This window comes from Miscanthus floridulus, chromosome 16 (assembly GCF_019320115.1).
Source record: "Miscanthus floridulus cultivar M001 chromosome 16, ASM1932011v1, whole genome shotgun sequence".
Classification (NCBI taxonomy): domain Eukaryota; kingdom Viridiplantae; phylum Streptophyta; class Magnoliopsida; order Poales; family Poaceae; genus Miscanthus; species Miscanthus floridulus.
Window position 1 is genome coordinate 105,158,205 of NC_089595.1, and position 143,335 is coordinate 105,301,539.

The following is a 143,335-nucleotide window of genomic DNA, read 5'->3' on the forward strand; positions in this document are numbered from 1 at the left end:
CCTGATTTTGGTTGGCTAACGCCTTGAGACAGATGACACAGTCATCATCCTTGGTCAGCAACACCTCTGTGAAACCCGTGATGGACTTGCTGGAGGTGGCGATGGGAGCAAGATTTGCGTTGCGGGGGGCGGGTGGGGATCGGGGCCGGGGGTGGAGATGGTGAGCGGAATTGACGCAGCCAGATGCGGCTGTCCACGTATGGGCCTCTCCTGTGTCGTGTATAACGCAATTCTTCCTCACTGGATCAGATACAACGGTCACGGTTGTAGGGACTGGTGGAAACAAAACAAATCAACTCAATATAATGAAAATTCATGAGCTAAAAAAACTCATGAAAAAAAGAAATAGAAGTACTAATAGTATGCTTTGCTTAGATTTATATGAGTATCTAATTCAAAAGGATTTGGCTAAACAAAACATAACTTATAGTCAAATTTTGATGAACAATCTGAAACACATCCAGGACCGAAACTGAAAGACTATCTATCAACACTTGCAGACTACAGAGCCCATTCCAAGATAAACTAAATAAAAAATAATAGTTGGTAGCTATCAAAAACAACAGACAGAAACAAAGACACAGAGACATACTCGCCTCATGCATGCATCTACTATAACTAGATGACTGCTTACTTATACTTCTACTGAACTGCATCTAGTTGCAATACTAACCAATAAAAACTGCAGCTACTTGCAAAATGGCAAAAATAAATAAAAAAAAGACACTGACAATCAAAACGAGAAAATAGTCATGAAGTAGCCATTTCCAAAAGCAATATTACTGAAGAAAATGGATCAAACATGCCGGAGTTCATACCAGCACATAGTATACAAAAAAGTTAAAATTAAGTTCACAGAAAAGGCGCTCACAGGAACACAGAAACATGTTCAAAAAATCCAGTTTCAGTTAGTACTGTTCCAAAAACAAATTCATATATACAATTTGGCATTTTAAGTTGCTGAACACAAAGCAGCCATTTAAAAAAAAGGAAAAAGATGCACAGAGCACATAGAACCAGCACAATTTCCCATTCAGTTCTCAGAAAAAAGTAAATAGTAAAGCTAGATATATAACACCTAATCTCATGGCGGCAACATTTAGATGCCTTTATCTATTTAGGCTTTTGGATCAGCAAAGATCATCTATTTGAGATAACTTAGGATTATGAGCAGCAGGACATTCAATTTTCACAGAAAAAAAATCAGCATGCCAAAGAAATTGAACTCAATGAACTTCAAGCAAAAGAAGTTATAATAATCCTAAAGCTGCTATATCACTAATGAGGGAGAAAGTGAAACTGAACTGAAAAGAACTAACCTTAGACAACACTAACAAAAAACTTAACTAGGAATGAGAACTCAACTAAGAGGTAACTAAAACTGAAACTAAACTGAAATGGAAAGGAAACTAAAATGAACTAAGAGGATCATTCTAAAACTGAAATAGCTACAAAATAAAACTAAAACTAAAGTACTAACTGAACTAACTAAACATGAACCTGAACAAAAAAATTAAACTGAGGAAAAAATTTACTTTACCACTAATTGAACTAGATCATTGGCTTACCTTACTCTTCACGATGGAGAAGCTCCCCTGATGATGATACAGAAAAACTGGAAAAAATAGTTTAGAACATTAGTGTTCAAGAAACTCCGTTGATCCAAAAATATAGTAGAAATACTAATCATAAGACTACCCGACTAAAACTGAAAACATATAATTAAATTTGAAAAACTAACTGAAAAGATAAAAAAGAACTAACTGATGGATATAATAATTTTTCATAGATTCAAGGTAGGCAGCATCCAATCCAGAAACATGAGGAAGTACTAGTAATACATCAAAAATAGAAAACAAAAATGTTGTCAACCTCCTTGTTGGTCCATCGGACCAACTAAAAGCTCTAGTTTGGTTTTGGTAAATTGATGAAACCCTAAGTGCTAACCTAGTTCATCAAGTGATCATGAGATAGGTAGCACACTCTAAGTGGTGAAGCAAATGAAGATCATAGCATGATGATGTCATGATGATGATCAAATGCTTGGACTTGGAAAGAAGAAAGAGAAAAACAAAAAACTTAAGGCAAAGGTATAAACCATAGGAGCTATTTTGTTTTGGTGATCAAGACACTTAGAGAGTGTGATCACATTTAGGTTTGATAGCTGTACTATTAAGAGGGGTGAAACTCGTATCGAAATGCGGTTATCAAAGTGCCACTAGATGCCCTAACTCATTGCATATGCATTTAGGATCTAGTGAAATGCTAACATCCTTGAAAATGTTTGTGAAAATATGCTAACACATGTGCACAAGATGATACACTTGGTGGTTGGCACATTTGAGCAAGGGTGAAGAAGTTAGAGGTAAAAAGGAGTTAGTCTCGCTGGTCACAAGGTGATCGGACGCTGGTCCCAGAGGAACCGGCGCGTCTGGTCAATTGTAACAGCGGAGACGCTGGCGTCGGTCAAACGATCGGACGTTGGATCGTTCAGCGATCAGACGCTGGAGGCAGGGTCCGGTCCTATTGTCGGGCAGCGCACAGAGGCTAGGGTCTCTGACCGGACACTGGCAGGGTCTGGTCATGCATGATTGAACGTGTCCTGTGGGCAAAATGCGTTTTTGGAACCTTACTGGAAACGACCGGACGCTGGTGGCTCAGCGTCCGGTCAGTTATAGCACAGTGTCCGGTCAACTCAAGTGACCATTGAGATCGGGACACGTAGCTGTCGTTGGGCGACCGGACACTGAGGTCCAGCGTCTGGTCAACATGACCGGAGCGTCCGGTCAGCCCGCGTTGTGCCCAGTGAAGGGGTACAACAGCTCTATTTCGTGGGGGCTTCTATTTAAGCCCCATGGCCGGTTGAAGCTCACACCTTTTGGCCATTTGCATTGACATAGCAACCTTGTGAGCTTAGCCAAAACCCTCCCACTCATCGCCATCATTGATTCATCATCTTTGTGAGATTGGGAGAGAATCCAAGTGCATTGCTTGAGAGTTTGCATCTAGAGACACTTGGTGTTCGTGTTTCGTTATGGGATTCGCTTGTTACTCTTGGTGGTTGCCGCCACCTAGATGGCTTGGAGCAATGAGGATCGTCGAGCGGAGGTTAGTGATTGTCTCTGGCTCCGATCGTGGTGATTGTGAGGGGTTCTTGACCTTTCCCCAGCGGAGAGCCAAAAGGTACTCTAGTGGATTGCTCGTGGCTTATGTGATCCTCATCTTATGTTGGTTGTGTGGCACCCTATTGAGGGTTTGGCATGTGAAGCCAATTAGCACGTGAACCTCCAAGTGAGTGAATCGCCATAACGAGGACTAGCTTGCCGGCAAGCAAGTTAACCTCGGTAAAAAATCATTGTGTTCATCATTGATTCTGAGGTGATTGGTCTTCATTGTTATTCATCCTTGTGATTGATTGGTTCCTTCATCTACACGACGGTGTAACCTTCTTGATCACTCTCTTTATATTACTGCAAACTAGTTGTCAAGCTCTTTAGTGTAGCTAGTTGTGAGAGCTTGCTTGCTTGGTTGGTGTGACTCTTTAGTTAGCCTTTGAGAGCACACTAACATAGAATAGTGTCATAGCTATTGTGTGAATATATACTATCTAAACTAGAACTGTGGTAGGTGGCTTGCATTTTGAGTAGGCTAGCGCAACACTCGCTTCGCCTCATAATTATCTAACCATTTTGTTAAGTGTTGTTGTAGAAATTTTTATTAGGCTATTCACCCCTCTAGCCATTAGGATCTTTCACCAACACTGAAAACAAACTAATTAACTACCTAAAAATGAAAAATAAACTAAAACATGAACACAACTAAAATAGACATGAAGAACCAAGAGATAGAAAAAGAAAAACAAGGAAAACATATTCATTTTTGAAAAAAAGAACTTACATGCAGTAGAGGAGATGGCTCCGTGCACAAAGGCAAATGGGGAGAGGCTGCCGTGCACTATATATAGGAGAAATGGAGGAGGCAAATGGTCATCTAGCATGCAGGTGGGAAAGGGGAGGAAAAAACCTCGATGGGGAGTAAATGACTGGTGAATCGAGAAGGAACGACTCAGAAGATGGGAATGATCAAAGATAAATCGGTACGAGTAAATGCCGACGCACCAAACAAATTTTACTCCTAAAAAATCAATAATAGACCTCATATTAAATGAAAAAGGGCCCACAAAGCCACCAACCAAAAGCAGTAATTCATTTTTGGCCCAAAACAGACCATGCACCACTAGAAAAAAAAGCCCAAGAAAAATAATAGGCCTAACAGGCCGTGTGAAAGGTCCTAATATGGCTAGAGGGGGGAGGGTGAATAGCCTATTTAAAAATCTATAAATCAACTAGAGCAATTTGATTAGTATGATAAATAGCGAAATGCAAACTTGCTCTAGCTCTAGAAAGGTTGCAAGCCACCTATCCAACAATTCTAGTTGCAATGATTACTAGGCACACAACTTGCAATGTTACTACTCACTAAGAGCTCTCAATCTTACTACTCTAAAGAACTCCACTAGATGAACTTAAAATAACAAAGCAAGCTCTCAATTCTAATTACACTAAAGAGCTTGCCACAACTAATTTGCAAGAATATAAATGAGTGAGTAGGGTGATTATATCACCGTGTAGAGTGAACCAATCACAAGACGAATACTAAATCAAACACCTGGAGAATACCAAAGGGCAAGAGACAACCAATTTTTCTTCCGAGGTTCACGTGCTTGTCGGCACGCTAGTCCCCATTGTGTCAACTAACACTTGGTGGTTCAGCAGCTAAGAGGTGTTGCACGAACCTCATCCACACAATTGGACGCCGTAAGAACCTACCCATTAGTGAGGTAACTCAATGACACGAGCAATCCACTAGAGTTACCTTTCGGCTCTCCGCCGAGGAAGGCACAAGACCCCTCACAATTACCATGATCAGAGCCGGAGACAATCACCAACCTCCACTCAATGATCCTCGCTGCTCTAAGCCGTCTAGGTGGCAGCAACCACCAAGAGTAACAAGTGAATCCCGCAGCGAAACACGAATGCCAAGTGCCACTAGATGCAATCACTCAAGCAATGCACTTGGATTCTCTCCCGATCTCATAATGATGATGAAACAATGATGGAGATGAGTGGGAGGGCTTTGGCTAAGCTCGCAAGGTTGTTATGTCAATGCAAATGACTAAGAGAGTGAGCTTGAGCAGGCCATGGGGCTTAAATAGAAGCCCTCACAAAATAGAGCCGTTGTACCCCTTCACTGGGCACAACACGGGGTGACCGGACGCTCCGGTCAGATCGACCGGACGTAGGACCCCAGCGTCCGATCGCCCGATATTTGCCACGTGTCATTGACTTCAAACACCGATCACCCGATCTCAATGGTCAAGTGATGACCGGACACGTCACTTAGAAAGTGACCGGACGTAGGACTCTAGCGTCTGATCATTTCCAATAAGGTTCCAAACACGTGAAATCACGACCGGACTCACCCAGTGTCCGGTCACTCAATGTCTCCTCTGTGCGCCACCACGTCACCGTACGTCAGCATTGACTGAACGCACCCTGCCAGCGTCTGGTCACTCTTCGCGCCAGCATCCGGTCACAAGACTGAGATGTGTGTTTACTGCTGCTACTGACCAGACGTAGGACCCCAGCGTCCGGTCACTCTGTAAACCTCTGTCTTTTCTATATAGGGCGCCGGTGGCACCGTCGGACTATCCGCACTCTACGGGCGGACACTCCACCGGTGAAGTTTCCAACCCTTGCTCAAATGTGCCAACCACCAAGTGTATCAGCTTGTGCACATGTGTTAGCATATTTTCACAAGCATTTTCAAGGGTGTTAGCACTCCACTAGATCCTAAATGCATATGCAATGAGTTAGAGCATCTAGTGGCACTTTGGTAACCGTATTTCAATACGAGTTTTATCCCTCTTAATAGTACGACTATCTAACCTAAATGTGATCACACTCGCTAAGTGTCTTGATCACCGAAACAAAATGGCTCCTACTATTTATACCTTTACCTTGAGCCTTTTGTTTTTCTCTTTCTTCTTTTCAAGTTCAAGCATTTGATCATCACCATGCCATCACCATCGTCATGATCTTCACCATTGCTTCATCACTTAGAATAATGCTACCTATCTTATAATCACTTTGATAAACTAGGTTAGCACTAAGGGTTTCATCAATTAACCAAAACCAAACTAGAGCTTTCACCATGCACCACTCCAAAAAAAACAGGCCATGAAAAAAAGAAAACATAACTACAAAAAAGGCCCAATCAGAAAAAGTGCCATAATGATAAAACAAAACAAATGCAAGGGGCAAAGGGCAAAAGAGGAAAAGACTTGCCATACAAGAAGATCAGAGAAGAAAGGAATCTATCATCAAATGAAAAGGTACTAACCTATACAGATCCAACAAAGCCACCCAAGAGCAAAAGAACAGCCACATGCAGATCTGAGAGCACGGGATTTGACAAAGAAGCAACAAAAATGGAACCTCTAGATCGGTCCACAAAGCTTCATCTACAGAAAGGTGAACAACAAACACAGGTGAGCACACGTAAACTACAACTAATGAATCTACATATAACTTTGCAGAACAAATCTGGAAAAATCTTTACTGACTAACAACTGATAACCCTGTGATTAATCCAGAATCAAGTGGGGAATGCCGACAAGATCAAGGATACAACAACATCAATGCAAAAAAAATCAGCTGCAGGCGACTTCTTGAAAAAAACTAAATATCTTGTATTTCAGTAAAACACAGGGGATCATTCTTCTACACATGTTCATGTTGAATGAAAAAAATGCAAAGTCAAAAAAGTTGTGTTCATCTGTCCTAGGCTATAAAATATTATAATATGTTCATGCAACATATGCGTAGCAATGTGACTTGATCATTGACATAACATCTCTGAACCAAAAATTTGGAACGAATTCCCTAAAAGTTGACTGTGTCCAATTTAACCGATTCCATTCACGTGACTTGATCATTGACAAAACATTTAAAAAAAGAAAAAAAATCTTTATGCAATATGATCTATCTTCCTATTCTGTGCAAATTGGACTGCTATTCACTTTTTATTTACATATATGCATGAAAAAACAAACACATGCAAATTTTGGCTACCTTGCAACAAATCCATTTGAAGCACCACCTCCCAACGCTGCGCTGAACTGCTGGCACAGTCAATTGGAACTGATGTACAACTTGCAGGTATGAAAAATTAAAAAAAAAGAATAAAAAGTTAATAGCATAAATACTAAAATCAGATGAACTATTGTTTTTTCAGATGGATGTAGGAACATCAACACAAAACACAGATACAGAAAGAGCTACACCTATTTTAGGGCAATTTCAATCAATGAATCATTAACAATGGGAGGGGGCGGCTCAAACTTTCTCAAATACAAAGCAGCAGCAAGGTGATGCTAATACAAAAAAACTTCCCCTAGCAAAAGAAATTATATTACACATTTAGATCATTAAAAAAACACAGCAAAAATGACTAAAATCAGTTGAATAATTTTACAATAGGAGAGCTTGACAGGATTACTGATGGAGCAAATCAGAAACTCCCAAGAAGAAATGTACTCGGTAAAAAAACTATTTACACTTCCTAATTTGTTGAAAATTTTTATAAAAATACAAAAGTCTAGATTTCAAAAAGTGTGATATTTAAATGTAACAAATTTAGTACATATTTCAGTTCTCTCAAGAAATGCAAGGATCATATACAAGTTTACTATTGGGTCCATAGATTTTTCAGGTAAAACAACAAAAAATACAGCTTATATAAAACTTCGTGTTGTTTTATTAAACATCATTGCTGTCTTACACTAGAATGATGTCTTATTTATTATTGAAAAATATAGGAAAGTATATAACTCCAGGGACGGCTATCAGATTACTACACAGGAAACAAATATGACATATCTAGCATGACAACACAAAGACAGATGCAGTTAAAAATAAACAAAAAATAAATCATTTCTTGCTTAACATTGTATCTTGCAGATATCCCTAGACAACATGGGCAGCATCCCTGAGAGAGATAGCATTTCCAATTACCCAACATCAGATCGTGAGGTAGGACTCTCAAAAACCATGAACTCAAAATACAAAAAGAACAAACACTAACATACAAGTATGATAGGATTACCAGATCAGGGACTGGGGAAGAAGAGCAATGGCAAAATGGCTTCTTCAGAAATATGGAAATTGAATAAATACAAGAACCTGAAAGAATTGTGGAAGGTTTGTCAATTAAAGCATAAAAAATGACATAAACATATGGAGAATCAGCAAAAAATAACCTTGTTCCAGCTGAAGAGGTTGATATCACAGAGGCTGATGGAAGCTAGAAACTAACTGAAGAAGAAATCGATGATTTCATAATGAAAGAACAGATAGCAGCTTCAGAGGGGAACAATGCAGATATTGACAGCAAGTACACCCCGTAGTTAGGCATGCAATTTCAAACCAAGGATCAAGCTCAACATTTTATCAACTTCTATGCATACCTTGCAGGATTCAAAACCGCCGTAGCACATGTCTTCAGAACTTCAAGCAAAAAAAGAAACAATGAAGTAACAAAAGTGACAATCAAGTGTAACAAATTTGGAAAAGATGAGCAGCCCAAAACAACAGATCAACAAGAGGCAGCAGCAGACAAGGATATTGGAAAAAAGGTCCAAAAAGACAAACAAATGTTATAGTAAAAACAAACTACCCATGTGTAGTGGTTATCAAAGAAGTAGGAGACATTTGGAAGATTATCAGGCTAGATTTAGAGCACAATCATGAACTGAGACCAGGTCAGAGGAACCAGCAATTCAGTGGACACAAATATATGACGGACATGGAAAAGACACTGATCAGAACATTGAACAACAATAACATTCCAACAAGAAAGATGATTTCTATATTGTCATATCTTAGAGGAGGACCTACGACACTACCAATCAAGAAAAAATATGTGAGCAATTTTAGAATAAAGATAAATAGAGAAGTAAGAGGATCAGACATGACAAAAGTGCTGGACAACTTTAGAATCAAGAAGAGTAAAGATCCTAGCTTCTTCTATAAGTTTGAATTGGATGAAGAGAACAAAGTCAAAAATGTTTTCTGGAGAGATGGATTAGCACTGAGATACTACGTAGATTATGGAGACTGTGTCAGCTTTGACACGACATACATGACAAACAAATATAGGTTGCCATTTGCACCCTTTGTGGGCATCACTGGGCATGCACAGACATGTATCTTTGGATGTGCTCTTCTACATGATGAGACTACACCAACTTTTAAATGGGTGTTTGAAACTTTCCTAGAGGCTATGGGAGGCAAACACCCTAAAACAATCATTACAAACCCAGATAAGCTATGAAAGCTGCTATTGAAGAAGTGTTCACAAATGCTAGGCATAGAAATTGCTTGTTCCACATAAAGACAAAATGCTACTATAAGAATATAAAGATATTTGCAGCAAAAGATGGTCTATATGAAGAATTTGAAGACACAGTAAACAACTATCTAACAGAAGAGGAATTTGAGACCTTGTGGGGGAAGATGATTAAGGAAAGAAAGCTATAGAACAATAAATACTTCACAAAGATGTGGGAAATGAGGAAGAGGTTCATCCCTGTTTACTACAAACATGATTTCTTTCCCTTCATCCAAACAACATCAAGAAGCGAGGCTACAAATGCAAGATTTAAAGACAATGTTGGACCTACTTACAGTATCATCAGTTTCTTAAGAGAGTACCAACGCATAATAGACACAATAGACAGAGCAGAAAATCTAGAGGACCACTGCAGCAACCAGAAAAGACCAAAGGAACTCCTATTTGGGTACACATTTGAGAAACAAGCACATGAGGTTGCAACTAAAAGCTACTTCAACACTAACATACAAGCAAATTCAAGAAGGGAAAGCATTTGAAGTTTGGTAGAGAAGTAATCAAGTACAACATGTACAAAGGATAAGGAAATATATTGTGCTAACTGACCTCACTAAAGAGAAAGAAGAATTCAACTACATCTGTGCCAAATTCAGCAAAGATGGCATACTCTGCTCACATATCCTAAAAGTCATAATAGAAAAAGAAATTAGCAGGATACCAGAAAAATACATAATAGATAGATGGAGAAAAAGGGATATGAGAATGTTGAAAAAAACTATAGAAGAGGAGACAATAGCAACAAGCTCACTCCTCAGATTCAATGTGCTTTCAAGAAAATCTACAGTTATGAACTCAAAAGCAGCTAAGAAGGAAGAAGCAACACATTACCTTATGGCAGAAATGGACATGATCGAATCACACTTGGACCAGTTGCTAGCACCTTCAGCAAGTGATCAAGATCAGAATGAAGAAACATCAAATGAAGAAGTACAAACAAATGCAACTGCAGTATACAACTAAACATTTCTGAAGATGAAATTGTAGATCCAGAAATAGCAACACAGAAGGGCAGGCCAATATTGCCGAAGAGAATGAAGACTCAAATAGAATAGGTTAGGCAGAAAATGAAACAACAAGAAAACAAGAAGAAAAAGAAAGCAACATCAAATGTAAACTCAGGTACAGTTTCATATTAGTAAGTAATATTAGATAGTAAGTAATTTAAATTTTGAGACAAAATAAAAAAACCATCATAATTAGCTTTCCTTTCCTATCGTAGGTTCACCGAGCAAGCCCCAGAACAAGGGGATGAAGAAATCAACATCAAAAGCCAACTGAGAAAGAGAAGCAACCAACTAAGGAGTACCAACCATGCAGTAGAAGGAAAAAAGGTAGACAACTCAGAAACATTATGAGATATATGTAAAATTCTATAATAGAATTACAAACTGTAATAGAGTATTTAGTTCTACAGTGTGCAACAATGCACAAATCAAATTTTTAGTCCTAATAGCATGTGAAACATACTGCTTTCGAAAAAAAATGTTTTAACTGCTCTACAAATCTCCATCCGTGTATACCAACTAATTACATGAACATTTGTGGTTCACATAGAAAACTCAAAACTAGTTGCAGACACGAGGATCGACGACCTGTAAAAAAACCAAATTCAAATATGTACTAACATAAACACTATATACAAAAATGAAACTTGAGTTTTACCTCCTTATACAAGTTCGTCACAAGAGATTTGTCGATGCAATTTCCTTTGCTGAAGAATAAGTCGACTCCAAGCTTCACACGTATATTGGGAATATCATAATGATTGAACATATCCCTGAGATCGACGTTCCTGTCCCATAGCTCCATGAATTTCAAGGCGAATACACCACAGTCAACACTGTAGAAAAAAGAAGTCAAAAAATAATAATAAGACTACAATACTTAACAGTCTAACTCAATTATAGTTTCACCGAACCTAGATTCCACTAAACAAAAACTTAACTTATACTGAAAAATAGGTTCTGCGAAACTTAACCTGAACTTGAACTAAACTAAAACTAATAACAGATACTACTAACCTGAACTGAAACTAAACTTAAAGTAAAAACACATTCTATTCCACTAAAACTTAAGTTCTAATAAGCGTAACCTGAAATTGATGAACGCAGCAATCAAAATAGCAAAAAGACAAAACTGAGATGTAGATGATGCGCCTATTAATACAAGCATCTGATCTAATTACTCTCAAACATAGGCCGGGCTGAGTGTGTGAGATTGCAGACAGCCATACACACAAAACACACAAACACACAGGAACTAGCAAAAAATTAGTGCAGACACATGCATGCACAATACAGCTAAATTAGTGCAAAAATACTATAAGATTTAGTGCGGCCTCAACTATGCAAAACTGATTCACCCGAAGATATCAGCCATGTCACCACACATCACAGTTACAGAAGGAAACATATACTTACACATTATACTGTTTTGGCACTAGAGGATAAAACACGTAGAATGCGTCAACATCTACATTGCCCCAAGCATATTGGTACCAACATTCCTTGAATGCATCAATCTTTTTTAAAAAAATAAAAAGAAACAAGGCAAACATGCTAAAAAATGTTATGATTAATTTAATAACTGAACAAAAACAAAACTTACAAGCTTGGTCCTTGCTTGCACTTGGAAGTTGTGATCAGCAGAAAAGTAAGAATAAAAAAACAGTATGTTCTTCAAATCAATGATGAAGACAAACCAATACTTATGTAGGATGATAGGAAAGCATAGCTGCACCCAAAAAAATTAATAAACAAATACATAAAAAGAGCAAAATGAATATAATCAGATTCTTTATACCAAGAAAGTATTCTCGAGCAAACTAAACTCCATAGGACCATAACAAAAACTCTGTGCAGCAAAAAGATGCCAAACTACTTACTAGTAATCTTTTCACATTCGGTAGTCACGATAACTGCTTAAACGAAATATACCTTGTCAGACAAATGAAGCTTGTGAGTAGAATTGGCTCCGAGAAAACAATTCTTAACTGCGTTGATGTCGTAATTGCAGTTGTAGGTATAAAGACAGCCCTGCAATAAAAAAACAAAAAAAAACAAAACATCAACAAATATAACAAAAAAGAGCTAATCAACAAAAAAAGAATGAGACCAGCAAGCAACTTACACCAACTTTTGGATAAAAGTAATGTTTCTTCGACTGTCTTGGGTATTGATCCTAAAAAATTTATGACACATCCTAGCGACAAAAAAATTGTCTACTTTCCCCCTAGGCTCCACAGATTGACCTAGAGAACAATAGGTAACACTAGTCTTGGAAAACTCAACTGCCTTTAAACTAAAAAAGGAAAAGGACAAAACTGTAAGAAAAATGGACCCTAGGCCCATTTACTTTGAATTTTGGTGTTTGATGACCAACACAATCAAATTGGACTAATGAATTTATAAGTAATTGTTTTATAGTTCAATAGGGTGCAAACGCGACTTGGACGAAGGTGACATGATGATCTGATGATCAACACCTTAAGCAAGACCCTAGAAGCATAAGAGAGGATCCAAGATATCAAGCAAAGTCAAAGCATGAAGATAGGAACCCAGCCGAACACAAGATCGTGAAGAAACAAGCTCCACAGAGGTGACCGGATGTAGCCCTATGAGGACCGAACACGTAAGATCAGTTGCTCAGCAACAACAGGTGTCAGCAGCAGTGACTGGACGCACGGACTTTACTGTTCATCATCGTGGCAACAACTCAGTGAGGACCGGACGCAGCGGCACTGGATGACCGGACACACAAAGTGTAGCATCCGATCATATCCAGAGAGGTTCCAGAGTGGCACAATTGCGACCGAACACGTTCAGTCAATGATGACCGAACTCGGCAGTGTGTCTGATCTCTACGCGCGTGCTCAACGATCGGGACGACCGAACATGTCTGGTAAGGACAACAGCAGTGTCCGGTTAGTAGCAGAAAGCTGGGTTTCGCCTCCAACGGCTACTTTCTCTATGTGGCTTATAAATAGACCCCCTAACCGGCCATTTGTGATGTGGAGAGCTGAGAAAACATACCAAGGGTGTTGATACACTATTTTAGTGATCTCCACTTGCATAGTGCTTAGTGATTCATTAGGTGATTAGCGTAGGTGCTTTGCGAAGTGCTTAGGTTGATTAGACCACTGCTTATGCGCTTGCTTTAGGTTTAGTCCTAGTGTTTATTGAGGTTTGCACACCTCTTATCACTCGATGCTTGCGCGTACCATTGTTGTACATCGGAGAGGCTTGTAATCTTGCGAGATCACACCAACCACATTTGTGGTGTGGCCACCACCATGTACCGAAGGGAACAAGGTCCACGGTGATTCACCCGGAAGCTTGATAGCGAAGACGGTGGGGAGTGGTTCGGGAGAGGCTTGCCAGAAGGCACATTGGAGACCCACTTGCGTATGGGGAAGGCCCGGGGCTATCCACGGAGTTACCCGACAGGGAGCTTGTCCCTTGCAAGGGGCTCCGATGAGGACTAGGGGGAAGCTTAAGCGCTTCTCGATACCTCAGTAAAAATACCAAAGTCGTCAACAGGAGTTTGCATCTCTACCTCATCTTTACCTTCCGCATTCACATTGCTACCTTGGTTGATTGCTTTACTTTCATAGGCTAGTTGATAGGACTGGAACCTAGGTTGCATAACTCTTTTGCGGTAGAGATAGCAACACACCTAGCAAAATAGTAGTTGCACATCTAGAAAGATTACTTTCTTGCATAGGTTTTGACTAGGTGGAATTAGAGGCCATAGTTTAGAGTTAGAATTTTAAGTTACCTAATTCACCCCCCTCTTAGGCGTCATGATCCCTTACAAGTGTTATCAGAGCCGGTTGGCTCAATTTGTATCTTTGCCTTCACCACCGTTGAGCTGGCGCTATTTAGAGTGGTTGGGATGAATACCTCTAGGCCTCCACATTTTGACGGCACTAACTTCCCCTAATATAAAGCTAGAATGGCTTGTCACCTTGAGGTGGTAGATTTGAGTGTTTGGAGAGTCACACGTGATGGAATGAAATCCATTAAGAATCCTGATAAACCCACAAAGAGTGAAGAAAAAGAAATTCATTTCAATGTTAGAGCTAAAAATTGTTTGTTTGAACCTTTTAGCATGGATGTGTTTAACCAAGTGTTCACTTTAAATATGGCACATGAAATTTGGTTAAAACTCCAAGAGCTCTATGACGGCACAACTAATGTCCATGAGCAAAAACATTATCTAGCTAAACAAAATTATGATTCCTTTAAAATGAATGATGATGGGCTTGTTCGTGATATGTATTCTCGTTTGAATCTAATTATCAATGAGCTCCATTCAATAGGATTAACAAAGCTAGATGATGTGGACATCATGAGGAAGATCATCTCCGTGCTACCACAAAAGAAATATACAAGCATCATCACCATCCTTCACAATATGGAGGACTTGAGCACCATGACCCGAACCATAGTCATTGGCAAAATAGTGGCATTTGAAATGTCATAGAAGATGGGTCAAGAAGAAGCCTCATCATCAAGCAAAGGCAAAGCTCTCGCATGTAGTGAGAAAAAGAAGATGAAGGGCAAGCAAGTTGAGACAAGCTTAAGCTCAAGCTCCTCAAGTGAAGATGAAGAAGATGATGATGATGATGATGATGATGATGATGAAGATTCAAGTGATGATGATCAATCTTCCACGTCCACCTCTGACCTTAATGAAGAATGAATCAAACTTATCAACAAGGTGGAGAAGATAATCCAAAGACTCAATGTCAAGGGTGTGCCCATCCTAATTCAAGATTTCATCTTCACAAATCAAAGAAATAAGCAAAGAAAGAAAGAATGATATGAATGCGGCGAGTTGGGGCACTTTGTGGTAGTTTGTCCAAACAAGCCCACACCCAAGACAAAGAAGAAGGTGTGCAAGGACAAAGCACTCACATCAATAAGGTCATGGGATGATTCTTCAAGTGAAGAAGAAGACCATCACAACAGGCGAGGCCACAAGTACTCATCATCAAGCTCTTTTTGTGTGTGCCTTATGGCACGAGGTAACGAAAGCTCATCCTCTAGTGAGAGTGATAGTGATGATCAAATGCCTTCTCTTAATGAACTTGTGCAAGAAAATCTTAAATATGCTAAGGCTTGCATTAGCCAACAAAAGAAGCTAAAAATATTGCAAGAAAAGCTAGATAGTTCACAAGAAGCATATAAAACCTTGCTTGAATAATATGAGATATTTGCTAATCTCAATATTGAACTATCTACTAAAATTGAGCAACTTCAGGCTAGTGCAACAACAAATGCATGCACAATCAATGATGAGCAACTTGTAAAGAAAAATGAAAAACTAAAAGAAAAGTTAGCTAGCTCACAAGATGCTTATAAAAGTTTACTTGCTAAAATAGAAACCATGTGCAAACATTGTGATGAACTAACTAATAAAGTTGTTAATCTTGAAGTCGTCGGTACAACCCTCACCAAGGCACCTAAAAAGAAAAGTTTTATCTTTAACATGCCTAAAAAGGATGCTTCTACTTCTTGCAATAATTTATGTTTAGACTCACCCTTGTGCAACTAAGTTTGTGTTGAGAAAGTTATTGTAGATACATGCACACAAGAGGTCGCAATGGAGAATGAGTAACTCAAGCAAGAAGTGGCTCGGCTTACCAAGGACTTGACTCAAGTAAAAGGCAAAACAGAGCAAGCCCAATATCATCAAGATAACACCATTAAGGGAGTGAAGAGGCTTGATGAAGAACAAACCGTGGTTTGCTACGTGTGCCACAAGGAAGGCCACAAATCCTATGAGTGCAAGGTGAAGAATGGGGGAGGAGCTAAGAAGAAAGAGAAAAACAAAAAGGAAACAAGCAAGCTCTCCAACACCTACACCAACAAGGTAGACAAAAAGGCCTCCACACCTTATCTCTCTTGAAGAAGAAAAATGACAAGGTGGTGGCCATCAAGTTGAACAAGCAAACCAACAATGGGGCAAAACGCATTTGGGTGCCAAAGGAGATCATTTCCAACATGAAGAGCACCAAGAAGGTTTGGATCCCGAAAGGGAAGTGAGAAGTCTAATGGACTTTAGGGAATTTAGAGATTTGGCAAAGTATGGGTGCATTTCATGGGGTGCATTATTATGGACAAGGTAATTGTTAAGTGGGTTAGTGAATACTATGGACCCAAATTTCCCTTCATGTGTGAAAGCTATAGTTTGGTTTTGGTTAATTGATGAAACTATAAGTGCTAACCTAGTTTATCAAAGTGATTATGAGATAGGTAGCACTATTCCAAGTGGTGAAGCAAATGAAGATCATGACATGATGATGGTGATTCCATGGTGATGATCAAATGCTTGGACTTGGAAAAGGAGAAAGGAAAACAAAAGGCTCAAGGCAAAGGTATAAGTGATAGGAGCCTTTTTATTTTGGTGATCAAGGCACTTAGCGAGTGTGATCACATTAAGGTTCGATAGCTGTACTATTAAGAGGGGTGAAACTCATATCGAAATGCGGTTATCAAAGTGCCACTAGATGCTCTAACTTATTGCATATGCATTTAGGATCTAGTGGAGTGCTAACACCCTTGAAAATGTTTGTGAAAATATGCTAAAACACATGCATGAAGGTGATACACATTGTGTTTAGCACTTGGGAGCAAGGGTTTGAAACTCCACCGACGCTCTATACAGAAAAGACAGGACTTCACAGAGTGCACCGGACGCTGGCCTCAACTGGATCGGAGCGTCCAGTCAGTGGAAGCAGTGAAGACGCTGACGTCGGTCTTTGATCGGACGCTGGGTCACTTAGTGATCGGACGCTGATGGGGTGCGTCCAGTCCTATTGACGTGGCAACACACAGTGAAGTGAGTGACTGATCGGACGCTGGGTGAGTCCGGTCAAGGGTGACCGAACGCGTCCGATCGTGAAAAATTGTCTCTGGATGCTTACTGGAAACGACTAGACGTTGAGGTCCTGTGTTTGGTTACTTCGAAGCAGCGCGTCCGGTCACAACTTAAATGTACTGATGACCGTTGAGATCGGGTGATCAGTGTTTGAAGCAGGGGCCACGTGGCGTGCATCACGCGATTGGATGCTGGGGTCCAGCGTCCGGTCGATCTGACCGGCGTGTCCGGTAGCCCTGTTTTTTAGTGGACTGAGGAGCCAATGACTCTATTTTGTGGGGGCTTCTATTTAAGCCACATGACTGGCTCAAACTCACCCTCTTGGCCATTTGCATTGACATAGCAACCTTGTGAGCTTAGCCAAAGCCCTCCCACTCATCTCCATCATTGATTCATCATCTTTGTGAGATTGGGAGATAATACAAGTGCATTGCATGAGTGATTGCATCTAGAGGCACTTAGTATTCGTGTTTCACTGCGGGGTTCACTTGTTTCTCTTGGTGGTTGCCGCCACCTAGACGGCTTGAAGCAGCGAGGATCGTCGAATGGAGGTTGGTGATTGTCTCCGGGTACGATCGTGGTAATTATGAGGGGTCTTGTGCCTTCCCCGGTAGAGCGCCGAAAGGTAACTCTAGTGGATTGCTCGTGTCATTGAGTTACCTCACTTGTGGGTAGGTTCTTGCAGTGTCCAATTGTGTGGACGAGGTTTGTGCAACACCTCTTAGCTGTCGAACCACCAAGTGTTGGTCGATACAACGGGGACTAGCGTGCCGGCAAGCACGTGAACCTCAGGAGAAAAATTGATTGTCTCTCGCCCTTTGGTATTCTCTCGGTGATTGATTTAGTATTCATCTTGTGATTGGTTCACTCCTCTATACGACGGTATAATCACCCTACTCACTCATTTATATTCTTACAAACTAGTTGTAGCAAACTCTTTAGTGTAGCTAGAATGGAGAGCTTGCTTTGTAGTTTAAGTTCATCTAGTGGAGCTCTTTAGTATAGCAAGTATGAGAGCTCTTAGTGAGTAGTGACATAGCAAAATGTGTGTTTAGTGATCATAGCAACTAGAATTGTTGGATAGGTGGCTTGCAATCCTTGTAGAGCTAGAGCAAGTTTGCATTTCGCTATTTAGTACACTAATCAAATTGCTCTAGTTGGTTTGTAGGTTTTTAAATAGGATATTCACCCCCCCTCTAGCCATATTAAGACCTTTCACCATATTATGTAACTAGATTTAATTTCTTGCAATTTCAATTAGCATCTAGTTCATTTTCATGCCTAGGTTTGTATTTATATGTTTAATCTTTTATCTTGCATACACTAGATATATCTTATGGTAGGCTTGCTCAGTTTTCCTCTTAATCCTTGAAGCAAACCTACAATGCATGTATATTTCGCCAAAAAGAGCCTATTTCAGAGAGGCCATGAGTCTTCCAAATTAGATGATCCTAGAGCTAAACCTCTAAAACTTAATTGGCAAAAAAAACTTCTGATGCTTGAACAAATAACTGTAAACTAAAAATGAACTCAAATGATAACAAAATCTCTAAAGATAGAAAGAGTGGGAAATCAAAAGAACTAAAGATAATGAAAATTAGATGTAATCAAAGACTAGTGCTCATTCAGTGAAAACAGTACTTCCATGTTTGTATCAATGACTAACCTGACGAGTCGAAGGACTAATTCACGGCTGACCACTTGAGAAATAAAAAAAAAAGAGTTTGCAAAATATCTCAACTGATGAAAATAGGTGCCCGGACACTGAAGGCAACTTTACCAACAAAGTCCTTAACTGAAAAAACAGACATGGCATCAGACTAATCAGATGAACCTAAAGTAAAACTGAAAATAAAATTTACTGAAACTGAACATTCTAAACTAAAGAATAATTAACTGCATATTCTAATTCAGATGAACCTAAAGTGAATAATTAACTGCATATTCTAATGCCTAATCAGATGAACCTAAAGTGAAACTAAAAAAACATTAAAAACTGAAGAAGTATTTAACTGCATAATCTACTGGCATATACACAGTGATCACAAAAACAGAAAATATCAAGTAAAATAATATAATAAAAATTAAAAAGAGTACATCAGCAACCACTGACATATCAGACATCAGATAACTGAAAAAAAATCAACAAGTATCATTCAAGCATCAGCTACCATTCAACTATTTGCTGAATATGTGGAGTAGATTACATCATAAGCTAGTTCGAAAAAATATCAAAAACCATATACAATACCACAGAAAACAAATCCCACTTACCACATACAAATGAACAAATCATTCCGCATCAAATATGAAACCCTATGAGAACGACTCCTAATACAAACAACCAACACGAAATTTGACACAGCCTGGAACCTAGAACTTGCATTCAGCATGGAAAATGAAACCTAATGAGAACAACTCATAATACAAACAACCAACACGAAATCTGAGAAAAAAACTGGAACCTAGAACTGACATACAACCTGGATCCAAACCCTAAGACAGGGGAGCTCCGAACTCAAATCAGCTGAACCTACAACATCGAATCTAACATTGAAACCTAAAACTGACACACAGCCTGGAACCTCAACATGAGTAAACTAAACTCCACCCCCAGATCTGCGCAGAAAAACAACATTGACGGGGTGTCGAACGCCCGATCTAAGCAAACACAAATTCCACAAGACGCCGGAACACAACGAATAACACAGAAAAATGGCGCGCAAATGAGATAACTTAGCTCGACAAAGACGTGGAGTTGCGAGTCGCCATGACGCCAGAGAACGAGTCAACCACGACTGGGGCCCCCGAGTGGCCGCGACGGGGAAGCGAAGAGTCAGCGCGACAGGGGAGCGGCGCGTTGCCGCGACGGGGGAGCGACGAGTCGCCCTGACTCGTCTTGAAGAAGATGATGAGAAATGAAATGGGAAAAGGGGAAAACGGAAGCCAAAACTTCGGGCACGACTCCCGAAAAATCAAAACAGTAACGCACTCAGCTGGGCCCCACATGTCACAGAAACAAACCCATCAGCACGCAACAAAGACCATATCGGATGCTGCAAAACAAAAAACAACACAGATCGGACGGCAAAAAAAAAAAACGGTTACTCAGCAACAACAAAACAACCGGGCACTGTTTAGCATTTCTGTAAAAAAAAGGCTCAATTCTATTTTTCACGGGATGCAGAAGCAATGTGTCCGGTGCAAATTCGTGATCATTTAGAGCCATCCAAATACTCGAGGCGAGAAGAATAACAATCTCCGTGAAGAAGAGTGGAACCGTTAGTGAAATGTCATGTGGTTCAGACAAATTTGGCACTCACAGGTTCAGGAGACCCCCAACAACCAGTAGCAAAGGAGCAAAATGGAGGAACAAATATTCCACTGTTTCAGTCACTTCGAGTTTGATAAAGCACATGATGGTAGAAAGGCAGGCCCATATTATGGCGTTGTGGTAACCCTCCGGTGCTTAACTTATCTTTCATGTGAAGCCAACAAAAAAAACTTGAATTTTACTACAGCGTGGACGTGCAGGAAACCCACCTTCCGACTGCACATTCTATTTTGGGAAATAAATAACTTAGCTTGCAAAAAAAGGGGAAAAAACGGGCGTGGGAAGGCTCCGTGCGTGGTCGCGTCTTCTGGGCATACACGCGTAGGACGAGCACATTTCCCAAAGTTCGGCCCATCTTAAAAAGCACATACCCAGCTTAGGTCGAGTTCATCCTCTGTGGTAATACCCGTAGGTCATGTCCTCCACAAAATGCTCAACTGATCCTTAAAGAGACTCAAGAAGAAAAAGACCTTTTGCTTTTGGATAGCATGACCTCCATAGCCAATTATAAGTCTGATGATGCACACAGATCATTGCTCAGAAAATGTATGTATGATTTGGTTGAAGAAAAGAGATTATTGCACCAAATATAAGACCGCTAGTCATACTTGCTAGTTACATCAAATGCCTTACACATAGCTGCTCCAAGGATTTGATTTTGTTGAAAAGTTTCAATCAACAAGGGCATGTGGAGAAACAGATCGAGTGCATATCCCTTTCGTTCGCGTTGTGGGAAGACATTGATCTATTATTGGCAAATGAGAGCAACTATGGAAATATTTGGCTCCACACTCGACCTCCCTAGACATCATCCCAAAAGACGAGGCACGTTTTTGCCATCTTAAAAGTTCACTGAAGCTAACCCCTGTGTATCTGTGCAACAATCGTAAAAGATCATTTCACAAAAGGAGCCTTTCTTTATTTGATTAGGAAGCTTGCCATTTTTGCTGTGAGTAATAAACTAGTACAGTATATGTATATCCCTTTTTCGACACAGGAACAGGCACAGCATGTCGTGCCGCTGCAAAAGAAAAGAAATTTGAAGAGATCCAATTCAGCGATATGGCCCGTTCGCTTCGCTGAAAAAACAAACTAAAACACTGTTCTGACTAATTTGTTATAAAAGAAAAACACTATTTCAACTGAAAAAATAAGTTAAAAAATACGAATTATAAGACAAACGAACTGGACCGATCTGTCCACCATCAGTCTGTTCGGTTGGCTGGTTCGTATCGTTGCTGTTTCGTGAAGAAGTACTACTGGCTGATTTGTGTGATTGAGAAATATTATTTCGACTAGAAATCGTTTACGACAAACCATGGCAAAACAAACAGGCTGCATCGTATCTCCACGGCCCAGGTGTCGGTGGTGTTTGGCGTGAGCGATGGTTGAAGAAGAGCTGTTCGTCCACCGGGGACAGTCGCTGGCAGTTGACCTTGCAACCGCCGCGTGGATGGCTGCACCGTACACGAATCTCCAACAGGCCCGCGAGACATCCCGTCCTCACGACCGGAATCTCCGCTGGGCCCGGCCGTCCACGTGGGATGAGACCCTCCGCTTTCAATGCGGTATCCCTCATCTAATTGCCTTCTGATTTGGGCTCATAGCCACAGCCGCAATCTCCGCTACCTCACTGATATGTGGCCCCGAGACGGTAGGAACCACCTGTCAGTGTCTACTGGCTACCCCGACGCGCCACCGATTTATTAGGTGGGACATTTCTTGCCGAGCGCAATCGCTTATCTATTTCCGTCCTCCAACTAATCTCATACCAATCCGGTAATTAACACATATATCCAAATATCCTCTCGTCCCCGACGCCATATTACCAGGCAAGCCCCCCAGATCCGTTGACCTCACGCTCCGATCCAGCCCGTCCAGTTTGACGCGAAGCGGATCGTGTCCGTCCAAATCCGAGGGTGGACCCGTGAATTCCGGAAAGACGAGGGGTGGTTGGCTACCGGTTAAAACGCCCGTGCCAGTGGCTCCCGTCTTCCTCTTCTACGCGGACGGACGGGGAAGGAGGAGGAAGTGGTTCGCTGGAGTTGGCCTGGCCTCGGATCCAGAGCGCGGAACTCGTGCGGCGTTCGGATCGACCCGCTCGAAGACCGCGGGCGCGCGAGGTAGGTAGGGATCAGGACACCAGTGGCGATGGGGAAGGCCGTGGTGGTGGGCACGGCGGTGGTGGTGTGCGCGGCGGTCGGGGTGGCCGTGGTGCTGGCGCGCCGCCGGCGGAAGCGAGATGCCGATTTCCTGGGATCCGCGGAGGCCGAGAGGAAGAGGCGCGCGGCCGCCGTGGTCGAGGAGGTCGAGAGCAGCCTCGCCACGCCCACGGCGCTGCTGCGGAGCATCGCGGACGCCATGGTCACCGAGATGGAGCGCGGCCTGCGCGGGGACATCCACGCGCAGCTCAAGATGCTCATTAGCTACGTCGACAACCTCCCCACCGGGTAAAGGGCTCCCCCGCTCCCTGTCTGATCTCGCATCTCCTTTTCCTTGCCTTTCTTTTCCTTCGGGTTGTGATCTGGGCCGTGAGCTTTGTGATCCGAGACATGCCGGCTTCTGGTGGGAAAAGGGCACATACGGACGTGATCTGGACTCAAAAGCGCGTCCTTGATCGCGTAAGCCTGGCGAAACTTTTGAATCGTCAATGGAATGGCTTTTGGCGAATTGGATGGAGATCTGTTGATTCCTTGTGATTTTACTGGAAGGCTGCGCTTGTCATGAATCATGATTAAGCGATTTAGGAACACAACCTCAAATATGATGTTCCTCGCATCTCCCATGACCATGGGCCAAACTGTGGATTGTTTGTAGGACTATATAGGAATCAATGAGGATGGTACCCGTTTTGGTATATTTTAAGCAATATATTGAATTCTGACAAGCTGGGTACTGTGTGTTGCATTGCAATTCTGGGGCGTTGATGCGTAACTGCCAGTTTATGGCACAGATATTCTTAGGGCGTGTTTGCTTGGAGCCTGCATAGGCAGCTTCAGTCTGGGCACCCTCCAATCCAAGCAGGCTCTATAGATATTAGATTTAGTCCCACTCTATCTATATTGCTTCTGTAGAAATGTGAATGTGTTGTTCCGGGGCTTGTGGCTTATTTTAGCAGTTTGTACATTTATTATATCTACTAATTGAGCTTATCTGGTGCAATAAATTGGTAAAATCATTATGACCACAAGAAGCATTGTAGTTAAAAATTGTCAGTCAACTCCAGAAGAATAAGTGTTATTAAATATAAGAGCATCTCCAAGAGCCTTTCTTAATTTCATTCTCTATATCCTCATTTGGAGAGCTGTTTGAATAAAAACCGCTCTCTATATCCTTCCACCTTCCAACCGTTTCTCTATATTTTGTATGCACCTTGGAGAGCCATCCCCGCTCTCCATCTTTGGCTAGTGAGAAACCGGGAATAGATGATGACGATATTTGGAGATCTAATTGAGGAGCTGTTGGAGGGTTTTTTTTTCACCGAAGTCTATATTCCTATCAATATGGAAGGATATAAAAAGGCTCTTGGAGTTACTCTAATGATTCTATCACCACCAGTTTGTTAAGGCAATCCACTCCTGAGTGCAGAATGTTAACTCTAGCACATGTGCTACACTTCATTCATCAATCATATTGGTTTTGCTTCTGCAGAGATGAACATGGGCTGTTTTATGCACTGGATCTTGGAGGTACCAACTTCCGTGTGCTGCGAGTCCAACTAGGAGGAAGGGAGAAACGTGTTGTTAAACAACAGTATGAGGAGGTTTCCATTCCACCGCATTTGATGGTTGGGACTTCCATGGTGAGTACTCCCTGTTCTGTTTAGTTTCTCGAAGTTGTGCATTTTCAACACTGTTTGTCTTATGTATCTTGAATTATTGATACAGGAACTATTTGATTTCATTGCTGCTGCATTGGCTAAATTTGTTGATACTGAAGGTGAAGATTTCCACCTCCCAGAGGGTAGGCAGAGAGAACTTGGTTTCACTTTTTCCTTCCCAGTGAACCAAACATCAATATCATCAGGAACACTCATCAAGTGGACAAAGGGCTTTTCCATCAATGGCACGGTAAAAATTCCAAACATTTTTACCTAACCCCATCTATTGAATGCCTTCCTGTAGTTCAGTAAGGTGGGATCAAAGTGGAATTTCTTATTGCCTAAAAAGTGGAATTTCTTAATTACCCTAAAAAAGTGGAATTTCTTAATAGCACATGAATTTCTCTTCCATATTTCCTTCATAAACCTATGTAGCATTATGTATAGCACCAGGTTGTACTGCTTGATATCCTGACCACATTCGCCTTATGCAAAGAAATGATATGTAGTTTCTCCTATATTTGTTCTAGTATAGAGTTTGATTTAGTACAGATTAGTGACTCTGTTAGTTGTCAAGTGTCATAATAATATAATTTTGATTTGGGTATTTGATTGCCCCTGAATCAGGTTGGTGAAGATGTTGTTTCTGAGTTGAGCAGGGCCATGGAGAGGCAGGGGCTAGATATGAAAGTTACGGCGTTGGTAAGTAGCTGCCAACTTTTTGCACAATATCTTTGTAAAATTCCTGATGCTATGTTTTTCGAACTTTTTCTCTGTTGATAGAATGCCAAAACTGTTAAATGATGAAAAAGATTTCTTTCGCAGGCTTTTTTTAAACCTCCAACATTTAGACTGAGTATTGATACTTTGTAGGTCAATGATACGGTCGGCACATTGGCTGGTGGGAGATATATGGATAACGATGTAGTTGCAGCCGTAATATTGGGCACTGGTACAAATGCAGCATATGTGGAGCATGCAAATGCAATTCCTAAATGGACTGGGTTACTGCCTAAATCTGGAAACATGGTTAGTGCTTGAATTCCTTATACTAGGAATAACATATGGTCTTACACCATTAGAAATGCACTGTATATTCGCTGTTGTGGAATTCACCCACATGAGAAGCATGTAACCTTGAAATTATTCTTGGTGCTCTAGGTAATTAATACAGAATGGGGGAGCTTCAAATCCGACAAGCTTCCTCTTTCAGAATACGACAAAGCCATGGACTTTGAAAGTTTGAACCCTGGAGAGCAGGTATTGTTGCCTTGGCCATTGACTTCCCCCATTTTTGTCTTTTATTAGGTTACTGCATGAATATATGTGGATAACTTATGTATGGCTTCCGACAGATATACGAAAAAATGATTTCTGGCATGTATCTGGGAGAGATTGTGCGAAGAATTTTACTGAAGTTGGCACATGAGGCTTCTCTATTTGGGGATGTTGTTCCACCTAAGCTGGAGCAGCCATTTATATTGAGGTATGCTTTCTTGTCCTATGGACATTGAGCTGTCCATGCCTGTTTGCTACGTTGCTGGTGTAGAAAAGTTGTTTCTCTTTCTTTAATTAGCTAACCAGCTTGAGCTGGTTAAGACTTTTGTCAGCGTCCATGATCTTGGGCATTGAATTGTAACGCATATGACATTTTTTTTAAACAAAAGGCTGGAGCTTTGCCGCTCAATTAAGCCGAAAGAATATTATGTACAAGAAGGTTAGCCGGACGAGATGCTAGAAAGGCACCCGAAGGGCTAACCACCCCACGCGACGCAGCTGAGCACAAACATGACACACTGCCATGGGTCATCGTTGCCGAGCATGGAAGCCAAGCTACCAGCAGCTCCGACTTCCCATAGTAGGCCACCCACTAGTCACCCCCCGACGGGTCTGAAGCTAATGGCCGCCACCGGTCATCGTTGCCAAGCTCAAACACCGAAGAGCAGCTCCGACTTCCAAACGCAAACCATCGCCCCGCATCGAAACTGCGACAATAATCCAAATGCGACGCCTTCAAGAAGGGAGTGACGCCAATGGCGTCACCGTCGCACGTCCAAAGTGGACTGAGTTTTCACCCTTGGAAGACATGCTAGTGGGGAAATACGACGCCCCCAACAGGGAAGTGGCGCCCATCGCCAAGGCTTTCGCCCAAGAACCCTCTAGCACACTCGCCGGGTCGCGAAGCTGGACCCGTGCCAGCCTTCACCGCCAACGCCGTTGTCCCGGCGCCCCACGGAAGCCCCTTAAGAGGGGCATCGACGCGCCGGCTGCACGTAGCAGCCGCACAGCTGCGTCGGCCGCCACCCCCCTCTGACCGGGCCACGCAGAGCCGGACCTAACTCTGCGCTCGCGACACACCGCCGCACGCTGAGGCCGCATTTGACCAACGTCGTCGGCTCTGGCACCTACCGATGTCGCTGCCGTCATCACCGCCAGTGTGCCCCACCATGTCGGGCTCCACCCCATGTCCTAGGGCCGCCGAATCCGGACGCCAGGCCCCGAATCCGGCGCCCCCTGCCAACGCCGACGCCTCCGTCTTGACCATAGCTGCAGACACCGTTCGCCTTGGCCGCCAGATCGGCCGCCGCAGGCAGGTTGGCCGGCAGAGGTCGCTGCCCCGGGCACAGCCAGCCCCTGAGCCGCAGCAGCCAAGGCCATGAGGGGAGGGACGGCAGAGAAGAAAAGCATCGCCCCCCAGCGCATGCATGGCCCCCGGCCACCGCCGCCACCGCCGGCCGCCAAGACAGATCCGGTAGCCTGGGGTCCGGATCTGCCCCCCCCCCCCCCCCCCCCCGGGCACTGGATCTGGCCGACTGGGCCCCGGACCGGCGGCCTCAGCCAGCGCCGCCGCCGCCATCAAGAGAGGAGAAGGGGAACGCGCGGAGAAGAGGAAGACCTCGCCGCCGTTCCCTGCGCCTGCACGGACACCAGCCGGCGCTGCAGCAGCCGCGGCAGCCACCTCGTCAACCTCCACGCCGGTCGCGCGGGGCCGGACCGCCGGCCTGCTGCAGATGCGCCGCCAACACGAGGAGGGAGAGCCCCGCCGCCACCATCACAGCCGGCCGGGGCGCCATGCTGGCAGCCAGCGCCGGCTGCGGGCGCGGCGGGCGAGGAGGTGAGGGGTGAGAGGGAGGCAGCGCGGCAGGGGCCGCCCGAGTCGCCCCGCGTGGGGGAGCGACGCGGGCGTCAGTGGGGACGCATATGACATCTAGAGTTTGGATTTTTCCCTTGATAATATTTAGTCTGTGGCAATAAAATCGTACTTGAACAGACAGGGGGTTGCGTGTCTTATCAAGTTACATGTCACATCAGTAAGTAATCCAAAGAAGGCGACATGATAAAATATTTTTGGTCAACTCTGTTTTGTTTCAATTGGTTGGAATAAACATGGTCTCTTATATGCTGCAAATTTTGAATAACTATCTTGATGGCATGAGAAATTGTGTGCCTAGAAACAGCTTGCTTCAGGGAGTTTTATATTATATTTCAGGGCTAATAAAGTATTTACCAGGTACTTGTATTGGGTTCTATAGCATATTTGAGGCATGTTGAACCCCCCATGCCATTAGTAACTTCATCTTTGTGTGATGCTTAACATTTTCTTTGATACCAGCTCTTCTATGCTCTTTTATGCTTAGTAAGTTGAAACTTCTTATGTATCTATAGCCTATAGGACATGTTTTATGAATACATTCATTGTGGTATCACAGGACGCCAGATATGTCAGCCATGCATCATGACTCCTCACATGACCTCAAAACTCTTGGAGCTAAACTGAAGGATATAGTTGGGGTATGACTTGTTTGTGCCAAATTGGTTTTTATAAATAGTCAGTGCCTATTGGTCACTTATGAAATATTTGCTCTCATGTTTCAGGTCGCAGATACTTCCCTGGAAGTAAGATACATTACTCGTCACATCTGCGACCTTGTTGCAGAGCGTGGAGCACGCTTGGCCGCTGCAGGTATATATAGCATCCTGAAGAAGATAGGCCGGGACAAAGTACCAAACAGTGGCGGTAAAATGCCAAGGACTGTAGTTGCCTTGGATGGTGGGCTCTATGAACATTACAAGAAGTTCAGCAGTTGCGTAGAAGCAACTCTTACCGACTTGCTCGGAGAAGAGGCCTCTTCCTCCGTGGTTGCCAAGCTGGCCAACGATGGCTCTGGCATTGGAGCTGCTCTTCTTGCAGCCTCACACTCCCATTATGGGGAGAGTCACTAGTCTTGAAAACGGGCGTGGATCAAACTTTGAGTGTAGCTTCCATTTTCTTTTTTTTCCCCCTTCAAACATTCCTAATGTTCCAGCTCTCCTCGGGGAATTTTTTGGCTTCCTTTCTTGGTTATTCTGTGGATGCACATAAGTGTCTGCAGCGGGATATAGCTAGTATAGAACCAATGAGTTTGGAGGTTATCTAATGGCATAAGGTTTGGACGGCAGGAGGCATGGAAATGGAAGCTGAACAATGCCATTCATGTTCTGCCCATTTTTTCCCCTTGTATGGTGTTGTAAAACAAACGAAATTTTAACTTTTTTTGTGTTGGTAATAAAGAGGAGCATACGATCGAATTGACCATTTGTTCTCTTCATTGCTTCGTCAAATATATGATTTGATTTAGGCTTATGGTTTTTCAAATCAAATTATATAGTTTTGGAGTTACGGTACATACACACCTATAGTATTGGCTGGCACTGCCACTGTGGCATTGTCCATCAGTGTTGTGATGAGTGATGACTATGCTTTGCTCTGCTGTCAGGCTAAGACCGTGCACAAGGTGCTGGTGCACCATCCCATATCGCTTCAAGCCTCAGGTGGTCAGAATTCCTATAGTCATTGCTCATTCTGCTTTTCTTCAGACGTTGCAGTCGTCGAAACAGCCCTTCCCATCGTCGTCAATCGCTTTGGCATCGGAGAGTTGTTTTCGGCTGCTGCCTCCCCACGCACCTGCAGCAGCGGAGCGGCGTCGTAGTCGGCGACCTTCTCGTCGAAGGTCCTCTGGTGCGCCTGTTCACACCGCTGCAGTATCTGAAGCACACCCTTCATCGTCGGCCGCGAGGACGGCTGGCGACCGGTGCATATAATGCCGAGCTTGAAGACGGCCTCAACTTCGTCACCGTAGCCGGCGTCCGCGATGCACTTGTCTGCGGCATCGGCGATGCTTTTACCGGACTGCAGGTGCCGCCACGCCCAGTCGGCCAGGGAGCCGTGCTCGCCGCCGTCGTTGGCCTCCCTGCCGGTGGTCAGCTCCAAGAGAACGACCCCGAAGCTGTACACGTCGACCTTCTCGTTCACCTTCCTCGTGTACGCGCACTCTGCACAAAGGAACGTGACAGATAAGCTGACGTGTCACTGTAACTGGCGTTCGTTCGTCAGGATCACTAATCAGCAAGACGAGACACGTACCGGGAGCCATGTAGCCGAATGATCCGGCGACGGCGGACACCGTGTCGGGCGTGCCGGCATGGACCAACATCCGCGCGAGCCCGAAGTCGGCGACCTTGGCGTTGAGCTCCGAGTCGAGCAAGATGTTGCTGGACTTGACGTCGCGGTGCACGATGGGCGGCGAGCACTCGTGGTGCATGTAGTACAGCCCGCGCGCGGCGCCGACGGCCACCTTGACCCTCGTCGGCCAGTCCAGCGGCTCCCGCCGGACCGACGGGGCCCTCGCCATGGCGCTCCCGGCGGTCCCGGCCGGCCTTTTGTGTCCGTGCAGCCACTGGTCCAGGCTGCCGTTGCCCATGAACTCGTAGACGAGGAGCTTGGTCTCCGCGCGGGAGAGGCAGCACAGGAGCTTCACGATGTTGCTGTGCCGGATGTGGCCGAGGATGTCCACCTCCGACGCGAACTCGCGCTCCAGCTTCTTGTCCAGGCTCCCGCCGGCCCAGATGCGCTTCACGGCCACGGTGCCCCCCGCTTCGCCGCTGCTCCGACTGGTGTACGTGACGCGGTACACGCGCCCCGAGCCGCCCTTGCCGATGAGGTTCTCGTCGGCGAGCCCGCGCAGCACGGAGGCCTCGCCGAAGTCCAGGGGCTGGAAAGCGGTGAGCTTCCAGGGGTCCTCGGCCCGCGCGAGCCGCCGCTTCCGCCTCTTGATGTCGCGGACGACGAAGACGGCGAGCGCCGCGATGAGTACGACGAGCGCGGCGCCCGCGCCGAGGAGGCCCGTGCGGAGACGCGGCGAGACATGGTCGCCTGCCTGGGCCGCGCACGAGCGCAGGCCCGACAACGGCGCGGCGGTGCAGAGGCCTGGATTGCCCATGAAGCTTTGGTCGTAGGTGCGGGCGAGCACGTCCGGGACCTCGCCGGTGAGCTGGTTGGACGACAGGTTAAGCTGGTTCAACCTCAGCGATTCCAGCGCCGGCGGTATGGCGCCGGAAAGCTGGTTTGACGAAAGGTCCAGCAGGGTGAGCTCCGGCATCGAGCCTAACCCCGCCGGTATCCCGCCGGTGAGCTGGTTATGGCTTAAGTTCATCTGCGACACGCCACTGAGCGACGCAATGCTCTCTGGGATTGCCCCAGACAGCTGGTTCGCCGACAGGTCCAGCTCTTGCAGAAGGGGCATCCCAGCGGAGAACCCCGCCGGTATATCGCCGGAGAACAAGTTATTGCTGGCGTGGAACTTCTGGAGTTTAGTGGCCGATGACGGGATCGGTCCGGTGAACTGGTTGGTGTCGATGTCAAGCCTCGACAGGTTCCAATACAGCTTCTCCGGCAGGCTTCCGCCCAGCCGTCCGTTGTTCTCCATTGACACGGTCAAAAGCTTCGGTACCGTCCATAGAGCGGCCGGCACCTCGCCGAACAACTGGTTATCTCCGACCATCAGCCATATGAGACTCGTGCAGTTGGCAAGACTGAATGGAATTGAGCCGTTCAAGCGGTTGCCGGAGGCGGTGAGCACCCACAGCTGGTTGTGGTCGCAGATTCCCGCCGGTATTGGGCCGGAAAAGTTGTTGTCGTCGATCTGTATGTCTCTCAACACCGGCGTCTGTTTTCCGAGCCCCGCCGGGAGCTCTCCGCTGAGGCTGTTGTTCCACAGCCATAAGAATACCAAGGATGGTAGATGGGCAATGCTTGCCGGTATCTCGCCGGTGAGCTTGTTCTGGTGCAAATTCAGGAGCCTTAGGTTCATCAAGCCTCCAAAGCTCTCTGAGATGGTTCCACTCAGCTGGTTCTCGGACAGGTCGACCTCTACCAAACCTGTTGCTCCGATTGGGCCATTGATGCCGAGGTCACCAGAGAGATTGTTGATGTACAGATACAAATTCGTCAACTTCTGGAGGTTCCATATCCCGGGTGGTATGTTTCCGGTGAATCCATTCATCGACAGGTCGAGCCACTCCATCTCCGGCATTTCTGTGACATAGCTCGGGATCTCGCCGGTGAGGTTGCAGTCGGCCAGCCAGACGGTCGTTAGCTTCGTCAAGTTCTTGAAAGACTCCGGCAGCACGCCGGCACTGAAGGGAGTCGTCTCGATCTTGAGCGTCTGAAGGCTAACCAGCTCACCGAGCTCCGGCGGGATGGTGCCGGTGAACTGGTTCCCTCCGAGAGCAAGGTACGTCAGGTTCGTGAGCTTGGATACCGCCGCCGGTATCGCGCCGGTGAAGTTGTTGTGGTTCAAGGCGAGGTAAGTCAGGTTGCCGCCCCCAAGCCGGTTGATGTCGGCCGGGAGCTCCCCGACGAGCTGGTTGTAGGAGAGGTCGACGCGCGCGAGGACGGAGCAGTTGTAGAGGAACGCAGGGAAGCCGCCGCCGACGCTGGTGTTGGAGAGGTCGAGCACCGTGAGGGCGGTGAGCCCGCCAACGGCGTCGGGGATGGTGGTGCCGGTGCCGGTGCCGGCCAGCGCGACGTTGGTGAGGTTGAGCGAGGTGACCCGCCCGACCCCGTCGCAGGTCACGTAGGCCCACTTGCACAGCGGCGCCGCGGCCTTCGCGTTGCTCCACGACGCGAGCGGCGCCGGGTCGCCCCATGCGCTCTTGATCTGGAGCAGCAGCCGCGCCTCGGCGTCCTGCTGCGCCGCGGCGTGGCGCGGGAGGCACAACGCCGAGGCGAGGCAGACGCAGGCGCACAGCAGGGGCAGGACGCGTGCCATGGTTTTGGCGTGCGTGGCTTTTGGTTGGGGTGGCTCCGCGTGATTTTTTCGGCCGACCGACGGCGCGCGCGTTCAGTTTGCTCGGCGGGCGCGGTGGTGGCCTGCCATCGCGGAGCGTGTGGTGCGATGCGGTGTGAACTGTGAACGCTGGAGCTTGCCCGCGCACACATTATATACTGGTTACTGGGAACGGGACGGGGACGGTGACGCCCGGCCTTTTGCATTGTCCCGTTAATTATTGGCTCGTTTGGGCGGGGCTGTTGGGCGATGGTTGCTTGGAAGCTTCAGAGTCGCTGGTGTCACTGGATAGTGGCGGTTGCACGTTGTTTTATTGGGTTTAGACGGGTCAAAATTTTAGCTTAGTTTCAACGGAATATGTTTGTTTGTTTATTAATAAAAAAAGAGAGGATATGTTTTTTTTGAAGAAAAAAGAGAGGATATGTTCGAGTTGAAGTTGTTTGATGTGGCTGCTAAACTACGGGCCAAACTTACAGCTACGTGGCTTAGTGGCAAGGATTGTTAGATAAACTTCGTTGATTTTGTGGCCATCTCGAAAGACAATAGCACACAATCTGTTCTGGTTCTTTGGACTACAAGAGTGCTGCGGCGGCTCTTTTTCTAGGCTGGACGAAAAAATAGCCAGGCTATTCCCCTGCAGCCATCAGCGGGATGAGATCGACCGCTTGCGACAAAAAGGAATGGTCTGAAAATCAGATGATCAGGTAGCTGTCAGCCCAAAGAGATTTGGCATTCACCATTTTGTTATTATTATCATTGAACGGGGCAAACACGTGAATGTGCCTGTTTAAAGTAAAATTCTATTTCACAACCGTGTGTTTCTTGGGTATGTTTGTCTTGTCTGTTCTCCAACTCTAATGAGAAATTAGGGTCCAGGGCTAGGGTGAAGAGATAATAGAAGCTAGACTCTGTTTGAAACCGCTTATAATCAATTTGACTATAATCACCGTACCATTGGTATTTTTGATTCTCAATTGATCTAGTTCAAAGTTCTGAAGCGGCAATCAAAAGAATTAGAAATAATCGAAATGTTAAGCAGAATTCTCATATTTATTCATTGAGAATCTAATTATAAGAGGAAAACAAATAGGGCCAAGGTTTAAGGAGGTCTGCTGGTGGTGGCAGGCACGACGAGCACGTTTGGATTCGTTGCCGGCTTGCCTCACCTCACCTTGCCAGGCCGGGCGAGCCAGATTGGCTAGCCCAGGTTAGCAAGGATTTTCTTGCCAGCACAAGAACCGAGACAGTGAGCTAGCACATCGAAACACCTCTATGGCCCTGTTCGCTTCTCTTATAATCCGTCTTTTTCAGCTTATTTTTTCAGTCGAAACATTGTTTTTCTCTAACAACAAATCAGCTGAAACAGTGTTTCGACTTTTCAGCGAAGCGAACGGGGCTTATGTTTGTCCAGTCAGGCAAAGCAAGGGTCAGAGAGGGATCCAATTGTCCCCACAGTATGCAAAGTAAAGTGATGACGACATTTACCGTTTGGGAGGTGGAGGTCAGCTTGGCAGTGCTAGGGCAGGGGAAAAAATGGCAATCATGACAGCGGTAGGCGTGGTAAGATCTCGCTAGAAGACAAGCCATTACGGCATAGACAGGAGAGCTCAGTTACTTAGAGGTGGAAAAAGCCACTGTGCAAATAGAAGATGGAGATGAACTAAGCAGTAGCAGAGCTTCACATGAATGTTAAGGGGTCATCAATGATAAGTTATAATGCTGATAAATTAATAAAATGTAATCATGATTAAGTATATAAGTCTATAGAAATAATGTGATTTTTGGGGGTAGGGGAGGAGGAAGGGGGAGGGTGTGGCATGTCCCTTTTTGTTTATACTTGTCGATTGTCAAATCAAATCGTCTTCGACTCCTATCTCACTATGTAACGAAGTTTAGATTCGAAGGTGTGTTAATTAAGTAACAAAGTGAGTGCCTTCATTGCGCCCACTGACTGCTGGACCCACTAGAGCTAGAGCTTGGCGCGCTACGTCAGCTGGAGGTCACGGACAAAACGAGGCAGCTAGCCACGACACGAACTGCCGCCTGGTAGGCAGGCCAGCCATGTCATGTCAGTCTCACTCTCACCCGGTCGGTCCAGCCAAAAACGAGTCAAACGGGAAAGTCAAAGATAAGTTATAGTGGCCCCTGTTTGCTTGTTTGACACTTTGACTGTGTATATACTGCATACCACACCCACACGTGCTTCATAACACATACATATCCATGTGCATCGCAATTGATCACCTACTCCAGTACTCCCGCCAGAGCCAGCTACCTTTCTTAGAGCCCGTTTTAAGGGCTTCTCCCGGCTCCAGCTCCATACTGTAGTGGTACTGTAGCACGGGAGCCGGAGAAGCCTGAAATCGTGGCTCCACTGGCTCCTCCTCTTCTCAGTTCATTTTCTGCCTCGAAATTCAAAACGGCTTCGTGCTACAGTGATTTCACGGAAAAAGCCAGTAGGAGCTATGTCGAACACAGCCTTAGACACGAGACGAGTCTACTCTTTTTTTATACATAGAGAGATAGACGTCCTGTTCGTTTGGCTTATAAGTTATACTTTTTCAGCCAATAAATAATATTTTTCTCTCACAATAAATTAGTGAACCATACTTTCAGCCATGGCTTATCAGCTAAGTGATTAGACAAGAGTCGGCTCTTGTCCAGCTTGCTGTTCTTCATGGCGATCCCGGCGGACCAAAACATTCTGATCGAGACTCTTGTCCAGCTTGCTGTTCTTCATGGCGATCCCGGCGGACCAAAACATTCTGATCGAGAATTTTAAAACAAGGAATCAAGGACGCATTGAGATTACTTTTTTAATACAAGTCTACGTAACTGTTCGGCTGCTAGTTTTTCCAGCAGCGGCGGCTACCTTGCCACTGTTGTCCACTGTAGCTGTGTCATGGGTGCAACGACTGCAGCTGCAAGTTATTGTAAAGAAGGGCAGCTGCAAGTTATTATACATATACGATTGCTGACTGCCTGATTCCCAGTATACATATATTATTATACTCAGCTAAAACCTCAACCAGTGTACGCTTCTAGAGTTGCAGTGATTATTATTTGTAAAGCTCTTGTGCGGATTCTGGCGGCATTCATGTATCGCTTCTAGAAGAAAGAGTGACGTTTTATTTCCAGGCTTCCAGAAGAAACAGAAATCGGTACTCCCTTCCTTCTGCTGTTCTTCTGCTTATCTTCTAGGAGTACTTGACACTAAGGCCATGTTTACTTTAGGACTGGCAGATTTGTGTCGACCAAGTTAGCTCCCTAAGCTGTCAATTTTCAGCGTCTGGTGGCTGGATTGACGTGCCGATGAGCACGCCACGAAGCAACACATGTCCTGTAAAATTTATAGATGAAGTTGCCATGTCTTCTGGAATAGAACAGCAGCCCGTAAAATTTCTCTTACAAAGTGAAACGAAAACGCGCGCGGCGACAAAACAGTTTTCCACGCCAATTAACTGCTGCTTCTAGAAAGTTAGCAAAAATCATTTGGATTGACTGGTCTCCGACTGACAGACTCCCACAGCGATTGCCAACTGCCGATCCCACCGCTCAGACCGTGATCTACAGATTGCAGAGGGTGAGCTGGTGCGGCCGTGCGGGGAAGGCGAAACGAGTGCGAAGCGTCGCGTGCACCCAAGGAAATTTCTGTGGCCGGCTCGCCTTTGCTGACCATGACGACCATGGCGGAGTCGCCGTGCGTGGACCGGCTTCTCAAAGCTGCACTAGCTGTTGTCCAAGGGAGCAGAAAGTCGCACCAACTAGTGTCTCTGTGCCAATCCATCACAACTGAACTTAAAATTGTCTGATATACTATCATTTGTTCGAGTGAAAAAGATTCAGTCTTTCAAACATGTCACTGTCTTTGATGCAGCAATTTGAAATGGTGCATTTTCATTGCGAATTCAACATTCCTCCTCATTCTTTTAATTTTTTTTTTTATCTTTATTTAATCTTTGCAACAATGGTGTGGACGTCAGTACTACTAGATCACTGGATCGACATGTCTACCCAATGAATTACCCATAGACTGAATAATTGGCTTCGAGAGAAGACTAGCCAGCTCCTCTTGTTGAGTTTTGACTACACGCTACAGAACAGACAGCAAACCGCACGAGGCTATGGATGCAGACAGAGGAGATATGCGGCCGTGAGTCGAGCTGTCCGTCTCCGCTCTCCGGTGTCAAGTTCCTGTAGTCTCTGGCATCTTGGATTCTGCTCGTGCAGTCGTGCTCGTCGGAGGCTAGATGGCTACAAGGGGAGCGGGCAAGCTGTCGAGGTGAACCACTCGTCGGATAAGGACCATACTGAAGAAACCTACACCTTCTAGTAGAATGGAAACTCTTGCACGTATGTCTAGGTGTTAGCATCGCGAGATTCATAGAAATGAACTGTAAGGCCTGGAACGAAGGAATCCAAAACGTAGAAATAGGAAAAAACGCAGGAATAAGGTACGATGAAAAGTGAAAAACTACGGGATTTTAAAACAAAGGAAGAGAAAATTTAGGCTGTTTAGAACGCAGAAATTCGTAACATAGGAATCCATGCGCTGCCTCTCAGCCTTCCGCGAAGGAAAAGAAAACCTTTGATGCGAGTGCAGTTTTTGATTCCTATGAAATCGCTAGCAAGCTACAGCATTCCATAGAAAAGGGATTGCGTGAATCCTCCGTTCCAAACACTCACTTCTACTTCCTTTCCTCTGTTTTCCGGTTCCTACGAATTTCCTTTGAAAATCCTCCGATCCAAACGACCCCTAAGCCTGTAATAGCATACTGTGTCTCTGAATTTGGGTCCAATACGTCTGGGAAACATGTCTATCATCTAACCTGTTCGCTTGTTCGTATACGATCGTGGATTATAAGCTGGAACAATATTTTTCTCTCACAACAAACCAGCTAGCAATAAATAATCCACGATCGCTTACGACGAAACGAACAGGCTATAGAAGAATAGCAGGATAGCACACTAACCACAGAAGGAGAAAAGGAGGAGCACTGAAGAGAGACTATCACATTTTGATATTTATCATGTCTACCATCTAGAAAGAAGCATAGCAGGATAGCACACTAACCGCTGAAGGAGAAGAGGAGCACTGAAGACAGACTATCACATTTTGATATTTATTTATATGATGCCCTGTGTTTTCATAATTCGAGAGGCCGACACCACCGCAGCAAATTGATGACTTTTGGCAGCGGGTTTCACTTGCACTTGCACGCTATTAGCAAAAGGACAGTGAATAGCAGCAAACGGGCAGTATAAAAGTCTACCGGAAGACTGAACAATCTGCTTCCGGAGAGAAGAAACTTCTCTTCTGGACTGCACATCGCTATCTGCACCTGCACCCTAATTTTTTAAGATTTGATCTTTTTTAAAGAAAATTTACGTTTAACCCTCTAGAAGACGTAAATTCATCTTTGGACCATGGGGGTCGGCGCCACGACTAATGGCGCCAAGGTAACACATCTCGGCACCACAGATCTTGGCTCCGAGGTGCCTGGCCGTGCACAGCAAGACATCCTAGATGGCGTTGACGTGACTGGTACCTCTGCGCCAGAATACATGGCTCTGAGCTCGGCGCCACATATCTTGGCGCCGACCTCGGAGCCGTCAGATGATGTGCTGCGACGGAGGTGATGAGACGTGCAAGCGGTAGCAGGCCCACACACCACACACCGCTCTCCTATCCTCCCCTCTGACACGGACGGCAGATGCCTGGCCTGCTAGTCTGCCACCATGCGCGCGCTCGGTGCATGCTACTTTTGCCCCTGTAGGTGGAGAGCTGTAGCGTCAAATCATCTGGCCTCTACTCGTCCTAAATTATCTCGCGCTTTAGGTTTTCGTGCCGCAAATTTAATAAAATACGTGCAATATTTATATCTCCAAATAAATTTATTAAAAAACTAGATTCAAAGGTTTTTTCCAACGATACCAATTATGTACCATAAATATATGTAAGCGCCCGAGATGAGCAAGGAGGCACTATGCAAAGGAATGAAAATATGGATATGGAAAAGAAAATGCATATAGATCAATAATTCGGTAGATTTATTATAAGAGAAAAAAGGTAATTTTTATTGATCAGTGTCCTTTAATGTTCTAGCCCATGAGAGAGCACGGGTTGATGGATTACTATGCTTAATTACGTGGGTTATCACAGGTTGCCCACAAAATTAAACCTATACATGAGCTGGGCTAGCCTGTTTCCATTGCTACTCTCATAATCTATCTCGGCTGGGTTCTGGGAACCTCAGAAACATCTAGTCGGATGAATGAATAGGCAAGGCCGTCTACCAAACATGCCATATGCGCAGGCCACATCTAGGCCCGGGCAATCATTAATTGGGTCTTTGATTGATGCACCGCGTCAATCTCAAGCAACTTATTTCGTGACACACACGAGCTCCAGAAAACAAACAACCGTACTTTAATTTAATTATCTGAAATGATTTGATTTGACGTTTGGTTGAGCTTTAAAAAAAGACCACGCTGTAGTTTTATTCGAAGGGTCTGTCTACTCTTAACTCGAGTATTTTAGACTCTCCTGACACCCTAGTGACAGTCCTCTAAAACACTCTATTCCAAGAACCATGCAAAATTCGAGTGTTAAGACCAAGTCACACTAGATTTCCATAGCCACACACTCAGCATCTAACGAACCAAATTAAAGAGAACATATAACTACAAATTATCACATATCATATTTAATTCTATGGAATGCAAATTGAAAGAAATCCAGATAGAAAACAAATAAAACATACAAATTCAACATATTAGTTCTATGAATGGCAAATTGGAAGAAATTCAAAAATATCAAATAAAACATACAAATTAAAAAAAACTATAGAAAAAAACCAGATTAGTTCTATAACAAGCAAATTGGAACAAATTCAAAAATATAAAAAATTTACACCAGTTAAATACAGAACTTACACCTGAACAGAAGTAGTAAAATATGGTTCAATGAAATGTAACCTACTCTTACTAAAAAAATGAATATACATATAGGTACATGAGTAGGGGCTAGATGCGGAATGAATATCCATGAACAGGTACTCCCATCGTCTCAAAATATATATCGTTTTCATTTCTCCATAAGTAACTTTGACAAAATATATATTAAAAAATATTAATATTTATGGTACATAATTGGTATCGTTGGAAAAATCTTTGAATCTAGTTTTTTAATAAATTTATTTGGAGATACAAATATTGCACGTATTTTTGTTAAATTTGCGGCACGGAAACCTAAAGCGCAAGATAATTTGGGATGAGTAGGGGCTAGATGATTTGACGCTGCAGCTCTCCACTTGCAGGGGCAAAAGCAGCATGCACCGAGCGCGCACATGGTGGCAGACTGGCAGGCACCTGCCGTCCGTGTTAGAGGGGAGGAGAGGAGAGTGGTGTGTGGTGTGTGGGCCTGCTACCGCTTGCACGTCTCATCACCTCGCAGCACATCATCTGACGGCTCCGAGGTCGGCGCCAAGATATGTGGCGCCGAGGTACCAGTCACGTCAACGCCACCTAGGATGTCCTGTTGTGTACGGTCAGGCACCTCGAAGCCAAGATCTGTGGCGCCGAGACGTGTTACCTCGACGCCATAAGTCGTGGCGCCGACCCCCAGGGTCTGAAGATGAGTTTACGTCTTTCATAGGGCTAAACGTCTTTCATAGGGCTAAACGTAAATTTTCTTAAAAAAAATGATCAAATCGTAAAAAATTAGGGTGCAGGTGCAGATAGCGATGTGCAGTCCAGAAGAGAAGTTTCTTCTGTCCGGAAGCAGATTGTTCAGTCTTCCGGTAGACTTTTATACTGCCCGTTTGCTGCTATTCACTGTCCTTTTGCTGATAGCGTGCAAGTGCAAGTGAAACCCGCTGCCAAAAGTCATCAATTTGCTGCGGTGGTGTCGGCCTCTCGAATTATGAAAACACAGGGCATCATATAAATAAATATCAAAATGTGATAGTCTGTCTTCAGTGCTCCTCTTCTCCTTCAGTGGTTAGTGTGCTATCCTGCTATGCTTCTTTCTAGATGGTAGACATGATAAATATCAAAATGTGATAGTCTCTCTTCAGTGCTCCTCCTTTTCTCCTTCTGCGGTTAGTGTGCTATCCTGCTATACTTCTAGAGCCTGTTTGTTTCGTCGTAAGCGATCGTGGATTATTTACTGCTGATTGATTTGTTGTGAGAGAAAAATATTGTTCCAGCTTATAATCCACGATCGTATACGAGCAAGCGAACAAGCTTCGATCTCGGCGCCACTTGGTGCCGACCTCGAAGCCATGTATTCTGGCGCTGAGGTACCGGCCACGTCAACGCCATCTAAGATGTCCGGTTGTGCACGGCCAGGCACCTCGAAGCCAAAATCTGTGGCGCCGAAATATGTTACCTCGACGCCATGAGTCCTGGCGCCGACCCCCAGGGTCCAAAGATGAGTTTACGCCTCCTACGGGGCTAAACATAAATTTTATTAAAAAAAAGACCAAATTGTAAAAAATTAGGCATTGCCGACACAGGCAGATTACAACCGTGCTTGCGTGGATGGGAATGCTCAGCGCCACCGGCGGCGTCCATTTCTGTATTCTTCGCTCTTCGGAGCTACAGCTACTAGGCCTAGCCAAGGATGGAAAAGGGACTGATGGAAAAGGAGAAGTGGTGACTGAGATGAGCCACTCATCAGATTGCGATCTGCGACAAGGGTATGTATCAAAAAGGCAGAGTGGCAGGCACGTTTTGTTGTAGAGTGGGAAATCTTGTGCGAAAGCTGCAGACACGATCGATCGGACTGACTCGGCCTCGAGCTCTAGGCATCGATTGGCATAAAAACATCAGACTGCGAAATCCACTTCTGACGAGCAGTCCGACCTCGCGCTGCAGCCCTGCTCCCTGCAGCTGCAGCCAGTGGGAAGCACAAAGCCAAAGGCCTCGGAGGAAGACGTCCAACGGGCCTACGGGCCCGCGGAACACCGATGTATGGGCCGCACAGTCCACGTAGTTTTAGCGGTAGTTTTTTTTTATCGTTTCAAAAATTTAGTAAAGACATATTCGGCGTGTTTGGTTTACGGATCCCGCATCCATAGGCAGATGATTTGAACGGTTGAAGACATGATTCAAACCAAACACCTAGACCAGGCTCGGTACTAGGATCCAATAATTCTACACGTCTTCACGATACAAACCAAACACGCCGATAGTCTCCCATAGTCCCATCGCCTTCTTGTTTGACGAGACAAATAGATTGTCAGGTTGGCTATGCATTGCTTGTGGCGGGTTTGGCGGTGGGTTGGAGGCCAGCTGGCCACCGATCGGTCGGCGGTGTGAACTGTGAAGGGCACCAGAACCACCATGGCGGCCAGCATTCTGGGCGTTGTGGAGACTGCAGCACACCTGCACCTGCACATGAGGGTGGCCGACTCGATTGGATTGAACGGCACAGCATTGGGTTACCGTTTGGCACCGACACTCCGAGAGGTATAGGAACAGTTGGTACCTTGCCTAGTTCCCTTCCGCAGTTCCACGGTCAGAAAATGGCGTCAAAGTATTGACCGGGACGGAAACCTTATGCATTTCTAGCAATCCAAGTATGCTTCTATTTGCTCTCACTGAATAAACTGATTGAAGTGTGCCTAGAGTATCATCTCATCTCATCGGAGCAGGTGAGAGTGAACCATCTTAATACTTAGCTGTGCCGCCATGTACATCAATACGCCTGAATCCTTCTGTTTGCTGTATACGAAGACATAACAAAGTATATAATAGATTGACGGTAGAAGCAAAAGTCGTTTCACCTGCTGATTGCATCCCATGACAAGACTCTCCACAAGCTTCTCTTCTTAGTGCCATTCCTCGATGGCACTGAACGCTTGCATGTCATATCCAAACGTCCTGTTTGTTTGGGCTGGTTTGACTTATAAGCCATGACTGAAAGTACTGTTGACTGGTTTGGTGTGAGAGAAAAATACTTTTCGTTAGCTGAATAAGTCATGACTTATAAGTCAAATACGACCAAACGAACAAGCTGAAACATCTATCCCATGTCAGAGCCAGATTAACATTTGTCTTTTCTGGTTAGTACTACTCTTCCTTCAGATGCTCACCTATAATTTTACAGGTGCTCACCTATAATTTTACAGGTGTTTCCCTACAGCTACCCGATGCTTTCATGTGTGCACTAGTGGATAATTTGAAACTATAATGTTAGAACCAAGAATTCAGTTGAGCTGTAAATTCTCATAATCTCATTACCTGTAGGATTTGATAGATGATCATCACTGTTATACTATTGAAAAGCATATTGCACTTGACTATAGTCCAGAAAATGAGGATAAGGAGTCAACACAAGTAAAAATCATTTATATTTTCCTTCCAAAAACGTTAAAAGTATTAAATGAGGATATTCTACATTTTGGTTGGTGCATGTGTGAATCTCTTCAGCCCTTTATGCCTGGTGTCGGAGTTGGACACCGATATGCAGCCTGTTCGTTTCGTCGTAAACGGTCGTAGATTATTTACTGCTGGCTGGTTTGATGTGAGAGAAAAATATTATTTCAGCTTATAATTCACGATCGTATACGATAATTCCTTAACTGTCGTGTAGTGTGCTCTTTGTCTTATTTTAACTAGGCCACCTTTGAAATGTGGACAGAATCTGGACCTACCAAAATTGTTCTCTGATGCAATGTCTAAATTATCAGGTTTGTCTAGGTTTGCATGTTTCTAGCATGGCAAATTTTGGTGTGGGACATTGTAGATTCGTGTATTTTGCTGGAGCACACCGCCAACTCCTGTATTGGCTGAGCACCATCACGAAAACGGGATCCTTGGCCATAGCACACTGCCTCTATTAAAATATCATTTTCACTGGCCATAGCACACCGCCTATATTAAAATATCATTTTCACTGGAATTGGAGAGAGAACATTTTCGAAATGACTATGGTTGCCCCTGGACCAGCCCGTTACCCACTCGAGCCCATCTGGAGGTGACCTAGACGAGGCCATTCGATCCCTTCACTCTCGCCGCCACCGCCGCCAACAAGCCGCCCTCGTCCTCGCAGTCCTCGTCTCCGAAGGCCACCCTAGGAGGTGTTTGGATCCAGCTACTAAAATTCAGGAGGTGTGTTGGGAGAATGTTGTATGGGGTGTTCGGATACTAATAAAAAAACAAATTACATAATCCATCAGTACTCCACGAGATGGATTTTTTAAACCTAATTAATCTGTCATTAGCACATGTTTACTGTAGCAAAACATTGTCAAATCATGGACTAATTAGGCTCAAAAGATTCGTCTCGCAAATTAGTCGCAAACTATGTAATTAGTTTCATAATTAGTCTATATTTAATACTCAATGCATGTGTTCAAACATCCGATGAGACAGCGACTAAAATTTAGTATGGGCAACCAAACACCCCCCCTACTCTCTATTGCGTGGCCTCCTCTCTGCATCCCAGTCTTGTCTCCCAAGCCACCGTTCTCCATGAAGACCCAATCGTAGATTGAGGGCTTGAAGATGTCATCACCGAGAGGGAAGAAGCGCATGTCCTCAAGTGTGGGGTCATCGTCGAAGGGCTTGAATATGTCCTGGGTACTCCAAGGGTAAGATTGTTGTCCCTTTCTTGTGCATTTTCTTTGATCTAGGATTTCGGTTGTCTTGTTGATTTGGTACCATAGATGCGCAATTTGGCATCGTCAGATTTAGGTTTTGATTCTTGAATCACTATTCCTCTATTTTAGGATGGATAGTAGTTCGACGTGCAGACTTTATGTGCGCATTCCAAACTATGCTGAGGTTACAGATGATGGTAGCACTACAGTACACCCAATCAACTATCTAAACCTTGTTGTGGATAGAGATAGAACCAATGTGAAGGATATAACAGATGAAATAGCAGCGGGAATGAAGCTTGGGACGAATCAGGGAATGTCCATTTCCTTCTGGAACAAGAGGATGTCTAAGTTCTGCAGTCTATAATTTGATGCCCTGCTGATGGAAGCAATGGACCTGTATTGGGATATGAGGGTGCCTCTATATGTGGATGTTCATGACACTGACAATGGAGTACAGAGAGTGTTTCAATGGAACCTTGTCTAAAACCTGACCAAGATCAAGGAGAATTAAGGGTGCAAAAGAAGGAGGGAAAGCCACTGGGAAGCAAATGAAGTGCAAAAGGTGTGGCCAATTTGGTCACATGATGAAGACTTGCAATGAGACAGTTTATGACAGTGATGGCCCACCTCCAGCCCCACCTAAGCCAAAAAGAGTGAAAAACAAGAAAGCAAAGGCTACAAGTACTGCATCAACTCAGCAATCCTAAACCGGAGCATGTTCCATTACCATTACAGCACCACCACTTTTATCCAACAGTCCTGCTGATAACACTAGGAGGTAATACATCTCACTGTCTTTGAACTTGTAGTTCCTATGTAATTTACCAAGCTAACTAGTTAAGTTTCCAAAATCCATACAGCCGCAAGAGGAAGATGGAAGGAGAAGGTGCTAAATCAACATGTGGACAACGCAAGAAGGCAAACAAGGAGATGACGTCTAAATAAACCAAGAAGGCCAAGAAGCAGCTGTTGATGGATGAGATTGCTGAGTGACTGGCTCAGGCATTTTGAGCCGAACCTGATGATTTTGGATTTGTTGGGAAGTGTTGTCTTTGGCTTCCAGTAGTAGCCATTTTATGCATGTAATTTGAGCCAAACCTGATGGCACCGGTTAAAACATTGTTATGTTTGGTAACATGTACTCTAAGCCAAACCTGATGGCCTAAATTAAGACATATTGTTATGTTATCCATATAATTTGGGTTTCCACCGTGGTGATGACAATTCTGGATTCCATTTATGAATGCTATTTTATGTGTTATCTATAGCTCATACCAGATAAATGTAGACAATTCTCATTTCTCATCATCAAACACAAACATGATGTTTCAGTGACAAGCACACTTAGGAGACATACACTGTTCACTTAACTAACATCACTAACAAACAGATTAGCTACACCTAAAACAAGTAACCATACACCTAACTTATCAATGTTGCTACAGAAGGCTTGATTGGCGTCAACAGTCCTCTTTAGGGCTGCCTCTGCATCCTTCAGATTGTTTGTTATGCTCTCCAACAGTGTGGTGCAGCTCTGAACTCCCTCAATTGCCTCCTTCAATGCCTCCCTGTCTTCATTCAAATCCAAAGAGGACACCATAGGTGCACTGCCTGACTTTGAGAAGCAAGGTGGAAGCTTCGATTTCTTGACCAGGTACTCCACACATTGTTCCTCCCAACAGAAAAACTGACACATAGCAAAGAACAAGAGGATGAATGGTCAGATCTAATCTACCAAACAAATAAGCCAAAAGAAGGAGAGGATGAACCGCCTGATCTACCAACTTACATGCTCGAATACTGGACACTTGTAGAACCTCTCCCCAAAGCTATGTTCCTTGCGTGAAACCCGGCCAATCATCAGATTGCCACAGTAGCGGCACTCCACCAATGGAAGGTTCCCCTGCGCATCCCTATAAGTGGCAAGAGAGGGCGCATCTGACCGCATAGCCGCTGAGTGAGAGCTCGACGCCATGCTTCACTTCTGTGCGGCCCCACGAACTAGGGTTTGGCCAGAGAGACGAGCAAGAGAGGAAGACGGAGGAAGAAGAACACCTCAGGGAAGGAGAGCGTGACTGGATAGGGGTGACTAGGTTGGGTTCGACCATGTAGCCGAGCCAGGGGTAAAGTTCAGCCTGGGCACTTTTTCACCGAAAACCGAACACCGAACCGAATAGTCAACCAGTGCAAAGATGGTCTCTCTCATTCCAGTGATCCCGTTTTCGTGATGGTGCTCAGCCAATACTATAGTTGGCGGTGTGCTCCAGCAAAATACACGAATCTACAATGTCCCACGCCAAAATTTGCCTTCTAGCATTTGTGCCTCTCAGATAACAAAGCTTCTTAGCACCACATGTTTGCATATCGTGTCTTAAAGTTTTTTCTTTGGTTTCAATTACTTGAACTGTCTACTTTGGTTTTATCTGTTAATAATGAACCAACTTGATGACTTTCATTGAACAGTTACTTTCAGTGAGTTCAAATGCTATCTAGTATCTTTCTGAAAAGAGATACCCTCTATTTTTGTCATTCATAGTTATCTGTCTGGCCTGTTAAAGATTCCTGGTTGGTTTTTTTTTTGAACGTAATGGTTGGAATTTTTTAAAGAGGATTAAACCATACTCTCATTATCATTTCAACTGATGGTCTAAAGATCACAAAATAAACATCGCACGACCATTTGTTCTACTAGTTGAGATTACGAAGTGTTTTGCATAGTCTGCAACTTGCTTGTGACCATGTATTTTATCAGATGACAGATATGCAGATGGCTTTTAATTTTTCCTCATGTTCGTGTACAACCTATATATGTCAAAATTGTGAATGTTAGGCATGATGTCTTCATCCAGAGTCTTTAAAGGGCTGCAAAAAGAAGCAGAACCAGCTATGTCTTTTGAGGTACTAGCTACTTAGTATTACTAGGACACTTGTGATGAATAACAATGTATGCTGGTAAGGATCTGAATCCTGTGATTGGACAGTTATGATGCGTAACTATGCATGCCAGTATGGCTCATATGATTAGACTATGCAAAGCTGTTTTGAGAGAAAAGGAAGAACTGTTAAGCAAATTGAGTTGTTCATCAGATCTCAATTAAGTGCTCATCTCTACCATTTATCGCATCATTTAAAACACCTTTTCTTTTGGTTGCGACATTTCCGGCACCAAACATCTGAAACATACAGGCAGGGGCAAACTGATACTGATACTTAATTATATGAAAAATCCATGGGTTGGGCAATTGGTAATTTAGCATGCTTGATTTTGTAAGTACTCATGTTGCTTTCACCTGCTCCAATGCAATGTTTGTGCAAAGGCAATATAGCTTTCAGCCTAGCAACTAAAATACGAACTAGCGACATATGAGCACACAACACGGGGGATACAGACGTTTGGGAAGGACACAACAAAAGTAGCTAAAGATTCTTTCGTAATCCACCCCGTCTCTTCCTCTTTTCCGCCGTTCGGTATTCAGGGGTGGTCCAATGATAAGGACCTATCCTCTGTCCCCAATTCCAAGGCTGGAAGCATGGCAGTGAATATTTCCATCTGTTTGCATAAAAAGAAATGGTAGTTTTTTGTCTGTTGTCCTATTCCTTATGTTTAACTTACAGATTTTCATTATCTGCAGATGGAGCTATTGGTTATAAACCAGCCGTTTGGCTGTTCATGAATACCTTCTGCAATACTAGTGAAATTGGGTGCCTGAGCTGCAGCAAGCATATAAGGGTTTTCTCCTTTTTCTCATGGTACAATTACAGGTATCTCTCAGGCTTCTCGTTGTATATAAAGTTGAATCAGGTCAAAGTATTTGTCACTGTGGTTGTGACAAATCCTCAATTATTGGTGAGCTATCTGCATCCCATCCTTGTTCACTTGTTCCTTGTGTTGGCAGAAGGAAACGCTTTACCATTGTAATCTAAAACATTATGTATTTAAGTATGCCTTTTGCGTATCAGTGTAGTTAGCTGAAAATTACCACATCACACTAAAAACACATTCTTTAGCTTTAGTAAACCTACTAGACCATGTCGAATAGCACTGACCAGCACTATATCTGAAATAGAGCAAGGAAAATTACAAAATATGCAGTGCATTCAGGGCATCTGCAATATGCTAACATTATCTTATTAGATTTATCTCTACAACCAAAAAGGGTCATCCGAAGAAGCCAATGATTGACACAGCTTGCATGATTCAAAGGCTGGGCGACTGGCCTCATATCAGTTATCAGTCCTCTCAGAGACAGTTTTAATCTGTAAAATAACAGGTTAAAAACAGAAATGAGTGAAAACTTAGAATTGAGGAACTGAAACAAAATCAGGGATTTATGTTAATATAAAATGATTAAGTTTTATATAAACTTAGCAGTGATAAAGTTTTGAATTTCCATAACATGAAACTAAAGACAGCTTGAATCTGCACTGTACTTACCAGGCCATGAGGAAGTTCAGAGCTTTTCGTAACCCTCAGCCTCTTAGTCGTAGAAACAAATACACTGCAGAATTAAACAATTTAATTTAGATAGGACAACTGTCATGTTTTTAGTTGGTCTTCTCAAATTTTCATAAAAATAGAAAATAATTACAATTATATAAGCAAGAAAAAAATGATTGTAACTAAAGGTGATACTTATGCTTAAGAAACTTATGAAATCTACTAGGTCTCTGAACTCTCATATTCATAGATAGAGAATGGAGCAGGGAAGGCTTACTTCCATGGTAGGTCGCCAACTAGTGTCCTGTCTCCTTCACTGTCTTCACAAATTAAAGTGTATTCACCAGTTCCATCCAATAACCCTGAAAATATTTTCTCTTCTGCTCCTTGCTTTCCAACTCCAGAACAGGCTAGATCCTTCTGGGCTGCTGAACCAGATTCATAATCTTTAGAAAATTTTCTCCAATTAGCGCTATACATATGCATAAAGTATTAGATAATATAGACCAAGTGCTTCTTTTCTGTTTATGACTTGTACCTTCAAGAAAGCCACAAAACAAATCTTCAACGGCAGATGAAAGCTTCTGATAGTTGTCGTATGCTGAGAGGTTTATTTTCCTTCCAATGGGGATGCCGTCCATGTTTATTTTGATAAGTGGGCTTCTCTTGCAAGTTTGCTTCGCCTTGTCACAAGCTTCATCGTTTTGTTGCCCAGGGGATTGCTTAAATGAGCTGGCATTTGTGAGGTTTCTCCTGAAGGACCGTACTGGAGGCCAACCAACCACTGGAAGAACAGCGCCTCTACATTGAATTTGAGCGAGTTTGAGTTGAATAAGTTTCCAGTCCTTTTGTTTTTAAGTTTATATGGAAAGAAGAGGAAATCAAATCACTGTTGTGTTACCAAACTAAAATATCCGAAATATGTATATGCATCTCAAGTGATGTAATGTTAAATTGAGAATGTTGCAACAAACTCACACCTCCTACAGTTTTTTATTTTGTCAGTAGGACGTATACTATAGCTGATTTGAATGTAAATCAGTTCACTGGCTGAAAAGGATAGTCAGAACTAACAAAGAAAAAGTTTAGGACAAAACTAATGTATGTCATAGAAAATAAACATAGGGTTGATTGATAGGCAATTTTCTTTTATAGCAGACCAGTGAATTTGCGTGACCAAGGGTACTCCTTGAAACTGGAAGCTTCATAACAATTTTTCTTGTCTAGGCTCGCTTGTTTATCAGATTTGATTCTGAGAGCCAGGATAAAAAAGTCAAAATGACGTGGACTGGAACATTAGACTATGTAATCCTTTCCCAAGATCACGCATATGCGATGACAAAAACAAACAAGCATAGCTCCCCCAGCTGGGAGCACAAAAAGACGGGAAAGCAAGTAAAACAAGCCTGTCCTCAGTCCTCACCTCGTCAAGTGGGGGTTGCTGCTGCTGCTGCTGTGCACAGGCCCAGCGGCAGCCGAGCCATGCGACGACGATGGGGGACAGCACCCTTTCTTCCTCTCACGTGCCATGTTTTCACCTCCCAATGTTAATAACTCATTCCCACACCCTTCCCTGTCCTCCTGCCTCTGCTTACAACCTTACAAAATCACACAAAAAAAGATGTCAGAAATCCAGCTCAGTGAATGAACTTACTAATGAACAGCTGCATATTTTAATTTCCTTTGCACTATCACTACCTTCTGCTTTGGCACCAGCGGTTGCCAAGAACCCTCTCTTTGCCCCGGTGGTAGTAGCACCACTGCTGGTGGCGAGCTTGGAATGTGATGGGAAGCAACCAGAACCAAGGGAGAGTGCCGTGCAGCTCTCCTGTTGTTGTTCCATCTGTTATGACTGTAGGATCATCGATCTAGACTTTGACTGTTCTATTTGGTACAACATGTAAAACAGTAGATCCTAGGACATGTAGAACGGTCTACAGAGAGACAGGGAGAGAAAAGGGAAGGGTACCGAACCTGAGACCGCAGGGGTGGAGGATCCAGTAGCTTCCATCAGGTTCGTCGATGTAGGCTGCGCACGGGCAGCGACGGTCGGTGAAGAGAGGCGACGCAGTGGAGACGATGATGACGGTGGCGGCTTCCCGTCGCTGGCTGCGCGCCCTCGTAGATCGGTCTAGGGTTTTGTCGGTGGGTTTGCGGCTCACGGCGAACCTCGTACTTTGAGCCGCCGGCCCCCACCTCTCTATATAGCGCAGTGCGACGGGGGCCCACCAACCATGTAGGGTTGGGCACCCCCGATCAGGGCGCGAGACCAAGGCCCAATAGGCCGTTGGGCCTACTGGTCAAGAGATCAATCTAACATTCTCCCCCTTGATCTCACTATTACTTTTATCTTTAAACTTTAAACTTCAATCCTTTAAACCTTACTCATTTCTTCACAGATGATGCATAGAGCATGTTTCATCGTCTCGGTCAATCGCCGATAGATTTGACAGCTACAATGCACGTCTCTGATCTGAAATAGTTACTTTAACTTTTGGGCCCTTTATAGTCCAGGAATTATAGGCTTTCCCTTAAACCCATGCCGGCTACATGTTCTCTGAACACGTTGGGTGGTAAGCCTTTTGTAAGCGGATCCGCGAGCATCTTTTCGGTACTTATATGCTCAAGACTTATCATCTGATCCCGGACTTTATCCTTCACAACATAATACTTTATGTCAATGTGTTTGGCAGCACCACTTGACCTATTGTTGTGAGCATACTGTACTGCTGGATTATTATCGCAGTATAATTTCAGTGGTCTATTGATGTCGTCAACCACCTTCAAACCGGGTATGAACTTCTTTAGCCAGTTCACCTGCCCCGTTGCCTCATAACATGCTACAAACTCGGCATACATTGTGGACGATGTAGTGACGGTTTGCTTTGAGCTTTTCCATGAAATAGCTCCCCCTGCGAGAGTAAACACATATCCAGACGTGGATTTTCTATTATCTCCCGCATAATCAGAATCTGAATATCCCACTATATGGAGTGAATCAGATCTTCTATACGTCATCATGAGGCCTTTCGTTCCTTGCAAATAACGCAAGACTTTCTTTACCAATTTCCAATGTTCTATTCCAGGATTGCTCTGGAATCTGCCAAGTAACCCGGTAACAAATGCTAAGTCAGGGCGCGTACACACTTGAGCATATTGCAAGCTTCCGACAGCTGAAGCATATGGAACCACTTTCATTTGATCGATCTCATATTGGTTCCTGGGGCATTGAAAATCCCCATATCTGTCGCCCTTGACTATAGGAGCAGGTGAGGGACTACATTTGTGCATACTAAATTTCTTTAAGACTTTTTCTATGTATGCCTTTTGTGACAGTCCTAATACCCCTTTACTTCTATCTCGGTGAATCTCGATCCCTAGAACGAACGAAGCTTCACCAAGATCTTTCATATCAAACTTTGAGGACAAAAACTTCTTTGTTTCCAGTAGTAGACTGACATCACTACTAGCAAGTAAGATATCATCCACATACAGGACAAGGAAGATAAACTTCCCATTCTTAAACTTTGCGTAGACACAATTGTCCTCAACATTATCTTTAAACCCAAAATTCTTTATTGTCTGATCAAACTTCAAGTACCACTGTCTTGAAGCTTGTTTTAATCCATAAATAGATTTCTTTAGGCGGCATCCCAAACGTTCTTTTCCTTCTATGACAAAACCTTTCGGTTGTGCCATGTAAACATTTTCCTCTAAGTCTCCGTTGAGAAATGCCGTCTTTACATCCATCTGGTGTAATTCCAAATCGTAATGTGCCGCTAATGCCATTATGATTCTGAAGGAATCCTTACATGAGACTGGAGAAAATGTCTCATTGTAATCAATCCCTTCTCTTTGTGTAAAGCCTTTTGCCACAAGTCGGGCTTTATATCTCTCTATATTCCCTTGAGAGTCAAGTTTTGTTTTGTAGACCCATTTACAGCCTACTGTTTTGGCTCCTTTAGGAATTATCTCTAAATCCCAAACTTTATTTGCATTCATTGATCTCATCTCATCTTCCATGGCCTCAAGCCACTTTGATGAATGGTCACTTTTCATGGCTTCTTCAAATGAGGTGGGATCATCCTCCATTTGAAATTCTTCAGTGTTGTACACTTCATAATCAGCAGGAATAGCTGATTTTCTAACTCTTTGAGACCTTCTAGGGGCCTCGTCAATTGGCACATTTTCTGTTTGAGGCTGTTGTTGCTCCCCCTCATGTGTGGCAATAGGTTCTATAGGATCCTGAGCCACAGGTTCCTCATCATCATTCATTGTTGCCACAGGCGGGATAACAACAGGTGCTGGCACCACAGTGTCTTGTCCTGTTGGTGCAGCAACAGCAGGTAGTGAGAAAAATGGCTCATGAATGATCGGAGTGGGTGCAAACACCCTCTTCTCTTCAAGGTCAATTTCTCGAGCTACCATGCTTCCCCTTATCATTTCATCCTCTAGGAAGACAGCGTGTCTCGTTTCCACAAACTTTGTATGTCTGTTAGGACAGTAGAAACGAAAACCTTTTGACTTTTCTGGGTAGCCAATGAAATGACAACTCACTGTTTTGGGATCTAGCTTCCCAGTGTTTGGGTTAAAAACTTTAGCCTCAGCAGGGCTCCCCCACACACGTAAGTGGTTAAGCGAGGGTACTCTTCCTGTCCACAACTCATACGGTGTTTTGGGCACCGACTTACTTGGTACTCTATTGAGAATATGAATGGCGGTTTTTAACGCCTCCATCCACAGACTCGTGGGTAAAGTGGAGTAACTTATCATACTACGCACCATATCCATCAGGGTACGGTTACGCCTTTCAGCTACTCCATTCTGCTGAGGTTCGCCCGGTGTTGAATACTGGGCGACTATACCATTCTCCTGTAAGAACCTTGCAAAAGGTCCAGGAACTTGTCCATATGGGGTATGCCGACCGTAGTACTCTCCTCCACGGTCAGACCTGACTATCTTAATCTTTAAATCATGCTGATTTTCAACTTCTACTTTAAATATTTTAAATTTATCCAACGCTTCTGTTCTTTCTTTAATTGGATAAATGTAGCCAAACCGAGAGTAATCGTCTGTGAATGTTATGAATGAATCATAACCATCCACACTTTTCACAGGAAAAGGACCACATATGTCTGTGTGAATAATCTGTAGAATTCCTGTGCTTCGTTTGGCATCTTTCTTAATTTTCTTTACATACTTTCCTTTTATGCAATCTCTACATTGTTCTAACTCTGAGAGCTCTAATGGAGGAAGAATATCATTCTTAACTAGTCTTTCTATTCTCCCCCTCGAAATATGGCCTAAACGACAGTGCCATAATTTCGACAACGCATCTTGAGCTCTCTTTCGTTTTCTGTTTCCATTGTTCGATGAGGATACATTTTCATTCACATCACATACGGAATTAACATTTTCACGAAGTGATAACAAATAAAGCTCGTCTTGTCGGAAGGCAAGACCAATACATTTATTATTAAACAATATTTGACATTTGCCATTTCCAAAGTGGCAATCATAACCATCATGGTCCAACTTTGAAACACTAATCAAATTTCTTTGCAAAGAAGGTACATAAAGAACATCTCTAAGAATAATTATGAAGCCATCAGCAAGCTCTAATGGAAGATCACCAACGGCCTCAACATCTGCTTGTTCTCCATTTGCGACTTTAATGAAACTTTCGCTTCTTTGCAAAGTTCTCATCGAACGGAATCCCTGTAATGAATTAGCAACATGAATAGTTGCACCTGAATCAATCCACCAAGTAGATTTTGAAAACTTTACATACAAGGATTCATTTACGAACGTAATAATGTTCTCACCTTTATTCTTCATTATCATCTTTAAGAAATCAGGACAATTCTTTTTATAATGCCCTGTCTTCTTGCAGTGGAGACACTGGTCTTTAGCCACTGGGAATTGCTGGTTCTGAGACTGTTGCATGGGACCTTTTCCAGATGATTTGGAGGAAGAACTGTTATTATAGTTCTTTTTCTTATCTTTTAGGTAGTTCACAGAACCACCTTGTGAAACTTTTATTCTTTCCTCCTCCTGCACACACATGGCTATGAGCTTTTCCAAATCCCATTTTTCAGGCTGTATGTTGTAGTTAACAACAAATGTGTCAAATTCTTTGGGCAAAGAAGCAAAAATCAAATGAATAAGAAACTCATCCTTGAGTGCCAAATCCATTGGTTTGAGCTTAGATGCCAGATTGCTCATTCTCAGTATGTGCTCTCTAATGCCACTGCCGCCACCAGAGTACCTTTCTGTGACCAGCTGCTTGATCAGCTGGGTTGCATATGTCTTTGAAGAGCCAGTGAACTGACTCTTTATTCTGTCTAGGTACTCTGTGACCGTGTCACAGTCTGGAATTGAGCCCACAATAGCAGGCTCAATTGTGTTCTTTATCACTGCCAGACACTTCTTGTTGGCAGTGACCCATTTCCTATGCTCAAGGTCATAGGACATCTTTACGGGAGCAAAATCCCGCTCTCTGTTCTGCCATGCAGCATCAGTCTCATCTGTCTCCCTCACCGGTGCCACAGGTTCTTTAGGGCACGGTGTGGTGACAACCCAGTCCACCTCAGCGAGGATAAAGGCCAGGTCTATCTTTTTCTTCCACTCAATATAGTTATCACCTTTTAGAGTGGGGATTTCTTTGATACAACTCATCAAGTTGTATCCTCCTGAAAACATAATTCAAATAGGGTGAGAACAGAAATAACAACAATAATTGCATGCCTTAGTTTAACGTTGGTCAAAATTAAAACATACAATTATTTTCTACACTAATTCTACATCACCGTTGGGCAGAAATAGAATTAATGTATAACAAAAAACATTATAATATTGTCATTAATCAACGTTGGTCAGAATAACAACAACATTATAATCAATTTAAAACATATCCATTTTCAAAATTAAATTCTCCCGTTGGTTCGAATTTAATAATGAAAATTACATCTTTAAATACGCAGCGGAAACTTTAACATTTAATAATCTCTTCCTATTTTCCAGAAGCAAATTTACCATTTACTGAACAAAAAATATCGTTGGATAAATTTTTGTACAGAAATTATCATAAAAAAATCAATTCAAATTGATCAAACTGTCTTCTGGAAAATAAGAAAAACAAAAACTGTGACTTTTCTATTCATTTTACCATTTCGGCCCAGCCAGCACACGCGCGGCCCACGGCCTGCCCATGCGCGCGCGCGCGCGCCAGCGAAATCGGCCCAGCCAGCCGCGGCCCATCTTCTTTTCGCGCGCACAGGCCACACCCAGGCCGCAACCTGGGCCTGGGCCGGCAATGTCCCGCGCGTCCGCGCGCCCGCCTGGGCTGCGACTTGGCCCACTCCATCTCAGCCGTTCCTCTCCATCCGACGGCTGTGCGCGCGCATCGGAGGATCAAAAACGGCGACCGCCGCGGCGCCCGTGAACCCTAGCGCCATTCGGCTTCGCTCTCTCTCTCTCCGCCCCTCACTGCTCTCTCCTCTCCACTCAGTCCCGCCGCAGCAGACACCGAGCGAGGAGCTCCGACGGCGAGAGAGATCAGCAAGCCCCGGCGCCGTCTCCGGCCCCCTCGCCGGCGTGCGCGCTCCCCAGCGGGTGAGCGCGTCGCCGTCGAGCGGCCTGGCCGCGGCGCCCTAGTGGCCGTTCCGGCGAGTAGATCACCCCCGGCCGGCCCTTTTCTTCCCCGCGCGCCGGCGTGACTGTAGTGCCGCGCAACGGCGAGGTAGGCCACCCTCTTACCTTTCTCCCCTTTCTTTTGATTCTTTTGATTTGTTCGGTTTTGACCCGATTTGACGATTAGGGTTAGGGTTGGGGTTTGGGATGGCCTCTGTTTTGCTTTTCCCGAAACGATTTCGGCTTTTAGGGTTCGATTTTGTCATGAAAACGAGCCCTCAATTTTCCTTTAACCCAGTTAGGGTTAGGGTTCATCCGAACCCACTGTCGGCCGAAGCCCCTTCTACGTTCTAGATCCGCACTGGATCTCTTCATCTTTTGCTTTTCAAACCGATTTATCCGTTCTAGATCAAAACCCTAGCCATATCTATACCTAAACCGTGGCTCTGGTACCAATGTTATGACTGTAGGATCATCGATCTAGACTTTGACTGTTCTATTTGGTACAACATGTAAAACAGTAGATCCTAGGACATGTAGAACGGTCTACAGAGAGACAGGGAGAGAAAAGGGAAGGGTACCGAACCTGAGACCGCAGGGGTGGAGGATCCAGTAGCTTCCATCAGGTTCGTCGATGTAGGCTGCGCACGGGCAGCGACGGTCGGTGAAGAGAGGCGACGCAGTGGAGACGATGATGACGGTGGCGGCTTCCCGTCGCTGGCTGCGCGCCCTCGTAGATCGGTCTAGGGTTTTGTCGGTGGGTTTGCGGCTCACGGCGAACCTCGTACTTTGAGCCGCCGGCCCCCACCTCTCTATATAGCGCAGTGCGACGGGGGCCCACCAACCATGTAGGGTTGGGCACCCCCGATCAGGGCGCGAGACCAAGGCCCAATAGGCCGTTGGGCCTACTGGTCAAGAGATCAATCTAACACCATCTCCTCTCCTGGCCGCGCCGTTCTCTCATCATCTTGGGCACCAGGGAGGCCAAGCTTCAGCTCAAGCTTGGAGTCGTCCTCCTCGGCATCAGGGCTTGTGGTTGTTGATGAGCCCCCTCCATCTTCCGCCTCTCTGATCACCTTCCATTCTCTCTCGTCTCGGATGAGGTTTAGCAGCTGCGGAGTGGAAGGAGCTCTCTCTCCGGAGCTTTCCTCCATGGGACTTGATCTAGGAGAGGTAAGAGAAGACAAAGCTTTAGTATGCGTATATAAATACATGGATGGTGCTAGTTCAGCAAGGCTTCGATAGCACTGAAAACCCTACGGCCTATATGATAACATTCGATGGATAGTTGGGAGGAATACAAGTAAGCTACTACTGACTCAGAAACTAAAGTTAGTTTCATACTCAACTTCGGACGGAGAAAGCTGTGAAAATAAACGTGGGGTATAATCTATGCAAGGTCAAAGCGAAGGAAAGCCGGGGTGAAAAAACAAAAGAACCGGAAAAGACATGACTCCGGGTCGCCAAATCAGCTCGCGTCAAAGGCATTTTGGGCAAGGGAAATGGAGCCGGCAACTCATCCTATTCGGCGACAAGATGACTAAAACCTTCTAGAGTTGTTGTGTTGTGTTCCACAACGCAACCATATCCTTGGAGAGCGAGCGAGAAAGAGAAAGGACGTTTTGTTGCTGATCAACCTAGTGTACTGCTAGTGTAGAAAAGATAAGAACAAAGTCACTCCAAACGCCCAATCGAGACAGAGATCTTTCAGAAGATCGGTTCAGTCATTCAGACAAGGGTAGCCTCTCTAGTTCGTAGGCCCTGAAACTCTCAAACTGAATCGTACAAACAGCAAGAGAATTTAGCAGAGCGAGGAGCAAGGAACTCACCTGAGGTGCAGTGAGTGACCCGAGGTAGCTGAAGAACTCTAGAACCCTGATGAGGCCGTGAGAAGAATGGCTAGCCAGCTGAAGTAAGTAAGCGAGGGAGGGCCGGAGGGAGCTGCAGCTATCTGTGGCAGAAGAACTGCCGCCTGGCCTTTCTTTTGTACCAGTCCAACTCCAGCATGTTGCCTGCCCCGAGTGCGAGTTGGCGCCGTTCTTTTTCCCTGGCCCTAGCTATATCTATAACCCTGTAGCGTAGGCGTAGGGTGTATCCTCTCCTTTCAATCCTGCATTTTTTCCGCCTATCGATCTGTTTCTCGGCAACGGCAAGCACTCGCACTGCTGGTCTGCTGCTGGCGCATCACAAGTTCAGAGGCAACGGCAACGGCAACGGCGTCGTCGAGTTGCGTTGCGTGTGGGCGCCGTGCGCGCGTGGGATGGATGATTGGGGAGGGGGCCCTAGGGGGGGCCGGCCAGGCGAGGCGAGCCGACCGGAGGAAGCGAGGATTATCCCGGCGAGTGCGGTGAGGTGATGCGATGTCGATGTGATGGGATGGATGCTGCGTGTAGTTGGTGTCGGATGACGGGCTTGGACCTGTGGTGTGGGTTGGGTGATGTGATGCGATGGTTCTTGTTACCTGCCTGAGTGCTTGGCTTCAGGCTTCAGCAATCAGCAAGCACGGGCTCCTCCGGGACCACTGTCGGCGTTGTTGAAGAATATGTTCGTGTTGGGCTACATACCGGTTCCTTCAATTATCAAGAAAGGTCCATGCGGCAAGCTAGCTCAGGTCCTTTTTCAACGCAAAATATTCTTTGTTTTTGTTGGCCAAAAATGACTGATCGTTGGACACCAGAAACCTTTTGGTACTCCCTCCATTTTAAATTGTATGCTATTTTAACTTTTCTAGACGATCTCACTATGTATATGAACATGGAGTGAGTATATTTCTAGCCTGGTGTGTGCAGGTAGCGCCGGTCTACATGTAGCCGCAACTGGGGAACGCACTTTCTTCCGTGCCCATGCACGACCAAACTCAAAAAAGAACCAGAAAGGGCAACCACCTCTCACCTCGAATTTGTACTTGACGAAACGAAACGAAGCCAACGCTGAAAACTGGAGTAAAACGTGCATGGAACTCTGGCAACGCCCGACGCGCAGGGAGCCAGAGCCACACACGAATTAGGCACGGTATGAATACGATACGACGGGCACGCGCAGGCGCAGTGCAGTGTAGATGGACGGTTCGGTACGGGTGCTGGTGCTGCGTCTACGGCGCCGAGTGGTGGTCCAGAGCTACACTACACCTCGCTCGAAGCCGAAGTACATACAAGCCCGTCCCCCGTGCCATGTGCCGTCCGCAGGCGCGCCGCGCACGCGCGACGCCGGCCGGCCGGCCGAGAAGTGGCATGCAGCTGTGCGGCACGTGGTCGGTTACGTGCGGTGCGATCCTGCCTGCTGCTGCGGCCGGCACCGGCCCGGAGCGCGCGGGGCGGCGGCGTAGAGAGAGAGAGAGAGCCCGTGCCGTGCGCATCTCGTGGAGTCGTGGGGGATGATGGATCATGGATGTGTGGGAGGAAACATGCGGGAAATGCCCCGGTGCGATCTGCGGATCTGGCCTCGATTTTGGACTTGGACACGGCGCCGGCCGCCGCGGCTGTGGGCAAACTGCGCCTTTTGCTGGGAAGGCGCGAGCGCCTCCCCGGACCCCGCCGGCTTTATTTGCTGGTCGACTGCTGTTCGGCTCCTGCCGTTGGGCGCTGCGTGGTGCCGTGGTGGTTACTGGTTAGCCTAGCTATTTGCCGTCCCAAGACATGGCTAGAGACAATTTTCTCCTCATGCGTTCACAAAACTAGTATCCTCTGTCGCGAATGGTGAGAAGTGAGAACGGGTACGTTTGATTATCCCCGTCCCTGTTTTAACCGTGACCCCGGTCCCTGCACAGAGGAAAAATAATTTTACGTTCTTTGGCTTAGATGATCTCATAGTTCTTAGGTCGTGGAGATGTGTTGTTAGGTGCTCCAATTTTTCGTTGAGGATGAACCTCAGTCTGTGCTTGAGGGATAGTTTTCTCCATGGCACTGTTAATCTAGCACTTGAGCTATATGTATTCTCACTGATATTCCATCCGCCACTACTGGAATCTCGTTTTTTTTTCTGCGTGTGCGAAAACACATAGAAAAATGCGAATACCGTCAGAAAAATATTTTTCTGACAGTGTAACCTCAGAAAAATACACATAGAAATATAATGACAGAAAAATCAAAATTTTCTGTGGATTCACCGTCAGAAACAATTTTTCTGTGGGTCTCACATGCACAGAAAAATTGTGTTCGCCTTTTTTCTGTGTGTTAATTCACACAGAAAAAAGAAATAAACACACAGAAAAACACATGTTTTTTTTTTCTGTCGGTCTAGGTGAACTCACAGAAAAATTCATTTCGACCAGATTAAAAATAATATTTCTGTGTAGCCAGCCTCGCATGAAAAAAGAGTTAAACACACAAAAAATTTATTTTAAAACAGTAGCAACAACATATTAAAACATATATTTTTATATAGTAATTTCTGTGCATGACCAACAAGGTTTCATTCAAATAATACACAAATCAGTAGTTCATCATGAATAGAGTCAACACTTATGACAAAAATAGAATCAGTCTGATCTATCAGCACATATATCATATATACAGATATGATATCTGGTCATCTATACATGTTCAACATGAATACTCCAAAACCCTATATCATAGCAGCTGTTTGTTCTGTTGGGGTAATCATTAGCAGACTAGAACTAGATCCTGTGCCATTTGCGACAACGACACCATCAAATCGTTGCCTAAGTTGAATGGCATGTTCAGCCTCTGCTCGAGCAACCTGTTATGGCAATCAGATAAGGGATTACCAATAATGTCATAAGACAGCTAAAAGATTATTACACCATAAATAAATTTCAGAAAAAAAGAAAGGAGCTAATTGAGAAGCAGCTACTGGAATCAAGACATGCATGTCGGCATCACCCGAGGCACAAAACACAGAAATGCAAAGGCCAGACTAGAAGGATGTGAAGACCACTCTGAAAGGTGATCAAACATCTCAAGTTGCTATGGAAGCAGTCTAGGTGGGCTTTTTCAATATAACAGGCTTAATCTCAAGGTGCTAAGAAAGAACTCTAGGTGGGTTTTCTCAACATAACAGACTTAAGTTGTAATCAATAAATAAATAGCTCAAGTGAGCAGTGGAATTAATAATTAGTTTTAAGTGAACATGGGTTTGGCCAGGTAGGAATCAGAACTGGCAAGAGGCATACTTGTGCCATAAAGGTGCTAGATGGCTTAGACAACACACATGCTCATGGCTTACTAGTGCAGGTGCCATTTACGAAAACAAGAATTCAGTTGGGAATGAACGGATTAGGTCTCTCTACTTGAAGTTCTACACGTATCCTCTAATAGTACCCACTTTCATAGCTGTGGACGGACATGATTGCAAGGAACAATAACAGATGAAAAGCCATCATGCAATAGGGCATAAAGAATAGTTCTTACTTGCAACTGGCTGCGAAGAATTTCTGACTTTGACTCCTGTTATAGAAATAGGAAAGACAATTTCGAAAAGCATGAGTCATATGTAACTGAGATGGAACATTTGGAAGATAATGAAAGTGTGCATAAGACCTGTTCAATGAGAGCTTCTTTTAATTGATTTCTCAGCGATATTTAGGGGATTTCATGCTAGCTGTTTTATCTCAAAAGTTATCAACATGTTGCTAAAAAAACATTTAAGCTCTTGTTCTGATTCGAGACACATGTTTTGTGCTGTAAACACAAGCAACCTTAATACACTTTGAGAAAGCATAGAACACAGATTAGAACTTAGGGCAAAACCAAAATGTCACTGCGATACAGGAGGTAGTATTTGCTAAGTTCCTCCAGACTTCAGTAGAAAAAAGCCATCCTACATATCCCACAGTTGTAACTTGTCATTGGAAAGTATGAAATTTGTTTAGCCAAAGCCCCTGCAGATAACTAAGCGTTCAGATAACATTTTGTTAATACTCAACTGGTTAAATACGCAACAGGTAAGAAACAAACACTAACTTTACTTTTTCGTACCACACATTGCAAGTGGATGGGCATGTAAATGGATAACACATAAATTCAGTACAAAATGCAGATACAAAGAACTAAATGACTGAGAGGATACATATGTTGGCTTTAATTGTGCGTTTAGAATACGTCGGCATAATGTTTCAAGCCATCGATAAGGTTTACCTGATGCACATATAAGGTTACAAGATGTCCTTCCTGTCAAAATGCTTTACACTACTAGCCTACTAGTAAGAAAAGATCAAGGAAAAAAGAAAGAAAAATATTACTAACATAACATACATTCAAATCAATAGGAGGCTGCTGATGTGATTTCCCCAGATTCTTAAAAGGGCTGCTGATGTGATTTCCCCAGATTCAAATCAAGGAAAAAAGAAAGAAAAATATTGCTAACATAACAAGGCATCCATGCATGCAAAAGTTTTAAAAATAGCATAACCAAGACAGCATTCTAAATGTATATAGCACTTTTATTCTAGAGGTAGCATAATACAATTGCCAATTACGCTCTAAGTATTAGTTCTAAAAGTAGTATAATAGGAAATCATTTTGGATGTGCAAATGCAAATTAAACCACAAAGATTTTTATATAAACCTAAAGTTGTTTCTATGTGTAAGTAGCTAGCCTTCCAGATTTTTCAATACAACCTTGAGAGACATCTCATCAAGCAATTTACACCGCACTACATCTTACAGTCTCCATGCAGTGCAGTGTCAATATAGATATAGCAACGTTGAGAAAAAATAAGGACATATAGAGAAGCTACAGGTGAAGAAAAATGAGGAATTGACCAAGATTGTAGCATCACTTAAAATTAGTTTGCTATTGAGTGCGCGTGAATCCAATCTATGGGTATAGAAGTGCCAGTTATTAGTAAGAATACAGAACAGCTGTAACTAAGTTGACAAAAAGTGAGATTGTGTCTACAATGGATGCAAGGTAAAACAAATAGGATCAACCATGGCTACTAATTTCCTTCGTCTAGAGTCATATATGAAGTAGAAGCAAATGGATAGAACACTACATGCATTCGGAATTCCAGAATAGCACAAATTTGTTACTCAATAGCAGCTATCTGCCAACTAGTCAGAGGAACCACACACGCTGCATTACAGCTAAACTGAGAAACCAAGGAAGCTGAACTCCGACCGGGGAAGAAGAAGGTGGAGGGGAGGGGCGCCGGCGGGGGAGAAGAAGGGGGAGGGGAGGGCCGTCGCCACCACCACGCCCCGCCGCCGGCCACCACCACCACCACCGCAGCCACCGGCCGGATCTGGGAGAGAGAGGGACGGATCCGGCCGGGTGAAGAAGGGGGAGGGGAGGGGCACCTACCGGGGAAGAAGAAGGGGGAGGGGAGGGGCGCCGGTGGGGGAGAAGAAGGGGGAGGGGAGGGTCGCCGCCACCACCACGCCCCGCCGTCGGCCACCACCACCACCACCGCAGCCACCGGCCGGATTCGAGAGAGGGAGGGTCGGATCCGGCCGGGTGAAGAAGGGGGAGGGGAGGGGCGCCCGTCGGGGAAGAAGAAGGGGGAGGGGAGGGGCGCCGGCGGGGGAGAAGAAGGGGGAGGGGAGGGCCGCCGCCACCACCACGCCCCCCCCCCCCCGCCGGCCACCACCACCACCACCGCAGCCACCGGCCGGATCCGGGAGAGGGAGGGCCAGATCTGGCTGGGTGAAGAAGGGGGAGGGAAGGGGCACCCGCCGGGGAAGAAGAAGGAGGAGGGAGGGGCGCCGGCGAGGGAGAAGAAGGGGGAGGGTGTGGATCTGCTCGGTCGGCGGCGGCGACGACGAATCCGGATGCGGCCCTGCCTTGTCCTTGCGCCACCGGTGAGGGAGGGAGAGTAGAATCGCCGAAGTTGATGACGATGCGCGCGGCCGCCGGCGTGGAGGTGGTGGCGCCGGATCCAGCCGCCTGGGGGCGCGCCTGCCATGGATTTGGCCGGATCCAGGGGTGAAGGAGAGGGGCCACGCCCGCCGCGTCGATGAAGAGGGAGAGGGAGGAGGGGAGGAGTGGTGACGCTGCTCGGGGAGGGGAGGAGCCCCCGCGCTGAGTCGCAGAGGGAGGGGCGCGGCGCTGAAAGGAGAGAGTGAGGGAGGGGGCGCGGTCTAGTGCGTGCGTGAGAGGGTGTTTGGGGGCGCGGTGGCCGGCGGGTTAGGGTTAGGATTTTTCTGTGTGTGCACATATTTTTTTTGTGGGTTTTTAAAGAACCGACAGAATAAATTGCATTTTTCTGTGAGTGCTAATTTTTTCCGTATGTGTATTGTCACGCACAGAAAAATCATACAATTTTTCTGTGGGTTTTCGTATTTTTCTGTCGGGATATTTTGGAACCGACAGAAAAATCGTAATTGTTCTGTGCGTACCGAAAAAAACGCACAGAAAAATTCATCACCCACAGAACAATTCGAGTTTCCAGTAGTGCGCCCCGAAAAGAACACAATTCTAAGTTTGAAGCAAATCAAATTTTTCTCAAGTTTAACCATTTTTATAGAAAATAATATCAACATTTATTAAATAATTTAATGATATATACCTAGACAAAAAATAACCTTGTGAGTAGAAGACCAAGAGCACGTAGACTTAAAATAAAATGTAGAGACACCTCATCTATCCGGAGATCAGTACACGGAGCATTATACGTGCAAGGGAGGTTCCAGCTCAAGGACGCACCACCTAAGAGTTAGGAAATAGAACGCTCGCGTTAGGAAGAGCCGTCGACGCCTAGGGCAGAGCCGTCGCCATCTGCCTGCTCCTCGCTCCGCCTTTCTCCTTCTTTCTCTCTGGTGTGTCTGCCAGAGATAAGAAGGAGAGGGGACCCATTCTTTTTTCGTAGTTTTCTAGTGTGTGGGTTGAGTCCAAATAAATTTTCGACGAAATTAGATGATTTTTGGTCAGGATCCTGTGTCCTGCGATGACTTCGGTGATTGCCACGATGAGATCATTATTGCAAGCGTCGATTTCATCGGCAGGCGACCAATTCATGGCCTTTATCTGTAAGGTTATGGGTGCTTTTGGGAGCCCTCTACGAGGATAGCAACTCTAGGTCATCGATCTCATCATCGATGGTCGCGGAGAGAAAATCAAGGTCTCAAGATGGTGAATCTGCATCTTGCAGCATGTCTAATGTTTTGGAGTTGATTGTTGGATTCGGCGTAAAGACTTTACTTTGGCTCCGGCGTCCAAGGAAAGTCATTGGGGAAGAAGATGATGAAAGAATCTACATAGAATATTATGTATTTTTTTATTTCAGATTTTTTTCATGTGTAATATGAGGATGTACTGTGTCAAAATTCAATATAAATCCCCTTTCACTCGCAAAAAAAGGGAGGCTCCAGCTCAGCACCAAAAGGTTACTCTCTTGTGAAGCATCCGGTCATTGATGATGTCGGCAAGGTTCCTACTCAGAGAACATGGCTCAATCTCCGTTGAAGGCGTAACCACGGAATATTATACGGAGCATAGAAGCATTTGAAGATGTAAAAACTCAGTTCCAAATGCTCAGAGTTTGGTGAAAGCATCCGGTAAGTTCAAGATGAAAACCTAGTATGGGTGTTTGCATCCCAGTAGTTTTTTTTTCTTCAAATTTGTTTAGACCAGCAAACACAATGGAAAAAACATTTAAATATTTATTGGAAATGACAACGAAAGAATGGCATGTATCTGTACCGGTGATACTAAATCACGCGTTCGATACGAACGAGCCTCCATTCGGTGCTGACGCATTGTCATGCGTCCCGAGCCTAGAAAGACGGTTAACATCTACTCTAGATGTTAATCACATCTGCTAATTAACTCTTTTGCATTTTCGTTCTGGCTTCGCTCAAAAGACTCAAACCAAAGTTAACAGCTTCCCAGACTCAGACTTTTTAAGTTGGTTCAGCACCCCTTCAGATTCAATGTGGGACTAAAGCCATAGGTACAATATTCCACAATGATACAGTAACTCGCATCCCCTGTTGCTACAGTAGTCAGTCGTTCGGCCCAGCCCATCAGCCCGGCCGCCCATTAGCAGGGTCTCACACGCATCCACGTGACCACGTCCTATTTGATTTCAATACAAAGACAAGATCCATGTGCCCGCATCCTATACGAAGTTACTCAGAGCTCATACGGCCATGTCGTTGCAGTCAAAAAAAATCATGACCCTGATACAACGCACGACATGTATCTATCCAAGAACAAGCATTAAACAAAAGAGAGATCATGAGCGGGTAGAATGAAAAAGAGCTTCACGCTATTTAATATTTAATTATATCCTTAGACCTACCTCACATGCTCCCTCCACCCCTTTTTAGCTGTCGTTCTCACTTACCAAAAAATAACTTTGATTAAATTTATTAAAAATATATTAATATTTATGACATATAGTTAATATCATTAGATAGATCGTTGAATTTATTTTCATAATAAATTTATTTGGAGATATAAATTTTACTAATATTTTTTACAAATCTAGCCAAACTACTGGCACACACACCAACAACTAAGATAGTGTAAAATATACTAAAAGACAATATAAATACATTGACAAAAAATCAGTTGCCAGGAGCCTCCAAAACATTCAATTGTCAGGTACTCTGTTACACAAAATGTATTGGAAGTAGTCGATGTAGGCGAGGGGTAATTATAGATGATCATGACACATCTTCAAGCTTCCACTCACGGGCGCCAGGCAAGGCTTTCGTCTCCGGACGAATTGGTTGTCCAATGTGCTCCTCGCTAGCACCTCTTGGTTGGCGCTTGTGAGAAGTTTTTTTACGTGCTTGAATTAAACGTCATAGGCGTGGTTATGTCACAGATGTCATAGTGGAGATTCCCCCACTCTAATTGATGGTGAAGGGTGAAGTCAAAGATGCCAATGGCAATCCCTCTGCTCCAAAATGTTGGCGAAGGTGAAGTCGATGATGTCGAAGTTGGTGGTGAAGCCCCTTTCCAAAATGTTGGTGAAAGCGGTGCTGTTGATTGCCGTAGTTGATGGTGAAGCCCCATGCTGATATGTTGGCGAAGGAGTAGTTGATGACGACAAAGTAGGTGGTGAAACCCACCACCGATAGGTTTGGCATAGGTGGTGTCGAGTTCACCGAAGTCAATGGCGAGGCCCCATTGTAAAATGTCAGCAAAGGCGTAGTTGATGACGCTGAAGTTAGTGGCGAAACCCCTCACCCTAACTTCGTTGAACTTTTAATAGTGAGGTGTGGAGTGAAAGCAAGAGCGAATGATAGAGTTATTTGAGAGAGAGTATGTCGATGTTTTACCACCGATAGCCTGCCACGGGGGTACCCGGGACAGTTGTTCGGGCTTCAGCGAATAGCGGAATTCAGTGGTTACGCAAAGAGACTCACGATTTATACTGGTTCAGGCCCTCGACTTGGTCGAGTAATAACCTTACGTCCAGTTTTGGCGTTAGCCTGTTTGCGTTGTATTGCTTTGAGTATCGGGTATGCGTTCTCCTCTTACAATGGGTACCCTCACCAGCCCTTTATAGTCCAGGCGCTGAGAGGCGTTGTTTGTGTCCTATTCGGATACAAGGTCAGAGTCCTAAGCTATGCTTCGGGCACCTTTCCTTGTATAGTTTGCGTTGTAGTTTTGGTTTTGCACGTTGCTTTGATCCGCGTTCTTCTTGGCGATTGGGTTGTAGGCCTTGTTACCAAGGTCTACCTCCCTGCAGTATGGTCTATGGGGGTCCGTAGGGTTCCCCATCGATAAGCCCCCGAGCATTTCATGATTGAGCTTCAAGGGCCGAGTTGTTGTAGTCTTGATCTGGGTCCTTCTTGAAGTGAAATCTTGAGATGGTCTTTTTTTATTCTTCTTTTGGCTGATGTGCACTTTTGCTTGATGTCCACCGGGTTCTTTTTCCTTTGAGTGCAGCGAGTGCAATTTTGCAAAAATTGCACTCATTGAGTGTAGCCCCCGAGCCTTCTGTTTTTTGGTACAAAAAGCTGGAGGGTCAAAAAATTTAAAAATATGTTTTTCTGTGGTAGGTACTTGCAGCCCCTGAGCCTTCTCCGGGTTCTTTTCTGTTGAAAAGAAGCCGGAAGAAGGGTCTCGATTTGTACTCCTTTGATCTTTGTCTTTTGCTGGTCACGGATGGGTCTTATATAGTTATGAGTGAGCATCTTCTTTTACTTTTTGTCAGGAATCTTGCTTTTGGGTACTATTCGCCTTTGTTGCTTTGCTCTTTTGTTCTTTTCCTCTTCATCAACAATGTGGTTTCGTATGTCCGGGTTGTTGCCCTTGATGCTCCTTTTGAGCGGATTACTAAAGCTTCTGTAATGGCTGGGTTTTCAAGACACTGGGAGGAGGCCAAAGTATAGCTTAGTGGTCTATCAGACCAAATTCTTGAATGTACTTCCTCCTTCTCTTCCGTCTTCTTGAACAGATGTGAAAAGTTAACCTTCTTTTGATGTCCTTGTAATATACTTTGTCTCTGAATTTTTAAGATGTGAGCAGGCTTCGTCCTATCTTTCTTTTCTTCTTAGATGTCTTTGAATAATATGGACAAGTTTCGCCCTGTCTTTCCTTGTGGCTTTTTTCTGCTTTGCCATAGCTTGTTTCGCTCTTTGGGTCGGCGACCGAGTTGTTTGGAGTGTTTGTGCCACTCTTTGGTCAAAGTAGTCGATTGTACCGCTCTTGGGGTAGACGATCGAGTTGTTGGAATGTTTGTGCCCCTCCTTGGGCAACGTAGTCGATCATACCGCTCTTGGGGTAGGCGACCGAGTTGTTGGAGTGCTTGTGTCCCTTTCTGGGCGAAGTAGTTGATCGTACCACTCTTGGGGTAGGCGACCGAGCTGTTGGAGTGCTTGTGTCGCTTCTTGGGCGAAGTAGTTGATCGTACCACTTTTGGGGTAGGCGACCGAGTTGTTGGAGTGCTTGTGTTGCTTCTTGGGCGAAGTAGCCGATCGTACCACTCTTGGGGTAGGCGAACGAGCTGTTGTAGTGCTTGTGCCGCTTCTTGGGTGAAGTAGTCGATCGTACCACTCTTGGGATAGGCGACTGAGTTGTTGGAGTGCTTGTGCCGCTTCTTGAGCGAAGTAGTCGATCGTACCACTCTTGGGGTAGGCGACCGAGCTGTTGGAGTGCTTGTGCTGCTTCTTGGGCGAAGTAGTCGATCGTACCACTCTTGGGGTAGGCGACCGAGTTGTTGGAGTGTTTGTGCCGCTTCTTGGGCGAAGTAGTTGATCATACCACTCTTGGGGTAGGCGACCGGGTTGTTGGAGTGCTTGTGCCTCTTCTTGGGCGAAGTAGTCGATCGTACCACTCTTGGGGTAGGCGACCGAGCTGTTGGAGTGCTTGTGCCGCTTCTTGGGCGAAGTAGTCGATCATACCACTCTTGGGGTAGGCGACCAAGTTGTTGGAGTGTTTGTGCCATTTCTTGGGCGAAGTAGTCGATCATACCACTCTTGGGGTAGGCGACCGGACCCGTATAGCACAACCGTTTCTGGGTTGGCTGTTTGCAGGGTAAGTAAGCAATCGTACCAGCTCTTGGGGTAAGCGATTGCGCCCATATAGCAACAACTATTTCTGGGTTGAGCTGTTTGCAAGGCTACCCCTTTTTCCCCAACCTGATTATGGGTTGGTTCTGTCCGTTGGACAGGGCTGTCAGTCGTACCATCTCTTTATGGTAGAGTGACAAATGCTAGCTTGGGTCTCCTTACCCAAGAAGCTATTTGGCTGTTGGCCGTCAGTTAGACCATCTCCATATGGTTGAGTGATAAGATTGCCCATGTAGCGCAACCGTTTCTGGGTTGGCTGTTAACAGGGAAGCCCCTTTTTCCCCAACCTGATTACGGGTTGGTTCTGTCCGTTGGACAGGGCTCATATTTGAAGCTGTTCTTCTTGAAGAATCTCTGTTTTATTTCTCTTGAAACTTGAGTACAATCTGTTGTACTTAATTGTAGAATCTTTTGAGCTGGCTGATATGCCAAGTGTTCTTTGCAAGTATTTCATCTGGAGTCATCAACTCATATGTGTCGGGTCCTGTTGCTGTCTTCACGATGAAGGGTCCTTCCCATGGACTGAGTAATTTGTGTCGTCCATCTTTCTTCTGGATTAGTCATAGTACTGAGTCCCCTGGCTTTAGTGATCGGGGTTGAGTACTTTTGTCATAATGTCTTTGTAACCCTTGCTTATATCTTACATTTTGTATGATTGCACTGTCTCTTATTTCTTCTATTGAATCAATTTCTAACCGCCTTGTTTCTTCTGCTTCGCCTTCTTCATATTGTTCTATTCTTGGAGATAGCCATATTAAGTCAGCTGGTAGTACTGCCTCTGATCCGTAGACTAGAAAGAACGGTGAGTATCCAGTTGCTCTGCTGATCTGGGTTCTTAGACCCCATACTACTTTCGGTAATTTGTCGATCCATTTTCCACCATAATCTTTCAAATCTTCATATAATCTTGGTTTTAAACCTTGTAATATGAGTCCATTTGCTCTTTCGACTTGTCCATTGGCCTGCGGGTGTGCTACTGATGCAAAGTCAATTTCTATCCCACAATCTCTTGCCTAGTATTGGAATTCTCTTGCTGTAAATAGTGAACCAAGATCTATGATTATTCTGTTGGGCATGCCGAACCTATGCATGATGTCTTGTATGAATTCCACTGCCTTTTCTGCACTGTATTTGACCAAAGGTTTGTATTCAATCCACTTTGTAAATTTGTCGATTGCCACAAATATGTATTCGAAGCCTCCTTTTGCTTTTTTGAGTGGTCCGACTTGATCCAGCCCCCAGCATGAGAACGGCCAAGCCGGCGGTATGCATATTAAGTTGTGAGCCGGCACATGTGATTGCCTAGCAAACATTTGGCAATTCTTGCATGTTCTGACGAGCTCTTCTGCATCTTTGAGTGCTGTTGGCCAATAGAAACCGGTTCTGAATGCTTTGCCGACTAGTGTCCTAGAGGCTGCATGATTTCCACAACATCCTGAGTGGATTTCGTCCAAGATTTCCTTTCCTTTATCTGTTGGAACACATTTAAGCAGTACTCCTGATGATGCTGCTCTTTTGTATAGTTTATCCCCCACCAGAACATAGTTTTTGCTTCTTCGTACAACCCGAGTTGCTTCTGCTTTGTCTTCAGGTAGTTTCTTCTTTTTGATAAAATCAATGTATGTTTGTCTCCAATCACTTTGTATGACCATGATTTGTCTTGACTGGTCTGGTTCTTCTGCTTGATCTATTTCCATTGGATCTCTTGTCTCCTTTTTTCTGTGTTTTCGAGTTGTTTGATGGATGGGGCTATGAGTTCTTCCACAAATATACCGGGTGATACTTTTCCTCTATCTGATCCTAATTTGGCTAGCACATCTGCTGCAATGTTGGAATCTCTTAGTACATGATGGATTTCGAGCCCTTGGAAAATTTTCTCCCATTTTCTGACTTCTACACAGTACGCATCCATATTATCTTTTGTACAATCCCAATCCTTGTTGACTTGATTGATTACTACAGCTGAATCACCGTAGACAAGTAGTCTTTTGATCCCAAGCGAGCTTGCAACTCTTAGACCATGTATTAATGCTTCGTATTCTACCTCATTGTTAGTTGCCTGCCAAAGTATTTGTAACACATATTTTAACTACCTCCCTTCTGGTGATATGAATAGTACTCCTGCTCCAGCTCCTCCTAACTTTAGGGAACCATCAAAATATATTTTCCAATGATCAAGTATTGGTTCAGGTTCTTTTTGACTGATTTCTGTCCATTCAGCAATGAAGTCAGATAATGCTTGAGATTTGATTGTTGTTCTTGGTTTGAAGTCTAGGTTGAGAGCACCGAGTTCTACTGCCCATTTTGATATCCGACCTATTGCATCTTTGTTGCGTAGAATGTCTTGAAGTGGAAAATTGGTTACCACTGTAATTTTTGATTCTGTTAGTACTTCGCTTATATAATAGACTAGTCTTTGCATTTTGTATGCGTGTCCGGGTTCTTCTCTCTCAACCATAATTGCTGTGCTGACAACGTTCTTGGTTGCTATAATGTATAGCATCATGTCCTCTTTGTCTTTTGGTGGTGTCATTACTAGTGATGATGCCAAGTATTCTTTTAACTTTTGGAATGCTTCTTCTGCCTCTTCTATCCATTCAAAATTTCCTGCCTTTTTCAATAATTTGAAGAAAGGTAGCCCTTTTTCTCCTGGTCGGGAGATGAATCTGTTGAGTGCTGCCATGCATCCTATAAGCTTCTGTATGTCTTTAACTTTCTTTGGAGGTTTCATATCCATGATGGCTTTAACCTGCTTTGTACTTGCTTCAATTCCTCAGTTACTAACTAGAAATCCGAGTAGTTGTCCTGATGGTACCCCAAAAACACACTTTGTGGGGTTTAGCTTCCACTGCTATGCTTTTAGATTCTTGAAAGTCTCCTCGAGGTCTTCTATCAATGATCCAGGTTCTTTTCTCTTGATTACTACATCATCAATGTATGCTTCTACATTTCTTCCGACTTGACTCCCTAAGCAAGTTTGAATTGCTCTTTGATATGTTGCCCCTGCATTTTTAGCCCAAAAGGAATTGATTTATAGCAATATGCCCCAAAGGGTGTAATGAACGAAGTCTTGCTTTGGTCTTCTTCTCTTAAGGATATTTGATGATAGCCTGAATAGCAATCTAGAAAGGATAACAGAGCTGATCCTGCTATCGAGTTGATGATTTGATCAATCCTTGGTGGGACATATGGATCTTTTGAGCAATGTTTGTTGAGGTCTGTGTAGTCGATGCACATGCGTCATTCTTTTGAATTCTTCTTCTCTACTAGGACCAGGTTGGCAAGCCAATCCGGGTTGATTATTTCTTTGATGAATCCTGCTGCCATGAGCTTGGTGATCTTTTTTTTGATTGCTGCTTTTCTATCTGGAGCGAATCTTTGTAACTTCTGCTTAATGGGTTTGGACCCTTTGTTCACATCAATTATGTGCTCAGCCAACTCCCTTGGGACCCCTGGCATGTCTGCTGGCTTCCAAGCGAAAATATCTTTGTTGTCCCGAAGAAAGTTGGTGAGCGCGAGTTTCTATTTGGGGTTGAGATTTGCACTGATGATTGCCGTCTTCTTTGGATCACCAGTCAGTAGGTCAATAGTCTTGGTAGCGGCTTCTTTTGGTGGTGCGAAGTTGCTTGGCTTCTTAGCCGGTATCTTAATCTCATCTAGGTTCATTTCGTTGGCCAGCATTGCAATCTCCTTTCCTTCCTTTATATCTTGTAATCTTTCAGATATTTGTACTGCTTGTACGTCGCAATCATGTGCTTTCTTTAGATCTCCTTTCAATGATAATACGCCCTTTGTTGTTGGCATCTTGAGCAGTAGGTATGGATAATGTGGTACTGCCATGTATTTTGTTAAAGCTGGTCTCCTAAGTATTGCGTGGTAGCATGATTCAAAGTTTGCAACTTCGAATTTGATGAATTCTGTCCGGTATTTGTCTGGTGTGCCAAAGGTGACGGGTAGGGTTATCTATCCGAGGGGCATAGCTACTCTATCGAGTACTATTCCGTAGAATGGTGTGCTTGTGGGTGTCATTAGACCTTCACAATCCAGATTCATCATTTTGAGAGTATCTATGAAAATTATGTTAAGTCCAGCTCCTCCATCGATGAGTACTTTAGTTACTGCTACTCCTACGATAGTCGGACCCAGTACCAGTGGGTAGCATCCTGTGTTTGCTGCACTGGTCCATTGGTCTTCTCTTGTGAAGTGGATGGGGTACTCTGACCAATCTAGATATCTTGGGATGGCTGGTTCAGCTGCCATGATGGCTCTGTGAGCTAGTTTCTCTTGTCTTATGCTTCGTGTGTTAGGAACACCTGAAAATATCACTGCTAATTGGCGTTGGGGTTCTTGATAATCTCCTTCAGCTCTCTTTTCCTCCTTCTTGGATTCTTTTTGCTTTGGCTCCGAGTTGTTTTGATTCCTATTTTCTCTCTTCATGAATTGCCGCTGAAAAGTGCTGCATTCAACTAACTTGTGTCTGGCCCCTGGGTGTATGTGACACGGCATGTTTTCTATGTTTTCTGGCGCTCTTCCTTGGTAGTTGTTACTCTGATAGTTGCTATTACTGTTGTAACCGCTGTTGTTACGGTTGTTGCTATTGTTGTAGTTGCCATTGTGATTGCTACCATTGCTATCATTGTCGTTGCCATTATATCTTCTTTTGTTGTCTATGGTTGCCACCATATTGTCCTGCCTTGGTCTTTTGTCTTGCTGTCTATAATCGGGTCTTCTATTCTCTAGGTTGTCCCTAGCAAATCTATGCTAAGTTCTTTCTTCTGATGAAATTAGCTTCTCAACAACCCTCTTGAAGTCTTCATTTGTTCTTGGGTTCTCATTGAAATAGTCCTTGTATTGCCAGTTTGCCTAGATTCCTTCTGCAAAGGCCTCTATCACCTCCCTATCAGTAATGTCGTGGACTTGAGCCCTGAATTCTCCAAATCTTCTATAGTATTCCCTTAGACTTTCTCCTCTCCTTTGCTTTACTCCTTTCAATTTGGCTGCAGTCATTGGATGGGTAATAATGCCTGCGAAGTTGTTGCAGAAAGCTTCTTGCAAGTCTTCCCAATACCTGATTGATCTTGGCCTCAATTTGTCAAACCATTGTAGCGGCATTGTTTCGAGGGCCATTGGGAAGAATAGAGCCTTGATGTCATCGTCTCCTCTTGCTAATTCAATAGATTGGGAGTAAACCCTTAGCCATTGTCTTGGTTCGACTTTGCCATCATACTTGGAATGATTTGCTAGTTTAAACTTGTGCGGTGGCTTTAAAGTTTGTAGTCTTCCTGCGAAACAAGGGAATCTGTTGTATGGTTCTGTTCTTCCGTAATCTGGCGATCTTGCCCTTCTATAATAAGACCTGTCTTCTTTTAACTTAGACTCTCCGTAGTCATCTTCTTTGTCAAATCTTCTTGATATTTCTTGGTAGCGTTGGCTCAATTCTGGTTTGTCTCTTTCTTGTTGCTTTGAGTAGTGTTCCTTCCTTCCATTGATATCAGCACTTTCTACTGGTCCTATCCTTTGAAAATTTGATTTTTTGGGTGGCTGCTCCCTTTGTGGCTCCTGTGGAATTTCTTCACCGAGTTGTTTTTCTGATCCCCCGACTTCTTTCTTCTGGTCTTACTTTGCTTTCCCATTATTCGTGAGGGTGTACAACTCCTTTGTTAATTCTTCAATTCTTTCCCTTTTTGTATTTTTTGTGGCTTCTTTTTCCGCCTTCTTTTTGTTGTATTCTGTTAGCTCCGCTTTGTATTTATTCTAGACTTGCTTCCTTTGTTTAGCCCAGTTCCTTCTTCTAGCTTTCAATTTGTTCTTCTTTAGCCTTGCTAGTCTTTGCTCATCATTTTCATTGCTATCGCTTTTCTCATCTAGCGAGATGTTGCCTTCTGATTCATTTGAAGATTTTATATCTGGTATCTGTGGTGGTTCCAAAGGTTGTTCTAACTGCTCTGCCATGTATACAGTATACCTCTTCCGAGCTCTTCTTGTATGGTATTCCATCCTTCGTTTGGTTGAGCTGTCTGTAGCTTCTGAACTAGATCCGAGTTCTTTTCCCTCTTGATAAGGTAGTTCTTCAACGCGCGTGCCAGTCTGGACTTTGCTTGAGGTGAAAGAACCTGGCCAATGCACCACACAATCTTACGGGGTCACTGTCATGATCATCCCTTCTTGTGCTCCCTCCAGGAGTATTCTTCTTGGTGAGTTCATCTTGTTTTGGGTAAAGTGTTGATAGACTGATGCCGTGTTGTGTAGTCCATAAGTTCCCAAGTTCTTCTTTGAGTTGTACAGGTCGTATCCCTTCGCGATCGTTGTTGTGTCTCTGAGTCCAATTAGGCTTGGTTCTTGTGCCATAAAGATTGTCTTGGAATCGGGTTGTATCTCTTTTTCATAGTCGGTTTCGTATCCGCTTTCTTCCTTATTCCGAGTTGTATCCGAAGTTGAGAGTTTCGTCATCTTCTCAGCGAGTTTGTATTGAACTTCGTCATTGAATTCTTTTTCTTCTTGGAGACGGGTACGAAGCTTGTCGTCGCCGTCAGCCTTGTAGATCCAAGATCCGAAGACAAAGGTTGTTCCCACCAAAAAGGTCATCTTGAGGTTGAGGTCCGCCGAACTCTCGAGAAAAAATTCATCGAAAGCCCCTACCTGGCGCGCCAGCTGTCGATGTTTTACCACCGATAGCCTGTCACGGGGGTACCCGGGACAGTTGTTCGGGCTTCGGCGAATAGCGGAATTCGGCGGTTACGTAAAGAGACTCACGATTTATACTGGTTCAGGCCCTCGACTTGGTCGAGTAATAACCTTACGTCCAGTTTTGGCGTTAGCCTGTTTGCGTTGTATTGCTTTGAGTATCGGGTATGCGTTCTCCTCTTACAATGGGTACCCTCACCAGCCCTTTGTAGTCCAGGCGCTGAGAGGCGTTGTTTGTGTCCTATTCGGATACAAGGTCAGAGTCCTAAGCTATGCTTCGGGCACCTTTCCTTGTATAGTTTGCGTTGTAGTTTCGGTTTTGCACGTTGCTTTGCTCCGCGTTCTTCTTGGCGATTGGGCTGTAGGCATTGTTACCAAGGTCTACCTCCTTGCAGTATGGTCCATGGGGGGCCTATAGGGTTCCCCATTGACAGAGTACTCCGATGGAATCTATTGCCTTAGTGCTGGTATGATCGCTTTGGTGTATTATCCTGTTATTTTTATGGGGTGAAATGGGCAAGAGGCAGTGTAGAGAACCCCTCAGCCTTTTCAGATTACTTTGGTGTCGACCTCATGGCTATTTGGGCGAGGGTGCGAAGAGTCACAAAAAGAGCCCCGCAACACTTTTATGTTGCTTTGACGTCAACCCCTATACCTTTTGAGGCGATAGGACAAGGAGTCATGAAATGAGTCTCTTAGTGCTTTTAGGTTAGTGTCAGAAGATTTAGCTCAGGCAATACCTAGCGACTAATCGCGTAAGATGAATCAGATGGTTGCACACAACACACAAGATTTATACTGGTTCAGACTCGTGGAGCCCTAGTCTAGTTTGGGTGATGCGGCTTCTCTTGTATTCGTATGCTCGATTACAGAAGCTGCTGCTCCTTCTAACTATGTGCTAGAATGAAGTAGATAGGATTGAATCCCGATCATGGGGTCCCTACTCCCTTATATAGCCTAAGGGAGTAGGGTTACAAATGAGGCTATCGACTAACAGATTGGGTTCCTAGTTTGTTACATAGAATACATAACAGATTGATCCTATACTATCATTTAGATACGATGGCTTGGGATATTCTTGATACGCCTTGATCTCCAAGTCGATGAGTTTGCTCGGCCTTCATGGGCCTCCTTTGTCGTGGTACCCAGCCCGATAGATAGACCTGGTCGAATATATGGCGGATATGGGCACCCCTGGCCCATATATCCGACAGATAGTTTCACATCGACTTGTAGTGGATGTCGCCAATGGAGAAGCCCCTCGTTGGGACGTTGGTGAAAGCCTAGTTGATGACATGTTGATTGCGAAATGAAGTTTGCAAAACATAGATTTACATTTTGTTGTCGTTAGAGGTATGCTATAAATTCCCTCCTACTCATTTTGAGTTGGAATAATCATAACGATGCCCTACAACTGTCACGCGCTCAATATGGACCCCAATGATGGGCCTAGCAGACCTAGCAAGGCCCAACGCTGGGCCATGGTCGGCCTGAGGCGCCTCCTACGTTGGGCCAGGGGAGGGCGCGGCCAAGGGGCGCGGTGCCGCCGCCCATGGTGGCTCCGGACATTTCGAAAGATCCAAAATGAATAAGGAAGTTAGAAAAAATAATAAGATCTATATCTATACTATAATAATAAGGAGGTAAAATTTCAGTCTATTTTTTCCGCCCATCGTCCCCTAGCTAACATCGTGAATGTGGAACCTTGATCCTTTCCTAATCTATAGCTCGCACGTTATATATGATATATGTATGACATCCTTGATAACCATAATATAACTAGGAATCCAAAGCCTAATCCAAATACAAGATGTTCCGATAAGATTCCTTTTGTGATTGTTTTGGAAACTGAGGCCCCACGTGTTGTATACGAACTGAACTCATATTATTTTTCTATTTTTCTTTTACAGTCCTTTTCTTTGTCCGTGATATGTGTTCACGTCCACCAACACGTACCTGCGTTGGTGTTTAAAGAGGAGTCTGCGTTTAAAGAGAAGAAGAGCTCCATGAAAGGAATAGATGACCACATCTACAAGGAATCGAAAAGACATACCAAATTGTCAGAGTTATGTAAATAGGATACCCCAAAGCACGATCTTAAGAGCCTTTTAGGATGGCCCAGCTGGCCACAACCCAACTAAGCGTGGGCCTGCCTCTACCTCTCACCGTGCAATGTCCGCCTTGACCTCTCCCACCTCTCGACCTCGCATCACACGGTGCCCACGACCGCCTCCTACCTTAGCCACTAAGGAAAGGACGAGAAGTTGGCGGATGCATTCAACGCGCCTGCTCAGATGGGACGCGCACTCCACCGGGTACAACAGGACAGCCGCCCCCTCTGATCGTCCAGCCCTGGGACAAAGTGTCACCTCGGTCAGCACCCCGCTGACGGACATGACCACACCAGGCACCGCTACGTCACCCCACGTGGCTCAGCACCGCCCAAATTCCATCTAGCCTGATGGATGGGTGTATGATCACACCCACCACGACGTGGGCACCACAATAGGGGAGTTAGCTCTCCCATTCTGACCGGATCCTATGCCCCCGATCCGACCCAGGAGGTCGGAGCAACGAGATCCCGGCCTAGGGAGCAGGCAGCCTGCGATGGGACATCCACTCCCCCGTATAGTGACATCATGACTTCTCCCCGAGGAAGCGGAGCGCCAGGACGAAGGCCACGACGACAACAAGCAAGCCATACCAAGCAGGGGAGTTGATGAGCAGCCACCACTCCTATTGCACCACCACACCGGAACAGTACTGCCACCGTACGCCAACCCTTGCGTAAGGAGCAAGCTCAAAACAACCATACTCCGACGTGATGACAAGACCAAATGGGTTGCTTAACAAGCACGCTAGCTTCTCCGCCCCTCAAGCTCTTGGCCACTCGGGCTAGGAGAACCTTGCTCTTCTATATGTAACCTTTGCATGTAACCTGCCCCCGCAACTATATAAGGGGAGCTAGGCCTTCTTCCAAAGTATCGACTCCCAGTCGATCAACTTCCAGTTGATCGTCTTCCTACGATCGATTTCCCCTTCCTCGAACTCTTCCTACCTGTAGGCTGTAGCTTGCATATTCCCTATTGTAAGCCTTTTGGAGCCTTTGGCATTGAGGAACATGTACTCATAGGTCTTTTGGCACTGGGCGTAGTGCTTTGTTCCGAATCAGTATAAATCCTTTGTGTCCTGAGTGCTAGAAATCGAATCCCTTGAGCAGCGCGGCTATAAATTTACTTGTCGGTTCTCAAAACACCGACACAAATCAAGACTATATTGTAATAAAATATATTTAAGACCAAATTAGGTACCAAATTGAGGCCACCAACCATGTATATATATTAGCTAAAAAAGATTGGAGCACATAATAAACTATGAAACAAGAGGATATTTGCCCAGTGGTTCGATCCATCTGGCTCATTGTCGGCCCTGTTCGTTTGAACTTATCAGTCTGGCTTATTAGATATGGTATATTATTTTTCTCTCACAACAAATCAACGAATAATAGTTTTCAGCCTGACTTATCAGCGAAGCGAACAGAACTGTGCAGTCAATGCCACGCGTGCCTTTGAGATCAGCGCCGTCGCGTGTCACTTAGCTCATCTAGCCCTACATGCTCCGCTGAAGGCTACTATAAGCCGCTGCCGTGCACGCCCATCGCCGCTGCCGCTCACGCCCGTCGCCGAAGAAAGGAAAGTGTGCTGCTGCGGTGCTGCACACCGCCCTGTCCATGCCACCAGCGCCGTACGTGCCTTTTTTATTTTCTTCTTCTGTCACTTCTAGAATCCCATACTTTCTCTGATTTCCAATTTTCTTTCCGAGAATTTCAGGATTTTTGGGTTTCTTTTCGGTATGGTGTTACTATAGAGAGTAGGGACGACCAAGTCTAGACGTTGCATGTCACCTGCATGCATGTTTAGCTGGGCAATAAAGGAACATGGTGATCAAGGCATGTGTACGTGTTTGTGGGCACGAGACAGAAGGAAAACATGCATTGTTCTAAAAAAAAAAAGGAAAACATGCATGCACACCTCAGCATTTATTGGATCATAAGGAGAAATCTGCATGGATACTACGGACCTGTTTGGATCTCTCCAATTTTAAAAAATATGGTTTTTAAAAATTTGGTGGAATCTAAACATGTTAGTTTTTGTTCAGTTTCTTATGTCAGTTTTTGCCAGATTCTTAAAAACTAAAAAGCTGTTGATACCTAGCTTTTGCCAGTTTTTTTTTTACCCTGTGAGCAATAAATGAAGCAAAATTCTTAAAAACTAGGGCATCCAAACACCCTCACCAGTTTTTTTGTTCAGAATTCAAATTTTAAAAACTAGAAACAAAAACTGGTTTTTAAGAATCTAAAACTCATCCAAACAGGCCCTGCGTAACCACGATTCCACGAAAGCAAGATATGGGTAGCTGTTTATTACTAGGAGATTATATTTGGCGTGTGATTTAAACAAAAGTTAGGGTGACTCGATACAAAGGAAAATAGAAGGATCTGCGTAGACTTCATATTTTCACTAAACCTCTTTCTTTTCCTATTGAAGTGTTCAGTTTTAAAAATTTCTAACTATATACAGGAAAAAACTATCCAGCCTATATCTATAACTACTACTCCATCCGTCCTGTAATACAGTGCATTCTAACATTCAAAATTTGTCCTCAAATATAATGTATTCTAGAAGACAAAAACTAATTTACATTAAATACTTTTCATTTATCAACCAATCATCATTACGTTAATGATAGTGTCCGATTAGGAAATAAAATGAGGGTACATGCGTCTTTTATGTTCTCTTTTAATTTATCTTAAAATTTCTAGAATACACTATATTACAGGACAGAGGGTGTATATCTTAATTTATACTTTATTTCTATCTATGTCTCTCGTTGCAACGCACGAACATATTTGCTAGTACAAATTTAAAAAATCCATAGATTACGAATCAAGCATCCAACTCAAGTTTTGATTGCACAATCGTGTTTCTTACCATAAATTCTTCTAAACAAGATCCCATATGAGCATGTTTACATAAATTTTTGTTAACAAACATTTATCTTATTAAGATAGAGCATTTTTTATTGAACATACGTGATGTTGTAGACTTAGAAAACAATATTTCGTCTTCATACAAAAAATGTCCATGGCTCAGGAGAACAATATTCCAAATCTATGATAACAAATTATTGGTTCATATGACTGGTATTATAGTAGCAATGAAAATAAAAAAGAACAACAAAAGCTATAAAACATATAGAAACAGATAAATAAAATAATAGCTAAAATAATGAAAGGTAGAACAAACCGCACGCGAGAAAAAAAATAAAAAACATATGTATACTTATTATAAACAACCTAAAATATAGCATAGAACATCTCATGGGTCTCTGAATACTCAAAGATAATTATGGAACATCCATGTATACAACATGAACATTCTAAAATGCATCATAGAATATCACATTTATACTACATGAACATAATACATCAAAGAACATCACATGTATACCACGTGAACATCATAAATTATATTATAAACATCACATGTATATCACGTGAACATCATAAAATATATCATAAAACGTCACATTCATTATCACGGGCCTAAATAGCCGTGACGGGCTAAGGAGGTGTTGGGCCCAAGTCGGGCCAACTGAGCCTAGCGTGAACAGTGCCCATGGGTACTATGGCGCGGGTACATTAGTGCGTGCTGTAGCGCATTACAAAATCTACCTAGGTATAGGATTAGGAAGAGTCCAGAAGCTAAGATTACTTGTCAGTCAAGTTGCATCGGGTCGAGTCAGGAGATGTATCCTTTGAGATTAAGCAAGAATAATTCAGAGAAAACCCTAATTATATCTCTCTCCATGCGCTTGCCACCGGTTGTCACCGCTAGCAGGAGCCTACTGCTGCCCTATGCCGCTGCGCCTCCGCTGTGCGCTGCACCAGCAGCGCAACCGTTGCTCCCCCACCGTGGCCATGCCACTCACACGCTCATCTCCAGCCCTAGCTACCGATCACAGGACATCCACCCTACGTCAGGTCAGTTGCAACACCTTGTTGTCACCGCCTTTCCCCTCTCTCTAAGGCCATGGCTAGCCCTAGGGTTGTCGTCCCTCCCCTCTAATTCCCCCAATTCTACCCTCTAATTAAGGGGAAGTCACCCCCGATCGGACATGTAACATGTATACTAAGTGAATATCATATAATATCACATGTATACTAAGTCAAACATCACAAAATAAATCATATAATATCATATGTATACTAGGTGAACATCTCATGTATCTCATATAATATAGAAAAATAAAAAAGTAAAATATAAAATGATTAATGTAATTAATTAGAGTAAAATAACACACAAGAAGAAATACACATAAAAACTAAATAATAACAAATGATAAATAAATATATAAAAATAGTAAAAGAAATGAATAGCTTAAATAAGGATGGGAAAAGTAAAATTAAGAAAATCACATGGATACTATAGAACATGACATATATCTCATATAACATATGAAATAAAGAAACTTAAAAACAAAAATAGTTCATATAACAAATTAAAGAAAGAAACAAAAGTAAGAAAAATAAAACTTAAAATATATAGAAAAAAGAATAATAAAATACAAAAATAAAAATGTAATAAAGAAGATAACTAATTACTGTTATAAAAAGAAATATAAAAATTAAAAAGGAGAATAAAAACCATAGAAAAAATAAAGGAAAAAGGGAAAATAAATAGAAGCAAGAAAGGGAAAAGAATAAGAAAAAAAGAAATAGAAAAGGTAAAAGAAATAGTAGAGTGGCCATTAACTACCGAAGACGGCTTCTTTGTTGAGTGTCCCAGACTTTGCCGAGTGCTTTTTATCGGGCGCTCGGCAAAGAGGCTATTTGCCGAGTGCCAGAGAGAAAGCACTCGGCAAACAACTGGCACTCGGCAAAGAGGTGGTTTGCCGAGTACCGAGCACTCGGCAAACAATAACACTCGGCAAAGACTAGGTTTGCCGAGTGTCGGGCACTCGGCAAACCAGAACACTTGGCAAAGGGCCGCCGCCTTTAACGGCCGATAGCCGCCGTTAACCCTTTGTCGAGTGTCTTCTCCTGACACTCGACAAAGCGGTGATTTGTCGAGTCTCATTTTTTAACACTCGGCAAACCATATTTTTTTCACTTTTGACCTCCAAACTTTTTATGCTGTCCTCATACAATACCTGGTACTCCATGTTCCAATGTGGTATATTTCTCAGACTTTTTCTATATTTCTTTAATTTATTTCATTTAATTGAATTTTCTTGGATAATTCAAATTATAACTGCTAGTCATTCGAATAATGAAAAAATGAATGGAAAATGATATTCATGTTATTTAGTATAATGTGAGGCCATATCCAGGAACAGACCACCAATTTTGAACATCTTGTTCACGAAACATGACCACGAACTTGCGGTCGAGTTGTTTTTAAATTCTATAAAAAGCAAACAAAGTCCGAAAATCATGAAACTTGTCAAGATGTCATGATATCATATGCGGAGGCTGTGATAAAAATTTAAGAAGGTTTCACGCAAGTTGTCACGTATGATGCTTACAAACCGAAGAATCTCCAAAGAAGTTTCATGATTTCGTCAAGAGGCCAATGAGGTGGTAAGCATCGTACGTGATAAACTTGCGTGAAACCTCCTCAATTTTTTTATCACAGCCTCCACATATGATATCATGACATCTCGACAAGTTTTAAGATTTTTGGTCTTCGTTTGCTTTTTATAGAATTTAAAAATAACTCGACCACAAGTTCGTGGTCATGTTTCATGAACAAGATGTTCAAAATTGGTAGTCTGCTCCTAGATATGGCCTCACATTATACTAAATAACATGAATATCATTTTCTCATTCATTTTTTATTATTCGAATGACTAGCAGTTATAATTTGAATTATCTAAGAAAATTCAATTAAATGAAATAAATTAAAGAAATATAGAAAAAGTCTAAGAAATGTGCCACATTGGAACATGGAGTACCAGGTATTGTATGAGGACTACAGAAAAAGTTTGGGGGCAGGAAGAAAATAAAATAAAAATGATTTGCCGAGTGTCTGCGTTTGGCGATCGGCAAAGGAGCCTCTTTGCCGAGTGCCAGGACAGCTGGCGCTCGGCAAAGAATTTTATAAAAATCTTTAAAAAAACCCTCTTTGCCAAGTGCCAGGCCGGGTGGCACTCGACAAAAAAAATTAAAAAAATTAAAAAAAAATACTTTGCCGAGTACCAGATCGGGGGCACTCGGCAAAGAATTTTTTTAAAAAAACCTCTTTGCCGAGTGTCAGGCCAAGTGGCACTCGATAGAGAATTAAAAAAAAATACTTTGCCGAGTGCCAGATCGGGGGCACTCGACAAAGGGGGGATGTAACCTTGCCGGCCCAGCCGGCCCACACACACCGCACACACGCACGCAGGGAGCTGACCGCCCCAGCGCCGCCCGCACCCGCGCCACTGGAGGAGGAGGAGAAAGAGAGGAGGAGGAGGAGGAGAGGAGGAGAGGAGGAAGAAGGAGGAAGAGAAGGAGGAGGAGGAAGGACGAAGAAGGAGGAGGTGCCTCGGCCGTCGTTGCCACGTTTCTAGCGCTTCCCTAGCCATCGCCTTGTCCACCGGCGCCCTGGCCCCTTCACCACCACCGCCCTACGATGCCCACTAGGTATGCCCTACCATCGTCATCGTCGTAGTATTACTAGTAGTTGCGGTAGTAGTAGTGGTAGAGTAGTGGTGGTGGTAGTCGTAGGAGTCGTATGAGTGGTTGTGACATTGTTATATATATGTGGTTGGATATAATCTTGTGCATGTCGGCCATCGTGCCGTTCATATATATGTGCTTGTCGCCGTGCAGGGGAGGTGCTGCCGAAACTTTATATTGATAGTTTTATGTTTCTTTTTTTGCAGAGAAGAGCCCATCGGAGCGGAGCCGGAGTACCTCGGCGACCCCGATCGCCTTCCTCGCCGCTGCGGGTCTGCCTGCACCGTGTCGCCACGCCACTGCACCGACCCACCACAGCCCCACTAGTCTGACTCCACCGCCACCCTAGGTATAACTCCTCTTTCCGTATCATGCTCGTAGATCACATAACCCAGTTAGGCGTCTCCCGTTCGAAAGAGATACGGTTGAAAAAATGCAGATATTTCCATATCTAAAACCGTATCTATTTCGAATTATCCATGTTTTTTGGACAGCCCGCAGATGCGTAGGTGGGGTTAGTTTTCATGGTCTGCTCTGATCCGAGATAGAGTTTTGGCATCATCTCCCTATTGTTCTCTGGATACACACTCTCCCTGGCAGGACGTGTATTTGGAGAACAGTAGGGAGGTGCTGCCAAAATTTTGTCTCGGATAGGAGTAGAGCATGGAAACTAACCTCATCTACGGATCCTCACATGGGATTAGGACATATCCTCACCTATTAGATAGTAGGAATGTCGTGTAGATGCAATTGATGTTTATATTACTCGCCGCTATATATGTTAGAGGATGGAGGACCATGAGTGGATGTACACGGGCCGTGCAAGTCAGGGTCAGGTCACCAATGAATGGATGGACAAGACTGATGCTTTCTTGGAACGGGCATTTGGCGTGGCTGCTAAAGGAGCGAGTAAAATTTATTGTCCCTGCAGCAAATGTGCTAACAGGAAAAGACAAACGAAGAAGGTCATGGGGGAACATCTTTGAAAGAATGGATTTACGGCAGACTATACCCGGTGGGTCTACCATGGTGAAGCCGATCGTATGAGAGAGGAGGTGGTGAGACCACGCGTTGAGGATTATGATGCTGATGTCGGGGTAGCAGACATGTTAAATGACTATCATGAGACACAGTTCACTGAAGGACGTACGGAGGAGGAGCTAGAGGCAACCGCAAAGGCATTCTATGACATGTTTGCTATGGCACAGAAACCCCTTCATGGCTAGACAAAGGTTTCTCAACTGGATGCCATTGGACGCATAATGGCGTTGAAGTCCCAGTATAGCCTGAGTTGAGACGCCTTTGATGGTATGTTTACAGTTATTGGTAGCCTGCTTCCAGAGGGTCACCTTCTGCCAAAGAGCATGCATGAGTCACAGAAACTCCTTCGTGCACTTAAGATGTCGTATGAGCAGATAAATGCTTGCCCGAAGGGGTGCATCCTATTTAGGAAAGAGTACGTGGAAGCAAAGTACTGTCCAAAGTGTAAATCCTCTAGGTTCCTAGAGGTAGATTCTAGTGATGGCTAGAAGAGGCAGCTTGACATTCCCATGACAATCCTACGGCACCTTCCGTTTATATCGAGGATCCAATGGCTATACATGATCAAGGAATCCATGAAACATATGACATGGCACAAAAATGACAAACGATACAATCCTGATAGGATGGTACATGCATCCGATAGTGAAGCATGGACCCACTTTGATGGCATTCATCATGAGAAAGCTAAAGAGGCTCATAATGTACGTGTTGCACTGGCAACAGATGGGTTCAATCCTTATGGAATGATGGCTGCCCCATACACATGTTGGCCCATGTTCATTATCCCCCTCAATCTCATCGTGGACATGCATTACGAGGCACGCATCCAGGCCATCATAACTTACCACGGGACCGTCCTTGGAACAAAGGTCACCAAAAGGGACGCAAGAACCATGACGTTGACCCGGGACCAGTACCTACAGGTAAATACATAACATTAATACTGATTCCTTTTGAGATTAAGTAGGCTTAATTTCATCTTCTGATATGTCATGTACTTGATGGCCTGTAGATGATTCCTTATTGGTGCGCCGCGCATCCCCAGTGCTGGGTACAGATGGTGGACAAGTGGTGCTCACGCGAGTGGGAGGAGACGCACAACTTGTGCCAAGAGCGGCGTTTGATGATGCCAGGTGTAGCACTCCATCAAGGTAGCCACAGCCTCAGCGGATATGCAGAAACATGGGTACACGAATTCATTTATTTATTCTAATGCTCAATTCTGCATGATTTCTAATCATCTTGCTGTTTTTCTCGCAGTTGGCGTCACATGGTGGCTAGCCTTGCTCCATCTTCAACGCATTTGCTATGGCCCACAAGATCAAGGCGACGTCCGACATCGACTACAACCCAGAGGACGGGCCTGAGGCGTACAGCAATGTGACCATCCACAACCGCCTCAGTGAGTACACATCGATGGCAAGGGAGGTCCATGGTCCAAAGTGTGATCCAAGCACCGAGGACCTTGATGGAAAAGTCGTCATGAGGGTGGGAGGAGGCAAGAAGCATGGGTGGTACTAGATTGGTGATGGCGCAATCGACTCGGCCGCTACTCCCAGTCTCTCCCAGATTTGAGCAAGCAGCACGAGCATGAGCCCGGCCATACGACCTTGGCAGGACACTTCACACCACCGGGTGGAGGCACTCGAGGTTATTCCTGATTTATTCGTCGTTCATTAGTTTTTTCATACCTTTCCTTTGCATTATTGTAAAATTGGGTTGAATATATTGTAGGCCCAGTTGGAACAAGAGAGGAGGATACGGGAGCAGATGCAGGCAAAGATGAAGAGGTTGGAGGCCGAGCGGGAGGCTGAGAAGCGGAGGATGGTGGAGATTCTTCAGTACATGCAAAGTCTTAGCGCCGCTACAGGTGTAGTTCCGCCACCTTTGCTATTTGCTCCACCTCCACCTCCACCTCCTCACTATTCTACTCCTGTGAGTATAAATGTTTTAGTTTGTATGTTCATGCTTACGGTCAAACCTAGTGGAGTATGAAAGTTTTATTCATGTATGGTATATATTTATCTTGTCTCACACATGCAATCTCTTCTCCTTTGTGTAGAATCAATCGGCGGCATCGAATGATCCTCATGCTCCAGCGAATCCTTCACCAAATTAGTCTCATTGGCCATCTTGGTGATGATACTTGTGGTTGTTAATGGTACTTCTATTTACAATTATGGTTGTAGATGATGGAACACTTGGATTACTTGTGAACTTATTTGTGATATATTGTGAGACATGTGACGTTTGTGATATATATGTGATGTTTGTGATATATATGTGGTGTTGGTGATATATATGTGCTGTTGATGATATATATGTGATGTTGGTGATGTTTGTTATATATATCTTTTGTTTGTTTGGATGGGATGTAAAAAAACAAATAAAAAAGGCTATTTTTAGTCACTTTGCCGAGTGCAATGGCCATGACACTCGACAAAGTGACTACCTGGGAACATGCTTTGCCGAGTGCAAAGGCCATTGCACTTGGCAAACATCATAGATTTGCCGAGTGCCAGGGGCCAGACACTCAGCAAAGGTCTACCTTTGCCGAGTGTCTTGCCGGTGGCACTCGGCATAGTGGCCACCTTTGCCAAGTGTCTGAGTCAATGGCGCCCAGCAAAGGGGTGACCTTTGCCGAGTGCTTGACCTTAACAAATAAAGCTATGGTTCATGCGAGTGCATGGCAAATAAAGCTAGTATAATACCCTCAGACTAAAATGAAAAAATTGGTTGGTTAACTAACCTTAAGAACACCCTTGCCAAGATAATCATGTCCTCCATCCCTCAACTCCAAGGCCTCGTATATTCCTGAGAGGTCAATTATTCAATGAAAAAAATATCAAAATTCTACACATAGATGTCAAACATATGGAATTTGAGGCAACTACAGAAAGTCCATTCCAAACAAAATAGTTGATACTGACATCCCAGAGTACCATATATAATATGAAAAATATTTTTCTTTTCTGTGTTGCTAACATGTCAAAATGATTAAACATGGCATGGTATCACATTGTCGATGTTTCACCACCGATAGCCTGCCACGGGGGTACCCGGGGCAGTTTGTTCGGGCTTCGGCGTATGCAGAACTCGACGGTAAATACAAGAGACAGTCGATTTATCCTGGTTTGGGCCCTTGACCGTGATCGAGTAATAGCCCTACGTCCAGTTAGCGTTAGCTTTGCATTGGATTGATTGTCAAGTGTTGCATTATCTAACTCCCTTCTCCAGGAACTCCGCCCTCCTTTATATAGTTAGGAGGCCAGAGTCCTAGTCGGTTTACAATGTAGAGTCCCAGTAAGATTACAGGGTAGTATTACTACTAGGATTACATGGGAGGAATCCTAATCAAACTAGATCTCCTCTCTTCCTTGCGGTGTATCCCGTGGGTCCCGCATCAACAAGCCCCCGAGCACTTCATGGTTGAACTTCAGAAACCTTGTCTTGTTCCTCTAGGTCTTGCCAAGTAGGAACAAGTGTCGCCTGAGTGCTTTCTTGAGTGAAACCATGTAGCGCTTCTTGGGATCTTCGAGTGGTGTGTGCTTTTTTGAAGAAAAAATACTCCCATCTTGGTGTAGCCCTCGAGCCTCTTGCTATTTGGAACAAGGAGCTAGAGGGTCTTGTCTTGAAATTGCTCTGATTCTTCATCAAAGGGCTCCTGAGCATATACCCGGGTTCTTTATAAAAAAGAACTCGGATATAGATTGGTCCGGGTTCTTTTTGTCATGAGGCCTTGAAGTGGTCTGTCTTGAAGAAGTCTTCTTGGTGACGTGCGCTTTTTTGAAGAAAAAAGTGCACTCACTGAGTGTAGCCCCCGAGCCTCTTGCTATTTGGAACAAAAAGTTGGAGGGTCTTGAATCTTATGTTGTTTGAAAACTCCTATCTTGAAGAATTCTTCTTGGTGACGTGCGCTTTTTCGAAGAAAAAAGTGCACTCACTGAGTGTAGCCCCCGAGCCTCTTGCTATTTAGAACAAAGAGTTGGAGGGTCTTGAATCTAGGTTGTTCAAAGAACTGAAAACCTCTCCTGTTATAGCCCCCGAGCATATATCTAGGTTCTTTTATTCAAAAAGAACTAGATCTTGGCATATTCTCTGGTAGTCTGTTGTTGTCAGATGTAGTTGTATGGTGGTGGTTGAGAGTAAACGTTGTTTGTTCACGAGTTGTACAGTATTGGTATATTCTTCCGAATATGCTTGTTCTTGAGTACTGTTCCTTCACGCCTGAGTCCTCTTTCATTAAATTCTGTCTTTTCACTGTGTCCTTTGTTAGGTTTGTTCCGTTGGTGCTCCCGGTCCATGTACACCGCTTCTTTGGTCTATAAATACCCTCCTGGTGTGCTGTTTTGATTCATTGAGCATTTTGTTGCATGGTCTGAAATCTCCATAGTCATGAATATGATAGTTTCTGAAGTAGAACAGCCCCAGGCGTAGTTTGTAGTTCTTATATATCTTGAATGTACCAGAAATGTTCTTGCCCAGGTCCAAGTTCTTGCTCCAGAGGTCCCTTTGTCCAAGATTGCGGAGGAAGCCAAGAGTCAAGAATATATGGATGCCGTTGAAAAGGTGGAGCCTGAGGTCGAAGATTTAGCCAGGAGGATTGTGGATAATCTTAATATTGATATTTCTTCTCCTGATGACAATGCTTGATGTAATTGACCTTTGTACGCCAGCCTCTGTAATAGGATATTATACTCCTTTTTGAATGAAGATTCTTTATTTTTCGTTGAAGTCTTCTTTGCATGGATGTCTTCGCCTTGTTTATTCTTCAAATGAGTTGTCCAAGTGATCAGAATTTTTTCTGAGTAGTCGTTTCTTGGGCGTGGCATGCATCCGTAGTTTAGAGTGGTCGTGTTCATTCATCCATTGTAAGATAATTCCTTGATAGATCGGGCGTTTGTATGGCTTTTATCTGAGCCTTGACTTGTCGAGTGCTTATTTGGCTTTTATCTGCGCCATGTAAACAACTTGGGGTATGTAGATCGTTGTCTTGTTAGAGTCCCTTGATTTGTCGAGTGTTTGTTTGGCTTTCATCTATGCCATGTAAACAACTTGGGGTATGTAGATTGTTGGCTTGACAAAGTTTCTTGATTTGTCGAGTGCTTGTCTGGCTTTCATATGCGCCATGTAAACAATTCGGGGTATGTAGATCTTTGCCTTTTTGTTCTTGTCAGTATTGAAAAGACTTAGGACCAGCGATCTCAAGCATCTTTAGTTTCTTTGCTTTCGTTCGGTGAGCTCAAGCATGTTTTCAGCCATTTTGCTTTTTTGTTCGGGTGTTAGCTTATTAGCTACCCTCATCGGCGGGCTCAAGCATCTTTTCAGCTCTTTTGCTCTCGGCCGGTATGCTCAGGCATAATTTTAGCCATTTTGCCTTTTGGTTCGGGTGTTAGCTTATTAGCTACCCTCATCAGTGGGCTCAAGCATCTTTTCAGCTCTTTTGCTCTCGGCCGGTATGCTCAGGCATAATTTTAGCCATTTTGCTTTTTGGTTCGGGTGTTAGCTTATTAGCTACCCTCATCGGTGGGCTCAAGCATCTTTTTAGCTCTTTTGCTCTCGGCTGGTATGCTCAGGCATAATTTCAGTTATTTTGCATTTTGGTTCAGGTGTTAGCTTATTAGCTACCCTCATCGGCGGGCTCAAGCATCTTTTTAGCTCTTTTGCTCTCGGCTGGTATGCTCAGTGAAAACAACTGGGGGAAAGCCATAATAAGACATATGTTGTCAAGGAACACCATCTTTATTGGTCATGAACGTTGATCTCTTGTGGCTTGTATACATATTCTTCCTTGAGTTGTTTTCATGCGTAGAATCTTCTTAGTTGGCTGATGTGCCATGTATTGTTGACTTCTTTTCCATCTTCAGTTATCAACTTGTACATGCCTGGTCCGGTGACTGTTGTGACAATAAAAGGACCTTCCCATGGACTGAGTAGCTTATGGCATCCGTCAGTTTTTTGTATTCTTCTTAGTACTAGGTCTCCGATTTGGAGTGATCGAGGCTGGGTATTCTTGTTGTAGTGGTGCCTTAAACCTTGGAGGTATCTGGCTGATTGAAGGATAGCGTTTACTCTAACTTTTTCTGTACTGTCGAGTTCTAATTTTCAGGTGTGTTTTGCTTCTCCTTTGTCATATTGTTCTATCCTTGGTGACATCTAGATCAAGTCAGCAGGTAGTACAGCATCTGATCCATAAACTAGGAAGAAATGTGAGTATCCGGTGGCTCTGCTTATTTGAGTTCGTAGCCCCCATACTACTTTTGGTAATTCTTCAATCCATTTGGATCCATAGTCCACTAGTTCTTCATACAATCTTGGTTTTAATCCAGCTAGTATGAGTCTGTTAGCCCTTTCTACCTATCCACTGGCTTCTGGATGTGCGACTGATGCGTAATCTATGCCGAAGCCGCAATCCTGTGCCCAACTTTGGAATTCTATAGCTATGAAGGGGGAAACCAAATCTATGATGATTCGATTGGGCATGCCAAAGCAGTGCATAATGTCTTGGATGAACTCGACCGCTTTGGCTACGTTGTATTTTGCGAGTGGTTTGTATTCAATCCACTTGGTGAACTTGTCAATTGTTATAAAGATGTACTCGAAACCGCCCTTTGCTTTCTTGAGAGGTCCTACTTGATCCAGCCCCCAGCAGGAGAAAGGCCAAGCGGGAGGGATGCAGATGAGATTGTGAGCTGGTACATGAGCTTGTCTTGCGAACATTTGACAACCTTTGCATTTTCTGATGAGTTCTTCTACGTCTTTCAAAGCGGTTGGAACTTCCTTGATTTGTTAGCCACCGCTACGGTGTTGTCTAGTCCATGTTTTCTTTCCTGATGTCTGATGTTTTGATGATTTTGCTTTTTCGGGTTGTCTTGGTTGTTTCTATCCGGGAACATTTCTCGTGTCTTCTCCTCTGCAGTAATCATCTTTTCTACTGTACGTCTAAATTCTTTATTGTTTCTCAAGTTTTCTTTGCAGAAGTCCTGAAATTGCCACCTAGCCATAATTTCGTGAGAGAAAGCTTCGATTACTTCTCGTTCGGTGATGTCATGTACTTGAGCACGTAGTTCGCCAAATCGTCGATAGTAATTTCTGAGACTTTCGCATCCTTTCTGCTTGAGTCCTTTTAATTCTGCGTGGGTGATGGGGTGCGTAATGATACCCACAAAATTTTCATAGAAAACTCTTTGCAAGTCCTCCCAATTTCTAATTGACCCTGGATTTAATTTGTCTAACCATTGGAGGGGCATGATTTCTAAGGCCATGGGAAAAAATAAGGCCTTGATATCGTTGTCTCCTCCGGCTAGTTCAATCGACTGTGAGTAAATCCCGAGCCACTACCTTGGTTCAGTCTTGCCATCATATTTAGAGTGGTTGGATGGCTTGAACTTGTGAGGTAGTCGTATGGAAGCAAGTCTGTTTGCAAAACAGGGAATCTATCGTGCGTTATAGCTTCTATGTATTCTAATTCAGCGCCTCCTTCTAGCCAACTGTTGTCTTGGTGAGAGTAGTTCTGCGGGGTTTTCTGGATAGGTACTTTGCTTCTGGTCTTTCTTGGTTGTTTGACTCATTAGTCTTGACTATGGTCCCTTCTACTTTCTCTGTTGTGACTTCCACTTGGTTCGAGTCTCTCAAAAGCAGACTTCCTTTGATTTTGATCTTCCTGTCTATGAGACGTTGACCTGGCAGGTAGTCTTGAGTGGGTCCCTCCGTCGTATGCCCTTAGGGCTATTGACCAGAGAAGGTCCCGGAGCTGTTCCTATTTTTCACTGGGAAGTGATGTCGCTCTGAGTTCTTCTAGTGCTTCTTGGATCCTATTGTAGGGTGTATTCGCCGCGTGTCTTTCTTTGACTTCTTGTTATGATTTTCTTCTATTGTACTCGGCCAGATCTGACTCATATTTGACCCAAGCTTCCTTGCGCTGCCTAGCACGGTGTTGGTGTCCTTGTTTCAATTTGTTTCTTCTTTCTCTAGATTGCTTCTGATTCTCGGTCTCACCATTGTGCCCCTAGATAAAGGGTGATATGTTGGACTCAGATTCATCTGATGACTTGATGTCGGGTGCTTCTAGGGAGACCAATGGTGATCGAGGATGACGAACCATGAATACTTCTCATGCATGAATTGTTTTGTTATCGGCGTTGGTTTCCATACTGTCGGAGTCATTGATAACTTTAGTAGAGGTTGCAAGGTCATAGATCGAGTCTCCTTCTTGGTAGGGTAGGATTGCTGTTGTCATCATGCCGACTAGTCAGGTACCGCTATCCTTAGGAACGGAACCTGGCCAGTGGACGATGCAGTCTTGAGATGTTATAGTTAATACGAGACCTTCCTGAGCTCCTTTCAGTGGCATTCTAAGCACCAGATCAAGGGATCCTTTGGGCCATGCCTGATAAGATTTTGCCATGTTGTGGAGTCCGAACGGAAAAGGACCCGACTTCTTGAAAGGACTCTGAGTGTATTCCGAGTTGAATTCTAGATAGACCGAGGCCACGTTCTGGAACCCTGCCGGAAAAGAACTTGGTTTCTTGAAAGAACTCGGGTAAGACTCCATCTCGGATGCGGAGCCTAAGTTTGAGTCGGATGCGCAAAGCCGTGAAATCTGAGTTGGATCAGACATCACGAGCTGCGCAAATCTTCCGGCGAGTTGATCAATCGTAGTTGCCGAAATAGAAAGGTCTTCATGGTGATCCAAATCTTCGAGGAGACAGCTTTTGAGCTTGCCATCGTTGCCTACCTCACAGATCCATGAACCGAAGATGAAGGTTGATCCCATTGAGAAGATCATGTTGTCGAGGTCCGTCGAGCTCTCGGATGCAAATTCACCAAAAAGCCCCTACCTGGCGCGCCAACTATCGATGTTTCACCACCGATAGCCTACCATGGGGGTACCGGGGGTAGTTTGTTTGGGCTTCGGCGTATGCAGAACTCGACGGTAAACGCAAGAGACAGTCGATTTATCCTTGTTCGGGCCATCGACCGTGATCGAGTAATAGCCCTACGTTCAATCGGCGTTAGCCTTTGCATTTGATTGATTGTCAAGTGTTGCGTTATCTAACTCCCTTCTCTAGGAACTCCGCCCTCCTTTATATAGTCAGGAGGCCAGAGTCCTAGTCGGTTTACAATGTAGAGTCCTAGTAGGATTACAGGGTAGTATTACTACTAGGATTACATGTGAGGAATCCTAATCAAACTAGATCTCCTCTCTTCCTTGCGGTGTATCCCGTGGGTCCCGCATCGACACACATATAAATATGTTTCATGATTCATTAGATAAAGAATACTTCTAGAGAGGTCTAATGGCTTCACTTCATTCTTTCTATATTATTCAAAAACAAAATCATGCTTATACTCAATGATTGAAGCAAGGTTCAGAGAAGTCTGCATGAAATTAAATAGATAAATAAATCACATTATCTAAAAAACATTCTAATTAATAGTAGACAGTATAATAGAAGTTGAAAAGTCGACAAAGGCTCTCTTCTGCTTCACTAACATATCCACACGGTAAGCAATTTTCAGATCAGCTAACCTTGTCGTGCTGGTGATGATTCTGCTGACATGTTTTTAAACACTTTAGGCTCTGCTTTGAGACGAAGTTGATTCTAGAGATCCCGAGCGTAGAAATTTCATATAAAGGTACTTCGATTCACACAGCAAAAAAATAGTAGTAATTTTCACATGAAGTACTTCAATTCGTGCAGTAAAAATAGAAGGGCGCCGTCCATTGAGGCAGAGAACAGACTCAACAATATATGCATCAATCAAATCTAGCAAAAAAATCAACCATGCACACATCCAGTCCTAGAAATTTCAACATCACGTGGGTGACGATTAATATCCACAACCAACAAGCGCATAGTATACATGTCCCTGAGCCACACAGCATGGACTAATCTCACCGCTAAAATTCCTCGACACGCCCAGATCAAGCAAGCCAAGCAGTGGTTGAGGAACAGAGCAACGCAAAGAACTCGAAAATCATAGGGTGGATGGAAAGGAGACAGGCACACGTACCTCGCCTCTCCCTCAGCGGCAGGTTGCGATGGCCTCTCGCCAGTGGCCATGAAGAGGAGGGTGTGCGCCGGGCGAGGATGAGATCCTCGTCATCTCTCCCTTGGCGGCAGCAGGTGCTGGTCGTTCTCCTTCTCGGCGGACCAGTAGAGATGGCGATGATCGTCGATCTATTCCGCGGACTGTAGGGCGAGGGCGAGGGATGGTGGCACGCGACGTCCTGTGCGAGGACGCGGGATGGTGGCAGCGGTCGTAGGCAATTCACGATGGTGGTGACGGCGCTGAGGGATCTAGAAGGAAGGCCAAATCACTGTGTGAGTGCAAGGGGGAAGGCAGACTGTTGGAGATTGCGGTGATTGCGGGGCGAGCGGCAGGGGATTGCTGTCGCAAGGGAAGTTGCACCGTGAGGCAGAGGGACGATCTCATGGGGGAGGGCAGGAAGGTGATGCGAAGTTTTTGTCGCACCAAAAAGGTGAGGCCCGGTGGAAATTATGTATACCAAAAAGTAGAGGTGGAATGGGTTTTCGAGATATTAAAAGTTTCAACACAGCGTTGCTAGCAAAGCAAGTATGGCGACTATTGTTGGAACAAGATTCTTTATGCGCAAGAATTTTGAGAGCACGATATTACCTGGATGGGAAATTAGTGAATGCTAAATTGAGGAGTGGCAGTTCGTATACTTGGCAAAGCATTTTGACGGGTCTACAATGCTTTAAAAGGTGATATATTTAGAGAGTTGGGGATGGATCTCAGATAAATATTTGGGAAGATAGCTGGATTTCGTCAAGCCACAATCTTAAGGTTTTAACACCTCGTGGCAATAATTTGGTTACATCAGTGGAGGAGCTCATTAATCCAGTGACTGGTGCATGGGACGAAGAATTAATAAACGACCTATTCTGGCCTGTGGATGTCCACCGAATTTTACACATCCCCCTCAGATCTGGTAGGGAGGATGTAGTAGCGTGGCACTACAATCAGAATGGTTTCTTCTCTGTCCGATCTGCTTACCATTGTCAATGGTTACATAAATTTGGGGAAAATAGAGTGAATGAACAAGCAAGTGTAGTTGGTGATAAGGAGGTGTGGGCGAATTTGTGGAAGCTTAATGTCCCAGCCAAGATAAAAAAATTTGGGTGGCGAGTCCTACATGGCTTGCCATGTAGGGGTGTCCTTGCCAACAGGCACATTAAAAATTCAGGGACCTGCCCAGCTTGTAACGATACTTGTGAGGATATCAAGCACCTTCTGTTTATGTGTAAGCGCACAAAGGAGATTTGGCAGACAATCGGAGTATGGCAGGAGATTGAGAGGAAGGTAGCCGGTGACCGATCGGGGTCTGTGGTAGTGGCTACATTGATTAATAGATCAAGACCTCTCGCTTTCCTGAATCATTTGGGTTGGCCAAATTGATCTTAACATGTGGCTGGTTCATATGGTGGGAAAGAAGGAACTTAGTTCATGGCGAAACCATCCAATCCCAAGGGAGAGCAGCTTTATCCATTGCTACTTTGACAACAAATTATCAAAGAATTTTGAAGAAGACTGTCACGCGTGTTGTGGGATGGAAGAAACCACCTGAAGGAATTTTGCTACTAAACATTGATGCTAGCTATAGACCCAAAAGGGGTGATGGGGGTTAGGGGGGAGTTTTGAGAGATACAAATGGTGTTTTCATAGCGGTAGCTCATAGCTTTATCGAGCATGTGGTGGATGCGCCAACTACTGAAGTGCAAGCTCTTAGAGAGGGGCTCCTACTAGCCCAGCATGTTGGATGCAGCCAAATCATGGTTAAGTTGGACTACTTGGAGGTGGTCGAGACTATGAAGCCTGGCGATTTCTCAGCAACAGCAGGAGCACCAATTTATGAAGAATATAAGATGCTTTGGTAGGATTTTTCTTCAATTTTCATTGAGCATTGTAATAGAGATATTAATAGAGTAGCGTATAATTTAGCAACTTTAGCTATTCAGTCAAAGCATACACTACTGGATTCAGGTTCTTTGCCGAGTGCTTGAGGCACTCGGCAAAGGCTATATTGCACTCGGCAAAGCCTTTGCCGAGTGCGGCACTCGACAAAGCACACACGGCAAAAAATTGATCGGCAAAGCACTCTTTGCCGAGTGTATTTTATCGGGCCCTCGGCAAAGGCTTTGCCGAGTGCCCCGAGGGCCCTCGGCAAAGAAAAGCGACTGTCACGGTGCCGGTCCCATTGACGGTCACTTTGCCGAGTGTAAACCCTGCAGGCACTTGGCAAAGATTTTTTTTAATTTTTTTAAAAAAATTTCTTTGCCGAGCGCCAACCCGTGAGGCGCTCGGCAAAGATTTTTTTTAAAAAAATTTTTTTGCCGAGTGCCAAACCGTGAGGCACTCGGCAAAGAGCTTTTATTTTTTTTTGAAATTTTTCTTTGCCAAGTGCCAACCCTCCAGGCACTCGGCAAAGATTTTTTATTTTTTTTAAAAAAAATTGTTTGCCGAGCGCCAACCCGGAAGGCACTCGGCAAAGAGCTTTTATTTTTTTTTTAAATTTTCTTTGTCGAGTGCCACCCCTCTAGGCACTTGGCAAAGATTTTTTATTTTTTTTAAAAAACTCTTTGCCGAGTGCCAACACGGCAGGCACTCGGTAAAGTTTAATTTTTTTAAATTTCTTTGCCGAGTGTTATAGTCACAGCACTCGGCAAAGCTGGAAAATCTGTTTTCTAGTTGCCCATTTTGTCAGCTTTGCCGAGTGTTGTGACCATTGCTCTTGGCAAAGGGGTCCTTTGCCGAGTGCAACACTCGGCAAAGTGACCCAAAACGGCAAATTTTATTTTATTTTTGCATTCCATTATGACAAATACATTCATACAAACATATATCACATATATATCTCATCCATCGCATATATATCTCATCCATCGCATATATATCTCATCCATCGCATATATATCTCATCCATCACATATATATCTCATCCATCCACACATCCATCCGCCCATATCACATCCATCACAATATATAATAATAAGTGCTCAAGTCTATCCAAATAAGTTTACAAGTCCATCAAAGTCCACAAGTGCATCACAAGTATATCACAAGTCCATCACCAAGTGAACAACAAATGTAAAAAATACAACATGCACTCATCTCGGCCACTGCGACTGTGGTGAAGGCCCAGATGCATCATTCGTAGGTGCATGAGGTGGATTATTCGAACCATCGTCAGATGGAGACTGCACAAAGGAGAAAAGATTGCATGTGAGACAAGATTATTTTGATAGCTAATCTAGGACGATAGAGGCCATACAAGCAAAGCACAAGCGAAAGTAAAAAACTTTGATACTCATAGGAGTAGCTGCAGCTGCAGGACGCAGAGGCGGAGGTGGAACCAATAGCCCAGGTGGCAGAGACAAGCCCATACGTTGCCCAAGCCCTTGTAGGAAATCCGTAATGTCCATCAGCCTCTACGCCTGGGCCTGCCGCTCGGCCCGCTTGGCCTCCAACTGGGCCCCCAGCTCCTGACGTTCCTTCATTTCTTGTTCCAGCCGGGCCTACAATATTTCACTCCAATGTTTCAGTAATGCAAAGCTAATTAAGGTGTGTAAAGATCAATGTATGACGAGTAAAACAGGAATAACCTCGAGTGCGTCGACCCGGTGCTGTGCAGCAGTCGGCCGTGTGCGAATGGCCGGGCTCTCGCTCGTGCTCCGTGCTCGGATCTGGGAGAGAGAGGGAGTAGAGGTCGTGTCGATGATGCCATCGCCAAGCCAGAACCGCCCATGCTTCTTGCCTTGCCCCGCCCTCATGACGGCCTCTCCATCGAAGTCTGCCCCATGGAGCGACCTCGCCACCTCAGTGTACTCACTGATGCGGGAGTGGACGCTCAGGTTCGTGTATGCCTCGGGTGGGTCCTCCAGGTTGAAGGAGACGTCGGACGTCGCCTTACCCTTGTGGGCCATACACCATGCCTGGAAGTCCGAGCAAGCCTGGCCACTATGTGACGCCGACTGCGAGAAAGACAGCACGATGATTAGAAATCAGACAGAACTGAGCATGACAATAGATAAATCAATTAGCGTACCCATGCTTGTTTGTATCCGGCGAGGTTGCGGCTGCCTTGATGGTGTGCTGGACCTTGCATCAGTAAATGATGGTCCCAGGCATCCCTGTGCATCTTGAGGTACTCCTCCGTGAACCACCTGTCCACCATCATCGCCCAGCACTCGGGATACGCTTGGCACCACCAGGGAATCACCTACACGTCATCAAGTATTGGACATATAAGAAGATCTAATTAAACCAACTTAATCTCAAATCAAATCAATATTGATGTTCTTCATTTACCTCAAGGTACTGCTCCTGGGTCAGCTACATCTCTCTTGCGTCTTTCTTGGTTTTCCTCTCTCCAAGCTTCAACCCATAGTAGGTTACGATGGCCTAGATGCGCGCCTCGTGATGCATGTCGGTGACGAGTTTTTTTATAGGCTTTGGTAGTCGCCTGCTCCGCCCTAGCCTCAAATCCCTCCTCGCATCTGTAATAAGTCTACATACAAAAGCGATGTATCAATTCATTATTTCAAGAAAAGTCTAATGAATGCGGCGTATTAAGCAATGTTGTGCAAGGGAGACTTATCCAAAACTCTGCCTTCACCCGCGCCGCCTTGTTGGGGTACTCTGCGTCAGAGGCGATGACATAGTGGTCAAACGAGTAGGCTGGCTCCGTCTTTGATGCGTACGTGACAATGCCGGGGAAGTGCTGCCTGTAAGAAGACCCAGGATGCCGTTGACTAGCCGTGCGCTACCACCCGACACAACCACCCAGTTCCTGCACAAGTAATTAAGAAAAATTATTAGTTTTTTCATCATATCATATGAAGTAGTGGTGATAACATATACAGTTACTTACTTTTGTCCTTCGGGGCGAATCACTGGGCGTTGGTGAGGAAGCAGAACCTGTGGGAGGCTTGCGGGACCTCGCAAGTAGACACTCGAAGAGGAGTTGGAGGAAGCGAAACCCGTGCCTGTCGCCTCCCCCCCTCCTCCTCCTCCACCTCCTCCTCCTCCTCCTCCTCCTCTGTCTGTCGAACCAACTCCTCGTCTGACTCGTCCACGGGCGCCACCTCCTCCTGCGACTGGTGGTCCTCCTCACGTGGCGTGGGAGGAGACGGCCCCCTCCTATGGCTAGCGGTCCTCCTCCTGTTCGATCCCTCTACCGCCCCCTCCGCCCCCTCCTGCGACCGGCATGGTCTTTGGTAAATCGAGTTCACAGACCTATGACGGTCGCCCGCCATCTTTGTTCAATCACCTGCAATAAAAAAGAAAAACAAGACGTAATTAGAAATAGGTGCAAAAATAAACAAAACATAATTACAAAAAACATAGTATTACATGTATTAGAAATATATGCAAAAATGAACAAAACATAATTACAAAAAACATAATATTACATGTATTAGAAATAATCTTCATGATTGAAATTAGCTGGATCATAGGTCTCGTCATCACTATCAACATTGTCCAACTCATCAACACTATCCGAAGGAGGAATGTTGTCTTCATTGTCATTGCTGAAATGTAATCGCTCAAGCATTTGTATGTCCTTCAGATTTCACACCTCGTCTCCAGTGTCCTCGTCATCATCCCTTTCATTATCTACTTCCATTCCTATCTCTTCGGTTAAGTCTATGTCAAACCTCCCTTGTAGCCCCTCTTCTTGATAGAACTCTCCATCATATGTGTTTGGGTTGAAGTTGTAATCTTCATTGTTTGGGACAGGTAGTTTACCGTGTGGCGATTCCTTGTGCACAATAGACCAACCCTTAAGATGCTCGGCATCTTTGCATGCGTATGACGTATAATAAACCTAGACGGCCTATTGAGCCACAATGTAGACATCTTTTCCTGGATAGACGGAATCCTGTCGAATCTCGACTAGCCCAAGCTTAGGGGTCCGTCTCGTTACACCAGGATGAAACCAGTGGCATTTGAATATGACAAGAGTAAGAGGTTTGGAACCATAAAATGATAGTTCGTAGATTTCTTCAATTATTCCATAATAGTCGAGTCCATCAGTGCCGGGTGTAACAACTCCGCTATTTGTGGTTTGTCGATTGGGCCGACTCTGCTCGTAGCTTGCTGTGTGAAAACGATATCCATTCACATCATAACCGGTAAATGACTTGACCCTAACGGCACAGCCATTTGCAACATGTCTTAACTCATCACTTATAGGCGCATCAGTTTGGGCTTTCTGTTTGAACCAACAAATGAAATTGGGGCTCCCTGGTCCCGCACCCCGTGAAAGAAGGGTATCATTTTCTTGCGGGGTAGGTTGCCTTGATCCATGCTAGGATTGACGAAGAAATTCCCTGTACCAACGAGAAACAAGGGGGTTGGACGATGAAACAAGGACATACTACGAAATGAAACAAGTTCGTTTAGAACTTACCGAATGAACGGTTGCACCTCGACAAGGTTGGTCAACACATATAGCATGATACTGCGCCACTCTTCATTTTTCAATTGCTTAGTGGTCGATGCACTTGCGCTTCCAAGTTGCCCTTGGAAAAGGCTGAGGTTCGATTCAATTTCGCCAGCATTGTAACGAGGGGGTGGATTATGAACGTTAGGAAGTTTCTCAGTGTAGTATTTCTCTGTGAAGTTCGACACCTCCTCTAGAATGTATGCCTCTGCAATGGAAGCCTCAATTCTGGCTTTATTTCTATATTTTTTGTGAAGAGTCTTCAGACATCTCTCGATTGGATAGCACTAACGGTTCTGCACGGGCCCTCCCATCCGTGCCTCATATGGGAGGTGCACAATCAAATGCTGCATCAACAAGAAGCAGGCGGGTGGAAAGATCTTCTCTAACTTACAGAGCAACACGGGTGCCGCTTTTTCCAAGTCATCAATGACGGTCCGAGAGAGCTCCTTGGCACAAAGCTGGCGGAATAAGTAGCTCAACTCTGTCAGCACTTGCCAGACATGCTCCGGGACATAGCCTCGAACCATCGCCGGAAGAAGCCACTCAATCCATATGTGGTAGTCATGACTCTTCATCCCGTTGACTCGCAGAGTGCCTAAGTTAACTCCCCTCTTTAGATTCGCTGCATACCCATCAGGGAACATTAGCTTCTTGATCCATTCAAGTACTTCTCTCCTTTGGTCCTTTTTCAAGACGAAATCAGCCTTAGGCCTTCTCCAGGTCTTGCCACGACTAGGAGGTTGCATCTCTTGATTTGGTCTATCGCACAACGTTGCTAGGTCTACTCTAGCCTTTGGGTTGTCCTTAGACTTTTCAGTGTCCATGAGTGTTGCCCAAAGTGCCTCGACGACATTCTTTTCAGTGTGCATTACATCAATGTTATGTGGTAGAAGATGGTCATCGAAATAGGGGAGCCTTGTCATGCCCGAGATATGAGTCCACATATGCTGCTCACCATATCCCACAAAACCACCTTCTTCATTGGGCATGAGAGCACCTATCTGAGCATGAACCTTGGCACCATTCATCATCCGTGGTGCAGGGTTTGTCACTTTGACGCCTTTCATAAAGTTCTTGATGTCTTGTCTGAATGGATGGTCAAGAGGTAGGAATTGACGATGTCTATCAAACGACGAATACTTGCCACCCTTCTGCAACCAAATAAACCTCACACCTTCCTTGCATATTGGACATGGGAACTTCCCGTGAACACACCAGGCGCAGAATATCCCATACGCCAGAAAGTCATGCAGGGAGTAGTGGTACCAAACGTGCATTTTGAAGGTTGTCTTTGTAGCTCGATCGTATGTCCATACCCCTTCGTCCCAAGTATGGACCAATTCATCAAACACGGGCTCCATGAACACACCCATATTACTCCCTGGGTGTCCAGGAATTATCAACGACAAGAATATGTTATGTCATTGAAAAGAGACACGGGGGGGAGATTAAGGGGGATAACAAAGACGGGCCAATATGTGTATGGGGCAGCCATCATTCCATAAGGATTGAACCCATCTGTTGCCAACGCGACACGTACATTACGAGCCTCATCTGCTTTGTCATGATGTTTATCATTAAAGCGGATCCAAGCTTCACCATCGGATGGATGTACCATCTTGTCAGAATTGTACCGTTTACCATTTTTATGCCATGTCATTTGTTTCATGGATTTCTCGGTCATGTATAGCCGTTGGATCCTCGGTAGGAACAGAAGGTACCGTAGGATTTTCATGGGGATCGTAAGTTGCCTCTTCTGGCCATCATCAGAGTCTACCTCCAGGTACCTGGAGGATTTACACTTTGGATAAAACTTTGCATGCTTGTGTTCTTTCCTAAATAGGAGGCACCCTTTCAAACAAGCATGTATCTGCTCATATGGCATCTTAAGTGCTCGAAGAAGTTTCTGTGACTCGTACATGCTCTTCGGCAGAATGTGACCCTCTAGAAGTAAGGTGCCAATCACGGCCAACATCTTATCGAAGCCAGGTCGACTTAAGTTTAACTCGGACTTCAACCCCATTAAGCGTCCAATGGCATCCAGTTGAGACACCGTTGACCGATCGTGAAGGGGTTTCTGTGCCGAGTCCATCATATCATAGAACGCCTGTGCGGCTGCTTCCATCTCCTCCTTCTCACGTCCCTCATCGAACTATCCTTGGTGAAAGTCATCTAACATGTCTGCTACCCCGGCATCAGCATCAAAAGCCTCCACCCGTGGTCTCACCACCTCCTCTCTCATACGATGGGCTTCACCATGGTGGACCCACCGGGTGTAGTCCAGCGTAAATCCATTCTTCACAAGATGTTTACCTATTTCCACCTTGTTTACCCTTCTCCTGTTTCCACATTTGCTATAGGGACACAAAACTAGGCAATGTCCTTTAGCAACGTTGCCAAATGCACTGTTCAAGAAAGCATCGGTCTTGTTCATCCATTCCGTGGTGTAATCACTCTGACTTCTCCAGCCCGTGTATATCCACTTACAGTCATCCATCCTCTAACATATGTATCGGCGAGTAATGTAACCATCAATTGCATCTACATGGTGTTCCTACTGTCTAATAGGTGAGGATAGGTCCAAATCCCACCCGCAGATGCGTAGATGAGGTTAGTTTCTATGCTCTACTCCTATCCGAGATAGAATTTCGGCAGCACCTCCCCACTGTTCTCCAGATACACGTCCTGCCAAAGAAGAGTGTGTATCCAGAGAACAACAGGGAGGTGATGCCAAAACTCTGTCTCGGACTAGAGCAGAACATGAAAAACTAACCCATCTACACATCCGTGGGCTGTCCAAAAAGCGTAGACAATCCGAAATAGATACGGTCATAGATATGCAAAGATCTGCATACCTCCAACTGTATCTCTTTCGAACGGGAGACGCCTAACTGGGTTACGCGATCTACGACAATGATACGAAAAGAGGGGTTATACCTAGGGTGGTGACGGAGTCAGGCTAGCGGGGCCATGGCGGGTCGGTGCAGTGGCGAGACGACGCGGTGTAGGCAGACCGACACGGTGGCGAGAACTCCGACTCAACTCTGACGGGCTCTTCTCTACAAAAATGGAACAAAATACTGTCATTTACAAAAAAAAATCGGCAGAACCTCCCCTGCACGGTGAGGTTTCCAAAACCTGCAAAAAACAACAGCAAAAAAATCAGATATCACATGTGGAGATGTCCTGGTTTGTAAGCATCGTACGTGACAACGTACACGAAATGTTCTGAAATTTTTATCATAGCCTCCACATATGATATCACGACATCTCAACAAGTTTCATGATTTTCGGACTTCGTTTGCTTTTTATAGAATTTATAAACACTTCACACGCAATTTCGCGGACATGTTTCGTGAACAAGATGTCCGAAATTTCGGGTCCGTTCCTGGATACGGCCTCTCACAACACTCACTAACATGACTATCAATTTTCGAATCATTAAACTCCATTATTCGTACCACGTGCAGTTCAAATTTCTAATTTTCGGAAAAATTCAAGTAAACGAAATAAAGTAACTAAATATAACAAAAAGCCACAAAAAATCCCCAAATTGTAACTAGGAGTTTCTGGTGCTTTAAAAAAGCTGCACAAAAAAATTAGAGGCCAAAAACAAAAAAAAACAAAAAAACTTTGCCGAGTGCCGGGGCATGGCACTCGGCAAAGGGTGTCTTTGCCGAGTGCCAACCATCAGGCACTCGGCAAAGAATGTTTTAAATTTTTTTTTTAAATTTCCTCTTTGCCGAGTGCATCCACAGGAGCACTCGGCAAAGAAATAATAAAAAAAATAAATCTTTGCCGAGTGTCGTCTAGGGGGCACTCGGCAAAGTATTTTAAAAATAAAAAAAATTCTTTGCCGAGCGCCAAATCTGAGACGCTCGGCAAAGAATTTAAAAAAAATTTAAATCTTTGCCGAGTGCCAGATCTGGGACACTCGGCAAAGAAATTAAAAACAAAAAAAAACAAATCTTTGCCGAGTGCCTAATCGCAGGCGCTCGGCAAAGAAGGCGGTGACAGGACGCCGTTTCACGGGCAGCCTATGCCGAGTGTAGAGATTTTGCCGAGAGTCTAGCACTCGGCAAAGGAGTCCTTTGCCGAGTGCCCGTGTTTGCCGAGTTGCCGGCACTCGGCAAAGAAGATCTTTGCCGAGTGCCCGATTTTTGACACTCGGCAAAGAATTTTGCACTCGGCAAAGTCTTTGTTTCCAGTAGTGATACTTGTATTTGGGTCGATGAACCCTCTAGCTTCATACTTAAGCCCTAGTGAACGATGTAACACTATTTTTGAATCAATAAAGTGCTCCAGGTGGCTTCCTAAAAAAAGAAATAAACATGAAAAATTGAAATATAAAAATAATAATAAATAAAAATAATTAATTACAGTAAAAACATCAGTACAGCTGTACAGGTTACGCTCCGCGTCTTTCTTTCTTTCTTTTTTTTTTTTGAGAAATCGCTCCTCGACGGTTGTTACCGGACACCGACACCTCATCACCTACCGTGCAATGTATTTTTTTTTTTTTAGAAATGTACTCCCTCCGTCTCAGGATACTCGATCAGAAATATCGCAAAGACCAAGTAGCGTATGAATTAGCGCGTGCTCCTAGAAATTTCCCTTGGGTTCCATCTCCGATTAATTGCATGAAACGTTACTCCGCGGCGCCATTAGCCAAATCGCCAAGCTCCGAGCGCATGCATACATGCAGATGCAAATTTGATGGAGCCCATCTAACGGATGGGAGTTGAACGAGGAGGTCCAACAACCTGCAGTAAATTCTGCATGCAAAATAGTCTACCGTGTTTTGCTGTTGCATGCATCCGAAGAGTCCTGCGCCTCGTATCCTGGGACTCACTGAAAAAGCAGTTACGCCTAGTATCATGAGAATGTATTTTTTATTGGGACCATATCATCGAAGCCGAAGGGATCGTCGCTGTGATGATTCTATTCTATTCTATCCGAGCGCTCGCACCAAAAGAATCCCGAAAAATTTATAGGCCGAATAAAACCCAACCAAGTGCCGCCGCCGTCAAAGCCTGCATGCAAGGGTTAGCTCTTCCGTAGCCCCTACGCAACCAACCGTATATATTGTACAGCAAACCCTCACCTGTTTCGTCACCTAAAATCAACCAAAAGCCGCCGCCGCCACCACCACCCGATCGCCATGGGCCGTGTCATCCGGGCGCAGCGCAAGGGCGCGTCGGGGTCGGTGTTCAAGTCCCACACCCACCACCGCAAGGGCCCCGCCCGCTTCCGCACGCTCGACGTCGGCGAGCGCAGCGGGTACCTCAAGGGCGTGGTCACCGACATCGTGCACGACCCTGGGCGCGGCGCCCCACTCGCCCGCGTCACCTTCCGCCACCCCTTCCGCTACAGGCAGCAGAAGGAGCTGTTCCTCGCCGCTGAGGGCATGTACACCGGCCAGCCCATCTACTGCGGCCGCGGCGCCAACCTCTCCATCGGCAACGTCCTCCCCGTCGGCACCCTCCCCGAGGGAACCGTCATCTGCAACGTCGAGAGCCGCGTCGGCGACCGTGGTGCCCTCGCGCGTTGCTCCGGCGACTACGCCATCGTTATCGGCCACAACACGGACAACGGGACGACCAGGTATATTCAGATTGATATGGGTGAATAGTAGTAGATGTAGATCATTATTCTCTGTTGCCGTTCATGCATGCATGCTCGTACAATTAACGAACGAACAACCATACGATCCTTGACACATGCCATGCAGGGTGAAGCTCCCGTCGGGCGCCAAGAAGTTGCTGCAGAGCAACTGCCGCGCGATGGTCGGGCAGGTCGCCGGCGGCGGCAGGACGGAGAAGCCGTTGCTTAAGGCCGGCAACGCCTACCACAAGTTCCGCGTCAAGAGGAACTGCTGGCCCAGGGTGCGCGGCGTGGCCATGAACCCCGTGGACCATCCGCACGGAGGAGGTAACCACCAGCACATAGGCCACGCATCCACCGTCCGTCGGGACGCTCCTCCTGGAGCAAAGTCAGGCCAGATCGCCGCACGGAGGACCGGCAGGCGCAGAGGGCAAGCCGCTGTGACAGCCGGCAAATCAATGCTATGAGACCTTTTATCTGTGGCAATCTGCCAGATATCTATCAGCTATGTTCGTTAGCCAGTCGTTATTTCGTTCGAGATAGAGTTACTTAGGGCTAGGTTAGGGTTTTGTTGGATCGATCGAATTGTCGGGGTCGCATTGTCCGGTATGTTGGTCAGACCCATAATAAAAGAAAAGAAGACTCACGTTTGAGCTTTTCTGGTCATATAAGTTTTGCTACGCATTATCTCTCCATGCATAATAGAAATAGTGTATCTAGAAAAGTTGGAAAGTCAAAAGGTTTTATAAATTGAAACAGATGGAGTTGTTGTTGTTGCTGCTGTTGTTTTTTTAGAAAGCTTTGCCCTCTCCTCCCCTGGTACCCTATTATCACTTCACCGGACACCGCCAATAACCTATTATAACTTCCATCGACCGGACATCGCCAATCATCGCTAATCTCACGTATATATGGTCCAATACCTCCGTAAATGCTTATGCAAGCCCTTAAATACCAAAAACCATCATTCCAATTCCAACAGTCCTTATAAAATATATAAGCCCTAGAATACCAAAAACCATCGGCTTGGTTCATTCCAATTCAACAGTCCTTAACAATGTTGACAATGATGTCCTTATACTAATGGATAGGTAGAGCCAAAGAATGTGAACTATACAAGTTAACAATACTACTAGCGGGTCGATATATGCCAGGTCAAGTCATGACTCGACATTGATACGGTACCCGATAGTGATAGAGGGCTTCATAGTCGGGTCACTTAGATCCCAGCCACTTATCCGCAGCCTCGGATCTTGGTAGTGAAGCTATATCATTAACGGCTCATGCACACCTGACATTAACGTGCCGGCCTGCACGTATTTTGTAGCAATGGATGCACGTATTTTGTAGCAATAATGGATCCATTACCAGGCCGTATATGACTTGCTTGTTTGTGCATGACACATACCGAGATCTTTATACCCTACTTATTTGAGATTGTAAGTAACTTGTGTATCCCTCAAGTATCATTTGAGAAAGTGTTTGGGACGAAACCAAAATAAACCACGCCATGCTTTGGTGAATGAAATCGGCGCTTTTGGCGTGTAGTGACATGGCACACCACTAGTCAGCAGTCATAGCATGAAACGAACGCTGCCTAATTTAGGCACCAGGAATCGTGTCGAGCTGCGCCATGTTAGGGTAACGTACCCAAACAAATGCATGTACTACTTTTTTGTTGTTTTCACATAACCTGATGATTGACCAAATAGTATAAATTCCTTCTTCCTATTAGGGTCAAAACGTGTACCATCATGAATTTATAAGAGGGACGTCGCACAAGATTAATATGATTCCTTTATAGGTGTAGCTACGCAGTACTCGTCAGAGTATTTTGGCCGGAATGCATGCACAGTCCAGTCGACTCACGTTATAACCAGATGAATGAACAGACCCAAAAATATAATGTAAACTAAAGTGAGTCATAACTGAAAATTAATTTCTAAAGTACTAGCAATGTTTGGCATAGTTCGGCTACTTGCTATAATCTCATCATTCCAGAGTCAAGCTGTTTTTCTCTCATCTTAAGGGCTCATTCGGTTAGACCTCATTCCTCTGATAGGAATCGTTCCGGGTGAAGACTAGCTATATATATAAATTACACAAGCATTTCTGATAGGAATGGAACATGAATCCCCTATAACCGAACGATGCGTAGAAAGAACTAAGAGCCAAATGAATCCAGTATTTTTAGCTTCGAGGGCTCTATATATAAACCAATGGAATCCATAGCCGTTTGCTGGAGAGGCCTGTATCTACTGCATGGGAGCAACGGACGAGAACATGCAAGGTGTTTGTTATTACTGAAGCCATCATATCAAGGAAGGCTACATGCCGAATTCTATCAGGTATTTGCCCAGCCTTTCCACCAATATGTTGCGCTGCCTGGGAGTCATCGGTTGGTCGTAGATGCCAGCAATGATGAGTGCCAGCCCTGTCTTCATCACGGTGATGCCTCCTGATCCCTGGAAAACAAAAACAAAAAAAAAAGTGTTTTGTTTAGGGAACCAAAGGCAGATGTGGAGTGCCTTTACATGTTAGTTAGTTATAATTAGATCTAAAAGCATGTACATGGCCTCCTCAAATACAAGAGAAGTGGATCAAATAATATTTGACCATATTTCGCTTGGAAAGTAACAAAGATATGTGTAACAATTCAGTAACTTCGAATCATGAGGATATTGGAGAAAAGAGTAGATTTCAAAGAGCATTACCGCTAGAATTGCTATTGTTTCTCTAACGAGAATCCTGCTCCAGAAATAAAATCCATGGCACAGCGGCATGTAACGGCCACATAGGTTGAACGGAAGAAAGCAATTTATGAGAAACCACAACCGATGATCAAAGTCCGGGACCTGAAAGTTTAGACTAAATGAGTTTGTATGAAATCTGTTGTAAACGCTATGGTTTATATTGATCTAGTATATATGTAATAAAAAATAGTATGTTATTTGTCTATAACAAATGTATTGCGTTTTGCTTCATCTTACACAAATGGCATAATTGAATAAATAAAGAATACATTGTATATATAGGGATTATGGAAACCGGTCCAACTAAAGGGATTTGTGAAGGGAAAATTTTTCATTACTATGTTATCTACTTTTCTTTGCTATATTCTCGTTGGCAAATCCAATTTTGCAGTTAATAGCTAAGTACCGAGCGATTCAAAATATTTAGCAGCCAAAGGCTCATGAAACAATGTACTGTGTGTCCACCTTATCTCTGTCCCGTTCACACATCTCTCTCCCTGTTATCTCTTCCCCTCACTCTCAGCCTGTTCGGGAGGCCGTATCGTATCGTGGATTATTTACTGCTGGCTGGTTTGGTGTGAGAGAAAAACACTGTTCCCGGCTGGAAATTTACGATCGTTTACGAGCAAGCGAACAGGCTGTCTATCTCTCTTATCTACCACTAGTAGAGAACAGACATTTCATCCTAGACCAAAATGGGCTCTAGTCCCGGTATTTTTTGCGTCCGGGACTAGAGAGACCTTTAATCCCGGTTGGTGTCTCCAACCGGGACTAAAGGTCCCTGCCCAACGGCTATTGCACTCGGCACAGTGGCAGGGGACCTTTAGTCCCGGTTGGAGACACCAAACGGGACTAAAGGTGGACCTTTACTCCCGGTTGGAGCCACCGACCGGGACTAAAAGTCCTCCAACCTTTAGTCCCGGTTGGTAACACCAACCGAGATTAAAGGTTCCCCGGTGGGTTAGTTCAAAAGGGAATCATCTTATCCATTGTTAGATGTGTTGCGTCTCTGTATTACACAGACCTCTCTCCATCACGCTCTCTTATTTACATAGACCTCCAACCCTCCCCCCTTCCCCCTCTCCTTGACGCTCTGAGCCGAGTAGGGTGAGAGCACCGACGACCAAGCTAAGAGTATGCCCCCTGCATTCCATGGAATACCCATGTTCTTTCAACAAAAAATAAATATATGTATATAAGTATATATGTACAATTATATAGCATGTTGTAAATTGACCTATAAGCCTAATCGACCTACTACTAGCCCATGAAGTCATTAGAAACTGCATCCATCTCCCGTCTCCGTTGTCCCGTTCAGCAAATTGGCGTCCTCCGTCCATGACATAGCGCCTCGGGCGAGTTTTGCGGCGCATTGACTCGGAAGTCGAAAGCAGCGGTTGATGGTCACGGCGCGGCCATCACCCCTCCCCGGCTCCCCCTCGGCCCCCGGCCCTCCCGGCTCCGTTGTCCACTCAACTCGCCCCCTCACTCTCTTGTTATTGTCTTAAGGTAGAAGAAGGCTAGAGGTAGAAGAACGATGGAGGCTGTTGGTATAAAAAAATTCATGTGTTGAAATTATATAAAATACATAGTTGTGCAGTAGATGGACTCAACTAGTAAAGCCCAGGCGAGCAGATCAGCGGACGGTGCGCATGCCTGAGAGTGGGATGGGAGCGCCCATGGCCGGGCAACGTGCCATGCTGGGCGAGCGTGTGCCCACGGCCGGACGGCTGCCACAATGAAGGAGGCCGGCCATGGCCGGACAGTGTATGCAGGCTTTTGGGGACGTTTTCTCAATGATTTTTAAGGGCATTAAATTTTTAGCCACAACCAGAAATTAATTCTAGATTCGGTTGGTTGGTCGTCCGTGCGAATCACTTATTTATAGAAATTTTTAGAACTATCTAAGTGACATTCACTTGTTTTAGCCCCTCCCAATAACTAAATTTAGGCCATATATTTATACCGTTTTAGTAGTATTTACACTGTCTTGTTATTATATTTATAGTTATTTCATTGGTGTAATTTATTGGACAGAGTAATGTAATTTTGGGATAACGCAAATATATGCTAAATTTTTCAAAAAAAAAAATACAAATTATTTATATGGATTCTAAATATTAGAGAAATATTTGTTAAAGTATTCACAAATGTCATCAAATTAGAAAAAAAATGCAGATCTCAGAGGAAGAGAAGAATTGAGCACAAGGGCGAGCGCGGAGCTCCATCCTTGTGAGCGGCGGCGCGAGGGGCCGCGCACCGGCGGCGGAGGGAGCCGGCCTGGGGGCGGTGACGGTGCAGGGAGCAGCCTTGGAGCAGTGGCGGCCGGCCTGGGGTCAAGTCGACGACGTAGCCACGGCTTGGGGCCGACGACGTAGCCACTGGACGTAGGAGGACACGCGGCTCTAGCCTATATCCCTCACTGCTCGTGGCTAAACAATCAATCCAATGCCAGAGCACGTGCCACGAAACAAATCGGACTGCGACAAATTCGGTTGCCGGCACAAGATAAAACATGCGGTTGCTCTAAAGCAATTCTGAAATTTTTCCATAGAGGTGACTGTGAACACTGGTTCTGAAAGTCAATTTTAACCATCCCCTGAAAATGTTCTTTGTAGTATTGTACTCCCTCCGTATCGTAATTAGAAGTCGTTTAGGACATGATTACGCTTACCAAGGAGTGCCAAAGAGTGATTAATTAGGGAGGAGTTTTCCTTCTTTGCCCTTATTAAATAGGACTGCGGGTGTCTCCTATACAACAATTCCTCATAGTCCGAGTGGTAAGCGATCTGCGGACCGAGGCTGGAGGTCCAGCGTTCAAATTCCTTGGCCGCACTATTTTTTGGACGCTCGCGGGAATTTGCATGGCGCTGTGCACGCACGCTGGTTGCGCGCTATGCCGCGTGAATTTTTTCAGTTGCCGCGTGTGTAGACTTTTTCGTTCACTCTTTGTTTCGCATGTGCGCGTTTTTTTGTTCGTTTGGCGCTCAGCGCTCAGCAGGTCAATCGGGCTCTTAACGCGCGGCGCGGGATGCGAAGCGCGAGCTCTTAACGCGCGGTGAGGGATACGAAGCGCAAGGGGCAGCATCGTCCAAACTTTGTGTTGGAGGTCAGAACGACTTCTAATCGCTCAGATCCGTCCGTGGCCAGAACGACCGCTATTTGCGATACGGAGGGAGTACGGCACTATTCGGAATCGTTAGTTAGTTTTTATTTGACAGAGACAAGGCACAGAAAGAAAGGTCAGCGGCAATTGGGCAGTCACCTTCTTGCCGCGACGAATGACAGCGCCAGGTTGTCCTTGCATGATTCTCAAAAAAGGTTCTCCTCGTTATTTCATGGGGAACAGGCCTGTCGGGGAGTGCCCCGGTTCATAGAAATCTTTCATGATGTTGGCAATCTCCACGCTCCTGAACTAGACACACCACACACACAAAAATCCCCTCGAGAGATGAGATGGCAGCGGGATCACGCAAACAACATCGATCATAGCAGTAGCAAGCTGCTGAATGATGGTGACCTGGGGGAACGCGTCGCTCTGAGCCCAGACGGTGCCGTCGTGGCCGAAGACTAGGACTGACAAAATACTCGGGCTCGCCAACTCATTTGGACTCGTGGCCGGATCAGCTCGGCTCGAGTCGGCTCGTTTTAGCTTTTTTATGAGTTGAGCTGGAAGTCTAGGTCGCTATTTTAACGAGACAACTCGAGCCAGCTCGTGAGCTGGTCATGAGCTGAAATGAGTTGAGGCCTATCAGCCCACGACCATAAATCCAGAAGATAATAATGCTAATCTAGAAGTGTACATCTATTTTATTGGTATGTAATCCTTATTTTCAGCTGTTTCGTATGAATTTTAATTTTATAATTGTTGTGGTACTTAAATATTGATTTTATGGATTGTTTTCGGAAAGAATATGATGATGCTGACATTAAATTTGTGGACTTTCCTAAGTTTGTGGTGGCAAGCAACTAGTTAGTATACTGAAACTGCATAATCATGGATAGACCAGCTATGTTGCATGGTTGATACTTTTGATGAACATGATATGTATTAATCATGTATGGTTGCATAATGATGGACATCACCTTTAGAAATTAATGTAGCATAAACATTATAAACATATGTGTCCTATTTTTTTATAGCTCGTGAGCTAAACGAGACAGTTTGAACTCGGTAACGAGCCGAGCCGAGCTACCCCTCTAGCTCGTAATATTAACAAACCGAGCCGAGCTGGCTCGATGTCCAGCACTACCGACGATGGCTGCGGCGGTGAGATGGTGGCCCTCTACCTCGCACATCAGGAGCTCGTCCATGAATGGCTGCCAGAACTAATTTTCAGCCGAGTCAGCCTATTTTATTTTATTCTCTCATAGAATATTATTGAATCAGCCGAATTCAACCGGTTTTAATGCCGGCCGAACATGCCAACGTCGTCGACATCCTTGTCGTCCTCCGGATCCGTCCTCTGATCTCGCACTGCTCGCCAAGGACGGAGAGAACGATAGGGTTCGTGCTCCCCAACACAAATCTACTGAAAGTGACGAAGAGTTTCTGGTAGCATGCACGAAACGGATGGCGTAAAGAGGGGAACAACGAAATACCGGATCGCCGCCTCGCTCCGGCCACACGTTTGTCTCCTTCCTCCTCCTTGCTCTTCGCGCACGATTGTTATGATCGACACGATCTAAAAATTTTTAGTTAAAAAATATTTTTATTCAAAATCATTTTAAGTTTTTAATATTTGTTTTTATATTATCAGATTTTAAGATTCATATTTGTTAATATTTTAAAATTATCTTAATTGGAGACATGCTCTAAATTATAGCTCTCGACAATATCTAAAACTTTATAGTTAAAAATTTTTAAATTAAAGATTGTTTAGGGAGGAGGGGGTGTGAAATATTCAGTATAGGATTCCATCAAATTAATATACAAAATTTAATATACTATCGCTAGTCATAAGTGAGTGTGCACGTGTGCATATTTTGTGCTAAAAAACATGTGGAGTGTAACTTGTGGCGCATGACCGCAATGCTTAGCTTGGGGAGCTTATCTGGGACCTAAAAAATATTTTACTTTTTCAATCTTTTTGATTTTCTAAAAGTTATTAACAATATCTTTTATTAATCGATTTACATAGATGGCTATAAGTTTAAAATCATAAAATATTGTACAGGGTAAATGAATGGCCAAAGTATATATAATTTTGATATCATACCATATCAGACTATGCCTTATAAAATAGACTGTAGGGTCTAGTTTGTTCTATTAGTATTCTTTTGTTTGACATTGTAAGTTTGTTGTGCCCCTCAAGTATGAATTTAAATTGAGTTATTAAGAGTTCATTTTATGTTGCCCTTCAAGTATGTATTGAAAATTGAGTTATCAATAAGTGGATATTTAAACTGCAGAAGGAAGATGGTATTTGGCAAGATGTTTTAGAAAAAATATCTGAAAAATTAGTCTTTCCCGAGTAGTTAGAAGGTCAGGCGATTCGCATTTTTCAGTGTTATTGAATTTAGTGAGACGGAAGAATGCAACAGTGGCTAATGTACTAAGTACCTCTCCTGTCTCCTCTTAACGTTTCTTTTAGAAGAGCGATAGTAGGGAAAAACCTACAGGATTGGCTGAGTCTGATTTCTTTAATTTTACCTGTCAACCTAAATGATAATAAGGACGAGTTCATTTGGCAATTAAGGAAAAATGACATTTGCAATGTATTCCATGTATAGAGATATTATGAAAAAAGAGCGAATCTCGGGGAAGACGGTGTTCTGGAACGCTAAATTACCCCTAAAGATTAAGACCCTTCTATGGTATTTAAAGAGAGGTGTAATACTTATAAAGGATAACCTGTTAAAAAGAGGTTAGAAAGGGGACACGAAATGTGTCTTTTGTGGTATTGAAGAATCGATTCAACATCTTTTTTTGACTGCTATATAGCCAGATTGTTGTGGAATGTGTTGTGCATCACTTTCAAGTTTTGACAACCTAGAGATATGATCCATTTGTTTGGTTCTTGGCTATTGAGTTTTGATGCATCGATTAGGAACGAAGTAATAGTGGTTTAGCGGTGATGTGTTGGGATCTATGGTTACATAGAAATGACGTAGTTTTTAACAAAATAGACTAACTCTTTCTTGCAGGTCATTTTTTAGAGGGACATGTTTCTTGCTGGTCATTTTTATAGGGATATGTTGGATCTGACACTAGTCTCAGTTGTCTAAAGGGGAAGAGAGAATGACTTTGAAGGAGGGATGCAGACGAGTTGATGTGGTGGTGCTCAATTTTTTGGGGGGGGAGATGGAATGGAGACATAGGAGAAGAATTGAGAACTAGGTTCTGGCGAGGCATTGTGAGAGCATTGTGTTTTACTTGTTTGTTTGATATTGGGTTGTTTTGAGCCTTGTTTAATGAATTTGGGTCTAAGTATCGTTGGAATTGTATTGTGTGGCTGTACTCGTTCATTTGTGAATAGGGTAGGCCAGAAACATTTTTGTTCCCTAGCTAATTAAAAAAAGATCATGCCATATCAGTAGGTCTTATAAAATAGACTGAAGGGTATAGTTTGTTTCACATGGTAAGTTTGGTGTGTCCCTCAAGTATGAATTGAAATTGAATTATTAAGAGTTCATTTTTGCTATCACTCAAGTATTTATTGCAAATTGAGCTATATATTTCATTTCTTGTTTCTATACTCTTCTCTATTAATAAAATAGGCCCATAGGCACACACTCCCGTACCCGTTGGTTCAAAAATATTGGGGGGGGGGGGGGGGGGGGGGGGCGAATCTGCAGAAAATATAGGAGTACTTGCTTAGTGATTAGAGCGTTCCGTTCATGCGATACACGCTACAGCCAAATGATCCAAGCAAACCCAAGAATGTAAACTACAGCGAGCGAAGCCAGAACTGAAAAAATTCCAGCGGAGCAGCTATCATCTTGTAGCGGTGGACAAGAAGAGCCAAGCAAACAGGGGAACATGCAAGGCCTTGTTGGCTTTGTTATCGAGGCCTCGTTCACTTTGCAAAAAAAAGTGAACCCGATGAATAGTACCACTTTCGTCTTATTTGGTAAATATTGTCCAATCGTGGACCAACTAGGCTCAAAAGATTCATCTCGTGATTTCCAACTAAACTGTGTAATTAGTTATTTTTTTACCTACATTTAATACTCCATGCAAGCGGCTAAAAATTGATATGATGAAGAGAAAGTGAAAAAACTTAAATTTGGATGGCATCTAAACAAGGCCTGAAAGAAAGCTGAAGCCATCACCACCGAGGAAGGCTACATTCCCTGCTCAACCAGGTAGTCGCCCAGCCTTTCCACCACCATGTTGCACTGCCCGGGAGTCATCGGCTCGTCGTAGATGCCAATGATGAGTGCCTGCCCTGTCTTCTTCACAGTGATGCCTCCTGATCCCTGGGGGAAAACAAAACAAGAAACAATTCTAAAGATTTGTGTAACACCACAGAAACGGAGAGGAGCGGCAGCGATGGCCGATGGGCAATCACCTTCTTGCCACGAATGACGGCGCCGGGTTCGCCTTGGATGACCATGTACTTGGTGGGTCCAAGGAAGAGGCCGGTCGGGGCGAGGTGCCCTGGCTCATCGAAATCCTTCATGATGTTGGTCATGTCCTCGGGCTTGAACTGCAGGACGCCACAACAACAAAAATTCACCTGACATGTCAGCGGGATCTATCACGCAAACAATAGCATAACATAATACTAACAGAACAGGGGAATGTGATGGCGGTGACCTCGGGGAACGCGGCGCTCTGAGCCCACACGGCGCCGTCGTGGCCGGCGATGGCCGCCGACGTGAGGTGGTGGCCCTCGATCTCGCACATCAGGTGCTCGTCCACGTACGTCTGCCAAGACATCTTCTTCGCCCGCTGGTCTCGCGCGCACTGGTCGGTCGGTCGCTAAAGGACCGAGAGGGGAGATCGCCGGAGGGCTCTCGTGCTCCTCCTCCCAACTGTTTGTGAGGTGACTGACGGAGAGCGAGCTTTTAGCAGCATGTACGGAACGGGTGGCTAAAATAGAGAAGGGGACGGAGGACCGGATCCCGGCCTCGCTGCGGCGGGCCACACGTTCGTCTCCTCGCTCCCCCATGGACTTCGCCATGTTTCGGGGGCTGCTTGCTGACTGCTCTGGCGATGGCGGGATAACTGAGCGCCCGACGATGGATATGGCCGGAGCGTCGGAGTCCTGCATGCCACTGCAACTAGAGCAAATCCGAGAGTGTGCTTTTCTCAGACTGTCTCCAACGAGGAGACCCAGACCTATTTTTGCGTCCGGCACACTTCTTTGCCTTCCGAAAACATCCTCCAACGACGGACCCATACACCCGACGCATTTTGCCTGCTGCCCTGAGTGCCCGGCAAAAAAGCGTCCCCTCTCTCTCGCTACGCAAATCGCCGTGGCCGAGGCGGAGCTTGCCCGAGCTCGCCCGCGTCGTGGCCGAGGCGGAGCAGGCGGAGCTTGCCCGCGCCGTGGCCGAGGCGGAGAGGCGGAGCTCGCCAGAGGTCGCCCGCGCGTAGAGGCGGAGCTCGCCCGCGCCGTGGCCGAGGTGGAGCTCGCCCGCGTCGTGGCCGAGGCGGAGCTCGCCCGCGCCCGCCACCGGTGTTGGAGGAGGAGCGCGCGGCGAGGCGGGGAGCGGGGCGCGGCCGTCGGGGAGCGGGGATCCGAGGTCCTCCGTGCCGGGGCGGAGCTCGCCCGCGCCCGCCGCCGGTGTTGGAGGAGGAGCACGCGTGGAGGCATGGAGGCCGGAGACGACGAGGATCCTTGGCGTGGTCCTCGACGGATGAGGCGGCGACCTCCGGCGGATTTGGGGCTCGTGCGTTTGCGGTCGGTTGGAGAGGCTCACTTTTGCGTGGCGACTTTTTTTCACTGTGCCGAACCCAAACCGAGATATAGGTGTTGTATTTGGGTCTCATGGTTGGAGTCAGTCTCATGACTGCATAAAATTTTACTACTATAATATAAGGATATAAATATGATGAAAATTAGTCTCTCTTTTTTTTTGCGTGGTGTGCCCACCTTCACTATTCTTTATGTAGATCCGCGCCCCCTGCAACACACCGACTGATGCAACGGTGAACCAACAGAGTTATTTATTTAATTATTAAACTTGAATTGATTGCAACAGTACGTACAACTTGTTACGCGCCCTTATGCCTATCGAACTAAAAATATAAGAGGATAACATGGGTGTATAAGAATCTAAAAAAATATTACAAAAGTCAATAGGAAAAAGACAACCGCGAGACGCCAATAAAACAGTATTTGATTTGAGACAAACAAAAAACAAGAGCTGTAAGAAAAAGAATGTGATTTTTGGACGCCAAAATAAAAGGAAGGAAATCACGTACGTACACGAGTAAACATGAGGACCTGAGTGATGGACCTCCATTTATCGACAAGGGGGATACAATATATGGTTTTTCCGGTCAACAAGAGCTTGTACGCGATTAATACAATTCTGAAATTTTACTTTTTTTAGCGTCTTAATGATTTTAAATGCAAAAACTCAAAAATATAAATTTGTAGATTTCATCGAGAGCTATAATTTTTTATATAGAAAGTATCTCCATTTGACACCATATAAAAAAGATACGACTCTTCTAAAGCGACAAGCGCTTGTACGCGATTAATACGATGCTGAAACTTTATATTATTATTTTTTAAATCTTAATGACTTCAAATGAAAATTTTTAAAAACTAGAGGGTTGTAGATCTCATCGAGAGCTACAATTTTTATATAAAAATCATCTTCATCCGAGATCGTATGAAAAAAGATACAATTTTTCTAGACTAACTGCCACGTGGCAGTCTTGCCGCGCAGCTATGAGCACAGTAGACAAGGCCAATAGGATTAGTTTTTAAAAAAAGTTAAGCCGTGTTAGATTTAAAAATAGTGTTAAAAAATTGTTCATTTATCGACACAATACCGGGCCTTCTCTGAAATTTCAGTCCTGACATCGAAATGATGGGCCCTACTGGGCCTTCTCAGAAACTTCAGTACTCCCGCAAGGCCCAAGGAAGCCCAGCAAATTGCCCGACAAAATAACGCGAAGCAAGTTTGTGCAGTTGCGCAGAAGCACCAAAGGATTAACCTGTGAAGTCACGCGTCGAAGTTCGAACAAAGCAAGCACGCCCCCCACCACGGCCACGCCACCACGAAGAGCGTTCAGCATCCGACGTCACGATCATGGACCAACCTGGCCGCGCCCCAACCTAACACGCGGGTGGCCCGGGGTCGCCCTGGTCGACCTCACACCACACTTGACATTCTGCACTCCATCTAATCTAATCCATCCTGGGAAGGAACGGACTAGATACCGAGGAGCATGCTCCGTCGGTGATATGCATGCATGGAAACCGCATGGTTTGGTGGTGGAAAACGCCGAACCTGCCTGCATTTCTAACCGCTGGCGTAGCTCGGCGGCCTCCTCCTCCACGCATGTCGTGTCGAACGAAAAAGGATGGCGTGACCCAAGCACAAGCACGCATCTGATCTGGACTCTGAAACCTCCTCCTCTCCTCTTTCGCTCCTGACGTTTTCCTTCCTCGTTCGTTCTCATCCTCCGCGCTAAAGTCATGGAGACACAAGGCATTATCGCAGGGATTGAACTGAATCCCATCCCATCCCATCCCATCCCGCGATGGGGACGTGCGCCGGGATAGGCCGCACGGGGCTTTTCGAACCATTTGTTCGATGGCTACAGCACCTGTCACGTTGCACCAGCTGTACAGTACTTGGTTGGTAAAAGGCCCGTAGCAGTGTGCTAATGGCTTGCCAAAAGCGGTATATGCCGGCTCCTTTTTCCCATTCTTCGCTCGGTGCACCGCGCGCTTATTGGATCGGATCAGATGGTCCAACGCCACGTGCCGCTCACTATCGCTTCGTCGTATCTTCGCTAACGTGCTATGACGAGTCGTTGCAGAATCGAGAGGCCTAGAGTGCGTCACGTAGGTGGAAGAAACCCTACGAATCTGTCACGGCTCTGAATCATAATGAAAATACTACTTTATTCATATACACACGCCACCCCGTTTTTCGGGATATAGCCGGATTACGGGATAAGGAGACATCCAGATCCGCGGGCACCTAAGAAAGAGATCGCCGCGAGAGCCAAATCGATCCACGCGCGACACGCCGGTGCTCCGTACGCCACATGGGTTCCGTTCGGCCCGGTGAATCTAGGCTGAAACTGACCGAAAATACTGCTATGGTCGAATTGTTGTGAGAGAAAAAAAAATTTCTGACTGAATAAACAAATTGAATAAATTGGATATGAGTAAGCCGAACAGGGCCACGGTGATGCATCCTGCCGTCAGCCACCACCACCCACCCATGCCGCCGCGTCGCGCGCTCGGCCGCTGGCGAGTCTTGGCACCGGAGCGAGATCGGAAACCTGAGCCGAGGCCAGCCACCCAGAGCCAGCAGGCCGCCGGCGCCGGACGCGGGGAACCTGTGGCGTGGCCGCTGTGTCCGCAGCGCGCGATTAGTTTGGTCGTTTTCCAGCGCAGCGAAGGTTTCATGGAACCTGACCCGGCGTAACCACGCGGTCAGCAGCTGGCGACCGTGTGGTCGCCGGTCTTTAACTATGGCTCACTCGCCAGTGGACGCAAACCGGTCGTAGTCGCAGGTCGTCCGGACCCGTGCGTCCCCATGGACCGGTCGCTTCCTCTGCCCCGGCTTGCGCGACGCGTCTGCCGCAGTTAAGAACCGGCCGGGCGGCCGGCTGTACGGGCGCAGGTCCAAATCCTACACGTCCATCACTGCTTTGAATTTGAAACCCCGCGGTCACGTCACGCCGGCCGCAAAAGTGGATGAAACGACGCCTGGCACTGGTACATTGGTACTAGTACATGGCTTTCGGGCCGATCCACAACGCTCGGTGGCTGTTTAGTTCCTTTCATTTTACAAAATTTTTCAAGATTTTTCGTCACATTGAATCTTTGACGCATGCATGAAGTATTAAATATAAATAATAAATAAAACTAATTATACAGTTTAGACGAAATTCACGAGACGAATCTTTTAAGTCTAATTAGACTATAATTGAACATTAATTGCTAAATAACAACGAAAATGTTACAGTACCATTTCGCCAAAAAAAAAAAATTCGCCCACTAGGCAAGGCCTTGGCTCGGAACACCCGCGACGTGGATAGGCTCACACACAGGGATTAGACGCTCTAACGCCTGACATGACATCGATTCGGTACGCCAAGCGTCGCAGGGACTAATGCTGAGTGAGGATCAGGACGGACACTGGATCGATCGGCTCGAGGAGGCCAATGCAAAAAAAAAAAGGCGAGAAAAGGGCCAGCAAGGCAGCAAGCGATCATCATCAGCCAGTTGACAGGCGCGTTTGGGCACAGCGCGGACGACACGCATCGTGCTCGGCGTCGGCGACGACCCTCATGCGGGCAGGCACGAGAAAAGCCTGTCCCTGGTTGGTCTCGCTGGCCGGACCCCGTGGCCGTGTCCCCGGAAACGCCGCCGGCGCGGGAGCGCGCGCGGCCGGGGTGTTGAAAAGATTATTCGTCCACCCCCTGCCGGGCCCTGCTGGCTGGCCTACGTGTCGTCTCGCCCCGCGGCGTGTCAGGCTCGCTGGGCTCCGCGCGGGACACGCTCTTGGCGCGTAGCTGCGGCCCGGCGACGCGTGTCCGCTCTTCCAGAACTCGGCACGTCGCCGCCATGCCTGTAGTCCGTTCTCCGCTAGGGACGATGGTGTCGCACAACACGTGAGGGGCACTGTTGTTCGAGTAAGACTGGTACTGTTTCTCACGGAAAGGAAACCGATGAATTCATGCCGTCCTTGCTTCGAGACCCACAGCAAATGATGCGTTTCGAGGCGCGTTTTGTCACTTGATTGATGTGGTTAGGAGAAAGAAACATGTTTGTTGTTGGCCTTTAGTATTACTTCCGGGTGCACGTTTCTGTTAACCTGATATGATGACGGAGCTGAATTCGTCCGTGAACTGTGTGATGCTTATTTCCTCCACTCAAAAAGCTCTAGGTGCTTTTCAGAAAAAAGGGTCTTTAGCACTAGATAGATTACGTGAAAATGACGCCGTGCCTAAAACGCTCATGAACTCTCGTCGATAGATCATGGGAAAATGACGTCGTGCCTAAACATCGAACAACTCTCATGAATCCCGACTCGACCCGTCCCGTCAACCTACTATTTCCTACCGTTGCCAATCTCTTTCTCTGGACGCCTGCTTCTCGGTGACGTGTAAATCTGCCACACCGTAGGAGCACAATCACCGCAGAACGGAAAATGTATCTTACCGGATCCAGCTATCTACAGCCCGATTGACCGGTGCTGATATAATTATATATGATTGTAAATTATTATCGACTAATTTAGTGTAAAAAAAATACTATTCTAACTAGAAATTTATAATCGATTATGACCGAGCCAACGGGCTGCTAATCGCAACAACCCAGATCAGACACCACGTGGTACCCGTAAAGCACACATTCCCTGCGACGGGACGTGGGCCACCACGCCGTCACCGCATCGGCCCCATGCGTGACAGCGTGAGGGCTCAGAACCCAAGTGAGTACGCAACCCACCCTGTTTCTCACTCCCCACGTCTTCACCTGCACTGCACCACAGCACGGTAGCGGTCCAGCGGCATCCCCCCACTCCCCAGGGTGCGAACCAAACCGGGGCCCATGCGCGCGACGCGAACGGAGATGATGAGGATAAGATCAGAGCCGTGGAGCGGAACAGATTCCGGGGCGAGAACCCAGGTGTGGCAGCGCCGCAGTGGCCAGCCCGACCCAACCCGCCTTTATTAACGCAGACAAACATGGTCCGGCGGCCCACCACCCACTCGTGTCAGCGTGGGGTCGCAGCCTCGCAGGACGACGCGATTCGTGCCACGTATGTACTCGCCGCGACGCGACGGCACCGGCGCGGATGCGAGGGCACGAAAACACGAAGCGCTGCAAGAAAACGCGCGCGTTACCGACCGTGCGTTTCTTTTGGTTTCCGCACCGAATCGCGCACGTTACTCGCAAAGCTGGTAGCGTTGGTCAAACGACGGACGGACGACGTACCGCGTCTGAATCCTGAAAGCCGAGCGTGCGCGTTATCCCGCCGGGGCGGGGCGGGGCGCGGCGCGGCTCAGGGGCGTTGCCGTCCGCGCCGGGGCCTCTGTATATAAACGTGCACCGCACCAGCGCCGCGGAGGCCGACGCGCAGGCACTCCGCAACGAAGCGGAACGAAACGCAAGAGAGCAGCGTTTCTCCTTGGGACGGGTGAGCTGCTAGCGAGAGCGAGACGGGGTGAGGCAGTGAGGCTTGCCGTTGCAGAGCGACATGAGCTACCGGCTCGGGGACGCGGCGGGCCGCGAGGAGGGGGACGAGGAGCTGTTCGAGACGGCGTCGTCCGTCTCCGGCGGCGAGTCCGACGACGACGACGAGCGGGACCAATTCCCCGGCGCGGCCGGGGCCGAGGGCTCGTGCGACCACCAGGACCGCCGCGCGTTCGTGCCGCAGCCGCTGCGGAGGATGAACTCGGACAGCATCTACGACATGACGTCCATGATGTCGCAGCTCCCAGCCAAGTAAGTGCACGCGCGCGCCTACACCTCCCGCCTCCCGGGACCCGGCCGGCCGGCGAAATCACAGCAGGCTCTGAAGCTTTCATCAACCCATGGTCGTTTTACAGTAGAGTAATTTGCTCACGAATCGAGGACTGGTTTTGTAGAAAAGGGCTGTCGCGGTACTACGAGGGCAAGTCGCAGTCGTTCGCGTGCATGTCGGAGGTGCGCTGCCTGGAGGACCTGCGCAAGAAGGACAACCCCTACAAGCAGAAGATCAAGTCGTGCAAGAGCTACGTCGCGCTGGGAGGGATGATGGCCAAGAAGCAGCCCGCCTCCAGCTCCTGCGCCAACCTCGACCTCGTCGCCGCCAACGGGTTCAGGACGCCGCCCATTCGGAACGGGTACCACCAGTAGAGGCAGCAGGGGCTGGCCGCTGGCGAGAGAGCGCTGCAACTGCAGGAACACGTATTTGTTCCTCGAGGGTCGCTGAACTGTTTTTTTTTTCTTTATTTTCTTTTTCTCTTTCTTTCTACCTGTTCTGCGGGTGATTTTCTTCACGGGCGCATTAGTCTGTGAGAATTTTACGAGGTGGTGTCAACTGTTACTTGTTCTCCTATCGGTAGAGTACTAGAGGAACTTACCGTTGACCGTTCTGCACTGTTGCTGCTCGGCAAAAGAAACTGTTCTTTGGGTACTACTGTAAATACGAAGCACGGTCCTACCCATGGCTGGTGTTCTGATTTGGTTACAGACAAATATCGTTGGTTAGCTAAAAAAAAAAAATACGGTTTATAAGCCAAACGAACATGACGTTAAGCTCTGCTGCGCTCAAGCATGGCTTGATCTACTTATCAGCTATGGTCTCATAACAAAACAGCATCAGGCTGATAAATTACAAAAACCATTAGTCAAATAGTACGACGTACTCTGTTATTCCAAACACATTCAATACTTCCAGATTCATACTTTCATACTGAGGATTCATAATTGGAATTGTATTTTTTTTCCAGACAGAATGGAGCACCCTCTCCGCCCTAACTAAAAACAAACCGTAAAAAAGCTAGAGAAGTCATATTTTTCTCAAATTTAATTATATTTATAAAAAATAGTATCAATATCCATATCTCTAAATTAATTCAATATAAAATACTACTTTCATTCAAAATTGCAAGTCATTTCTAGCTAGTACATAGCTTGATAGATATACGTTATATCTACATACATCGTAAATATGTATCTTAAAAAGCTAGAACGACTTATAATTTAGAATAGAGAGACTATATTATCTAATTTAATAACACATATGCAGTATTATAAATGGTAGTATTATTTGTTTAAATTGAAAGTTGTTTAGCTTTTTAAAAAGGGACTGCACTTTCTTTAATGGTGAGAGTACATCTTTTTATTACAAGGAAAACATTGACATCAGATATGCACACAGATGACAGATCTCTCGCGCTCTCTACAGCAATACACAGATCTCCCTATAGCCAAATCTCTCTGGACACCCACAGGCCACAACATACAGTTCTGTCCCTAGGGATTTCCGCAGGCTGTGCAAACTCATGCCGGTAATTACACTCTGCCGATGTACAAAGAGCAAAAAACAGATGCGGAAACCATAGCAGATCCACCTAGCAGGCTCGAACCTCAGTCAAACGGCCAGGTGGTGGCTCGCAGTTGCCAGTAAGCTTCAAGGACCCAAGGAAGCAGGAGAGTTTCCTCATGATGGGCTTGTGGCGAACTACTACTTGCACTTCGACAACGTCCTTCCCGTCATCGGCATAGTTCTCATAGCCCTCTAGATCTTCTTCGGTTATGAAGACTGCATCACTACACCCAGCGGGGCTTATTGGTCTGGACAGCATACTTCGACAGCAAGGTAAAACAAAATGCTCGCTGTCAAACTCGGTGGTGACGTAGCCATCAACTTCAGGGTCTCCAAAGGATGATTCACTGGATTCTTCATCAGATGTTACTGAGTCTTCATTTGAGCTCTGAATTGAAAGACATCTGTTGCTCCACGTGCTCGATAGTTCACTGCATTCCTCATAAGATACTGCTGAGCAGGTTGGGTTTGAGCTCTGTATGGAAAGGCATCTCCCATTTAGCTCGCTGAACATTTTAACAGCCTGCAGCAAGAAGTACCATATTTCAGCAACTGGATCATAAAATTGGAGACCAAGTGTCTGAGCGATAACTAGGATAGAATAGATGTGATCATCTCTAATACAAAACTGCCAAGGAAGTCAAGTAGCGTGCCTGCCACTGAGCTGGCGCTAAAAGCACTCTGGGCCTCACAGACCTTGCATGATCCAAAGCTAATTCAGGAGTCATATTTCTGTACTTGATCTGCATTAAATAAGTACGTTAAGTTTATATTAAAATGCACAGTTACGAGACAGCTAAACCAGAAGCAAATCATTTTTTCTTACCAAAAAACACAAAACTATAGTAGTGCTTCGTCCCCTTCCAGCCTTACAGTGGACATAGGTGCTACCACCTTGCATTTCATTACCTGGAAAAAGAGCATTTGTTGCCTTGCTGCCTGACTTACACACAAACCACACAGAAGCAGGCCATATGACACTTTTACTACATACTACTACTATATTGTTACTAAAGCCATGGAGCATTGGTCTTCTGGTACAATGTTTCTAACTATCTACTATTTATAAACCCTATCATACAAAACGAGGCAACGGCCAAAAATAAAAAATAAAAACTGAAGGTCCGTTACTATTTCATACTGTGAACAAGCACTGTCTTTTAACATCTTGTTATTTGATCCAACCAAGGGCATTTGCTTCTAAGGATTATCACCAGATAACATCACTGGGATAGCATTAATTCAAATAGAAATGCATAGTACAATTGTTATAAAATAATGCCAATGACAACAGTGGTTAGCACAATTTATAAGCTATCTTTCCTGCCCCTTAACTGATTAAAGAACTACATCTTCTAATCACACCATACGGACATAATGACACCTGTTTTACTACATACTACTACTATATTTTTACTAGATAACATCAATGGGATAGCATTAATGTCAAATAGAAATGCATAGTACAAATCTTATAAACTAATACCAATGACAATTGACAACAATGGTTAGCACAGCTTATAAGCTATCTTTCCTGCTCCTTGACTAATTAAAGAACTACCACTTTTAATCACACCATACGGATTAGTTCACAGCATTGTCACAACTGACATGCATCATGATAACTGAAAAAAGACTCCCTCTGTTCCAAATTATAGATTATAGATCACTTTAGCTTTGTCCTAATTCAAATTTCTCTAACTTCGACCAGGTTATAGAAAAATACATTGATGTATGCAGCACAAAATAAGAAAACTATCAAGAAATATTTCATGGTGGATTTAATGAAATGATGTTGGTGCATTTTCCTACAATGCTGAAGTGACCTATAATTTGGAAGGGAGTACAACTTTATAATAGCAATCATAATTCAATTGAAGAATAAGCCTTTACATTCAAGCTGACAAAATGTCCAACAACAGCCAAAGATAATATCAAAGTAACACAGATGACGCATTGCATAAACCGTAGCTGACCACTACAACTACTTGCCTGATCTGAACTGGCACCACTAAATTAGCAACCTAAAACTGAGATGACATCATCAAGACAAGTTGCCTGATGATGGATTAATGGAGCACATATAAAATTCCAAAAACCCTAAGAAGCAAAAAGAAAATGAAAACATGGTTCAAAACATACTTACAATGGATAAAATCCACTGCCCGACAAATATGCTCCAGGGAGGGGGCAAACAGGTAGTCCCTTGTGGGAATTTCGAGATGATTGATTCCATGAGCCTGAAAAATAGAATTATATGATTATTCAGACATAAGTTGTAAAACCTGCCAGATATGGTATGGTACCATAACACTATCTTGCTTGCTACCTGCCTACCTCCCTATCTCATGTGCACCAGTGCCAACCTAACCAAGTGATTTTGTTGATTGCACAATTCATAAGGAGGCAATGAAATGATGTACATCATCAGAATGCAAAGACGACGATTTTTTTTTTTTTTTTGCCTACTTCTACAATGGCTTAAAAAATAAGTGCCTCCTGAAGCTGGATCTACAGCTTCCCAACTTAAGTGTCAGTAAGTTCACGATGTACATACTTATTAGGTTAGAATATAACCTGTAGTTCTCTTGGTCAAGTAATAACATTATAAGTTCAGAGACAAATAAAGTTACTCCTGCAGCTACGAGAGGTAAAGGAACATCTACCTGGTATAGGGATGTTGGAACCAGAGTTTCATAGGCTTCATTCAGTGTAACAACACCTCTTACACCAAGTTGCTTTAGGCGCGGAACGTCGCTAGAGAACGGAACAGCACCTAGCAAAACATACTGAAGGTAGAGGGGGTTAAGGATATATCAGGCTAAAATGTCTATTGTATATTAAGAAGGAATGACTATTATTAGTCCATCACCAATTTAACTGATCAGCTCTTACACCTCAATAATAATAAGACTGCACGTATATTTGATGAAATTTAACCGGGCACACAACGCTAGGCCGCTAGCTGTCCCCAAAAACATGTCTCAAAATCGCACCCCCTAAACACTAATAACGAAACCAGAACATAAACTTGGAGACAGGCAAAAGATCAGCACCTTGTCGACGCGATCCCACCAGCGGAACTCGCCATCGAAACGGTTGCGGAGCACGTTGTAGAGAAGCGTCGGATAGAACAGGACCCTGGCGCCGGCGCCGACGAGCGCGCGCTTCGCCCGCAGCCGCACAACCGCGACCACCTCCCAGTCGCCGCCGCCACCCCACGATCCCTCCTCCTCCCACTCATCGTCCTCCACCTCCAGCCCATCCCGGAGCTCCCGAATCCTCATGCCCGCACGCCCGGATCGGAGCCCCAATCCGACCGGCAAACCCTAGGAGCCAACGCGCTCTGCTGGCGTCCTCCCGCGCTCCTCGATTTCAGGGAGCGAGATGGAGAGAGGGGCAGGGATTTGTGGATCGAGAGAGGATTAATCTACTGGCTTCGAGACGCCAAAATGGGAAGGAAGGGGGGCGGCCGCGGCTCAGCGAACAACCCAGGTGGACGACGGCGACGGGAATAGGTCATACGTGGCGCGTATTAGGCTGCGTGTTTGCGACAAATCTGCTTTCCCATCTGTTTAGCTCTGATCAGCGGATGAGACGATGAGTAATGGCTGAGTGTGCTTTTTGTGAATTGGTCCTTGGATGGTTGGATAATTATCTAGATCAGAGAATTTTTGAATTGGTCCTTCTATCAATCTATCTATAGGTTCGCACTTTTGTATGTGCACGTTGCAAACAAAACATCAAAACAATCTTCTTACTCTTTTTTAATTCTTATCATGAAAATTGTGGCGTATATTGAAATCAAGAGCACCACTATGTAAATTAGATTATGGCCACGCTGTATAATAAACTCAAATGCTCACAAACGTGAAGCGCCAAAAAAAAATAATAGATGTGCATGTAGTAATATTTTTTGACATCGTCCTAAAATAACCATCCAAAACTCTAGACGTCGTGAGTTGAGTTTCAAAAAAAATAGCAATGTTGCTCCTTTTTATTAGAGGAATTTCAAATTAAAAGAATTGAAGAAAGTTTAGCACAACTGTAATTTTGAGATCAAAGTTATAATTGCATTTTATAGGATAAATCAAAATAGTTTTATAAATATATATGTATTTAATATAAATTATAAACAAACTTATTCATGTAAATATTCTCATCGTGCCTTCAGCTCCAAATCCTGCATTTTTAAAAGCTACAAATACCCAACTACGAAAAATCCATATATTTTTTTGGCTAGAACTATTGAAAGGTCCTAATAGCTAGAGGGGATGAATAGCCTATAAAAATTTGTACAACAACACTAAACAAAATGATTAGACAATTATAAGACGAAACAAATGTTGCGCTAGCCTACTAAAATACAAACCACCTACCACAATTCTAGTCTCTATGATCTCTAGGCATACAAAGGCTATGTCACTACACTAAGTTAGTGAGCTCTCAATGACTAACTAAAGAGACTCACTAACCACTAGATATGACACAAGCTAGCTCTCAAAACTAATTACACTAAAGAGCTTAGCTACACTATGAATGTAAATACACAAGTGATTGAGATATTTATACTGCCATGTAGAGAGGTGTGTCAATCACAAGATGAAGCCAATCAATTTCGATAGAGTCCCGGTGACAAGATGTGACACAATAATTTTTAATCGAGGTTCATATGCTTATCGGCAGGCTACTCACAGTTGTGGCTGATACACTCACTTGGAGGTTCACGCGTTAATTGGCATCACACGCTAAACCCTCGATAGGGTGCCGCACAACCAACACAAGATGAGAATCACACAAGCCACGAGCAGTCCACTAGAGTACCTTTTGACTCTCCACCGGGGAAAGATCAAGAACCCCTCACAATCACCACGATTCGAGCTGGAGACAAGCACCTTCCTCCGCTCGATGATCCTCGCTGCATCAAGCCGTCTAGGTGGCGGCAATCACCAAGAGTAACAAAGCGAAATCCACAGCGAAACACGAATACCAAGTACCTCTAGATGCAATCACTCAAGCAATGCACTTGGATTCACTCCCAATCTCACAAAGATGATCAATCTATAATGGAGATGAGTGGGAGGACTTTGGCTAAGCTCACAAGGTTGCTATATCAATACAAATGGCCAAGAGAGTGAGTTTGAGCCGGCCATGGGGCTTAAATAGAAGCCTCCCACGAAATAGAGTCGTTGGGCTCTCACTGCAGCCCAACTTGGAGCGACCAAACGCACCGATCAGATGTGATCGGACGCATGCCTCAGCGTTCGGTCATCCGATGTCATCCACGTGTCACACTCGTTTCCAATGCTAGCCACGCGATGCCAACGGCTAGTAGCTGTTCTCGCGCGCTTTAAGTCATGACCGGTCACGCCGTCGTGCAAACCGGTCATGCCGGTGCCAAGTCAGCCATGTGCGCGCACCACTACTACGCCGTGACCGGACACTCTGCTGAGATGACCGGACGCATCTACGCTTGGAGTCCGGTCACTTCCAGAGAGGTTCCAGAGCGGCCAAATCGTAATCGGACGCGTCTGGTGCATCTCTACCGGACGTTTCACAGCGTCCGGTGCAATACCCTAGGTTACACTGCCTCGGCCTCTACTGACCGGACTCACAAGCCTGCGTCCGGTCACTGCGAGAGCAACGTCTTGTCACGAAAATCAGTGACAATCACCTCCTTTACTTCACTAACTTCTCCACCCTTCCTCAAATGTGCCAACCATCAAGTGTATCACCTTATGCACGTGTATTAGCATATTTTCACAAATATTTTTAAGGGTGTTAGAACTCCACTAGATCTAAATGCATATGCAATGAGTTAGAACATCTAGTGGCACTTTGATAACCATATTTCGATACGAGTTTCACCCATCTTAATAGTATGGCTATCGATCCTAAATGTGATCACACTCACTAAGTGTCTTACCAAACCAAAAAGCTCATATCAAATTTCACATTTGCCTTGAGCTTTTTGTTTTTCTCTTTCTTCTTTTTCAAGTCCAAGCGCTTGATCATCATCATGGTCACACCATCATCATGATCTTCATTATTGCTCCACCACTTGTAATAGTGCTACCTATCTCATGATCACTTTGATAAACTAGGTTAACACTTAGGGTTTTATTATTTTACCAAAACCAAACTAGAGCTTTCAACTATGTCAAACAAGATCCTATACTCATTTAGAATAGAGGGTACATCTATTACTTTCTTATGATGAATATTGATTATTAATATTTAATTTATTTTATTCTTTCTTTGCAGATGATGCAGGAGGAGCATTAAAAAGAGGGAAAACATGGCGATAAGTAGAAGAGGAACTTAGATGCTCCTACTCCTAAGTTATAAACATGTCTAAACTATAGTTAGCTTGTTGCAAAAAAAAGCTATCGTACCTTGGTCAAAGGAAACACTACCTTATACCTTACAATATATTAAGAATTAAGATCATGACAGCTTCCAACGTGTTTATACTCTACAATATATAGATCTTAATCGTTTATATACATTTGTTAATTCAGGCCTAGAACTAGCCCTACATTGCCGACATGATTCCACAGATATCATGCTCCTTTACATAGTATCATTTCCTAAAGTATTTTTATGGATATCCATGGATCCACCACTTCATCACATATGGATTGAGTGGATACATGTACAACCGAACAAGACCTAAGAAATAAAAAAGGTCATGTTCACTTCTTTTGTAATCCGTACTTTTTCAGCTTGCTTTTTTTTGTCAGCCGGAACAATATTTTTCTCTCACAACAAATCAGCCGGACCAGTGTTTCGACTTGTTTTTTCAGTGAAGCGAACGGAGCCAAAATATGCTTCTCTTCTACCTTCCCTTCTCTCTCCACATATGGAGTTGGCTCCCACTTCTATACATTGTTGGTAATATATAATAGGTGGATCTAAGATCAATTCCATACAACAGAGTTGTCATACCCCTAGCTTATTACGCTATATGGCGGCCTGGAAAATGAGGCACAGAGAACACCGCTAACCTCATGGAGGTGGCTGGAAATGTAAAAAATCGCGTAACGACCAGGCCAACAATGGCCCGTTTGTTTCCGCTTATAAGCGGCTTGTTGGTGGAAATAAGCGAGAATCTCGCCAAACGCTTTGCTTATTTCCACCGATTCTCGCTTATGTGGTAAGCCGCTTCAGAGATTCAAACTACGAGAAGCGAAAAGCGAGAAGCGAGAAAATCTTCACTTAGATTATAATCCAAACGTGGCTAAGAGAAGCGGAAACAAACGGGGCCGATGCATCGACATCTGATTTTGTTTTTTTCCCTTTTATTAGCGGACGTCACCTCGTGACCTCAATGGCAACCGGCCTAATCACCGAACACGCGTCGCTTTCCGCCTGCAGCTTCCATAGACGGCAGATCTCAGTAGATCACACCCAGACTCCAACCCCCGCCGCATAGGGTACAGCCACACTCGGGAGGGGGCCCACGGCTACGCTCCAGACCAGACCCTGTCGTCCGATCCCGACCGCACCCACGCGTCGAGACTGCTTGTGGCTTTCAGAAACCCCGGCTCTGGGACCGCGGCGTACTGGCGTAGGCTCACCCACGGCCCGCTCCCCTCCGGCCTCCGTCTTGGTCTCTCGCCGCGAGTTCGTGTAGGCCGCTCGACGCGTACCGTGGGCCGGACCAAAGGTTCGTTTAGCCCGTTTGTATGGGCCAAAGGGAAGCCAACCCTGAAATCACTCCAAAAAAAAAAGAGCAACACGAGACGCGGCCTTTTCTCAAAAAGTGGCACCCGACACCTGGCGTGGTCCCCGAGTTAGTGAAGCAGTTACGCCGATTAGTGTTCAAAAAGGGTATGGAAAATCCTTGCTAGAGGAGTTTTTTTAGCTTCTCATGCAGCAGCATCATGTGTACAAAATTGTGCCCGGCATCTCTTTTGAAGTTTTACCATTTCTCCTTCTCCGCATGCACGTGCTTGTCACGTTTCTCCTATCCAACTGCGCATGCAAATGCAAAAGGGATCTATGGCCCAGTGGTAGGAGCGTCCAGCCAACCTTTGTGTCGTAAATTTTTCTAGATTTTTTTTCTAAAAAAGCAGGGTATACACGTGTACACATCGGGAGGTCAGAGTCTCCCAATCTATTTCTTTGCATGTGTACGGTTATGTACTGACGCGTACGCGTGTATGCGTGTAGTGCGAGTGTGGAGTCTATGAGTCATGTGCGTCCAAGTTATACCCGATCAAAGAAAAATGTTCATGCAAACCGGTGCTACACTTCTCCTTTCCAATTGCATGTGCATGCAAACCGGCTTTGTTAAACAAGTCGCTATGATCATAGCATCACTAAAAACCAAGTGTGTAATTTCACACAGTTGAAAACTACAATGACTTGTAGAGAAAAATTATATATATATATATATATATATATATATATATATATATATATATATATATATATATATATATATATATATATAGTACTACCTCTGTCCATAAAAGAAGGCAATTTTTATATTTCGAGGAGTCAATCAGTTTAAACTTTAACTAAAATTATATAAAAAAGTGTTAACACTCATGAGACAAATAAGTACCATTAGATTAGTTATTATAGAATATATTTTTATAATAAATCTATGTGGAGACATAAATACTAATATTATTTATTGTAAACTTCGTGAAACTTAATCTAGTTTAACCGGCACGATTCCCGTAATTGTAATCTTTCATGGACGGAAGGAGTTAGCAACCTCGGTCAACGTACATTTTCTTTTAAGAATGATGTTGGATTAAACCCCTCCCCCTTTTAAAACATTAGGCTGTCTCCAACAGGAGACACGTTGTGGAATCTAAATTTAAAATGGATCTCTAACACAATACCTATAGCCTCCAATAGAGTACCTATATAGAAGACCCATTTTAGGTGCCAGGAGAGGCATAACTACAATCTGAGTATCATCTCTCCTATAGACCCATTTGCATAAAAGAGTTGTCTTTTATATCTTGTTGTTGGATAAGACCAAAAATATGTATTGAACCATTTGTCTATAGCGCTTCTCAAAGGATGAATGTGTCTTATATTTTGGATCGCGATACTAGAATTTCTGCTATGCAATTTGCAGAACAGAGAAGAAGTCGGAAGTCAACTATCTGTGGGCCATCTGTCATCCAATCAGCTAATTGCTAATATGAAGCCACTAACGTCATGCTGGTCCCATCAAGAATTAGCCAAAGATGGCTTTGGCCCCACTTGCGAAATTCTTCTGTGTTAGCCGGGGGCATAGACGACCTTCGCTATGGCAACAATGGGCAAGCTCCCCTAAAAAAACACACAATGGGGCTTTGAATGTGGATAGGACTACCGATGACAGTGGTTATTTTATTTTGGCATTGCTGATGCAAATCAATGTTTTCAGCAACAATTTTTTATAATACCAAAAGTCCTGTGGGAACTGGTCGTCCAGACGTTGGCTTTTGCTCGTGCAATGAACCATTTCGATCTTTTTTTAAAAAAAGAGTTCTTCAATCTATATACTCTTATACTCTTATAAAGCTAATCCTCACCAGATGATTTTTCTCTTCATAAAAGATGTCCACATCATTCATCACTAATATATCTCTATCTCTATAACTAAAACATACGGATTGTCAACATCTACCCGGCAGGACCAAAACACTCATACGATTCATATCCGGTAGGCAAATAATCACCGCATCTCATGCGATCCATATCCGGCAGGCAAATAATCACCGCATGGAGACCCTGGAAGGCAAGTAAATAAAATGGAATAAAACGGAAAGAGAATTATGGGAAGAGAAAGGAATTTATTGGAATATCACCACGCAATGATCATGATCGTGATCCAAATCTCGTTCGTCGTCCTTCGCGTTGCGTGTTGACAACAAATACTTTTTTCCTAAAAATGAATTATTGCCATGCCTCATGCGGGCTATGATACTGTAAGTCCGAGTATACATGTTTTTGCAAGGCAAAGCATGGATAAATTCAATTCGATACCTAACAATAAATTTTCAGCCTTCGAGGCAACTGATGTTTATCATAATTTTCAGACAACAAGCTCCAAGCTTAACTTTTATTTCAGATCCATTACGATAATGAATGTGTTTCTAGACATTATCATGGTATAATACACGTGAAAAATTGAATTGATATATTCTTGGTTTGAACTTGGCTAACAAACATCTTATTCAATTTATGTTGCACCCGTTGCAACGCACGGGCACTCATCTAGTGTGTGTGTGTATATATATATATAGGAAAAAAGTCTACTTAACCCCCACCTTTCATACTTGGTCTACTTCACCCCCCAACTATGAAACCGTCTGTTTTACCCCCCGAACTTTCTAAAACCGTCTATTTTACCCCTGTAGCAACCCGCTGTTACTGTAGCAAAACCGCCGCTGAAAAAACCACCCAGGGGGTAAAATAGACGGTTTTGGAAAGTTGAGGGGGTAAAACAGACGGTTTTATAGTTGGGGGGTGAAGTAGACCAAGTATGAAAGGTGGGGGGTTAAGTAGACTTTTTCATATATATATATATATATATATATATATATATATATATATATATATATATATATATATATATATATACCTCTGTCCACAAAAGAAGGCAATTCCCCTATTTCGAGGAGTCAAACGGTTTAAACTTTGACTAAAATTATATAAAAAAGTGTTAACACTCATGAGATAAATAAGTACCATTAGATTAGTTATTATAGAATATATTTTTATAATAAATCTATGTGGAGATATAAATACTAATATTATTTACTGTAAACTTCGTAAAACTTAATCTAGTTTGACTGGCATGGTTCCCGTAAATGTAATCTTCCGTGGACGGAAGGAGTTAGCAACCTTGGTCAATGTACATTTTCTTTTAAGAATGATGTTGGATTAAACCCCTCTCGCTTTTTAAACATTAGGCTGTCTCCAACAGGAGATCCATCGCGGAATCTAAACTTAAAATAGATCTCTAACATAATACATATAGCCTTCAACAGAATACCTATATGGAAGATCCATTTTAGGTGCTAGAAGAGGAATAACCCAAATCTGAGTATCCTCTCTCTTGTAGACCCATTTACAGAAATAGTTGTATTTTATATCTTGTTGGATAAAACAAAAAATAAGTATTGAACCCTTTGTCTATAGCACTAACCAAAGAACGAATGAATCTTATATTTTGAGTCACGATTCTTGGAGATGATCTTACTAGAGAATTTCTGCTATGCAATTTGCAGAACAGAGAAGAAGTCGGAAGTCAACTATCATCTGTCATCCAATCAGCTAATTGCTAATACGAAGCCACTAACGTCATGCTGGTCCCATCAAGAATTAGCCAAAGATGGCTTTGGCCCCACTTGCGAAATTGTTCTGTGTTAGCCGGGGGCATCGCCGACCTTCTCTATGGCAACAATGGGCAAGCTCCCCTCAAAAAAAAAAAAAAAATGGGGCTTTGAATGTGGATAGGACTACCGATGACAGTGGTTATTTTTTTTGGCATTGCTGATGCAAATCAATGTTTTCAGCAACAATTTTTTATAATAACAGAAGTCCTGTGGGAGCTGGTCGTCCAGACGTTGGCTTTTGCTCGTGCAATGAACCATTTCGATCTTTTTTTTAAAAAAAAAGAGTTCTTCAATCTATATACTCTTATAGAGCTAATCCTCATTAGATGATTTTTTTCTTCATAAAAGATGTCCACATCATTCCTCACTAAAAGTCTATATCATCCCTTATTAATTGCCAAACCCCACTAGATGGTTTTTCTCTTCATGTAAGGTGTCCACATCATTCCCCACTAATAGACCCCATTAGATGTTTTATCTTTTCATGCAAGGTGTCCACGTCATTCCTCACTAAATCCATGTCATCCCTTATTACTTACAAAAAAATGTCCACATCATCTATATCATGTGCAATATTTAAAATCTTTAATCTATTAACATACGAGTCATCTACATAAGCTATTTGTTTCATCACCTATTCTTTTATAATCTAATAAATATTCTATTCATTTTTTCTATTAGCTTACCGATTTTTGCCAAATCTGATACAATAACATGCAAGTCAAATTCATATATATATATAGTATACAGAATATCATATAGTATACAGAATACCATATAGTACTGCTATGTATACAACACATTTATTTAAAAAATCCCGCAGCAACGCGGGTTATGATTCTAGCTAATTAAAGAGGAATTACAATCAGCGCTGCCAGCAGCTGAGTTACAATAGATGGAGCATTTTCTCTCTGGACTGCACAGTTTTTTTTTTTTTTTGCTAATTGAGCTAACTCATGGGTAACTTTGTTGCACTCTCTTCTAATCTTCACCTCAGGAAGTAGGAGGATGCATGGAGGCTTGAATATCTCTTAAAATAGCTATCTCAAGTGATCTTTCTTCCTGTGGTGAAGTTAAAGAAGAAACTAAACACCACAAGATGAAGCATTCGATCATTTAGATGCAAGAACCATAGGCTGCAATGCCATCGTCGTTGCTGCTTTTTCTTAACACTAGCAAATGCCCGTGCGTTGCTTTGGGAGCCTTAAAATTTTCAACACAGTAAGGTATGCAAAAATAATAATGGATCATGAGACTTAAAATTTCCAGCACAATTGGAGTAAGAGAAAAATAGTGGGTTCAAATCAATAGACAAATAAATAAGTTCAATCTCGTCTCTTTTGGTTGGTTGCCATGTATATACAGACAATAACACTTGCAGAAAAATGGCCAGCCAATTCATAACTACAATCATGTGTAAGGGATTATATCTATTCCGGTGACTATCAAAGAATCAACTCGACCATTTAGCACCAGTCCATGATTTAGAAGACTAATAAGTAACTCGGTCCAATATTTGGTCTTAAATCAACATCTAGGATGAAGCACAAAAAAATATCTATTTTGAATTAGAAAAAAAATTGGTAGACAAAAATAGAAACCGATGTATGTGAATGATAGCGAGTAGAGCAATCTGCTATTTGCTTCTCTTAAACAGCTCACAGAATCGGTATCCTCTGCCTCTTGGATAATGAGCTTCCTCTTGCTGGTCCAGAGCCTGAAGGTAGAACCCATAATACAAAAACGCTATTAAATCACTTACCATTAGACTTTTTGCACAATCTGAAAATACCGAGTACTCTAAAATTGTGAATGACAACCTACCTTCTAGACCAAACAAATTGACTGATCATGCAATCAAAATATGTATGAAGCAAAATTCAGATAGAACTTACAAATACAGAAATCTTTATTTTGCAAAGCTAAGACTCCTCTCACAAAGAGTCATTTTCCCACAATTTTTCATGCCATGTTTTTTCCACCCACTACACTGATATGCAATGTTGTCAGCCTGTGCTCCTGCAATCAGGCCCTTCTAATCCCTTTAATTTTTCAGAAGTGCCAAGACAGCGAACAACCTCACACACATGCTAGCAGCCAGTCAATGGTCCTAAAATACTTTCTTAATTCTTGGTACCAAAGGATTGATAATGAATAGCCCCACATTATAATACACATACTAAGAAATCATATTTTCTTATGAGAAATGAATAAACACATTGCTAGGAGAATTTACTGTCACCTGTGCTATATTAGTTGCTAAATGTGTCATACGATGGCTTGGCCTGTAGGACACCTTATCCAAAAACCTCTGCGCCAAAGTTGCTACATGTGTTTAGACGAAATTTTGTTTCAGAAAGCAAATTCAGTATATGTTCATAGATAAAATTAACTTCACTGTCTCGGGCCTGGTGCAAGCGGTAGAGTCTTACCGCCTGTGACCGAAAGGTCTCGGGTTCGAGTCGCAGTCTCCTCGCATTGCACAGGCGAGGGTAAGGCTTGCCACTGACACTCTTTCCCAGACCCCGCACAGAGCGGGTGCTCTCTGCACTGGGTACGCCCTTTATCAATAAAATATAGTCTCAATAATCCACCACAACACATGCCACATAATCATAAAGGATGAATTGTAGCAGTTCAGTTTAACAAGCACATTGCAGGGATGGTGCTATTCTTGATGGAACTAAATAAACAGACATGTCAGGGAGGCAGCCTTCATATTTTCAAGCAGCTGGATCACAAAGTCATTTCGCATAATAGGGTTATCTGGTCATCTGATCTTATATTGTAATACTGAAAATACAAAGTAGCTGAAGGATAACCACGTAATCGAACAAGTTACAATAAGACAAACAAGTTTTTCTATAGCACTGTCCTTGAGTCACATGAATGAATCAAGATTTATGCTAGTAATTAGGAACATTGATACCTGCATTCACTACAAAATTCATCAAAGTTACAATAGTATTAGAAATTTTGGTTTCACACTATCACACACCAATGAAGACGATGGGCACTGTGAATGAACAGGTGCACGTGAAGGACATATAAATCAACCAAAGTAATGGAAGTGTCGGTGTTTCGAGTTGCCACCGACTAGTAAATTTCTAATAATGCGCGTCTGGCTCGGATGGTGTGCTAAGAGGACACGATATTTATACTGATTCGGGTAGAATGTCTCTACGTCCAGTTCGTTGCTGTTGCTCGTGTTACTATCACCAAAAGTTCGTAGTAGGGGTTACAAACGATCGAGAGAGGGACATGTCCCAAATCCCTGGTGAGAGGAGCGAACGGGTGACGAGAGCTCGGTCGCTTCCTAGCTATGTGCTTGTGTGTTCTGATCGGTTCGGGGTTCGATGGGTTCGAGTTCCCTTCATGGGACGCCCTGCTTTCCCTTTTATAGGCCAAGGGAAAGCATGGGTTACAGTGGAAGAAAAAGAGGAGAATGAGAAGGGGAAGAAGTCCTCCAGGATCGTTGAGTCCTTCTTTTCCTTCACGCGGGTCCCGCCGACCCTGTAGACATCAACAGGGATAGCTCCACGTCGTGGCCCTGTCTGTCACAGGTGCCATGCGCAGGCGTTGTCTCCCGGTCGTGGCGCTCCACTCTGTCTTGGTGGACATCGTGGTGAACTGACACGCCTGTCAGTGCTCGTACGAGGGTTAGGCAGAACAGCATCGGTACGCCCAACGCTGTTCCTGATGTGAATCTCCAGGTATGGCCCGTCACGGCCACAGATTATATCGAGGTGTGCCGGTCATCTCCTTGGTGTCAGAGCTTTGACACAGGCCCATTCGCTTGGACCTGGAGTGGTTGGCGGTGGTATGGGTCTTCACATGGCGAGACGGATCCCTCGGCCTCAGGGTCAGTCGAGGCAGAGTCCCCCCCAGAGGCCAAGCGAGGCGGAGCGCAAACCCAAGGGTCGAGCAAGGCGGAGCCCACCCTCAGAGGCTGGGCGAGGCGGAGCTATCCCTTAGAGGTCGGGTGAGGCGGAGCCCATAATCAGAGGTCGGGTGAGGAGGAGCCAGCCCTTAGAGGTCGGGCGAGGTAGAGCCCATAGCCTCGGTGTCGAGCGAGGCAGAGCCCGCCCTCAGAGGTCGGGCGAGGCGGAGCCCACCCCCGGAGACCGAGCGAGGTGGAGTCTGTGGCCTCGGTGTCGGGCGAAACGGAGCCCACCCTCAGAGGTTGGGCGAGGCGGAGCACAAACCCAAGGGTCGGGCGAGGCGGAGCCCACCCCTAGAGGTCGAGCGAAGCGAAGCCCACCCTCAGAGGCTGGGTGAGGCGGAGCCCATCCCTAGAGGTCGGGCGAGGCGTAGCCCACCCTCAGAGGCTGGGCGAGGCATATCCAGTCCTCAGAGGCCGGGCGAGGCTGAGCCCACAGCCTTGGTGTCAGGCATGGCGGAGCCTGCCCCTAGAGGTCAGACGAGGCAGAGCTTGCGTACCTGGGGGTCGGTTGGAGCTGTAGTCGCGCTCTTGACTGCTCGGATGAATCAATGTTGACGATTATTAGCTCCTACTCTTTGGGTACCCTAGTATTGGTCCCCGACAGTAGCCCCTAAGCCTGCGGAGGAGTAGAATACTCCTTCGGAGGCTTTTCCAAACGAGAGGACTCTGAAGGCCTCGGCCTTCTTTTGTTGCCCACAGCGTGACCTAGGGGCGGTGATTCCCTTTCCTCGAGCCCCCCCCGTAGCAGGGGCCCGATCGAGGATCAGTTTATCTTTGCAATTGTCTTCCCTCAAGTGTTTTTCCAATAAAAATGGAGGGGCCGAGCCGTGCCACAATTTTCCTCTA

At 44.7% G+C, this 143,335-nt stretch overlaps 7 protein-coding genes and 4 pseudogenes across 9 annotated transcripts; 5 read left to right on the forward strand and 6 right to left on the reverse strand.

Annotated features, from left to right (window-relative positions):
- Positions 1-9,620: 9,620 nt before the first annotated feature.
- LOC136511192 (protein FAR-RED ELONGATED HYPOCOTYL 3-like) lies at positions 9,621-10,607 on the forward strand (annotated as a pseudogene).
- Positions 10,608-10,934: 327 nt separating this feature from the next.
- LOC136511193 (uncharacterized) lies at positions 10,935-14,019 on the reverse strand. The gene is given in 8 exon segments (XM_066505362.1): positions 10,935-11,063; positions 11,134-11,311; positions 11,892-11,992; positions 12,079-12,204; positions 12,408-12,506; positions 12,601-12,653; positions 12,656-12,764; positions 13,981-14,019. Coding segments are annotated over 8 exon segments (732 nt in total). The 3' UTR covers positions 10,935-11,036.
- Positions 14,020-22,664: 8,645 nt separating this feature from the next.
- On the forward strand, positions 22,665-29,017 carry LOC136513590 (hexokinase-5-like). Its single transcript, XM_066507561.1, has 9 exons — positions 22,665-23,139; positions 24,341-24,491; positions 24,577-24,759; positions 25,137-25,211; positions 25,383-25,538; positions 25,671-25,769; positions 25,865-25,995; positions 28,220-28,301; positions 28,386-29,017. Exons 1-9 carry the CDS (start codon positions 22,841-22,843, stop codon positions 28,731-28,733), a joined length of 1,524 nt encoding a protein of 507 aa, XP_066363658.1. The 5' UTR covers positions 22,665-22,840; the 3' UTR covers positions 28,734-29,017.
- Positions 29,018-29,104: 87 nt separating this feature from the next.
- On the reverse strand, positions 29,105-32,743 carry LOC136513589 (receptor-like protein kinase HSL1; annotated as a pseudogene).
- Positions 32,744-48,215: 15,472 nt separating this feature from the next.
- LOC136513226 (auxin-responsive protein IAA18-like) lies at positions 48,216-58,414 on the reverse strand. Of its 2 annotated transcripts, XM_066507220.1 has the most exons (8): positions 58,129-58,414; positions 57,231-57,463; positions 50,366-50,506; positions 50,091-50,265; positions 49,206-49,468; positions 48,945-49,092; positions 48,665-48,728; positions 48,216-48,486 (listed from the first exon to the last, which is right to left on the reverse strand). In XM_066507220.1, exons 2-8 carry the CDS (start codon positions 57,451-57,453, stop codon positions 48,454-48,456), a joined length of 1,047 nt encoding a protein of 348 aa, XP_066363317.1. In that variant the 5' UTR covers positions 57,454-57,463; positions 58,129-58,414; the 3' UTR covers positions 48,216-48,453. The 2 variants fall into 2 exon arrangements, with proteins under 2 accessions (XP_066363317.1, XP_066363319.1); XM_066507222.1 differs by lacking the exons at positions 57,231-57,463; positions 58,129-58,414 and adding an exon at positions 50,642-51,121 and having other exon boundaries at positions 48,945-49,113; positions 50,366-50,510.
- Positions 58,415-85,920: 27,506 nt separating this feature from the next.
- Positions 85,921-88,295, forward strand: LOC136512579 (uncharacterized; annotated as a pseudogene).
- Positions 88,296-107,762: 19,467 nt separating this feature from the next.
- LOC136513943 (large ribosomal subunit protein uL2-like) lies at positions 107,763-108,968 on the forward strand. The gene is made up of 2 exons (XM_066507923.1): positions 107,763-108,257; positions 108,385-108,968. The coding sequence occupies exons 1-2, from the start codon at positions 107,815-107,817 to the stop codon at positions 108,722-108,724; spliced, it is 783 nt and encodes a 260-aa protein (XP_066364020.1). The 5' UTR covers positions 107,763-107,814; the 3' UTR covers positions 108,725-108,968.
- A 1,616-nt stretch (positions 108,969-110,584) lies between these two features.
- On the reverse strand, positions 110,585-115,451 carry LOC136511194 (profilin-9-like; annotated as a pseudogene).
- Positions 115,452-117,800: 2,349 nt separating this feature from the next.
- On the reverse strand, positions 117,801-119,025 carry LOC136512972 (profilin-A-like). 2 transcript variants are annotated; one of them, XM_066506972.1, is made up of 4 exons: positions 118,773-119,025; positions 118,525-118,662; positions 118,263-118,432; positions 117,801-118,018 (listed from the first exon to the last, which is right to left on the reverse strand). In XM_066506972.1, exons 1-3 carry the CDS (start codon positions 118,893-118,895, stop codon positions 118,298-118,300), a joined length of 396 nt encoding a protein of 131 aa, XP_066363069.1. In that variant the 5' UTR covers positions 118,896-119,025; the 3' UTR covers positions 117,801-118,018; positions 118,263-118,297. The 2 variants fall into 2 exon arrangements, with proteins under 2 accessions (XP_066363069.1, XP_066363068.1); XM_066506971.1 differs by lacking the exon at positions 117,801-118,018 and having other exon boundaries at positions 118,059-118,432; positions 118,773-119,024.
- Positions 119,026-125,068: 6,043 nt separating this feature from the next.
- On the forward strand, positions 125,069-126,292 carry LOC136512729 (protein OXIDATIVE STRESS 3 LIKE 4-like). The gene is made up of 2 exons (XM_066506730.1): positions 125,069-125,607; positions 125,751-126,292. The coding sequence occupies exons 1-2, from the start codon at positions 125,360-125,362 to the stop codon at positions 125,998-126,000; spliced, it is 498 nt and encodes a 165-aa protein (XP_066362827.1). The 5' UTR covers positions 125,069-125,359; the 3' UTR covers positions 126,001-126,292.
- A 640-nt stretch (positions 126,293-126,932) lies between these two features.
- LOC136512000 (uncharacterized) lies at positions 126,933-130,773 on the reverse strand. The gene is made up of 6 exons (XM_066506010.1): positions 130,252-130,773; positions 129,862-129,984; positions 129,342-129,435; positions 128,022-128,104; positions 127,849-127,938; positions 126,933-127,718 (listed from the first exon to the last, which is right to left on the reverse strand). The coding sequence occupies exons 1-6, from the start codon at positions 130,480-130,482 to the stop codon at positions 127,221-127,223; spliced, it is 1,119 nt and encodes a 372-aa protein (XP_066362107.1). The 5' UTR covers positions 130,483-130,773; the 3' UTR covers positions 126,933-127,220.
- Positions 130,774-143,335: the final 12,562 nt, after the last annotated feature.

What these genes read in the sequence shown, in the direction of transcription:
- LOC136513226 (XM_066507220.1), bottom strand. Translation starts at nt 57,453, where the DNA reads ATGGAGGAAAGCTCCGGAGAGAGAGCTCCTTCCACTCCGCAGCTGCTA. An exon ending in CGCTGGTGCCAAAGCAGAAG is followed by an intron (nt 50,266 to 50,365) that starts GTAGTGATAGTG and finishes TGATTTTGTAAG; the next exon opens with GTTGTAAGCAGAGGCAGGAG. An exon ending in GTTTTGTGGCTTTCTTGAAG is followed by an intron (nt 49,093 to 49,205) that starts GTACAAGTCATA and finishes CTGGTTCAGCAG; the next exon opens with CCCAGAAGGATCTAGCCTGT.
- LOC136512729 (XM_066506730.1), top strand. Translation starts at nt 125,360, where the DNA reads ATGAGCTACCGGCTCGGGGACGCGGCGGGCCGCGAGGAGGGGGACGAG. An exon ending in ATGTCGCAGCTCCCAGCCAA is followed by an intron (nt 125,608 to 125,750) that starts GTAAGTGCACGC and finishes CTGGTTTTGTAG; the next exon opens with AAAAGGGCTGTCGCGGTACT.
- LOC136513943 (XM_066507923.1), top strand. Translation starts at nt 107,815, where the DNA reads ATGGGCCGTGTCATCCGGGCGCAGCGCAAGGGCGCGTCGGGGTCGGTG. An exon ending in ACGGACAACGGGACGACCAG is followed by an intron (nt 108,258 to 108,384) that starts GTATATTCAGAT and finishes CATGCCATGCAG; the next exon opens with GGTGAAGCTCCCGTCGGGCG.
- LOC136512972 (XM_066506972.1), bottom strand. Translation starts at nt 118,895, where the DNA reads ATGTCTTGGCAGACGTACGTGGACGAGCACCTGATGTGCGAGATCGAG. An exon ending in AGAGCGCCGCGTTCCCCGAG is followed by an intron (nt 118,663 to 118,772) that starts GTCACCGCCATC and finishes GGCGTCCTGCAG; the next exon opens with TTCAAGCCCGAGGACATGAC. An exon ending in CCGTCATTCGTGGCAAGAAG is followed by an intron (nt 118,433 to 118,524) that starts GTGATTGCCCAT and finishes GTTTTCCCCCAG; the next exon opens with GGATCAGGAGGCATCACTGT.
- LOC136513590 (XM_066507561.1), top strand. Translation starts at nt 22,841, where the DNA reads ATGGGGAAGGCCGTGGTGGTGGGCACGGCGGTGGTGGTGTGCGCGGCG. An exon ending in TGCCTAAATCTGGAAACATG is followed by an intron (nt 25,539 to 25,670) that starts GTTAGTGCTTGA and finishes TTGGTGCTCTAG; the next exon opens with GTAATTAATACAGAATGGGG. An exon ending in GTTTGAACCCTGGAGAGCAG is followed by an intron (nt 25,770 to 25,864) that starts GTATTGTTGCCT and finishes GGCTTCCGACAG; the next exon opens with ATATACGAAAAAATGATTTC.
- LOC136512000 (XM_066506010.1), bottom strand. Translation starts at nt 130,482, where the DNA reads ATGAGGATTCGGGAGCTCCGGGATGGGCTGGAGGTGGAGGACGATGAG. An exon ending in GGCAGTGGATTTTATCCATT is followed by an intron (nt 128,105 to 129,341) that starts GTAAGTATGTTT and finishes CTCTTTTTCCAG; the next exon opens with GTAATGAAATGCAAGGTGGT. An exon ending in CTATAGTTTTGTGTTTTTTG is followed by an intron (nt 127,939 to 128,021) that starts GTAAGAAAAAAT and finishes TATTTAATGCAG; the next exon opens with ATCAAGTACAGAAATATGAC.